Source organism: Rhipicephalus sanguineus, chromosome 5 (genome assembly GCF_013339695.2).
Source record: "Rhipicephalus sanguineus isolate Rsan-2018 chromosome 5, BIME_Rsan_1.4, whole genome shotgun sequence".
In the NCBI taxonomy this organism is placed as follows: Eukaryota; Metazoa; Arthropoda; class Arachnida; order Ixodida; family Ixodidae; genus Rhipicephalus; species Rhipicephalus sanguineus.
The window spans coordinates 48,734,446-48,878,624 of NC_051180.1; the positions used below are offsets into that span (position 1 = coordinate 48,734,446).

General features: G+C 46.9%; 2 protein-coding genes across 2 annotated transcripts; one reads left to right on the top strand and one right to left on the bottom strand.

Moving 5' to 3' along the window:
- Nucleotides 1-4,786: 4,786 nt before the first annotated feature.
- Nucleotides 4,787-114,497, bottom strand: LOC119393598 (aminopeptidase N). The gene is made up of 20 exons (XM_037660707.1): nucleotides 113,356-114,497; nucleotides 35,733-35,888; nucleotides 33,744-33,846; nucleotides 33,266-33,386; nucleotides 32,316-32,470; nucleotides 30,992-31,105; nucleotides 29,757-29,891; nucleotides 28,809-28,874; nucleotides 28,624-28,689; nucleotides 27,805-27,962; nucleotides 27,010-27,101; nucleotides 26,194-26,327; nucleotides 25,497-25,552; nucleotides 22,730-22,877; nucleotides 21,967-22,046; nucleotides 21,084-21,197; nucleotides 20,102-20,269; nucleotides 15,192-15,335; nucleotides 7,687-7,768; nucleotides 4,787-6,762 (listed from the first exon to the last, which is right to left on the bottom strand). Exons 1-20 carry the CDS (start codon nucleotides 114,480-114,482, stop codon nucleotides 6,613-6,615), a joined length of 3,369 nt encoding a protein of 1,122 aa, XP_037516635.1. The 5' UTR covers nucleotides 114,483-114,497; the 3' UTR covers nucleotides 4,787-6,612.
- A 9,125-nt stretch (nucleotides 114,498-123,622) lies between these two features.
- Nucleotides 123,623-134,389, top strand: LOC125758592 (uncharacterized). The gene is made up of 5 exons (XM_049415928.1): nucleotides 123,623-123,636; nucleotides 124,322-124,439; nucleotides 131,624-131,791; nucleotides 132,042-132,143; nucleotides 134,267-134,389. Exons 1-5 carry the CDS (start codon nucleotides 123,623-123,625, stop codon nucleotides 134,339-134,341), a joined length of 477 nt encoding a protein of 158 aa, XP_049271885.1. The 3' UTR covers nucleotides 134,342-134,389.
- The last annotated feature ends 9,790 nt before the right edge of the window (nucleotides 134,390-144,179 follow it).

Here is a 144,179-nt window from a genome sequence, read left to right on the forward strand (position 1 = left end):
AAACCTGGTGAAGGGCCCTTTAAAAAGCCTCTGAAACTTCGTTTATGTCGTGTATCTCGTAGTGGTCATAGTGTCCCGTTGTGTGCGTTTTCTGTTGCCACTTACTACTCGACTTCGTGACAGCCCCTTTTTTATTTTAAGCTGAGAACTTCAGTGCAAACCAGGACGGACGGCAAAGAAGAGATGAGATAACCGCTGAAAGTTATGTACCAACTAGGCGCAACCGAAGTTTTTTTAAATGCGAAGCATTTCTTACCGAACCTCTGGCACTTTGAGCGTTTCTATCTATCTATCTATCTATCTATCTATCTATCTATCTATCTATCTATCTATCTATCTATCTATCTATCTATCTATCTATCTATCTATCTATCTATCTATCTATCTATCTATCTATCTATCTATCTATCTATCTGCCTACGTCTGGGTGTTCTCACGATCGCCTACTTAGCTTGTTGTAGACCAATATTGGCATGGGTTAAGAGGATTTGTCGAATATGACTGTCGGGTCATGACATGAATAACGTGAAAATCCTGTCGCGTACGTCGTCAAACCTTTTCCTCCAGACACGTGTGGCACATACCCGTTTACCACGGGCCGCGGCGTACGGGTATGCGCCACAGGTGATTGACAGTTTATATCTACCCAGGAACGGCGAGGACAGACGCTGGTAACTTAAATGTGAGACCGTTAAGAAAAACCGACATCGGCAGCGTTGTCCCGACGAATGGAAATAATGAAAATTAAGAGCCCAGCAGGAATCGAACCCAAGCATCCTGCGTGGCAATGGGTATTCTACCACATAGCCACGCAAGGTCTATGAACTGGTTTGGAAAAAACGGCCTATGCAGGCGTAATGTCGGTGCAACGTCAATTGTGGTTGTGGTGCTGGCTATCTAATTTTGCAAGAAAGCAATAAACGCTACATGATACTCCTACAATGTGTACTCCTACGATGCAGGCGTAATATGAGATTAACGTCGATGGTTCCAGTGTTGGGTCCGCTTTTATAGCAGTCTAACAAACATTGCATTTGTATTCCTATGATTCAGCAAGCTATATTGAAATATTGCTCGACCCTGGAGGAATATATTGACGAAAGTTACGTAGGATATTCACATTATCGCACCGTAAAGTGCACTTAGTCCGCAAGAACGACGCAGTGCCCTCTTCATTTCTTACGAGCTAGACTGGGCGATGGCCTCATGCTGACCGAGGATGATGCCAGATTGATTGACAGCCGCTTTGTAGACTAGGCTACGTTGGCCACATACGCCCAGGTAGTCTGCGAATACGACAAGCGCCATCGACTGATGTTGGTCTACCTAGCACTATCCAGGCCTACCAGCCTCGACGGCCTATACCGACAATTTGTGGACAATTTGCCGAGGTATTCACAATTTCCAACAGCTTGTAGCCTGTACTATACCTCATACTTCACTACACATGGACCTCTCGTCACCGCGATCACGACAGGATCCGATAACAAGTCATGATCAGCTGCTGATGCTCACTGATCACGGTGATGATGACCTTGTTCAAGAACTGCCAAGAACTTCTTCCACACATGCACACGGGTTCGTGAAACGTGCATGCGTTCTCCATCATAAGAGACAAGTATAAGCACTATATATCGGCTTACCGGGTGTTGGTATAATACCCACGTTGCCGTTGGCAGCCTTATCCAACTGTAAACAACTGGTTATATAACACATATGCGGCTCTTCAACGCATATGTGTGCGTATCAAATTTATAGAAATCTTTAGCGTGATTTTGTAACGTTTCGCTCAGTAAAAGAAATTGCGCCACAGTCACCTTCCCGCCGCATGCTTCGCATAACACCGACTCCCACGGTACGTGGAATCTGACGAATTTTTTTAGTCCTTTTTACGGCGATAATTTCGTGTGCCGTGTATCTCTAGTTTTGATTGAAGCTTTCGGGTGACGTCTCGATCACACTCGCCGCTGCATGCTGCAATCCACATTTTTCTGCTTTATGGCTCTCTGCGCTGAAGTACGGCAGCAATGAGCTGAAAAAGAACGTAGGTGTCTCGTCATTGCAACTCGAAGCACCGCGCGACCACGGCCTACGCACTTTGCTTCGAGCTATGAATCTGTCGAGTGACCCCTGTGCCAGCGAGCGGAGAAAGTTTATTCGTTATAAAACTAGGCACAAACAGGTGGAAACGTTAACCGTTACCCATCGGGCCAGCTGCACAGACAACGTTACACTAATACACGGCTTCACGCATCAAAACACGGCTGATGTTCCCTGAACAGCGCGTAGCTGGCTTAGGTTTGTAGATTAAAAGTGATTATTACCGTCAAATATAGCGAGCGTCTCAGGGTCTGGCAACGTTCGTTTTGTTCCATCATGGCGGAACCCATGCGGTTATAGGTTTCAATGCACGGGCCCTATGGGGAGCTCTTCCTCTAGAGTCAGTATATTAACTCTATGATCTCTGGGGTCATGTGGCAGGTTCAATGTTTGTGTTCCGGGGGATCTCGCAGATGCCGACACATTTGTTTGGCTCTCGTGGCTGCGGTAGTGGCCGTAGGCACCATGCATGAACCCATATTCAAAATACATGACGAATAGTAACAGTGATCGAGCAGACTCTCGAGCCGGGGAAACAATATTCACGGGCCTCTTCCCCAGTTCAGTTTAAAATGTAATCGGACCACTTTACTGTTTTAGAAAGTCAGCATGTGGATAGCGAACAGTAATCAAATCCAAGGCCGCCCTGCAACATGTTCGCTGCACGACAAAAGTATATCAAAAATTATAACAAAACGAAAAGTCCACAGTGCCGCACATGACGTCCTGGTGCGCCAGTTTCATCGCAAATTATAAGTGCCTCGTTTTGGCGCCAGTACCACGGTACCAGGACGCAGTCTTATTCTACCCCATATAAGGATCGGCAAGAATGAGCACGCCGACTGTCTGTTCTACTCTTGCCATGATGTGCACAGTTAAGAATAAAAAAAAGAAGTAGCATCGCGAAGTTATATAGTTACGCAGGTGGCGATTCCACCCTGAAGTTCTCGCACCAGCTTGCCGTGACTGACGTGACGTCACAGGCTCTGGCATCGTGTATATTAGAATACACTTGCGCTTTGATAAGCGAGATATTAGGTCAGTTAAAGGGACACTATAGGTTGAGAATAACGATTTTTCTCCATGATCGACACTTCTTGCGCAATATTTTCTCAGGCAACGGACGAAACAGACACGGACGGGCGCACCCGCCCGTCCGTTGTCTGAGAAAATTTTGCGCAAGAAGTGTCGACCATGGAGTACCAACTAGCTCGAACCCACACCTTGTTACGATTTTTCTCGTATTACTAAATCACTGTTTCGCGTTGACAAAATCGCAACACTTGCAGATAAAAGACGCTCGGTGGTGTGCCAGAAAAGGCGCACAAAAAGCGACACTATCTTACCTTGAGGCTCCCGCATCAACACACCACATGGCGCCATAGATTTATATTCTTTAATGGTACAAATGAATTGCATTGTTCCCTAAGGACACCGAAGATATTTAAAAGCTTGAAGAAACTTTATTGAGGTCATGCATCGTCGTCGTCAGCATATATATATGTCCACCGCAGATGGGAGGCTTTTCCCAATGATCTCGAAACCATCCCGCCCTGGCTAAGCCAGTTCATATTCCATTTATAGCCGGCAAATTTCTTAATTTCGTCGCCCTGCGTAACCCATTGCCGACTTCGGCTGCGCTCCATCTCTTGGCATCCATCACAACGCTTTAATTGTACCATCAGATATCTGTCCATTCTCCACATCACAATGTGCGGCCCTTAACTTTTAAGAGATCTTTAACAGCGGGGCTGTTTAGGCCGGCCGTAAAAAAAAAAAAAAAAAAAAAAAAAATTGGTGTTCGCAGAAAACCACGGGTGGGCCGGTGTGCGCCACAGGAATTGGGCAAGCCCCACTACCGAGTACAGCAGGTTCGAGCGTTAAACCAAAAACTCTGCTCGGCGAAGTGGAGCCCGTGAAACACGTGAAAGAGTGAGAGAGAGAAAGAGTAATAGATGGAAAGAAAGAGAAAATAGAGAGAAAGAAAGCGATAGAAAGAAAGGGAAAGGTAGAGAGAAATAAAGGTAATAAAGACATAAAAAGATAGACAGAGAAAGAGAAAGAAACAGACACGAAAAAGAGATAGAAAAAGCAAAGATCAAGACCGAAAGAGAAATAAATATAGAAATAAAGAGAAACAAAGAAAGAGAGAGTAAAAGAAAGGAAAGAAAGATAGTAAGTACAGATAGAAAGAGCGAGAAAGAGAAATAAATAGATCGAGAGAGAAAGAAAAAAAAAGAAATCGAAAGCAAAGGGTACAGAAAACAGATACAAGAAACGGAGAGAAAGAGAGAAGAAATAAATAAATAAAGAGAAACAAGAAAGGGCACCAGCTCGGCTCTTGCTTCAGGCTTAGCACCCCTAGTGCGAAGGTGACCTATGTTAGAACTGGCAAAGTACAACGGTTGTACACTTTCCGATTTAGCGACAACGGTAGTCGATTTGCCGGTCACCAGTTGGAATATCCACTGTATGCGCGCCAACCTATTCTTATTGTTTACATAAGTAGCCTCTTTAGGCTTTCCATTTTCTGAAGGTATAACCCCGAAGAGAAGGATCTACCAGGTCCTCCCATCAGTCTTTAGCTGACGTAATGTGTCAGCTCAGTGTCACGTTTATCGCGCCTCGAAAAGTGCGCGCTGAGCGGCCAGAATAGTCGCTTGGAAACTGAAAGCAATGCACGAGCTGTTGTACGCTTATCGCCTTTATTTACAGTAAGTTTACAGGACAAAAATGTGGGATGATACAGATGACAAATAGCGACCCGTGCAGGTCAAACATGACTCACTTTCGCTTTCATCTTTCGCCGCCGCAGCCGCGAAAGCACCACGAATCAACAACAGGTCTATTCAAGAAAGTACACTCGAGAGCAGGGTTAAAATCGCGACAGCGTGCATTCAAAATTGTCTCTCCTACAGCGATATGTGCAGTGGTTCAAAATGTATCATATTTCGTAGTTCGACAAATTATACACACTCAAAACAACTCCGAGTTAGGAAGTATATAGGGATTTACAAGCGTGCAGAGTGAAACCTACAAATGGATTGCACAAACGTGATCGCAGCCACCGAAAACCTAGCAGAAGCAACGCCAGTGCGAAATGAGGTCCCCGTTATGCCAACCTGCTCATCCCGAATGACACACTCGAGGGCTCCCGGAGTGCCCCTAGTATGGAGTCGTTTATGTAAAGCGCAACATGATGCGCGGTGACACTAATGGAACGGAGTAGCACTGCACGTGTTTTCACACTGCTGACCGGTAGCAGTGAGTAGAGGAATCGAGGCATTCACTCAGCTTACGCCAAAGCACGCGAACCAGCTATGTTACATAACCTTTGTACAAGGTTGTCGCAAGAGAAAAGCAAAATTATACGACTGCAATTGGGAAGGTTGAAATGCAGTGGCATTTTAAAATATGCATATATATTCATGCAAACCTGACAACCTGTTCTAAGACGGGCCATTGATAATTTCTTCAAAGAAACCTAAACGACGGTGCAGCTCACAAGTGTGAAAAGGTGCGACAACTCGTGATGCAAACAGAACGTGTGCATTGTAGCTTCGCAGTGAAAACCAACCATATACCTCAATATATATAGTGTGCTTACATTAATTCTGAAATAAAATTATCCGCAAACGAAGTCCACTGTTAAAAAATACCGTCACAGTGTGAAAAGGAGCGTAATCAAGTATTCAAAAACAAAACACACATGTCAATTAAGTGACAATTGTGCGACTGTACCTCGTGCAGCATGTTGCGACCATCACGTGACAAACCGATACGTCACTCGCGACCGTCATTCGTCCGCAGCAACTGCACCGTGGACAGACATTTATAGCACGTCTATCCGAAACAGAGCCACGGCCGCCGATTTTCATTCAAGCCAGTGTTTCAAGGAAGTGGGAAGGATGGTGTTAAGAAATGGCATCAGTCGCAGCGCGTACGACCACTCATCAGGGATATTTCTTTCTCCACATACGTTAACGAAACCGATCGGCACTCCCGAAATCACACATACACATGACGCATGAATAAAGTGCAATAAAACGCGGTGATTAACAGCTTACTGCGCATGGTCAATCGAAATAAAATCGGATTTTTTTTTCTTCAAGTGCTCACAGGAATCACAAGGTCGTGTTTTTCCACTGGGCAGCGTAACACGCTCCGTATTTACACAATCATACGCACAGACAAAACAAAAGAGGAGAATACGCGGAACATTCAAGCAGCATTACTTGCGGAACATTGTGTACACTCGCTCAGCGTACCCGGCACAATCGTCTACGGCAAACCCTAACCGAGAAACGCAACCGTAACAATTTTAGAGGGATAATTCAGTCAGTGTAGGCGGGTCTAAATGACAGGCACACTTTTGAAAATCCGTTTAGCTGCAGATAATTCGGCACGAGGAATAAAGAGAATAGTGTACAGGAACAAAAAAAAAAGAAAGATAGAGCGCATCTCGGTTTATCAATTTGGTATAACCTAGGATGCCTAAGCGAGGCCGGGCGGCTACTTTATTTTCTCGTTCAGCCAGTCCCGTATCCGGGCGTAGTTCTTCTCCTTCCAGCGGATGTTGGACTCGGCCTTCTCAACGGTCTGCTTGTAGGTCCGGCCCACCGCCGAAACACTCTCCTTGTGTTTCTCGTAGAACACGCCGAGCTAAGAAAAACATGGGGAGCGGAAAAAAAAAAGACACCAAGACAGCCGTTTTATATGGAGAAATAGAGTTCGGGCACAGCTCTCCAACGTCTCACGCACCAGCATTGGTTGAATTTTCTCTTACGTTCCGCGAGAGCAAATTTCTGCCAGTACTAGTGTTGGACATATCGTTAGCGAAGACTCAAGGAAGCTGGTAAATGGCACAGAGCACTCACAAACAAAACGCTTTGTAAATTCGTTTATAAGCGCAAGAATACTATCGGCGTCAAATGAAATCCGAACAGCGGCAAGCATTCGCAGTGGTACAGTGCGCGTCGTCCAGTTATCACCATCGACAGGCATGCATATAGCATGCGCAGTGCTGCCGCACCGGATGCGCGTGCCTGTCCACGTTTGATAACATTAGAACCACGTTTGTGATAACAAAATCAAAACGCTTTTGAGCGTGCTATATATCTCTTCAAATACGACTTAAGTCGAAGGACCGATATACAAAATTTTACATTAATAGCGATCATATGCACGCTCTAGGCGCATTTCTGCCGTCGGCGTCTGCGGCGCCGTGAGGTCCCGAATAAATTTCTAGGGCGATAACATGCGTCCCGCGCGTTCGTATTCATAAACCTATCGAATTAATTATAAATCTAACTAAAAAGACATCGCAAGTTACATGAATAGTTTCAAACGACTCGAAACGACATATTTACACTGCTTAAATCTTCTCGAGGGGGCACATTAAAGGTGGTAAATCAGTTCTGCCCAAGCCCACAATGTGAGCAAAGCTTTTTGAAAGGGAAAGGTGTACATTTTGCAGTTTCTAAGGTATACACGTGGTAAAAGGTGCAAGGTGATACATCTTGTAAAGTGTATACTCTTACCAGCCTCTTAACTTGCGAGGCATACACTTGAAGGAGAAGGACTTACCATCTCCAGCTGGAAGCGTGAATGAATCGAGCCACTGGCTGAACCGAAGATGCGAGGAAGAGAGAATGCCCCAGCGGAATAGCTGCAATGAGAGAAAGAAAAATATGGCTGATCCCTCTGTCATAGGAATCGGTATAACACGAAAGTGAAACGTGTCTTCTCGGACGTAGTTGAGCGTTTGTTGTGCATTCTTTCGCCCCAAGCGCGAAAGAATGAATGCTACAGCATCAAATTGTAATGTTACGCGAAGAACGGCAAGCCGCTAGAAACTTGCAATGCGCTGCTCAAGCAGACAGGACGCGCGGAACGAACATACACAGGATGAGCGCGAACTGTCAGAGTTATAACTTATTTCTGTGTGAGCATCGCGCTCCTTTCGCAAAAGCGGCCGCTGCAGTGAGCGAGGTGACCTCCGTGCTCTCAACGGAAACTTGCAGGCAGAGCGTAAGACGTACAAACCACCGAGATCACGAGATAAGCGCCCGCACGAGCGACCACACCCTGTCGAGACGCGCGCTAATCCGCGTGGGAGACGACTTTTAAAGCGCGCTCTTCCAAACGCTCTTCGAGCCCTTCGCTCCATCTCGCTAGTGATAACGAAAACACGCTATACCGCCGATCTCTGAGTACCGCCACCGGCGAATGGTGTACATAAATAGCTCGCCGTTAGCACAGCAGAGAACATGCTGTATGTGGCGGAGTCGTTTCGCGCTGCGCGCTGGCGATCGAGGGGTCGTAAGTTCGACTCGCGGTGACGGGACTTTTTCTCATAGTTTTTTCTTTGCCATATGTTAGTCGTTATATTTTACAACGTCATATCCGTGACGGAAATGCGTCAGTTGGGCCGTGGTGGACCCCGGCATAAAACACTTTCGTGTTAAAAAAATGTATATATTGTGGTAACACAAGCGTACATTTTGACCATTGCTCTCCGTTGTAGGCCAACGTTAATGTTGTCCTCAGTAGTTGTCACGCAAGTCTGCATTCCTTATTTTGCTTTTTCTTTGACAAGATTAAACAGCGGATCTCTATGATTTAGACTGTACGTGCTTCTGCGTCACGTATACATCCATTCCTAGTATATACTAAGCAAGGCAATTATTTAAATAGATTTTAATCGGACACGTACCTTACTCAGCATCAGCGCCTACCACAACCCTTCTGGCTGCTTACAGCCCTACATTACACCAAAACATGTACATATGCAAACACTGCAGGCGATCAAGCCACACAACAAGCGCATGCGCGACCCTCCCACGACATTGAAAGCTGTTGGTACTGGCCGTGACACAACACAATACGCTATGTTCTGAACACAGATTATCTGCTTACAGGGGCGTAGCCAGGGGGGGGGGCTTATGGGGCTTCAGCCCCCCCCGAAATTTTTCGTGCTCTCATACACCACCAACCAGCGGCGTAACCCGGGCGATGGGATTTATTGGGCTTCAGCCTGATTATTATTTATTTAATTATTTATCTTTTTCTGACTCTCAAAATGTTAGCAGAAGCAAGTTTGATATCGGGCTCTAGACAGATGGCTCAAAAGTGGATGATGACACAAAACATCAACTGCTAGCTTCTCCTTGGATTCCTCCGCCATGCTATATGTTTAACTCTATGAACGATTTTAAGCAGAAACGAAGGTTTACGTGGCTTGGCTGGACAGGTACCGATGGCTTAGCTACTCAGCGCTTCAAGAGGGTGCGTTTTGCCGAGTGTGTGTCCTTTTTAGCAGAAGTGAGATTGGCAAGGGCCAACATGCGCGCACCAAGGCCCTCGTATCCAAGCCATTTCAAAAGTGGAAGCACGCCCTCGAAGTCTTCGGTGCACATGAAGTCACTAAATATCACACTGACGCTCATCTGGTAGCCGATAGTTTTCTTCAAACCTTCTCAGGATGTGTGCCCAGTATTGTTGATCAACTGGACCATGGCAGGCAAATTCAAATAAGAGAGACCTGAAGGAAGTTACAGCCTATTGTTGAGACAGTTCTCTTTTGCGGGCGGCAAGGTGTGGCTCTCCGTGGACATAGAGACAGTGGTCCCACGGATTCAAGCACAGCCTCCTCTACAGATACAGGCAACTTCAGAGCGCTGCTTCGCATGCGCGCGGATTGTGCGACACAGATCTAAAACAGCATTTGGAAAATTGCCCAAATAAGGCCTCATATTTTAGTCCAGATCTACAAAAACCACAATATAGAAATCTCTGCTGCAATCATCAAGGAAAGCCTAGTCGCAAAAGTAAACGCTGCAGGCTGCTTCTCCATACTTGCTGATGAAACGACGGATGTTGCTGGTATCGATCAGCTTACTGTTTGTGCAAGGTATCTTGATAAGGATGCGAACGGAATCGAAGAAGTGTTCTTATAGGCTTTGTGCCAATTCACGACCAAATGGCCGGGCCCTCGCCGACACCATCATAAGGCTCCTTATAGAAATGGGAATTAACATGCAGCATCTCTGTGGTCAAGGCTACGATGGTGCAAGTTCGATGGCCGGCAAAACGAATGGTGTTCAAGCTGCTGTTCGTGAGAAATGTCCAGCCGCACTCTATGTACTCACTGCGCGTTGTGTGTGCGGCATGCGTTGTGTGTGCGGCATGCGTTGTGTGCGGCACACACATCTAGTTGTGTGTGCGGCATGCTCCATCACAGACATCCGAAACTGTTTTGGGACTCTGAAGGCGACGTGAATCTTTTTCCGTAAATCTTCCAGCCGCTGACACGTTTTGCGAAAAATGATAAGTTTGAGCTGTCCTGACTCTACAAGGCAGCGTCTTTTGAGACTATGCGAAACGCGCTGGGCCGAGAAGCACGATGCAGTGCTTTCATTTGTGAGCCTCTTTGAGCCGTTGACCGCAGCACTAGAGGAGATTAAGTTTAACGGAAATGGCGAAAGTCCAGTGCAGGCAAACAGTCTACTGTTGGCACTCTTTTCACCAGCGTTCCTTGTAAGCCTGCATGTGACGGAGCACGTGTTAGCACTGACTTTCCCACTGTCAAAGAAGCCGCAGACAAGGAGTATCGACATGAGCGCTGCCATTGACGACATAGAAGTGGTACAGCAGACAATTGAAAGTGACCGCAAGAACACGAATGCTTCATTCTCAAAAATATTTGCACAAGTACAGGCATTGGCAGAAAAACTGAATGTGGAGATCACCAGCCGTCGAGCCGGTGTCCGGAAGCAATACCTTGTGAGCAATGCATTCGAAAGCGCGGAAGAATATTTTCGCAGAACCCTGTTCATTCCGTTCATGGACCACGTACTAGCCCAGTTAAACCAACGGTTCGAAAAGCACAGGGCACATCTAAAGGACTTTTCAATAATTGTACCATCCGCAATACCACCAATGCAAGATGATCGGGAGAAAGGAGCAGAAAATCTCCTGACCGTTTTTGCGCATGACGTCGAAACGAGGGCTGGTTTTGGAGAACTGCGACTATGGTGGACAAAGTGGGCGAAGAAAGCAGCAAACCAGCGCCCCGGTACTGGAACCGATGCCCTCTCTCATTGCGACAGCAGGTTCTATCCGACTGTGTACAAGCTACTCCAGATTCTAGTCACCCTTCCAGTGACCACTGCCAGCGCAGAGAGAACGTTTTCAAGCATGAGGTTACTTAAGAACTACTTACGCTCCACGATGTCTGTGGAACGCATGGTTGGCCAGGCACTTCTGTACGCCCACAGAAATGTCGACATCAGCGTGTCGGAAGTCATTGACCGTTTCGCTAAGCTTGCTCGCCGGGTCAACGTTGTCCTTTGATACCGAGCAGGACAAAAATCAGCGCAAACGAAAGGAAAAGACACTGCTGTTCCAGAGTTCAGGTCAATGAGCCCGTAATTCTGACACAATATTATTGTTCACCAGCTTTTAAAGCCGTGAGGATTTTGTACCTTTTAGCAGTTACTGTGACCTAACATAAACATAAGAATACGGGCATCAGGTGGACGTTACCAGCCAATCGACAGCTTCACCTTGTTCACTTAGAGGTCGGCATACGCGGCGTTACCAAACAAATCAACTATTGCGAAGCCGTACTAGCAGCATTGTTTGCTACTTTCATTTGTCGTTTTTGTTCTTCATTGCTTTTTGAACTAGAAGCGGCAACCTTCCTTTTATATTGAGTGCACAATAGTGGTTCGCACTTTTAAAACAGTTTTGAAATAGTTTCTTTCGTTATTTCTGCGCTCTTCGTTTATAGTTCTGTCCACATGGTGCGTCAGAGACAGCAGCTTGGCCCAAGGACATTCAGTTGGGCATTATGTATAGTGATCATTGCTTAGTTCCGTTTATTGATTGCATATTTAAATGTACATTTGTGAATTTTTGCGTAAGCATACTGCGCACTGTTTCCGGTGACTTTTGTTTTGCCCGTATTCGAGGTGTACTTTCCCATTCTTGCTTTTCCCTGGCCGCATCATTTGTGCAAAAAGATGAACATTTTGCGTAAACAATCTACATTAAAATATTTGATCTCGTCTTGGTTATTTTGTGGACTTCATTTTTTTTGTTATCAGACGCTTCTTCAGTTCAAAACTGATGCAGTTCCGAAGTTTACGTGATATTTGCCGTACCTGTTACACACACACAAAAAAAAAATATTGAAACGATTGAAGACAGTTATTCCTGGAAAGATTTTGCGGGCATGCCAACATAATATTTTTACGAAAAAAAAAAACACATTTCTTACTCGTTCTTAACAGAGGGCAGCATTCAAGAAGTGATTTGCAACATCTAATACAAATTGTCACTGGTAATACATGTTAGTGGTAATACCAGTGACAATGTATGTACATGGTAATACATGTACATACCCACGCCTTTTTTGGAAAATTATGAAACCGGACGACAAAACCACAGTCTCTCTTTGTGACACTTCTGGATCCCCCGTTGCCGATTGCGACGTTCCATCGTCAACTCTGCATTTTGTCGCGTCTTTACTAACGAACCTAACAACGAACTTCATGATTTTCCGCATTTTGCTTTTCCGCCAATGCCAAAGATTGAATTCAATTCAGAGGAAATTGTAAAAGTTATTAACCAATTAAAGAACTCTTCGTCATGCGGTATAGATGGCATAAGCGGCAAAATTCTGAAAAATACAAAACATGTATGCAGTTCCATACTGTCAATCATTTTTCAGCAGTCACTCGACACAGGTGAAGTCCCATTAGACTGGAGGGTTGGGAAGGTCATTCCGGTCTTCAAGAAAGGTGACCGCTCATTTGCAGGTAATTACCGACCAATCTCGCTCACTAGTGTTTGTTCAAAGATCATGGAACACGTAATCTTTTCTCATGTTGCTACATTTTTATCATCCGTAAACTTCTTTCACCCAAACCAACATGGCTTTCGTAAAGATCACTCATGCGAGACCCAACTAACATTATTCTTGCACGACATTCACCTTCATATGGACCGTAACATCCCAATTGACACACTGTTCTTAGATTTTGAAAAAGCCTTCGATAAGGTACCCCACTCCCGTCTCCTTCTAGAAACCTCGCGTCTAAACCTTCATCGGCATGTTTTTAACTGGATTGAAGCATTCCTAACAAACCGTAAACAATGTTAATGATCACTCCTCCGACCTCTCCCATGTCTTGTCCGGCGTGCCCCAGGGTACCGTCCTAGGGCCTCTTTTATTCATAATATACATTAACGATATTCCGCTTTCCGTTGAATCTAACATCCGTCTTTTTGCTGATGATTGTGTCCTCTACCGCCCTATAATAACCCCGCCGATGTCTCCTCTCTACAGCATGACCTCTCACGTATTCAGCAGTGGTGTACCACCTGGTTGATGTCCCTTAATGCGAAAAAAACATTACTAATTTCTTTCCATCGTCGCCGAAACCACACGCCGGCTACTTACACAATAAACAACTGTCATATAGCTTCTACTGACTCGATTAAATACCTGGGTGTCCATCTTTCGAGTGAGCTATCTTGGGGCGACCATATATCACATAATTCACTCCGCTAACCGCGCTCTCGGTACATACGCCGTAACATTTCCATGGCACCACCTTCCGTTAAACTACTCGCTTATAAAACCATTGTCAGACCAAAACTTGAGTATGCATCTGCTGTCTTTGACCCCCACCAAAGTAATCATATCAAAATTCTTGAGTCAGTAGAGAACCGAGCAACCAGACTCATTGTTTCAGATTATTCCCGCGACTCGAGCATCTCCGCCCTCAAATCCCAGCTAAAACTTTCTACCCTCACTCTTCGTCGTCGTATTGCACGTCTCTGCCTTTTTCACAGATTCTTTTATTCAACCCCGGGGAAAAACCACCTCATCCAGCCGGTCCATCGAGGTCATCGCACAAGTCATCGAAACGCTTTGATTCCGCCACATGCCCACACCACCTCGTTTCAGCAGTCGTTCTTTTTGCGCACCGCCCGAGACTGGAATGACCTACCGGACGAAGCAGCAGTCATCTGCGATTTTGCGCGCTTCAAAAATGCCACCCAGGAAGTAGACTCAAGCACATCCACCTTCATCGATACTGCAATTTTAGGGGCGAAGCTCCTTAAAGCGGCACCCGTTCGTCCCCCTCGTAGTGCGTAACCAGTCTTAACGCTAGTACCAGATCTTGACCTCCAAGGTGGTGCCGGTGGGAGATTTCTCCTGTGCGTTGTTGAACAATAAGAAATTCGCAGCGTGCGCGTTAACTAAAAGCCGACTTCTTCTGCCTCTCGTTCCCCATTAGCAGCCATTGGCCTGTTCCAGTAGGAAACGGTTAGTAGAAGTAGAAGTGTAAGTGTTAGCTAAAAGCCGACTTCTTCTGTCTCTCATTCCCCATTAGCAGCCATTGTTTACCTCCAAGGTAGTGCCTGGTGAGATTTCTCCTGTGCGTGATTAAACAATAAAAATTCACAGCGTACATGTAAAATTAAAGTGAGCTGCAAGTCGCCATGACTCTCATCGACCCTTTAGTATAAGCCGGCCCGATCTCACGTCGTTGATGATGTACTGGGCGTGAAGCTGCGCGACGCCGCCGCCAAGACCCTGCCGTACGAGAGCTTCGCCCCACTCATCATCATTCACCCCGTGGATATGCTGTGGAATTTTTTTGATGTCGCCCACCCCTCATGTAAAGCCCCACACGGGACCTTTGAGAATATAATAAATAAATGAATGAATGAATAAATAAATAAATAAATAAATAAATAAATAAATAAATAAATGTTATTCATATACTTAGTCGTTCTAAAAATTCGATGAGGAGGTCGCGCTGCAACGTGAGCCCCCCCCGAACAAAATTCCTGGCTACGCCACTGTCTGCTTATGATATTAGACATGTCCGGATCCTTGCTGACGAGCATGTGAAATTTACTTGTGTGGAAGAAGTAACGCACTATAGGCTCTTCGGTCAATACTGTATCTCTCAGAAGAGTTCCCTGACATTTCTGATGATCTAACCTGGAATGCACGTATTTGTCATGTCGTCGCCACGTTTTAGGCATACGAGTTTTACAAGTTCACGTACGTCTTGTAGAGGGCGTCCCAGTTCTCGAGCAAGAAGTTGAAGAGGAGACTGCGGCCGAAGACAGTGGAAGCGACTGCGCCGATGACCGCCGCGCCGTCCTGCCGACGAACGCCGGAGTCGGGCGTGATCGTCTTCATCAGGAAACTGCGAGAAGAAATAAGATTATTAAGTGCATACTTTATGCTCCGAAAAATCCGCTATCAGCGTACAGGTGCTCACAGAAAAGTCCGGCTCGTGTTAGACCCTAGAAACACAAGAAGGCGAAAGCCTGGCTGCACTCGTGCAAGACGAATGAGCCGCAGCGAGCAAGTATACATGTTTTGCTCTAAATCTTCTGAAAGCCTCATGCGAGCACTTGTGTCTGTGTATGCCTTTTTTCCAATGTGTGCAGACCCTCGTTTCAGACTCCGCACCCGCAACTCGGGATTCTATGCTTCTGCCACGCAATATTACATGTGTTAAGTGACTCCTTGCCCGATATGACGACTGCTTAGGGTATTTCTCCGAAGCAATTTCGAGTGCTGGCGTGTCTCTGGGGTAGAATGACTGATTGCCACTTTGAGCACCTGAGCTCGCTTCCAGCTCAAACACCGATTTTTAAGGTGGAAGCTTTTAATTTCTCATATTCGAGGCGTCCATCCGTCCGTGCCCTGGAACGGTGTCAGCTGTGGCCTCTCCCCCTCACACTCTCTCAGCAATCACGTGATGGCACAGCGGCGCGCGCAGCAGCGCTCCTTCGTCACACGTCTCGTTGCAAGTTAGTCGGATGGCGCCCAAGCGGCCCGGTGATAATTCCACGGCATGCTGTTCGGAGAAGCGCCCCAAGAATGTGGATTCCCCCGATACCATGGCATAGTCAGTCGAATGGACACAAGCTATCGCTGAACACACTTTGGAATTTACAAAGTGTCCATTTTTTCATTACTTGAATCCATGGACACGACTTCTGCAAGAGTCTTTTTCCAAAGCAGTTTCAAGCACTGGCGTGGCCCTATGACAATTGACTGCCACTTAACTGCGTTTGGCGTGAACGTCACCGAATCTCCGAGGGGAGGTGCAAGATAGACACATTAGGCTTTCGCCTTAATAGGAATAATTCACGCCTCCAAAAAAGCCGTCAGCGTCATTTAGTTTTTTACATAGAATAATTGCCCGAAAATACATGATGTTGTTAAACTAAGCATTTGATCATGCACGTCATACTTCGTACAATGATTATCCGGGGCCTTTATTCTCTATGGATCGCTTTTAGGCATATCCCTTTCAGTGCGTGGCACTTAAGCCTTGTCACATCATTGACACGACGTCCGTCATACGCTGCTGGAATCACGCTTGTAAAAAGAAAAAAGAGGGACGGGAAAAGAGGGGGCAACCTCTAAAATGAGAGAATATATCTCAGCCTGCATGGACAGAACTCGCGGAAAGCTCTTTATTCTTGTCGGAAGCGCTGGAAATTCTAGGGACGCCAATCGCCAGCTATTCGTCCCATGGCGCAATTCTAAAGAATGCGCTTACAATAATTGAATACAACAAGTTACAAGCCTTCGTCCAGCGGACTTCGTCCTCTTGCTGTATATATGTACTACACCTTTTAATTAAAAACATGTACGCCTTTTTCTTCGAATGTCAGTTCGGGGAGAGGTTCCTGCGGAAGCGCGCAAAATGCCACGAAACGAGAAATCAGCATTGCGAAAGAAGCCGGTCGCTTTCGACTTAGAGACGACTTTGCTCATGCGTCGAATAAAAGCCACGAACTTCGTTTCCCAACCTAGTTAGCCTGATCACCTACGTGCACGTTAATTTGAGGAGAAACGCGCAACTGCAATTTGCAGAACAGCTCCCCGCCCTCTAAAATGCCGTTCGATCGAGGCTTCGCTGCATTCATTCTCTTCGGTGAAACCAATTCAGGTGCAAACAGCTTTCGGCGCTAAATGCCCGGGCTGCTTACCTTTCGCACCTTCGGGGTTCCGTCCTCGTGTTGCCTAGGAAACGGCGAGGTAGGAGGGAAGGGGCGCCGGATAAAGGTGCAGAGTTGTTTTCTTAAAAGTTTTCCCCAAGTGAAATATGGGCGAGCGGGCCGAGGCAAGTTGAAAGGAACGCGCTAAGTTTCCTCTGGGGAACTCAATAGCCCCCGGCGAGCCAGAGCGACTGTTGTTTCTGACACCCCGCTGCGAAGCAGATGCTGCCTGGACTTTTCTTCTGGTTGATTTTTCGCAGCTTCTTTCGTAGCGAGGTATTTTTAACTCCGATCTCGCCGGAAAGAAAAATGGGCGTAAGCTTTTGTCTCAATAGAGGAGTGCGCGAATGCCTGCAGATGGCTTAATTTCGCGCAGTACAGCGGAATAGCGTTGCGATCGTGTCAACTGCAGGATACGGAGAGTTGTTTGGGCTTCGCCAACTGGTTTAACGCTCACAAAGCAGCCTGCGATTCGAAGACGAATGCAGACGGAAAGACGCAGAACCGTGGCCTTTGTCCCTGGGTCACGTCTCATTTCGTTGACGCAATGTCATTGTGCAAAGCCTTATTACTGGTTCTATGATCAGCGCCTTTGTGTAGCCCGGGCAGATTTATTATCATCGACAGTTGTAGGCGGCAGGGGAATTCGTTCAAAGAGGCAAACATTGCAAATTGGCCCGGCTGTTTACCTTATTTTTTCTGCGTGGGCGTGATAGACGCTCCGTATCTGCTCCGTATCTGTACAACGCTGCCCGCTGTGTTACTGTCTGCGTAAGCATGGCAGCGCCCGACCTAATACATTCTTATCGTGGTAACCTTTATGCATAGTGGCACATCTTCATTTACCGTGTCATTGCTGTAAATGTTGATCGCCCGATGAAACCACAACTAAGCATTAAAATCATCATAGGTGTCATAAAACATTACGGCTGTTACCTTAAATGGTAATATGCGCCCGTCATAACAGTTACCGCGATAAGCACGACACCATAGTACCGTCTTGTACTCGGGTGCTTATCGGGTGGTACCACCGAATTATTCTCGGCGTTCGTGACGTTTGCGACGCTGAGTAATCAAGTGATTCGAGTGTAACAGCGCTCACAACAGCTTTTGCGGCAGGCGGCATTCCTTAAACAAGCATGTGAGATACAAATGCAGCTTGCGCAACCGCAGTGCAACAAGGAGAACTTTCTCGTATAGTTAAATCTTAGGCGCTTCATACAAATTTATACACCCAGCCCAACAGAGTAGCGGTATGTGCAAAAAAATATGGCTGATCCCTCAGTCATAGGAATCGGTATAACGCGAAAGTGAAACGTGTCTTCGCAGAAGTAGGGCTTTTTGTGTAATGATATATGAGAGATTGTACAATGCCTATTGGTGTTTGGCAGTTATAGCACCGTTTGACGTGGATGCACCCACATTGACGCCTATAGTGGCACATCTCCAGCGCGACGACAAACGCCCATGGTCACGATGTAACCGTTGTGGTAGCTGAAGTATTTAACGCATGCCTGAACACAGCGCATCGTGAATCCCGCGCGAAGATGACATAAACAAGCACATAATAAATACCGATACTCGATATGCACTACTTAAAAGCGTCGTCAATTAAGGAGGGAAAGGGCACCGTGCTCGCTCCCGAGTCCCGAGCAATGGGGTAACCACGCCTGTGCTCATGCATACACTACCACGCTGCGCTTCAGCGACACAGGAGGCAGAGGCTCCTAGCTCGAGCCGCGAACGCGCGCAGGCGTTCCACGTCTCGCTGGCCTCTGTCTCACTCCACCAAGGCACGACATTCGCCCGTCGACATCCTCGCCTTTCTGCAGCACTCACAACAACAGTTTTATTAGTGGGTGCTATCACACTCGAAGCAATCGGCGGCAAAACACAGTTGGTGCATGTGGAAGCTGCACTACTCCGACAACAAACCGGCACACGCTAACACCAAATGAAAGGCAAAGAATGTAACAGCGTCTAGGGCAGCTCCCCGATGCTAGCGTGGCCAATGTTTCGCGCTGGCCTCGAGATGTTCTAACCATGGCCTCCGAGATTGCGCGCCGGCGCGCAATCTCGGACGCCATGCCTTAACTGCGTCGTCGCCGAATCGTTCTCTATCGGCGCTAGTAAGTGTCATGCCGCATTATTTCACTGAACCGCTCACAGACTGCGGCACCGGCCCACCCCGCCCAGCCCCGCCCACAGAGCAGCGAATGTTGAGATATAAGGCGCGTTTGTGGAGTGTCATGCATCTGCAAAAAAAAAAAAAGCTTCGTTAGCTTAGTCGGTAGAGCACCGGGCGCTTGGCGTCGCGTCATTAAATTCTTGGTAGACCCCGGCATAAAATACTTTCGTGTTAATAAATGATAATAAATGATAAAGAAAACGTGGTCGTATGCATTCAAGTAACTCCTTATTTTGTCCGCAAAACTTTTAAGGCAGTGTTAAGAAACCAATTTTTCATTAGAGCTAAGTGCAGACCTTAGACTACGTGGTTACAATAGTGACGATTATGAAGACGACATATCCGTTACGTATTCAAATACCTGCAAGTAACAAAGTGCGGAAAAGCATAGAAATTGTTAGATTTTACCGGTGCCACACGGTCACTTTTAATCGCGATTAGGACTGATCTGGACTGAATGTCTTTATCGTGATTGGCTCCTTCAAGTAAGCTGCAAAAGTGAGCCGATCACTGTTGAAAATTTTGATACCAATCGGGCTTAATCGCGATCAGTATTGCACCGCGTGACACCGGTATTGCATAAAAATGCATCGGCTGGTATTGTAGATAGCCGTGGCTGAGGGCCAAGGCTGCGGAGTAAAGCTTTCGCAGCTTCGGTGTATCCCTCGCGGCATTTGCCTGTCGTGCGCAACGTGAGCGTCTGGCAACACTGGTAGGCCATCACAATGCGCACACCCTAGCAGTGTTGACAGAGGAGACACGAACCTGTTGAGGACCCATGGTTCCCTGGAACAGGCCAAGCTTTGCAGCTGCTTCACTTTCTCCGAGGCCACGGTGGTCTTGTTGTACATGTCCCACATGAACAGCCAGTCGTCGTAGTTGCCGTTCGCGATCGCCGTGCAGTATACAAACGAGCGGAAGTTGGGTTTGATGCTGCGACGAGAGGACAAAAAAATCAACTTAGTAATCGGTCGGTGAGCGAAACAGCACTGCCGAAAAATTGCCACGAAGTGTTACGCAATCGCAATGCACCCCTTCAAGGGGTGCATTTCGACTGCGTAACACTTACATGTTACGTGTTACGTCTAACTGGATTACGTTCATCTGCGCTTAAAGACATGTCACGTTTCTACTGCTGCTACCCCAACGCCCATCAGTCCAACGACATTATGTTTACGATAATTCCACAGCTATTATGACAGAAGACGTCATTGAAAGCAGACTTCGACAGCCGCATCTCAAGTAATTTCCTCGTACTATTAGAGATGAAGAATTTGTGAACACGGGGTGTAAAGCCAACGTTTAGACAAGCGGTCATGTCTTCTTCAAGACTGCAACTGAAGGAGACACGACCTCTCGTCACAACGTTACCTCCAGCAGTACCCCGCGTTCAAGAACTGTTCATTTCTTCAGCTTCCACCTTCCCCTGAACTTTTTTTGCCTTGTACTATTACATAATTCGGTATTTCAGTGTTCCTTGCATCCAGTCCTCTCTGTTGTCACCGTACGCAAAAGTGCACTCCGTAACTAATTCCTAGCTTCGACAAACATATATCAATCAATCAATCAACCAATCAATCAATCAATCAATCAATCAATCAATCAATCAATCAATCAATCAATCAATCAATCAATGAACGATCGATGACGGGTTGATTTTTTGCCAAACGAGCAATCGGAGTGCAATGAGTATTCGCGTAAAAAGGGAAACGATTCAATCGGCGCAAAAACAAAGATGGCCACTCACGGGCTCTTCTCCGCCTTGCTCTCCTTCCAGGTGCGGAAGTAGTTGAGCGCCTCCTTGACGCAGTCCTCGTGGTCCAACGTGCACGCCGTCGCGTACATTTCAGTGCGAAGGAACCTGCGGAAGCGGTGCATGTCAGTACTTAGACAAAAACACGACTCCTTGCGTCCCACTCTCGGGGTTCGCGCTAATAATATACAGACTGATGAAATGCCGCCATTCAATTGCTGAGGTCATTTTTGAGCAATGGCGATGAAAGCTAGTAACTGTGGTGGAGAAAACGTTGCACTGAAATTTCGCCTTGCGTTCCGCGTGAAGCTTTGCACTTATAAACCAAGCCAGCACGCATTCAATGTTCGTCTCATCTGAAGTTTATTAAAATGCAATTTTAAGTTCAATTTCAAGACCTCCACGGTATTTAGGGCTGTGTTCCTTTCGTACTACTTGAATGGTCCCTCAAAATCCCGACTCTGTCTGCAAATAACAGTTGCTTATACTATTTTCTCGACAGCCAAGAAATGCATAAATCAGCAACGAAATAGGCATCTGCCACTTCTATGCCATGTTACAAGTTTATAGTGGGATTTGGCTTCCAACATATGTGCGTTCCTCAAGCTTTTCCTACTGTTACGTAGTGTGTTCCACAGCGGAAGGCCCAAATATTGAAAATATTCTGTGAGACTGTTCTTATGCAACGGAACAAAATTGCACGTTGAACGCATTGCGATAATTTACTTATGACGCTCCTTGTTTTCATGCTGTAGAGAGAGAGAGAAAAAGAGAGAGGTAGCTCGACAACTGCAAATATCTAAGCACTGGCTGACGCCAAAGAGGTTGCGTGCAGGTCTTAGCCGAGAAAAAAAAAACGATCAAAAGCATGTCTTACGTCGTGAGAATGGATTCTCCCTCCTCCTCGTTCCACGTGAGGCGGTCGTAGTTCGGCTTCACAAGGCTGAGCAGGTATTTCTGTAAAAAAAATTAAAAAGAAGAATAAGAGCACATACAATTTACTGGAATACTTCAATGTATATGTGTGTCATAAGTTCTGTGGCTAAAACTTGGCTCTTGTGAAGCTCCATCCGTGCATTAAAGTTCCAGACGAACGCCAACACGATGACATATTTTAAGAAGAAAAAGAAGAATATTTTACTGAAATGAAAATACTTCCATCAAACATTAATGTTTTGAGTCATGAAAGAATAGTGTGCATATACAGCCTGCTCGGTTACGCAATGCTCTGGCGAAAGCAGAGCGAGCGAATTTCTAAAGCGCAAGAAATAAAATGAAAAAAAAAAATTCGTCTCTAGCAAAAGTATAAACTTCAGATGGGCTGTCGAAATTGGACTTGTAATGCGCAAGAAAAGAAATGTCATCATTTGTTTGTATTAGATGTTTTTCTCACACACATCGTTCCCTAATTTTTTTTTTTTTTTTGCGAGAGCCCGCACGAGGCACTGACCCGATCACATTCCTTTAAAAAAGACTTCCTGCAAATAATTTGCACAGCCTTTTCTTGTTTACTGTTTAAGTTGAAGTGCTTCGCCAAACAGATACGCAAGTGTGAAAAAAAGAAAAAAAGCTTGCTTAAGCGCGTAGCACAAATTGCGGGGCGTTAAGTGGAAAATCGGACGAAAGAGCGCCACACCGACCTTCCACTTTCCGTAGACTTCAGTGGTTTCCAGCATGCGGCTGATGAAATTGAGATTCGCGGCGACGGGGCTCCAGGCGATGTACGACTCTTCCTTAGCCAAGTACTGAGTCGCGTCCAGAGCCAAGCCATAGTCGACGGTGCCAGCCCTGCGACAGAGAAGCGCGGCACAAAATGGCGGCAAGATAAAACCACTGCTCTCAGAAATAGATAAAGATAGCGCGAACAAAGGAAGGCACGGTCAACACGGGCAAAGGCATGAGTGCTTATTGCTTATAATTAACCAACATGGCCGAAGCGCTACAGACACGATGTTTGTGAAAAGCCGTTACCTAGGAGTACGAGTGGTCACCGGTGATGATCATACATGAAATATTGTTCATTCTAAAGAGAATACCGCGTAAGGCACACGACACCAGTGGGACGCCTCTGTGTCTTGTTATGGCTATTATTACGAGGCGAGCATCAAAGAGCTGAAGGAAGGAACGGCACTCAAACGGCACTCGTCTTTGTACCACATAGCACGATTTCCTTCTTTAGCACCGAGTGCTACGTCACCATGGAATTGTTAGGATATTTCTTGCCTCTACGTCAATCCCATCGACAATTAAGTATCTGTCGTCAAAATATATATTGGTACGGTAAATGTTACGCCGCGCAACGTCGTCGAAACAGCAAATTGAATAGAATACGAAAATTGCGTTTTTAAACTGCTATTTTCTGCGCTAATGTCACTTTTCTGAGCCGTACACAGTCTGAAAATAATTTTAAGGGAGCGATTCGTCACTGTATATATGGAACAATTTGGCATTGTTGTTAGCCTCAACAGCAGGCAACCGAAAAACAATGCAGTGCGGCGGGAAGCGCCTCGCTTCCTTCCAACTCTAATTTAGGCAGCAGCTGCTGCCTCAAACTCTGCAGAAAAAAGATATTACGATACCACAGACTTCCCGTTTCCTGTTTCGGCGGGATACGCCACGGGGCCCTGTTTTACAGAGCGAATGCAAAAGGTTTCCAGCCGCTCGAGGTGGTAGAGTCGCGAGAATAAGACATTATTTGTCGAAATAACGCGGAATATATGCCCGGCATACTATTGACCACAGGCTGTGTAATGAAGTTTTATTTATTTATTTATTTATTTATTTATTTATTTATTTATTTATTTATTTATTTATTTGAATGAAGAGGGCCCTATAGCGATCCTCAGGAATAAAAATAACTCTCAAATCAAATAAAATGAACTATTTTCTCTCTATACGAAGTGCAAACAGCGGAGTCTGTGAAAAATAAAAGAAAAAGATCACTAACCAGCCTGGCCGATTCACAGCCTTACTGATACTTCGGAAAAGCCCATGGAGGCAAAAATATTAGCGAATGAAATCGCCATACAGCATACTACGCAGTCATCTAGGAGCACTGAGAACACCCATACATGGCAGATCAAGATAAGGATTGCTATAAATAATCGGAAGTAGACACCGTATTCGTATACCTAATAATAAAAGAAATTCACTAGTTATATACGCACATACGCCCTAGCTTGACCAGTTATGTAATACACAGTTCTCAGACATTTGGATAGCCAACATCCAGACGCCTTGAATGTAAGAAGCGCCACGGGGACAGCACCACACAGCCGAGTACCACATGCTATGAAGCAGCGGACTAGCCCGTATATTCTTTTACAAAGGCTGTGCTTGTGAGGACAAGGGTTTCTGATACACAAGACACGCGAAAAATCTGAATAGCTGCTTAGCCTGGAAACATAACCTCTAGTAAAAAATTTTCAACCCATCGTAGCTTTTTTTTATAACCCATACGGTTATTCATTAAACATCACACATCAATGGAGAAAAAGTTCACATTTGACGTGGAGTCCATGTTCCGGAAACTTTAGTGTTGGGGTTTAACGTCCCAAAACCACCATTCGATTACGAGAGACGCCGTAGTGGAGGGATCCGGAAATTTCGACCACCCGGGGTTGTTTAACGTGCACCTAAATCTAAGTAGACGGGCCTCAAGCATTTTCGCCTCCATCTAAAATTGCGCATGTCCCGGAAACTTTTGTCCTCGAATGTAGATGAACTTGAAATGACAGCGTACCGGTCACTGCCCAGCGCGAATGTTAAAGAATAAAAAAAGTACAGATGGTTTGGGTGGGATCGTGATATTTCACTGGTATGGAGAGCAGCACTTATGATAAAGCTCCCGGTAGTGGCGTTCCGTTTGATTTAGTAGAGCTCCGGTACCAGCACGCGGTGCGCAATATGAGCAACCACCCAGCCGCAACCATCGACGCTATCTACAGAGTACCGACCCACACGCTAAATTACTGCAACAACTCAACGCGACCACCTAGCCGGGAATGATGTCGCAGCGACTAAGCGTGTCTTCTGGCAATGCTTCGAATTCGAACTGCGAACTCGAACCTCACGTACATAACGGAACAAATGAGACCGCTTGAGTCAGCGGAACATGACCCAGGTGTTACACCTCGATGTTATTTTTTCGATAAGATCAAAAGGTGCATACTACAGGAAATGAAATGCAGTGATATTGTTACCGAGTCGTTCATTACGCGACTACAAGCAGCCGTTGGGATTTTCCGAATAAAGGATTCTTCGAATACACAACATAGCCAGTAAAAAAAATAAAACATTTACCGTAGGTGTGCGTATGTACGCCATAGAAATTTCGCGTTTGTGTAAAACAAGCTGTGCTTGCGTTCTCAAACTTCAGGCCCACTAGATTTGTAAAAAGCAACGCACCTTGCCAGATCCAAAATGTCGTCCAATAGTTGAGCCCTGTTAATGACGTGAATATCCTGAAATAGACACAAAAAAAGTAAATTAGTAAATTAGCGACCTCTTTATTATTTTTTTTTGGTGGCCAGGTGTTCGGAATGCTGCCTGGCTTTAACTCGACAGCCGCATGTGACTTAACCTTATTTTGATAACCTGGGGCCTTAAATAATCCTTATTGACATAGAGAGCCACTATCACAAAGTTTCTGAAGCTGCAATAACAAATAAAGTATTGCCAAAAAAGGCTAGAAACGCAACACGTTCGGAATTTGATCAGAAATTTTGTATTTCTCGTTCATCCATTTCAGAAAACATATGATACTATCATGTCAAACAATCAGTTTTTATCACTACCACTTAAGTGTCATGCAGTGCCAAGCTCAAACCGAAGCATGTTTCCTTGGTTTTAGGCACTAATCCATATTTTCCGAAAAATATTTTCCAAATGCTGGGACTGACTGGAACAACGTTACGTCGCCCCCATTCACGATGCCACATGGTTCAAGCCAGCGTTTGTTATCAGCTCGCTGCTAATTAGTTACCAATGTAACCCACAATTTTCGGTAAATCCTGAGCGGTCATTGAGGCAAGTAAATTTAATAAAGTCCTCCCAAACCGAGAAGCACCATCGCGAGCTGCGTGCTGCAGACGTTATCGCATACCGTATGTTTTTCCGTGAGCTGCTTAATCAGGAGCTTCCAGTTTAGTTCGTCGTAGTTGACCTTGTAGAATCCCACTTGCTGGACGTTCGCAATGAACCAATCAGACCTCGATGTTGGCAGGTCCGTGATAACGGCTGCACAGGAAACAATTGGAAGGAATTGGCTGGCACTCACTAACAAAGTCCCCAAGTAATAACGAAGACTAACGTTAACCAAGGGCGTAGCCAGAAATTTATTTAAGGCCTAGGGGGATGGGGCGTGGAGGGAGGGGATTTGACCTTACCATTACATATGCTCGAGCGTGTACACAAACACAAACACACACACACACACACTTTTTCTTTTGGGGGGGGGGGGGGGGTTGAGGAGGAGAAGAGGCGTTAAACCCCTCAAACCCTCCTCTGACTAAGCCAATGACGTTAATGTGACCGCTAAATTTATCGACCACATTTCTGGTATAGCAAACACGACATTCGTCAACAGCGGACGTTTTGTCAGGCAGGAAACGACGTGAGCAATCCATGATGAAGTTTTTACATTGAGAGCGGTGCATACGTACGCAGGTATTCGTTATATCATGTTCCGCACCGCAGCACACATATTTACGATACAAAACCCACCGAGTCATTGATTTTAAACTGTCTGTAATTGTGAGTGGTATCAAACAGTAGTACGTTAAATAATGATGCTTCAAAATCTACCTACAGTAATGTGTCATAGCCGCATAACAATAATATAGTTTAGTCATTTTTCAATTCGGGGAAGGGCGCAGAGGAGGGTGGGAGGGAAGCTGGCCTGCCGTTATTCAGAGCTCACCTGTTTTGTTGTTAAACCACAGCTTGGGTTCTGTAGCGTTCCAGTTGGGACTCCTGGCGTCGGTGTAGGTGAAAGGTACTTTCCACAGCGTCCTAAGAAAAAGCGAGAAAAGATGCTGCTGCTGATATCACGAGTAGCGTGAAATATTTTGTCCCAATCGCTCCAATGGATATTAGGGGTGCACAAAATGTGTCGGTTTTGTTGCTTTAAATCGAAATTGCACTATAGGCAACATAATCATGTCATCGTGACCTTCTGGGACGTCGGTGACATCATCGTAAACTCGACGGCAGTCAACGTGCCTCACATTCACGATACTTGTTTTCGTATTCGCACTGTCTTGTGGTAATCACCAGAATTAACGGGATGCTATGCGTATATGCTGCAAAATACGGGTCCAGCCGATACCGCTACGCTACTACTATTCATTGACGTTCTCGCCCCATGTGTTTGTGTTCTTTAAGCGCTGCTTTCTAATGGATCCGTACCAACGAGCTCGGCCAAACACCCTCTTAAGCTACTACTATTGTCACTGCTATTAATGTTGTCACTAACAGATGATAGGTCAAAACCAATTTACTGATGCTACTGCCGTTGCAACCACGACTGCTTCTACCATGCACAAACACTAAGGATAACGTGCGTTACAGAGGGATCCTATAGCCCACGCGAAGTAAGTTCAACTGTAAACAGGAACGTTTCAAAAAATGTCACGTTCTTCGCGTAGCAATGTGCAGGAAGTGTCGTAATTGTGTTTTTAAGGGAAAATATAACAGTAGGACAATGCCAGCTCACTTGTTGTCCTTGCTGCCGTCGACCAAGAAGCGCTCTTGCGAGATGTTTGCCGAGCCGCTCTCGTATGACCTGTTGACGGTGATGACCGGGTAGCCCGTCTGGAGAGTCCACGAATCCATCACAGTCTTGACGTCGACGCGGTTGCTTTCATTTTGCGCCTGCGTCCAATCAAACAAACGCATAATTACAAGGACCCTCGGTAACTGTTCCTTTAGTTCAATCCTTTGTAGCAACAAGTGACCATACGGGCTAAGAACTTATGAGTGCTCTATATGCCTACGCCTTTTGACAATTGTTAAACACATATATCACTCCCTGATGATATTCCCTGAGCTAATTCTGTCATCTGCTCAGTTTTTTTATTATATAAATGTGACTTACATGTAATAACTCTAATTTATGCTCATTTTTATAAGTCCATTGCACTGCGAATTATAACACTGAGGATTGTATCATTATGGTGTGATTTTGGGTTTAAAGGGGGCAGGCGCCTTGCCAGGCTTTTTTGCCAGGCTTTTTTGCCTTCTCGTCGGTCCCCCAGGCAATTTGTACGTTGTTTTTGCCTGAAACAACACCAGATTTTTACGAAAAAAATAAATCTCGCTCCTGGCGAAACGAGTCGTGCAGCACATTAGTAAACGCCACCTCCAGGTGACTGGTCGCGAATGTCGTGCAAATACGCTATCAAGAGAGCGTCCATACGTGGGACTTCTTGATTGCTGTGTCTGTCGTGTCTTGCAGGAGTTTCACGTATGGTTTAAATTTTTTTGCCGCTATTGTCATCTAGGACTTTTCCCGATTGTTCAGAGCAAATCTCACCATGGTGAGCTCCGCCCAAAGATCATCCTGGCGAGCGTTGTTGAAAGACCGTTTCTTCAGGTAGGTCTAGAAAAAAAGAGCAAACATTCCATCAACTCGCAACTATCCCACGTACCGCGCGCTGACACGTCATATGCCTACAATCGAATATTATTGTAATTTGCATGAAGTTCTCAAAATCTTACCGAGACACCTTTCCTGAAGACCGGTTCTGTGAGGAAGAAGTTCATCATGCGAATTATGGATGCCCCCTGAGAAGAGGCAGAAAAAAAAAGTTCAAATGTTAACGAAGTGATTGCACTTTGCGGGAGAAGGTGGTAGGGTTTATTCCAGAACAGCGGAACTGCACTGCAGGGCTTGGATATAACTGTCGCGTGGCTATTAACCACTTCTGACAAATGCATGATCAACGTAATGCATAACGGCCGAGCATGTAGTGTATAGGATTACTGCAATTTTCAAGACAGACTTCTTAAGAGTACCACAAAGAATCGCCCGCTACCAAATACTTGTAGACAGGTCTCGGTAAGTGCCGCACGAATCATACAAAAATTTACAACCCTTCTGTAGTTTCGCAACATATCGTGTTCGAATAGTTGGATCACCTACGCGTTACAACATCACATAACGAAAACGTTCAGTCGGCGTCAAAAGTTTGGAGACCACTAGGTGTGAGAAAACACTGAATTTCCCAGCAATTGGTGACTGCATTCGGTCGAAGTGCACAGTACATGTCGTTAGCGCGCATTATAACAGGTCGGAAATCCAAACTCAAGGCTTCCTGCCGAAGCAGCGGGAATATTCAGCATTCTCTGGTGTCTCGTGGTCTCTAAACTTTAGACGCTGACTGTACATCTGCGTACAATAACAGTTAACGCTGGCCGCCAGCACTGCTTCTGCTCAAGCGGCATGCACCGTAAGGGTGCATAGCGTTACCATTCAGAGTTTGCCACTAAAACCACATAACATCAGTACGATGTACAGACAGCACTTGATAGTGCAGGTATAACTGTGACTATAAAGCCTAATGCAAGAACATTATGCGGCGCTAAAGTAGCGCACTAAAGGCTGCCTGTAGGGGTAGAGTTGCGCAGAACAATAATTTATGCGCGGGGCGTTCGTAAGACTCCCACCTTTCCGTAAGATATCTTGTCAAAGTTTTCGATGATTTCGTCAGGGTTGTAGACCGGAACCGAGACGGGGTGCGACGACTTGAGGGAGTCGAGCTCCATTACTGGCTGCAGTTCCTCGCCGATGAACTGTTGTGCCTGTGAAGGGACACAAAAGATGCAGCCGGTGACCACGTCGATATACCTTTGGCGCGTGCGTCGTGATGCTCTATTGCGCGAAACGTGTTCAAAACATATTGGATATACAGGGGTTTCCTAGTGCACTACTTCTTTCGAGCGACACTACGTTGAAAGTTATAAGGCTCTGTCTACACTTGTAACATTAGGCCTGTAGTTCATTGCACTGAAATCTCATGTAGACCATGTTTCATGCGATGGTTGGCAAATAGTCTTAGAAGTAGCTACAAACACGCAAAAAAAAGTTCATGCGCACGCTGTCACATGACGGACGACCCCTTTCATTAGATAACGTGGCACGAACGGCAGTAGTCAATGGTGCTGTTTGCGTACAACGCAAACGTACTAGCGACTCCTCTTCCTATTACCACATGCGCTCCTTTCTCTCTATGTTTTACGTTACCGTCCCCTTACACGTGTTACTACTGCCTTGCGCAAGCCGCGCCAGAATGTCTGGGAACGTTCCAGATTGTAGTACATCATTTTGTTAAGATTGCGCCCGTGACGCGAATAGTCAAGATTATTCCAGAGCTTGCGCGACCACCTGCGATAAGGCTCGAACGTTCGATGCCGCATGTATAAATGCCGACGCGTCTTGCCGCGGTTCAGTTTTATCGACGGCCGACGCCCTGTTCGCCGCTATCAGTGTACTACAGCGTGTATTGCTGTAGTTGGAGTTTTCGTTTCCCGGCCACAAGTTCGGCCAAATAAAGAGTTTCATCTTGAACACGCCAACTGTAGTCTTCGCCGACGTCACGACCCCGTGACACTATTATTTGCACATGGTCAACGAGCAATACAGAAGCAAAATGCGCAGTGCAAGCGCTCACTGTCGTAAATGCCGCTACGCGTGAAGACCGGGAACGTAACACCGGAGGTCCGTGTACAGCCATCGCCCCCGTGACTCGTTAAAGCAACTTTCGTATCCGCTTGTAGTGACACAATTTACAGGACAACCTGGTAATGGTGTCACACGAATGACACCTCGCCTGTAAGTCACGGTTATCATGTTGGCACAATTCATAGCCGTGACGGCAATGCATAGAAACAGCATTACTCACCATCTCCCAGTCCTTGTGAACGAAGTCCACGCCCAGATACTCAACGTAGGTGGCGAAGCCTTCATTGAGCCACAGGTCGTCCCACCACTCCATGGTAACTAGGTTTCCAAACCACTGAAATAGGAACGAACAAGAACATGGCTATGCTGGTCAAAAACTTTGAGGCTTAATAGGCATGTAATCGAAGTAAGTTCCACGTACAACAGTTTGACAATGTTCATATTTGGGTGTGACAGCATAAGTTGCATTGTCCATACAGACAATGGCAACCAAGTAGAATGATACACACGAAGTGCTAGCACCAATCCCGTGTCACGGCTGTATAATTCTGCACCTGTGTACCAATGAAACATCGACAGGTTCAAATAGCAAGCTTGGTCAAAGCATGAATGCATTAAGAAACAAAAATTTTAAGCTGTCAGAAGTTGCGTCTGCGTCTGTTCCTTGCACATAATTTGACACGACTTATGAAAATACAGTGCCAACTCTTGTTCAAATTTCGTGATCTTAGTGATCTTAGTGATGTCCCCACTACCGCCAATTGTAATTGTGTGCAGCATTGAGACTTATCGTGACTACAATAAACTCCGAGGATTGAAGTGGACTCGTCCTGTTAAAATGCTGGCACCGACACGTACCTCAATTCACTCCATTAAGTAGGGGTAAAAATACTGAAAAAATTACAAAACTAACAGAGAAAGTGTTCGCAGTCAATGTCGGTTCAACCCTCCCCCCACCCCGAAAATTTTCAATTTTTCATGTTTTCACAAACACACAACACACGCGAACACACACGAACTGTGGTTGAGTCCCCCCCACTCCTCCCCCCCCCCAAAAAAAAATACATTTCTGGCTACGCAACATAGCAATGACAGACATCTGAATCAGTAGGGTAGCCAGAAATGTTTTCGAGGGAGGCGGGAGGGGGGTTTAAACCATAGCTCATGCATGTTCGTGCGTGCGTGTGTGCGTGCGTGTGTGTGTGCATAAATACAAGCAAAATCGAGAATTTTCGGGGGGGGCTTGAATCCCACCAACTCCCCCCCCCCCTTTTCTGGCTACACAAGTGATCAGAATACACGATGTTAATCAAACAAATAATCAAATACAAGAAAGGTGCTTACAATAACTGAAGTTTTAGTCAAGTACAAGAAATTAAAAAAAAAATGCTACATATGAGTCAATAAAAAATGTAGTAACTGACATGTTATGGAAGCAAAGGAGTAACATATCAATGAACAACAGGTTAATGTTACTTCAAGACAGCCGTCCTAGTTGGTGCGGTTCCGACACAGCTTTACGCCCGCGTCGCTGCAGCTCGTACCTGATGTGCGAGTTCATGTGAGACGACGACGGCGACGCGCTGCTTGTTTCCGGCCGATGACTCGTTCGGGTTGAAGAGTAGAGCCGTTTCTCGGAAGGTGACCAGTCCCCAATTCTCCATGGCGCCAGCATTAAAGTCCGGCAGTGCCACCATGTCTGCGAACGCAAGACAATGCGATTTATATATCACTGCCGTCGTAAGCACGTGTAATGCCTGCCATCCGAGTCGTTTGGCTTGTCCACGAACGTAAAAAAGCTACGGTAAGGCTTTCAGTGTCGAAAGAAAGCACTAGATCTTAAACATGATTTTGTATAACTTACAGGTAGAAATGATAAAGAATCACATAGACGCCGAAAATCTGAAAGGGTCAGAGCGCCAGCCAACAAACTATCGTGCGAAGTTAAAGATGGAAAAGGCATCGTAACTCAACTCAACCACGATCTCGACGATTGCCGATGAACGGCGTCTAAAGTAACCAGGAACAATTTTGTGCTATGTGGAACGCACAGATCTATTTATACAGTGGTAACCTGAAGTAAATGATCGAGCTAAGAGTTTCAAGTGCACCGTAGTGTTTATTCTTTTAAAAGTTGTAAGACTAAATGTATGAGAGCACTCCACGTCTAATTCGTCCATCCGCATACACTCCAGATCGAGCAGCCACGGCGCCGTAAACAAAAGATTATAAACCGACAGAGCTGTAGCCTGATACAAAAGATTTAAAAAGAAACCCTTCGGTTGTGCACCATACATCACTGCGGCTGTTTGAGGCGCAAGTTCCGAGGTTCTACATGCATAACTTAATAGCCCCTCCTTAGTCAATACGCTTCCCCTGAATACCTTTATTGGGAGATCTCGTGTAGTTAAGAATGAAAATGAAATGGTTGAGCCTGGTAAGAAAACCTCGCGCGCGTGGCCTCTACAGCTTGCAAATAGAGCCCACCACTCACCAGTCTTTGGGAGTGGATACTTTTCCGAGAAGTACTTCTCGTAGAATTCCAAGATCTTGGGACCAATTGATAACGAATAATCCACGGCCGAGATGGCGTTTGGCCGGGCCCATACTCTGAACTGGAAGAAGACAAAAACGAAGTGTGACGAGAAAAAGTGTGAATTGTAAAAAAAAAAAAACAAACTTATATTTGCGTACAAGCTAAAGCAGGACGTAGCAGTTGCAAAAAGCTTTAATAAGTTTCCCAAAGGCGTCTTACCTGGTGATACAAAATGACACTTAGGCCCCGGTAATCATAATTTACGTTTTATCATGCTACTCTCCGCTTGAATACAGAACCATACGCCCACGTATTGTGTGTTTGACAGATTGCACTGACATACATGCACGCATGTAGGTACCTTATACTACACCCAAAGCGAGTTATACGACAAAAAAAAAAAGAAAGAACAAAAAAAAAACAATTTTACGCTCACCTTGTCATCGCCCCGAGACTCGAAGTCGCTCACCACGAACGCCAGCAAATAAGTAGACATACGCACAGTAGTCTGGAAAGCGTCCGCCTGCAATCCGTTAGGCCTACGAAAAAAAAGAAAAAAAGAACGGTCGCTTAGAATGAGTGGAACGTCAGTGTATCCGCACTACACACCGTGCGGAACGAGCGAAATTGACCTATTCGCGCAACCTTTCGTTTTTTATCTACAGTTTTGGGTACATGGCGACGTAGTATCGCCAAAGACGCTGACGCTACAAGATATTGAAAGGCTACAGGCTTACCTTTCTGGTCAAAAATACACCCACAGTCAATTTTATTAAGACGGAATGAAACATTAAAAATAGAAAACGAAAAATTTTTGAAGGCTAGGCTTTCCTTTTTGATCAAACGTACACTAGTTCGAGAGGGCAAACGGGCCCATTCACACTATTACGTTCTACTCTTGAAGGCGAAGCTCAGGCGTCCTCAAGTTTTGATAAACACTGTACCGTGCGTGTCAAAATCGTGTGCGTGTCGAAATTCCTACACAAAATTACCAAAGTTCAACCACAGGAAGCCGTAGACTTGACTCTCCCTTAGTTTACAAAACAGGCTCTAAATGTATTGTCTCTGTGACCCACTTCGGTGGCATACCAAACAACATCATTACAATTTACCATAGTCTGAGTCATATTCTCGGTTCCTTTTTCTTTTCTCCCTCTCTTTTCTTTTCCTTTTCTTGCTCTTTTTTTTTAACATCTCTCTTCTATCATCTTTTATCCCCCTTACCCCTTCCCCCAGCACCGGGTAGCCAGCCGATCTAAGAACTGGCTAGCCTCCTCGTCTTTCCGCTTGTTTCTTCCTTTCTTCCTTCCTGAAGACAAAGTAACGGATTTTAAAGACATTACTTAACAATGCATTATTCAATACGCCTCTACCAAGCACTTTATCGGCTAATTTTAGATTAGGTGACGCCACTGCGTCTTTCTCCGACAACTGCGCCCGCGTACGCGCTATATATTTTAACACCCTCACGAGTGTATGAGGAGTGATTGGTTGTCCCATCGCTATTATGCTCACTTTCAAGCGGTATTGCCGTATCACTGGTAGAAGCAGATACAGCTTTCTAGCTTGCAGATTTTCTTCTAAGTAAAACTTATGATGTCTGCGACAGGCTACACAAGGAAGTACAGTTAAATAAATTTTCGGAGCTATCGCTGCTAACTTCTCGTATCCGATATTTCTGTGTGAACTAGATGGTCACAATGTCGAGGGTTCGATGGAAGCCCCCCCCCCCCCCCTGGTCCGGACGAAACATGAGGCAATAAAACGACAGACACCGACGAAAAGAAAAACTAAAAACAAATAAAAGACGTTTCGGCTTCGCGAAGGAAGCCTTGTTAATGTTAATGTTAGCTTTAATACAGGCGAATTCCGTTCGACCGGCTAATTCTCGTCCAAGAAAACGTGCTGTCATACCCTATATACATTGCTGGGATAAGCGAAACTTCATCTCACGTTCTGCGCAGTTATGTCGTTCAGGTGGCACACGTGCCTGTGTGTAAGCTGAAGCATGCACTCGTGGAGAGTATGGACAGGCTCCCGATAGAGTCGTCTCCTGGAGCAGGATAACCTGCGCCGATTGCGACTGCGTGTACATCGGCAAACCGGGGAACTTCAGGCAGGGGCAGCATCCGCAGCGAAGCCGAAACGTGCTTTATTTGTTTTTAGTTTTTATTCTGGTCGGTGTCTGTCGTCTTATTGCCTCAATAGACGCTGATATCCACTGCAAAGTTCTGAATGACATTATCATCGTAAATGCAGTTCGAGCTCGCTGTTGTGTGGAACAACTTACTTATAGCCGCAAGGAAAAGGGCGTTATTCCCATGAGACAACAAAACACCATTGAGGTAAAGCTTTTTGGGAGTGTCCCATCGCTGTCATTTTATGTACAAGCAATATGCGGAGAGAAACGGATAATGTGGCTCACCTGTTTGTGGTGGCGCTGATAGGCATGTTCGATAGCGCCTTCATGTTGGTCGGTCGAACGATGGTGACGGCGAAGGTGGCTTTCATGGCCGGTTCGTCAAAGCAAGGGAACGCCCGGCGGGCGTCCGTCGCTTGGAACTGTGTCGCCGCCAACCACCTGCGAAGAATTAAGCACCGAAATGAAGCAACGCACCAGAGAGCGTCGTCGTAGAAAGTGAAAACGGTCTTGCGCGAGACGGACAAGCGCCACCATGAATGAGTAGTTACAGTTGTGGTTGCTGAAAAGTTTGAGGGGCGTCTCCAGGGGCGTAGCCAAGGAGGGGGAGGGTTGGGGGGGTTCAAACCCCCCTCCCGAAATTTTTCGATTTTGCTTGCGTATATAGGCACGCACACATACAAACGCACGCACAAACATACATAAAGTATGCTTGAACCCCCCCCCCCCCGAAAAAAATTTCTGGCTACGCCCCTCGGCGTCTCCTCTTGCATTGTTGGTGGTGACATTGCTGCTGGTGGTCCGGTGAATCTAACTTTCTTTGTCATTCTAACCTCTTTTCTGTACTCATTGCGTGCGATGCGCTTAACACAATAATAATAATAATAATAATAATTTTGATGGGGTTTTACGTCCCAAAACCACGATATGATAATGAGAGACGCCATAGTGAAGGGCTGCGGAAATTTCGACAGCCTGGAGTTCTTTAACGTAGGCGTAAATCTAAGCACGCTGGCCTCCAGCATTTTATCTTAAGCGAAATGCGGCCGCCACGGCCGGGATTCGATCCCGCGGCCATCGTTAGCAGCAGTCAAGCACTATAACCACTAAACTGCAGCGACGGGTAGTGTACGTTTATTGAGTGCGTATTAAGTCCCTGTTATAAATACAGGTGACAATAAAAACAAGATGATGCGTGTTTACTGGGCATCACACATACATTTAGGGGTCCTGGTGTGTACCAACGTGAAGGCAAAGAAATTGGTGCGGTGCAGCTGGCAACATTGGCGTGACTACGGTCGGCTCAGTCAGCGTTGGTACAGTGGCTAACACTGGGCTCTCCCCACACGGGCCCATTCACCCTGCGGGGTGAAGAAAACGAGCTATCCGACGACATATCCTAGCCCTCTAACCCACCGACGGCCTCCGCGCCCTATGTAAACAATGCCCTTAATTGGTCCGTCTCTCTTCAGAGCTGGACCGATATCCTGTCCCTGCATACGCAACCGGCCAAAAAGTCATACGGGCAGAGAGAAAACTACGCGTGACAAATGACTCGGGCTACAAACACGACGTACAATAAGCACGGACCAATGTCAAGGGAAACACGAACTTATTTTTGAAACTAACCGGAACGTAGTCCACGTCACAAGGAACATCGCGCTCGACGCGAAACGTCGGGTAAAATGCATAAAGAGAATATCATCGCATAGGGAGGCTTGCTTCGTTGCGTAGCCATATTCTAAACTAAATCGCGAGCCTTAACTTACATCTCGTCGTGCTGCCCATATATTTACCAGCCGATAGTCCACGTGCGCTCACTAAATACAATCGCAACATCATTAAAGTTTCCCAGAGCAGCCAGAGAACAGAACGGCATTCGTTACAATATCGATTTTATCACCTGCCCTTCGTCCATAACAGCAGAGATAAATAATCATCACTCGCGATGACAGTATGTGACAATGTTTTTATTTGCGTTAACCTTACCGTACGTAACAACTTCCTGCGGGGTCTTTAACGCTTTAATGAATGAAATGAATGGATGAAATCAGCCCTGAAATGTGAATTCAGCGTAAACCTTAACTCCGGGACCTCACAGTTCGTAATCTGGAAGTCGTGATGAAAGTAGTCCCTGGACGATAGGACAATGGGCAACGATCGTGTTGCAAATATGGCGCCTTCATTCAGGCTTCATCTGCGTTTAACCAAATTACGAAATGTCAAACTCTCTTTATTCAAAAGTGATAGCACATCCGATTTATTGCTTTTGTCAGAGTAAACAGCGAGATTCTTCTTACCAGAGTATGTAACAGACCCGTTATCAGCATTAAAACGCCGAATATACATGCACATAGTTACACATAACGTTTACTTTCAGCGGCATGCACCGCTCTTCCTAAATGTAAGCTTTTTTAATAGAAACCTTCTCCCACTCTTGCAATCATTAAACAAAATGTGCAAAAGGTTGAGCTTGGACTTGTATATTTACGTACCGAGTAATAGTTAAAATGCAAAATCTTATGGATGCGCTGCAAACTCGGAAGTAATCGCTCATCCTTGAAAACAATAGCTAAATCCATTTTATTCGTGACGTATGAAATCTCTACTGAAGACTAAATCAGTTATTCCACTACAAAAACAGCGGAATCTATCGTGAAATACCCAGCTGCGGCTCGCTCAAGGCCACAACTATATTGGGTATTCAGCGTTTATCCATACGTGGCAATTTCTTCAAATGCACCTGCTTATTCTCTTCAGGAATTCGTTATCTTTAGTGCGGCATATGCGCAAGCGCTGCTTTATGCAGAGCATGGCGTTCGCAATTGATGTAGCTGTTTCATAATGTGAGCTTCAGAGACATATTTTCTACTACTCCTCACTAAAACAATGACTAGACGAATAACGAGGCAGAGACGCAGAAGGTTTCAGAGACATCGTATTTAATAAACGCGCTAGGTAATTCATTGTTATTGTTTATTATTATTTATTATTTTGTCATCGCTCACAACGTATTTTACGAATGTATATTTGAGATATCGTTTTCCGTGTATTCACTGGAATTTTTCGCATTAGATTGTTAGGGAACGAAGTTAGTAGTGCGCCTTCCCATATTTTGTGCATTGTTTATACATATGAATTCTATACGCGATTTGATTTGATTTCTACGAAACGGGGAAAAAATATCGGTTGATATTCTGAATTTTTTTTAGTAAATTAAAGAACAACTTTGCAGGAAATCAAAGCACCCTGCGATAACACCACAGATACGTACAGGTCCTTAAATTCCTTTCTAGGTAAGGAATGAGACTGGTGCTGTACGTATATAGTACGCTTCCATGACTGAATCATGGTGCCCGAATTCTTATTCCAAGCCGCATTGTATTCTGATGTACTGGTGTTGAAGGTACCGTATGCTTCATGTCGTGTAAGTGACATAAGAATTTGGGACCTCTTGCCTTAAGCCAGATCAGTGTGACCAAGGGTCGCTGCAATAGTAACACCAACTAGCGACGACAACAATGGAGTGCACCAAACCCAACACATGTGCGCATTGCCCGACACGCCTACTATCCCTGTTTCGCTCGTGAAAGTTTTGGCCATGTTTTCGAGGCTGGAATGCCAAATACTCCCAAAAACTAAGCCCTTGATGATGAGCTGACCCCGCATCCCTCAAAACTATGTACACCAAGGCTTCATCCCCAGCGCTAATGACCCGGACTGAAATGCCACCTTATTCAATTAGTGTGCGACAGACAGCGGAACGCTCGGGTGAAATAGAGTGCGTATCTTTCTCGTCGTGGTTATTTAGGCCGCAGCGCCATAACGACTCCTTTCGAACGACTTATAGGGAGTTTCCATTTCATCCTTTCCGCTGATAGTTCCACTAATTCCACGGGCGATATAGGAGGCATTCACTGAGTTCGGCCCGCCAAGCGGCACCAGCGAGTGCCTACATCCAGAGTTACTGTATATGCTACCTTTGGTAGCATGTACAGTAACTTTATTTAAATCCAGCCAACATAGCCGAGGTCATTCAGCGATCTGGCACATGACAAGTCTAATGTCGTGAGAAAAGCCGAGAAAAGACATCAATACTGGATGTAAGCCTACGACGACGACCGCGCGCGCCTAACTCGCTACTATAACTCGGTACTACTATGGCCACTAACGCGCTACCGCTCCTCGCGGATGACGTCACGTTAATAGGTCATATACACTTTCGCGCGGCTTCTGAACACACTTTAACACATTTCAATATCAATGTGGAAACTTTCGCGCTATATACATAGTTTTAGATCACTGCACGCTTCAGAATACAACCAAGTCTGTAGCACACCGGGTGTTAACGCAGGAAAAAGAAACTAAATAAAAGAAAACAAAAAGAACTGGGAGCACGCGTTCTTTCGCGTTCGCTTTGGGGCTGCGCGCGAGCATGAAGCTTTCACGAGGCTCAACCATCATCTCACGCTTTTCGGGGCCGTGCTGAATGCTCCACCACCGACGAAGCGCTCGCGAGTTGTTGTCCACGTTTGCTCATTCATCTGAGTGCGTGGATATGGGGCGACGTGTTGCTGCGACGCCGCGCTGCGGGCGTCATCAATGCGGGAGCAAGGGGCGCGGCTGACGCCGCGGCCCGAAAGATGTAACCGCGCCCTCACTCCTCTCTTATTCAAGCGAGCCGACAACTTTGAAGGCTTCCATGCGCGACGTGCGACCAGCCGGAATATATGTGGATACGGGTAGTTTAATGAATTACTTACTTCCTGTTCTTTCAAATGTCTCTTGCTCAAATTTTCTTTAGGTATTGTGTTTGAGAGTGAGCTAAAAGTTCCTGTATCTATACGCCTTCCTTAATTCAATTACCTAAACGCCATGCCACTTTATACGCACACAAAGGTTCTAAATGATAACTGTTGGGATTTTACGTTCCAAAACCACGATATGATTATGAGGAACGCCGTAGTGGAGGGCTTCGGAAATTTCGACTACCTGGGTTTCTTTAACGTGCGCCTAAATCTAAGCACACGGGACTTTAGCAATTAGCCTTCATCGAAATGCGGCCGCCGCGGCCGGGATTCGATCTCGCGACCTTCAGGGTCGAGCACCATAACCACTAGACCACCGTGGCGGGTCCACCAGGGGCGTAGCCAGGGGGGGGGGTTCAACCACCCCCCCCCCCCGAAATTTTTCAGTTTTGCTTGCGTATATATACACGCACACATACAAACGCACGCACGAACATACATAAAGTATGATTGAACCCCCCCCCCCCCCCCCCCCCCCCGAAAAAAATTTCTGGCTACGCCCCTGGGGTCCACACAAAGGTTCTACTAACCCACACAAAAACAAAATAAGGTACGCAAACATGTCATAATAATCTTTGAAAAGATGCCTACTTCAACATTCTCGCGTGGCCTCGTAAGTCGTAGAGCAATAGCTTCGCTTATTTAGATATTCGTATAGATTTAGTAGATAATAATAATTCTTCGGGTTTAACGTCCCAAAACCACGATATGATTATGAGACGCCGTAGTGGAGGACTCCGGAAACTTTGACCAACTGGGGTTCTTTAACGTGCACCTGAATCTAAGCACACGGGCCTCAAGCATTCTCGCCTCCATCGAAAATGCCACCGACGCGACCGGGATTCGATCCCGCGACCTGCGGGTCAGCACTTGAGCGCCATAATCACTAGATCACCGCGGCAGGTAGATTTAGTACGTTACGTTTGGCTGATTTAAACGCTGCAAGTTACGCGAGATTTCTAGGTATGTAAAATAAAATTTAAAAGAGACGCTTTCACAATAGTCGATAATTCTCTTAGAGTTGCATACATGCAACGACGTCGTCTCCTCGAGCAATACTTGCACGCATGCATGGCCAATGCGGAAGTAGTGTGTGCAATAGTGCACTATCATACTTGAACAGCCGCCAAAAAAAGAAAACTATATACAGTCTTGATTTTGTTCGTTATGCCAGCCGTCCGCCCGACGATTGTCGTCGGTGCGTTTTCCTTAATGCCAAAGCAGCGGCGACATTTCCGTGTTTGCATTAGCTTGGTCCCAATCGCAACGGGATCTCGGTAAACTGCAATCATTTTTCGCAGTGAAGACGGAAATAGGGCTGCGGATTAAAGGAAAAGTTAGTCTGCTTCGCATAAACGAATACATGATAAATAGTTTTGAGAGAGTTTAATGAGATGCGTGAACATGCCGTTAAACCTTTAGCGAAGTGTGATTGCGAGAAAAATGTCACATGAACATTACGTCTTGTTAGTTTGATCGGGTTTCGATAGCAAGAAAGCGACTAAGGCTACGCCATGTCGACTATAAGGCGTTTGATAATGAGTAAAAAAGCTTGTTTAAGAAGCCAATTTCCTTTAAAAGCTGAGCACGTCAGACAGCGGGTACAAGTGTGGCGCAGCGGCATGTGTAGTTTGCCTAATTCGTGGAAATCCTCAACAAAGCGTTGTTACTGACGGGTCCCACTCCACTCGCTAAGTATACGTAAATTTATCGGCGCAAGGGCGTCTGTAGTCACCCTCAACTCTATGACCATTGATCTGTTTCAGCCTGCGCGAAAGCGTTTACTGTTATCATTATTACAGCTATGTCATGGGACACACGTCTCAAATTCGACAATTAGCATCCGACTAGTTCTTAACAAAGTATAAACAATATTACTCTAGGAAAATACTTAGCTAGACTAATTTAGGAGGTTGATATGGCTCCAGCCAAGTTTAAGAGAGCCCGACGTTTCGGGACCGATTCGGTCCCTTCCTCAGGGGTTGACGTGGAAGCTTCTCCCCGACTTGTTCCACCGCGGCTCCGGATTTCCCTTTCCCTCACGTTTCGAAGGCCGTGAACGTAAACCGAGGGCATTGTTCCCAGGGACCGGTTCACATTTGTCGGCGTGTTTTGAATGTGCCACGACTCGAGCAAGAGCCTCCTTCCCAGATTCCTTTCTGTTTCCAGAACAGAAGCGCCGTCGAAGTCGATCTTATGGTCGCGCTTTTCACAGTGCTCTGCAAGAGCGCTGCGTTGCATTTCCATCTTCCTGACGTCGTTCTTATGTTGGCGCATTCTTTCTCGGAAGCACTTGCTCTCGCCTATGTAGCTAGCTGGGCATTGCGAACACGGCACCCTGTAAACTACGCCCTGGAAGGATCGACCCTTCGAAACGTGAGGGAAAGGGAAATCCGGAGCCGCGGTGGAACAAGTCGGGGAGAAGCTTCCATGACCAAACCAGTCAACACCTGAGGAAGGGACCGAATCGGTCCCGAAACGTCGGGCTCTCTTAAACTTGGCTGGAGCCATATCAACCTCCTAAATATTTCACCCAGCCAGACAGATTTATGTCGAAATGTTTACATTTAGCTAGACTAAGTACGTAAGTAACGTCACTAGTCCTTCGAATGTGTTTCTTTTCTAGCTTACGAGGTACACATTTCGTGCTTTGAAACCAAAATTCCTAATCTACCGATAACATTAATAGTTGTCCTCTCTCCAAGTGTAGCGGTATTGTAACAGTTCACTATATTAGTTTGCGCAATAGTGTCCTTTAGCTGACAGCTATGCATGTTATACTTGCGTGTCGGCCGCGGTGGTGGAGCGGTCACGGTGCTCCGCTGCTGACCCGAAGGTCGCGGGTTCGATCCCAGCCGCGGCGGTCGCATTGCGATGGAGGAGACGAAATGCTAGAGGCTCTTGTACTGTGCGATGACAGTACACGTTAAACACCAGCTGGTCAATATTTCCGCAGCCCTCAACTACGGCGTGCCTCATAATCATATCGTAGTTTTGTCGCGTATAACCCCAGATATCATATTTGCGTGTTAACGCCAGTAGCATTAATTTCGCGGTCTCTAATATGCACGCTTTCATATGACACACACAGCCCACACGTTGCACCAGTGCACCAGCCTAAGAATCTCCGAAAAGCGCGCGGGAATGATGGAGAGCATTCATACCGTGGCCTAGATACAGAAGATCCTGCAAAGGAGCGGCGTGACTTTGAAATTACAAGCGGACGCCGCCAGCGCTCAGGCTCGTTCGTCCTGAGGAGTTATAATTAGGAATCATTGATTGGACAAGAGATCACCTCCTGCACAGGCAGCGGCCACAAACTTTCTCCCCGACAAATTCGCTAACGCCACTTCAGAACTTGAATGACCGAGTGGCGCGGTATTCTCGAGGCCTGGCGCTTACATTGCGACTTTTTCATAGTTGGACTACATACAAGTTTGTATGACAGCGCGACGCTTAGAGTCTCGAGGCGGCGAGACCGTCCTTGTGTCTTTTTTTTTTTTTTTTGCTAAGGTTGCCCTTAAACAATTTGAAATCGATCACAAAGCAATAGTAATCAAATACCGGCAAATCTTTCCGGCAGAGCTGCACAGTTTATACTAATGAATTCCACGTGACCAGACAACGCAACGGGTAGCGCGGATTAAACGACGCATTCTGTACCATGGCAGAGTGATTGATTGATTGATTGATTGATTGATTGATTGATTGATTGATTGATTGATTGATTGATTGATTGATTGATTGATTGATTGATTGATTGATTGATTGATTTTAACGTCCGAAATCAACAAGCGAAAGACACTTTACAATAAAATATTCCGGCTTCAATTTAAGCACATGGGGTTGGTGAGCGTCTTTTACATCGCCCGAATCGAAACGTAGCTGGAAATCGAAACCCCAAGTCGTGCTCAGCAGGGCGCCATAGAGTTGCGCGGCGGGTTTGTACCTGTGAGATAACTAAATGCATACAACTTTACATCCAGAATCCACATCACTATCGATCATAGGCGTGCGCACAGGGGGGCAGGGGGGGCGGCCGCCCCCCCTAATCACCTAAGAGGGGGGCGCAAAATCTGCCCCGTACATTGACCCTGCTAGTTACCTAAGAGGGGGGGGGCGCAAAATCTGCCCCATACATTGACTTAGTAGGGTGGGGGGGGCGCTGCGACGAACCTTTGCCTCCCCCCCCCCTAATGGGGAACCCTGCGCACGCCTATGCTATCGATTACGGTCGACACATTACCTAATTTATCTGTTCTACTTGGATGCTTGTGCAACATTCTTAATCGGAGGTTCATGTGAGAACAACAATGAGACTTGAGTCTTTTTCCGAGACATTCCGGTTACACTCTCGCGTCTTTTAGATGCGTCAAACTCATGTAAAGCACCATCTCAAGATGAACAGAGGAAGAAAGGACTTGGAGTACGCTTCAGCGCCGCTTTCAAGAGCAGAACGCGACAGCATAATGAGACCGTGTTCGTATCGCCTTCCAAATCGCTAGCCTACTTCGCTTTTCGGTGGTGACCTGCACTGTGCCGCAAGGAAAGCCTAAGTGCGGACACCTTCCGGCTCCTATATACATGCAAGCGGCGCGACGAAACACGGCCACACGGCGGGGGGCTATGGCGTTTAAAAGCACGCCCGTGGGCCCATTGCGCCACATCGCGGGTGATAGTCAAGCTGCTGAAGAACCTCCGAGATGTGAGTACTACGACGAACGCTAAATGTTGTATATGAATAGCTCGCCATTAGTATGCTAGATAATTTATGCGTGGTGGCGGACCGGCTAAACGCATCGCGCCACGGAGAGAGGGGTTGCAGGTTCGAATCCTCGGTCCCACTTCAACCGAAGATTTTTTTATTTTTTATTTTATCTACTTTGAATTTTCGCTCACGGACAACGCATATTTTTCGCTCAGAACCAAAGACGACGACGACGACGTCGACACCGGAATTTCTGCAAAAACGTGCTCTTTAACGCTCTCGTGTTAAAAACGTAACAAAAAAGACGTCTATCTTCATGAATCGAGTTTCACTGAATCTTCTTACAGATAGAAGTAGGCATGTGTGTACGTATATGTTTCTTTCCGTTCTGCCCCCGAATATGCGCTTCTCTTTACACACCATTCTAATGAAACACGCCAACACTCAATTTATTACGCCGAGGCTCTTCCTTAGCTTTCTTCGCACCATCGGCTTTACATGTCCCCCCTCCCCCTCTCCTGCACCCTCGGTTCTACACACTGAGGCCCCCACAAGAAAGTTTCACTGTCGCAGAGCCAAGCTTTTCTTCGCGCCGTCCTCTCTGCCAGCGGCTTATATTATGCGGCGCTTTGTTGAGAGAGCGCGGCAATTAATTTGAGTTATTCGCGCCGCCTTGGTGCCGGCAGGTCCCACGGGTTCCGCCGAGAGCTCCGCCGCATACGCCCGTGGGATAATGAGCGCGGCTCGGTGAATTGTCTCTGGTCTCCGGTGCCATCCATATTAATCAAATTCGCAGGGGCTGCTATACCTGTAAGCTATATACTAACAAGAGCATCAGAAGAGACCATTCTTTTCTGAGCCCTCTCTGCAAGTGTGTTTGTGTATTGTAACTTTTTGTTCGCACTATATATAGCGATAGCGAAGGTTAATCTGGCGCTAGTGCTTACGGTGAGCAGCACGCCAGCGCGGCTTTTCAGCCAGCTCGAATGTGCACAGTTTTGTTATGACTAAACTGGTGAAGCTGGTGAATTCTTATAGTAAAGATCATGAGACTCATTCTTCTTGAAGAAGGCCAGAAGCTAAAGGCAGATGACAAGTTCACACTTCCCCGTATTATTAGGTGAGAGACGGTTTTCACATTAACGAGTACAAAAGGAGAGTGTGCCTGTGTGTGTGCGTAGCGGGGGTGGTGGGGGGGGGGGGGGCGGTGTTCTACATTTCTTTTCTGTTGTTGGCCAAATAGATAGTCGAGACCGCGGGACCTCTAAATACTGTTACTTCAAAGGTGACGCACAAAGCACAGTGCATTGCGATGTCATTCCACTTAATATCATTTCTCAAACAGCAGTGGGCGAACTAAGCACTACAAGAGCCTGATTTTATGGCCCGGGTCCGGTTTATAAGACCCGAGCGCAGCCAGGGCCCATGATACAAAGCCAGGGCCTGGCCCGAGCCCGGCCGTTCACTACGAAGCTTAGAAATTGTCCGCGTGTGCACTACCAGGCAAAGACCCGGGTAGGCGGGATGAAACTTGTTATGATCATTATTCTAAGTGCCTTACCCCTTTAGCGAGCGATCAGACGGAAAATTCGCTGTGCCACATGCACTGAAATGCTCCCACACTCGCAGGGGTATCGGCGGTTAAGCTGTCGCGCTGCTAAGCACTACGACGCGGGTTCGCTTCCCGGCAACTACGGCCACATTTCGATGGTGGCGAAATGGAAGAACAGCTGTTTACTTAGATTTATGTGCAGGATAAAGAACTCCAGGTGGTTGCAACTAATCCGGTCCCCGATATGCCTCGTGATCATATCGTGGTTTGAAGCGCAATGCCCTAAACTATAAATGAAATGTTGCTTATGCGGTACATGAAAAGTTGTTACAATAAGAGCATAGTGACAATAAACGAAATAAAGGGAATTTTAAGGGCTCGCTTTTCTTTGTTAAACACAATAACAACCAGAACTAAGAGGCAATAACAGAACAGACAATCGGCGCTGACTTAACACTCCCAGGTTTAATTACACAGATATACCCAATGAAGTAGACGGTGGGATGACCGCTGCCGTAGCTCAATTGGTAGAGCATCGGACGCGTTATTCGAAGCTTGCAGGCTCGGTCACTGCCGGCGGCAAGTTATCTTTTCGGCCACTTTACTTTCTTCGCATTTATATCATGATTAATACAAATAACAGCCCCTACACCTTCCTTGGCATTAATGTCTGTTAGTTCTCATTAGCATAGTGACAATGACACATAGCATTTTTAAACAAACGGGCCCGTACAGTACTCTATAGGCCGACCGCCGTGTGGGGCCAAAAACTTGCTTTCGCGACAAAACATATTGTAATTCGCATCAGGGATTCAAAGCGCGACCAAAATACAGTCACACATCAGCTGTCCTTTGACGCCGCTTGTTACGGCCCCGCGAATGCGATATTGTCCAGAAATAGCGTCCTCTCGACGAGATATCATTGCCAGCAGTCTCAGATTTCTATCCGTCGAGTCTGGCGGCTTCACCCCATTCGGCGTACGTGCTGCATGCTTCTCTCGCGCGAGAGCGTTTCGTACCAAGGTTTTTCGCCGTCTTTTCGTTCAACGCCGGTAGTTACGTAACAACGACATAGTTACGTAACGGAAGTTATGGAACAGCTTGGTTGTGTCGAAATGTAGATCAAAAGTTGTAAAGCTGGTTAGCAGCTCTTACAAGCTTCTGCGCAGTTGTAGCAATAATAATAACAGTTACAGGGGTTTTACGTGGCAAAACTACGATATGATGATGAGGCAAGTGGTAGTATGAGGACTCCGGATTTCGACCACGTGGGATTCTTTAACGTGCACCTAAACCTAATCACCAACTTGAGCCTTCGAGCGCTGGAGGATATTGCCACCTGGATGATGAACTGCGGCGAGCACGAGCCCGCATCGAGCAAAAGCAAACGAAGAAGTCGTTTGGGACAGCGCGCGCTCTCGCTCAGTCTTTGTTGGTTTTGGCGCGGCCATATTATTAGACCTGCGTCAGTCTTTCTGCCAGCGTGGTATTTCTTGCCCGGGGACCTCCTTTTCGCACGTGACAACTGGTGGAGGTGCGGGGTAATCCCAGCCAATGGTCCTAACGCCTCCTGGTAGCCCTGTACCTGCAGTGACAACACCTGTCCACCGGGCCAGCCGAAGAATCCGAGGATTGCCCCCCGAACGTGAACCTCTACCCGAGATGACGTCAACTGCACCACCCGAAAGCGGTATGGAAGGCACTTCAACTGCTAACTACACGCTGCAGAAGCCACGAGTACCGAGGGTGTTCCATGGCTCCGTCTTAGAGGACGTCGAGGACTGGTTGGCTCACTTTGAACGCGTCGCTGATTTCAACGGGTGGACCGACGCCAACAAGCTGAGGAACGTGTACTTCAGCCTCGAGGATGGCGCTCGTACCTGGTACGAGAACCGTGAACCCTTCTCGACGTGGAGTGTGTTTTGCCGTCAGCTGCTGGCAAGTTACGCTAATCCCGATCGCCGTGAACGAGCGGAGCGGGCCATTCAGTCGCGCATTCAAATGCCGAACGAAAGCGTGATGATGTACGTCGAGGACATGACGAGCCTCTTCCGTCGTGCTGACCCGGCTATGGCAGAAGATAAGAAGCTGCGTCACTTAATGCGAGGAGTTAAGGAGCAGCTCTTCGCTGGACTCGTCCGAAGTCCCCCGAAGACTGTGGCGGAGTTTTTAACCGAAGCCACGACCATGGAAAAGATGCTGCAGCAGCGGTCAGCTGTGTACGACCGCCAGATCAATGTCGCTTCACCGATGGGCCAGATTGGAGCTGCCGGCAGTAACATCAATATCGAAGCTCTCTGCGACCTCATCAGATCAGTGGTACGCGACGAGCTACAAAGGATTCACTGCCCGCCTCAACCTCCTGCTGCAGGATCCATCTCCAGCCTCATAAGGAGCGAAGTACATCAGGCTCTGCAAGTCCCGCTTTCCAGCGATGTTACCTCGCCCGAGGTTACCTCGACCCGGACGGAGTCCCGACGTCCATCGTACGCCGAGGCTGTGAGCCGGTACATTCCTACCCCACCGCGCTTTGTACACCCTACGCCGCACGACACACTTCCGTCAGTGCAACCGATCCAGCATTTCGAGAATCGGCAGCCGCTCCCTAGGAAATCGGACGTATGGCGCACACCGGACAGGCGGCCGCTGTGCTATCACTGTGGTGAAGCCGGACATGTATACCGCGAATGCCCATATCGCCGCCTTGGACTTCGGGGTTTCGCCGTCGACTCGCCAAGGCCAAGATTTGGTGAAAGACCGAGAGCGATCGAGGAATACCTGTCCCAGCAGCGCATGCCACTGCCGTTGCGGCGGCAGTCGCGATCACCGTCTCCAAGACGATCTTCTCCAGATTTCCGGAACTACCCAGTGGCGGCGCCAGCGCGTTCGCCAAGCCCTAGACGGGAAAACTAAAGGCAGCGACCTTCGGGGGCGAGGCCGCTGATAATCGACGTGAGCAAGGCCTCCCATCGACGCAAGTACGGACCAGCAGCAATTCGACGGCGACAGCACCTGAACTCGAAAGCCGACTCTCCTTAGACATACCTGTCGTGCTCGACGGCCGCCACGACGCTAGTGCTTTAGTAGACACCGGGGCTGACTATTCCATCATGAGCAGAAAACTTGCGACGCATCTGAAGAAAGTTGCGACGCCGTGGTACGGACGACAAATCCGTACAGCCGGCGGACACGTAGTCACCCCTCTCGGGATGTGCACGACCAGAGTCGGCATTCGTGGACGTACTTTCCTCTGCAGTTGCCTTATACTTCCTGAATGCTCCCGAGACCTCATCTTAGGCGTCGACTTTCTACGGGAATACGGTGCAATTATTGACCTTCGAGAGCGCACCGTCACATTCTCGACAGAAAGAGCAGCAGAGAAACCCGATGACCGTCATATCAGCACGTTTCGCGTTTCTGCCGACAGCATCACGTTGCCCCCGCGTTCAAGCGTCCTGGTTGATGTCGTGTGTGACGAACTACGTAACGGTGAGGCAGTCGCCGAAGGCAACTTGGCACTTTTGTTTAGCATAGGTATCTGCGCTGCCCGCAGCCTCGTCACGCTTCGCGACAGCCGTGCGACACTGCTTGTGACGAATTTTAGTAATGAGCAGCGGCACCTTTTTCCTCGCACTGCCATCGCTTTCGCCTACCCCATAGAAGACGTCGCTGAATGTTTTACGGCTACATCAATGCAGAGTGGGCTCCAATCGACATCGACAGATGCCTCTTCAGCGCTCGGAAGGGTGGACATAAATTCGAGCCTCTCGGAGCAAGAACGAACGGCACTGCATGAATTGCTGCTTAAATTTCAAGGGTGCTTCGCTTCGTCCTCGAAGGTGCGTCAAACGCCCATTACGAAGCACAGGATTATTACGCACACCGATGCCTCGCCCATTAAACAACAGCCCTACCGAGTTTCGGCCAAAGAGCGTGACGCGATAAATGAGCAAGTCAAAGAGATGCTCCAAGATGATGTTATACAGCCATCCAATAGTCCGTGGTCATCGCCAGTCGTTCTAGTAAAGAAAAAAGACGGAACATTGCGTTTTTGCGTTGACTACAGGAAGCTAAATTGCGTGACTAAAAAAGACGTGTATCCTTTGCCGCGCATCGATGATTCATTGGACAGACTGCGACGGGCCAAGTATTTTTCTTCCATAGACCTGAAAAGCGGATACTGGCAGATTGAGGTTGACGAACGTGACCGCGAAAAAACTGCTTTTGTTACACCGGATGGCCTGTATGAATTCAAGGTGCTCCCCTTCGGCCTGTGTTCCGCGCCAGCGACATTCCAAAGAATGATGGACACTGTTCTCACCGGTCTAAAGTGGCACACTTGCCTTGTTTATCTTGATGATGTCGTCGTCTTTTCGGTCACCTTTGAACAACACCTGATGCGTCTGCAGGCTGTTCTGGAAGCGCTCCGCTCTGCAAACCTCACGCTGAAGCCAGAAAAATGCCACTTCGGTTACAAAGAACTCAAATTTCTGGGCCATGTTGTGAGCGCACACGGCGTTCGACCTGACCCCGACAAGACCACCGCCGTTGCCTCTTTTCCTGTTCCCCGTGACAAGAAAGCAGTACGTCGCTTCCTCGGCCTCTGCGCCTACTATCGCCGCTTCATCGCAAATTTTTCTAAGATTGCCGAACCTCTGACTCGCCTCACACGTGAAGATGTACCATTCACCTGGAATGAAGAACAGGACACGGCTTTCATCAATCTACGGGAACGTTTGCAGGCACCACCAGTCCTTGCTCACTTCGACGAGGATGCTGCCACAGAAGTTCATACCGACGCGAGCAATATAGGTCTTGGCGCCGTTCTTGTCCAACACCAAGAAGGCACTGAGCGAGTAATAGCTTACGCCAGCCGTACCCTCTCTCGCGCCGAGACGAACTATTCTACCTCAGAGAAGGAGTGCCTCGCAGTAGTATGGGCAACCATGAAATTCAGGCCTTACCTGTACGGTCGTCACTTCAAGGTGGTGACCGACCATCATTCATTGTGCTGGTTAGCCAATTTACGAGACCCGTCTGGGCGGTTGGCACGATGGAGCCTTCGCTTGCAAGAGTTTGACCTTACCATCGTCTATAAATCAGGCCGCAAGCACGAAGATGCTGATTCGTTGTCCCGTGCACCTACTGAAGTTTGTGATCCCGACACTAAGGACGACAGCGGCTTCCTCGGAGTTCTCACTGCAACTGACTTGATCGCACGACAACACGAGGACGCCGAGATTCGCGCAATCATCGACAATCTAGAACGACGCAACACTCCCGTACCACGACACCTTTCTCGCAATCTCGTGTCATTCTGTCTGCGCAGTGGTGTCTTGTACAAGAAAAACCTGAACGGCAACGGGAAAGCCTACCTGTTAGTTGTCCCTTCTGACATGCGAGACGACATTCTTCTTGCCTGCCATGACGAGCCCATATCCGGCCACTTAGGTTCTTCACGAACCCTCGCCAGAGTTAAACAGGCGTACTACTGGCCCAAACTTGCTGCATACGTGAAGCGCTACGTAAAAAGCTGCCGTGAGTGCCAACGCCGCAAATCTCCGTCACTGAAGCCTGCAGGCCTGCTGCAACCCATCACACCACCTAGGGCGCCGTTCGATCGAATAGGAATGGATTTACTGGGGCCATTTCCGCTGTCGTCTGCCGGTAACAAGTGGATCGTCGTGGCGACAGATTACCTAACGAGATACGCCGAGACAAGGGCCCTACAACGAGCTACGGCTTCGGATGTTGCCCAGTTTTTCATCGACCAGATCGTTCTTCGGCATGGCGCCCCGTCGTGCGTGATCACTGATAGAGGAACAGCTTTCACGGCCCAGCTTATTGATGACGTTTTCAAACTCAGCTACACGAACCACCGCAAGACGACGGCGTATCATCCGCAGACTAACGGCTTGACGGAACGACTGAACAAAACCATCGCCGACATGTTATCCATGTATGTGGACGTTCAGCACAAGACGTGGGATCAGGTCCTGCCGTACGTAACATTTGCGTACAACACTGCCATCCAGGAAACAACACGATTCACGCCGTTCCGTCTCGTCTACGGGCGTGAAGTACAAACCATGCTGGACGCTATGCTGCCACACGACTACGACGCTTCGCTTACACCTGAAGCTGAGCAGCTTACTCAATACGCCGAAGAAGCTCGCCAGTTGGCACGACTCCACATCACGCAACAGCAAACTGCAGATGCCCGCCGCTATAATCTTCGCCATCGACACGTCGAATACCACCCAGGAGATCAAGTTTGGGTATGGACTCCGGTTCGCCGCCAAGGGTTGTCCGAAAAGCTCCTGAGTCGCTACTTTGGACCGTACAAAGTGGTGCGTCGCATGAGTGATGTGAATTATGAGGTTGTCCCAGATGGAACCATGTCACCCCAACGTCGAAAGCACTACCCAGAGATTGTTCACGTTCTACGACTCAAGCCGTACTTCACGCGTTAGTGCGACTGTGCCTCGGCCTTCTCATTTTTTTTTTTTACGAAGTGCCCACACTGTGCCCGTTTGGTCTTTTCTGCTTATGCATGTCCGCTTGCACGAGCATCGGGGCGATGCTTTTTCAGTGGGGGAATAATGCCACCTGGATGATGAACTGCGGCGAGCACGAGCCCGCATCGAGCAAAAGCAAACGAAGAAGTCGTTTGGGACAGCGCGCGCTCTCGCTCAGTCTTTGTTGGTTTTGGCGCGGCCATATTATTAGACCTGCGTCAGTCTTTCTGCCAGCGTGGTATTTCTTGCCCGGGGACCTCCTTTTCGCACGTGACAATATATATATCATCCAGCGATAGCGTTAAAGAGCTCGTTTCGCACAAATTCCAGTGTCGGCGCCGTTGGTTGTGAGCGAAAAATCTTATCCGTGGCCGAAAAATCAAGAACGCTGCTAATAAAATAAATAATAAAAATGTTGGGCCCGAGTGAGAATCGAACCCAGACCGTCTGTGTGGCAGGCAGGTGTTCTACCACAGAGCCACGCCTCTGCTTGGAACTGCACTGGAAGTAACTTTGATGCTTCACAAACATACGCGTCCTGTATACAGGTGTCACAGTACGAGATGTAATATCGCAGTAATAATGCATGGTACAAGCGTACATTGCCATCGGGCGTATATCATAACGACTTGGTGGTTTAAGGCTATAGCCGCCCATTACAAAACGCACACACATTACTGCACGTATTTCCTTAAGACCACGTAGTGGGTGCATCGCAACTTCGAAAAAGTTTCTCGCGCGTAATTGTTCCTCGTTTAAAGCATGCTATACCCGTTACATAAGGCATACACCTTAGTTCGCGCATTCTGTTACACACACGTAGTGGGTGCACTGATACTTCGAAAAAAAAATGTCACGCGCACAGACGCTCTTTCACATCACCGGGCTCTTGACACGCTTGTGATGGATTCTGCATCGTCTATAGGAGCCAACAACACTGCGGTGTCTTCCTCATGGGCGAGCATCAGTGTCAAGTGACGCACGACAACGAGGGCGGCCACGAAAGACGGGGGCATGCCCTAGTGCGTACTTCGACCACTTAGTGCATACTTATTGTATGTTGTTACTCGAGAAGTTCAGATTGTGCATAACTGCAGTTCAATTGCAGTTATGCAATGCATTGTTATGCATAAACTGAACAAAGTGGTCACATAGCCGCAGCGCTTTGGTGTCTGCCTTCTCTGCAGGGTCAGGATATCGCTATTGCGACCAACTCTTAAAGGCGAAGCTTATGCGTCCCCCAATGTTTCGTATTCCATCACCGTCAGAATACGATCGTGAAGCGTCCAGGAGTCGAACCCACGACCTCCTGAGCACAGCAGACTCGTCTTATCCACTGATCCAGCGGTGAAGGTGTTGAGGCGATGAAGCGCTGTTTCGCCAAACAACTCCTATCCTCTTTCTACCTCCTCTGGTCGCCGTAACGCGATGCAATAGAAGTCTTTGACACACAAAGTAAACGTTTAGTCCTGGCGCGCGGTATGGTTGCCAGTACGAAAGGAAAATCAAATCCGCAAGAATGGAAAGGAAAAACGTTTTGTCGCGGTGAACCAGTTCCGTTTTCTCTCTCGACTTCCGGGTGCATGCAAGCGGCGGGAGCCGATCTGTGTTGTGTTGTGCTCAGTTTGTTGGCGACGGCATTCGACCGTGATCCGCGCCAGGTATTTGCCAGGACTCCCTCTCGAAGACTAATGGCCACGCTACACCGCCCGAACGGGTTTTGTGGGAGTTTCGTGAGCCCCCCTTCTCTGTTTTTATTTATTCCGCACTGCCACTCGCAGAAGCAGGGAGAGACCTCAACTCAACGCTGCGCACTCGGAGCAAGGCTGCACGGCTGCCCGCCGCGCATGTCTATACGCAATTATAGCTCGGTGTGCAAGAGACACCGCTCCGCAACGCGAACAGGGCGAAAGCGGCGCGCTGTGATTGTATGCAGATGAACTCGCGGATCGCCGCCGCAGCCTCACCGCTGAAACAGTTTCTGCGCCGAGTAAGCCAAGTGTTCGAACGCGGCGGAGGGCGTGACTGTGTTATTCCCGCTAGCTAACAAACAAGTGCTCACTGTAGTATACATGTATAGCCGCGTGCGCGTTCGTGTTCGCTCAGTCCTCCCTTTGCCATTGCTCGTTCAACTTGCTGTTTCGTGACGAGAAAAGCAAAAAAAAAAACATTATCAGTCTCGTCACATGTGCTAGATGCGCTGATGACCTGGGGCACTGGTTTGTCCATCGATTACGAGGAAAGCAACAGACACGGATAAAGGCAACGAGAGAATCGGCGATAGAAGAGTCGCTTCGCGTTCGCTCTTGTACGCGAATGAAGCTGCGAACAGGCATGGAAACCAAGAAAGGCACCGTGTGCCTATCAGTATTCATGGGCCTGGCTCGGGACAGACCTGGTCCTTCGCCAAATGCTGTGATGAGCTCCAACGAGATGTTGCAGGGAGTCCGCGCGGTGTACCGCTGTGTAATTGCTCTTACAACGGAATGAAAACACGATCACGACGATACGAGGATCTATTGTATTTGTCTTGCAGTAGTGATCTTTTAAAGTGTGAGTCATCCAAAACACGCGTGCGCGTTGTATTTTCTACAACGCGAAGCGCGGAGACCATTGCGCCGGTAAGCAGTTTCGGTTTGCAGCAAACCGGCCCCGTAGCGTCGGCCAGTAAGTCCGGCATATAAAGTACAGTCAAGGTTGTACGCTTGACTCCCAGCGATTCCACTTGGGAATAAACAGAATTATTTGCATGCGCATTTGCACGCGAATCATTTGTTCAACCGTGTGAGTCCATCCGTACAAGTGCGAGAACTTTGGAACGTTGTTAAAACTGCACGCTGTAACAACAGCGTGAGCCGACAAGGCACAAAGATGAAGAAGGCCATAGCACAAGCACTGACTCACAGCTTTTGCTTATACACAACAAGATGACATGCGCACACGATATGTTAACAAAATGCATTAGCAAAGAAAGTGTCATCTGTTGGACTCTGCACGCATACAATGAGCTATCAAGGTGGTTCGCAGTTCCTTCAGCAGGCGTATGAAAGAATTTGCTCAAGGCTGGTTGCGGAACATCTGCGATGTGTGCTAACCGCTGCACGACTGTTAGCATCGTGTTCTGATACATTTGTTTGAACAAAACATTAGTGCCGTAAACAAAGGCGAGCACTGTAGCAAACTGGATGTCCTTTTGTTGTTATAGAACGTCAAACGCGCCATCTTTAATATTTATGAATTGGTCTTTGTGGTCAATTGATCAACGTGAAATTGTGGACGAGTTGGTACTGCATTTCATGACTTTTCTTCTTTCGTTCGTTTCTTTTTTTCCGCGCTGTGAATTTTCTTGCGGCCAGTCATTTAGTTGGTCACACGAAATAGTTGAAAGGCACACACTATATTCACATTGCCGGATACACAGTAATTAACATAATTTATCATATAGACACCCAGACGGCGGCGGAAATCGCGCACCTTCCATAAGTTTACCTTTAAATGGCCCAGCAAATAACGTTCACATTACAGCAGCGAGACGAAAGAGCAAAACAGAGAGAGAGAGAGAGAGACAAACTCCACACATACCCATGTCATTTTTAAGGCCAATGTGACAGTCTGTGGACATAATGCATTATTAAAAAGTTTTTCATATCACGTATTTAACGTCTTCTTTATATGTCAAAATTTTCACCTGTTTTAACATCCCACAACACCTGAAGATTATGGTTAATAAGCAGCGCACTAAAAACAAAGACGAAGGAAAGCGTAGGAAACACTAGCGCTGACTCAGCTTAATTTTATTGCGCAAACGAGTTAATATAGACAGTTATCTGCGCAATTTCCCACAAACAAGCTTTTCAACTTTGTCTTCTTCTTAAGACCGCGCGATCCCGCCGCGGTGGTATTGCGGTTACGGTGCTCGGCTGCTGACCCGAAGGTTGCGGGTTCGATCCCGGCCGCGGCGGTCGCATTTCGATGGAGGCGAAATGGTAGAGGCCCGTGTACTTAGATTTAGGTGCACGTTAAAGAACACCAGATGGTCGAAATTTCCGGAGCCCCCCACTACGGCGTCTCTCATAATCATATCTTGGTTTTGGGACGTAAAACCCCATCTGGGGCGTACATGAAGCCTGTTCACCTCAAGCGCGACAACATCAGTTATTTCTTGTTGACATGCCCTTCTTCAACAAAACCAACCCCTTACAGCATAGCTATACTGACACCATTTGTCTTATTCGCTGGCATTGCCGATTTGTTTTGCTTTGTTCGAAACAGCGACTCTAAAACGCTGCGCGTCGCCAGCAAGCGGGGCTACGCGACGGAATAACGTTTTGGCGATATCAGTATGCAACCCAAGTGCGCGGTAGCGAATCGGCACACCCTATCGTACCGAAGACGAAACCTGAACCCCACGCAACATGAATCCCACTAAGCTATTCATGCAACATGAATTGCTTAGTGGCCATGGCATTGCGTTGCTGAGCTAGAGGTGGCTGGCTCGGTCCTGGCCACAGCGGCCCCTTTAGGGGGCGAAGTGCAGGGAGGATGCTCGTACCTGTGCACTTATATGCTGCATGTTAAAGAATCCAGTGTGGTCAAATTTAGTGTGGAGTTTAGTGTGGCCACCTTGTTCTCACAACTCGCCCACAATTCTGGCCGCACCATCTTACCAGCCCTCTACTGGAACGCGGGCCCGGAAGCCGAGAATATTACACCCCCGAACATGCGCCCGGCCACAAAACGTCATTATCAATGAAATAAGCAGACGTTTTGTGCTGATGACACTACGGAAGCCAGGCATAGTAAAAAACCACAGGCGAAAAACGAAAGAAGGAAAATACACGGATCATTTTAGCTTCCGCAGATAGGCACGAGCGCTGTCCGTGGCAGACGAGAACGTTATTCCAATATAGCACCTGTGACGTAAGGGGGCGAGCCTCAGCGTCGCATGCACTTGAGCGTGACCGAAAGTGAAGTGACCAAACAAACGAAATCCACAAGTTTGTAAAAAAAAAGTTGATGGGTATTAGACGGGACTCTTTGAAGCAGAACCCATTAGTATGGAGCTCACCTGTCGACGTATTCAGTTGCATAAGTTAGCCTCACATTAGTCGCCGCATGCGACACTTTCTTTATATAGTCGGCGCTGCGACGCGTAGTCCTAATGATAATTGCTGGCGCGCTTACAGCCGACGACTGCTGCGTGAAACATCGGACACCTATAGCCTTTCGGCATCTGCCCAAGGTGACCATTACTAAAGCCACTGGTTTTTCCTCAGTCGTTCAGACGCTGCGCCACGCGATAATGTGTGATGTCTTGCCATCTCTGGGTCTATAGTGTAAGTCGCGTTCGCATCTGACATATGGTGGTGTTATGGCACTTCCTTTGTGTTGTGAAGTTTAAGCACAAACAACCTTTCAATGTCCTTTCATTTCTCGCAACTCATACACTTGCTTAATATATTGAAAAATTCGTGTACATGGGGTGTCGCTGAAGCCGACGTTTCGGCAAGCGGACTTGTCTTCAAGGCTGCAGCCTTAAAGAAGGCTGCAGTCTTCCCCTGAACTTCTGCTTAATATATTGAAATTGGCTCGTATTAAGCCTGTGGAAATCCGAACGTTGGACTTATCTTTAAAGCACTAAACTGGCATGTTTGGTTAGTTTATATTCAATTATGCTAAGACTAATGTTCCCTGAATACCATTCAATCACATTGTAGGGATTCTTTCACCGTAGTGATGAGTGTCAGTAACTGCGGTATCACATTACGAAAATGGATATCACGCCAATGGTTTTGTCAGTCTATGCGTCCTGGATGCGGCCAATTCAAATGTAATAACACATAGAATGTGGTGCCCCTAAAAATTTTCCTCTTGTTAGGTCAGTGAAGGATATCTGTTAATAACGTACATTTATAATGAATTTATACATTGACGATTCTGAGAAACTAAAAGCTAGAATAACGCACTGAATCTTTTAAGCGTCACCAACATACATTCTTTCGAAATTAACAAATAAGCGTACATTAGAATGTACAGCGTCATCCACATCTAAGGTGAATACATCAGTAATCGCAAGCCCTCGTAAAAGCTCATGTTAAATACATATTTCGAAAAATTATTATTGTGTTTATCGACATCATAATTGGCCATCTAATAGGGCATTTGGCTTGTCAAGTAGAATAAACGTTCTAGTTTTACCGGCTTGAATACTAGTGAGGCGCTCATATTAAATCTGGGCGACCCTGTACCTTCAGAGCTAAAGGGGAGAACAGGCTACTTATTAACGCCATTGGCTCAGCGCATTTAATTCGAGCTGCGATCCCTAACGGAATTATATAGAAAAAAATACCGTTAAATGGTGAGTCGTTGTCTCGGGGATAAGCGCACTATAAGAAAAAAAAAAGAGTCTTTTGACTCCTTTCGGGGAGTCTTCACTTGATACCTATATGACTCTCTTTAAAAAGGCACGTCAACTCTCTTTGGAGGTCATTATAATCTCATCAGAGACTCGTAAGACCCAAAATAGAGTTAACGCGCCTCTTTAAAGAGAGTCATGCGTATACCATATCCAGCTTTTGTGGACACATCGCAGCCAGCGCCCCTGGCGGCCCCGGCGCGAAGCTAGCGCGTTTTCAATGGAACTGGCGAGTTTTTCCCGAATAATTAAGTGTAGAGGGTGAATGTTGAAAAACGCAGACAACAGAGCGCTTCTGGGAACCTAAACGCACGAGAGGACTGCAGCGATCATGTTGCAGTAAGCTTCAATTTTGTTCCCAGAGGAGTTAAAGATTGTACAATGGGAGTCTATGGAAACGGCGGAAAATGTGGCCTGTTTTTCGAGACAAAAACGGTCACTGTCGTAAAACTAAGCAAGTTATGTTAATGGTCAGGAAATCACATGTAGTCCTGGCACTCAGCTTTCGTTTAAAGCCATTCTCAACTTGCCGCAATTGGCATAACATTGTTCCCTAACGCGTTTTTTGAAGCGCGGTCGCTCAAATGTTTGTGGTAAATTGATAAACCCTTGCTTACCACAGGCGACACGGCGTTCACCGTGGCCGAGCGAGTTGACCGCTCAAGTTCAGAGCGCGGCATAACCGCGCCGTCATCGGTTCGATTCCTGGCGACGGATCAGCATTTTTTTTTTTTCAGCCCGTGACTTAGTTCCACAGCTTCGCACAGGATGTCGCCGCCGAAACAAAAAAGAGCTTTCGTTTCGGTTTCGGTTCTTGACTGTAATCTTGAGCTGCCGTTTCTTTTTCTCTTTATTATACGACTTTTTTTAGTGTATGTTTAAACACTCCACGCGTATCACATCGTTCGGATCTACGTTTGTAATTCTTACTTTATTCTTTTATAAACGTCCTAAGGAACAGAACGCCCGATCAAGTTATGGTGAACAAAGCTCTTTCGAACTTTTGTACGCGTATTGTGGTGGAAACTTATTTCTCCCTTCTCAATGACGTCGTTACGATCTTCTGAGGTACCTACAAATCAGCAACGTAAAGGAAGCGAACTAAGCTTAGACAAGCGAGGCATAGTAAATAAATGACAAAGTTAGACGTTTTTGCAGTTGCATTTTACTTAGGGCTAACGCAAGTGTCTGTGGTAATCTTAACGAACGAAGTGGAATTTTTCGAGGGGTTCTTTTTTTTTTGTTAGACACTACTAATGAGACCAACAGATAATTAAGCCAATCAAAGAATAGGAAAAAATATTTGTTCTTTTTCAAACAGCAGTGCAATGATTTCGCCTTAACTTTAATGAAATCAAAATTGCTGTCTCGACAAGCATCAGCGGACGGCTCATATACCCTTCTACATGCTGCGCTCTCAACTCAGAGACTGTGCGAAATCCCCTTTCCTACCTGGAGTGGCTGTGTTCTCTTACAGCACCGTTTTGTAGATTTACGCGAGACTGGATCTAGAAGAGATAGCTGCCAGCTTTACTTAATTTGTTGCTATCGCACTCATTTCATCGTCCCTGCGGTGAAACTGGGATTTTTATTCATCTCTTATCATATCTATCGCCCTACGTGAACAGAAAAAAAAAACCAGCATGCCTTCTCCTTTAACATCACAAAGCACTGTGCGCTGCATCGGATACGTCCGTGTGATATGACGTGTGTGGATCAAAGCTTTCGGGAAGTCCAGGGACTGGTGCTCCCAGTTACAAAACGAAAATCCTGTAATTCAGCAGCTTTTCGCACGCACTCGCAGCCCACCTCAACGTACCTCAATAAGATGCCGTTTTAAACATCTGTAAATGAAAATGTGCGCAGCAGGTTGCGCAAGGCTGGAACCGAAAGCGGAGCTAGCGTTCGACCTTGCTTCTTCTAAGGTTTTGCTAGTAATACCAAGCTATTACTAGAGGTGCAAGGTTTTTGCTAGTATAGTATTATAGGATATGGCTAGGCTTGGATAATCTATTCTTCTCAGATTTCGGTCGGTTCCCCAGACTACGCACTTGTTGCGTGGTTCTGAAGGAGAAATATCGCGTCACTAGTAGTTACGTGATGGGATTTTAGTCACGTGAGAGAGAAAGTACATCTTTATCAGAGTCCAGTGCAGACGCTGAGGTTGCCCCGCGCACCCGGTTGTTCCGAAGTTTTTGGCGCCAACACGTCACGTCAATAGTTACGTGACGTTACGGGATTTTAGTGGCGAGACTAAATACTTGATTTTACGTGATTTTTAGTCACGTGGCTAGTTGTTACGTGATTGTAGTCACATAAGTAGATGTGCGATGTTACGTGATTTTGGTCACGCGACAATTGCAGGCCTGGTGTACAAAAAATTGTAGCCGCAGGAAACAACAACCCATCATCGATATCACATATATTTTACGATCACGAGAAATTCCCTTTCGTTGCTCGAAAGAGCAAGCGAAGCTGCAGTCGTGCACTTTTTATCACGTTTCAACATTGTTTGGGCTTCTACGATATTTTCTGGAATTTTTTGTATGCTTCATTTGCTCTATTCTTTTTTCTTTCCTGGTGAAGAGCGCATATATATTGCTGTAAGTTTGAAAATATAGTCAGTTGTAAGTTCAGCGCTGTGTGTGTTTTCCAATGTCGTCCTCGTTCCTTGCGCTGTGAAACATCGAATTATGGTCTACAGCGCATTTTTGCAAACAGAAAGCAGCTGTTTTCACTTTTGCATTCTGTTTCTGCTCTTTGGAAGGTGGGGACACTTGCAAGGAGCGTTGCAAGGAGAGTTTGACCATAGTATCTTTATAATAGCTATCGTATCACGGGCTAGCCGCCGCGCGCTGTGGCTGAATGGGTTGATCATCCGTGCCGGCTGTTTGCGCGCAAGCGCTGGGGCCTTGGTTCGAATCGCAATGCGATTTTTTTCTTTTTTTTTGTCTCTCTCAGAATTGCTTATGTTTGCCGCGGTGGTACAGCGGTTACGGTGCTCGGCTGCTTACCGAAAGGGCACAGGTTTGACGGCGGCTCCAGCATTTTTGAACAAGGCGAAAATGCTAGAGGCTCGTGTACTTGGTTTTAGATGCACGTTACGAACCCGAAGTGGTCGAAATTTCCGCAGCCCTCCTCTACGGCACGCCTCATAAACATATTATGGTTTGGGCACGTAGAACTCCAGCAATTATTATTACTAGTACAACGCTGCTGAAGATTTAGTTGCTTGTTTTTTCGCTGGAGCATTGCACCCAAGATATTTGCTGCAGTTTCGGTTTCGCTTTTGGAAATGGAGCAAGTAAACTTCAAATGTTTTATTTTTTATTACCACGCAACCCATTACCTAATAACGAAGAAAAAGAACCCACATTTTAGTTAACCTCAACCATAAGAAGGCAATACAAAACGAAACCAAAGGAAGCATAAGGGCAGCCATTTGTAATATAATGAAGCGTTTTAAAGAAGTACTCTACTATTAGAGACGACGCAGAAACGTAACCAGTAATAGTAGAACCAACGCAAAGCTTGTATTGTTGAATCGTCGCCTTTTCTTCTACGGGAGCAGCGTTCTCTGCTTCTGCAAGTAGTGCTGCCCTTTTGCATTACATTTACTTCCCGTCCGAAAAAGAGCCATCCTGGCTAATTACCGACAGCTGCACAGTGACAGTGAGGCTTTAGCAGGTCCATATGCACAATCTCATGCCTCGACATTGTTTGATTACAATAAGTCTCAAGCGACTTGACGGCGTATATGAAGTGCGAGGCTTGCTAGACCACACGGTACGGGCCGTGGTACTTCGGAAGAAGTTTCGTAGACCGACCGGGGCCACCTAGGAGTCCAGAGGCCATGCCCGTAGCTAGGGGGTATGCCTGTAGGGCCCGCCTCCGCTCCCAAAAGTTTGACGGAGGCGGTGTTTTACCGACAAGAATAATGAGAATAGGTGTTTCTCTCAAACTGTCAAGGCCTTCAGCAAGTGCCCCCTCCCTTTACCCAACCCCCCCCCCCCCCCCCCCCCCCCCCTTGCTGACTGGCGCAGGCCGGCGGCGGGGACCGGTGTGCACGGAACAGACGGCGAAACGGTAGGCAAGTAGACTCGGAAGCGAGCACGCCCGCGCGCGCCGTTGCCATAGCAACGACGAGAGATCTTCAACCGGCTGCTTTGCTGCTGGCTTGCGTTTCCTTTCTTGAATTCTCGGCACTCGCCACTTTCCTATGAAAAATGCTGTCTCACGCTCATAACGTACATGCCATCTGTGACCTGGAAGTGCCGGGCGCGCGGCGATAATGCAATCGAGAGGCATGCACGATATCAGGACTGTTTTTGTGAGGCGAAACGACACCCTTTCAACACGTTCTTTAGTGTACGCTGCTTTCCTGAAAAGCATAGGTAATTTCATAGGGAATATTAGCCGATTACACACTGCCCTTCATGCCACAACGCCACTTCACGCCGTTGAAAGAGTAATAAGAGGGAGTAAATAAGAGGGAAGTCCAGGCATGGACACGTGCATGTTGTCTTTACTGATGACTTTCCCTTGAGAGGTACCCATGATAGCAGCAATGTACAACAGAGTGAATGAAAATAGCGAGGAAGAAGACTTCAAAACTAACTAGCGCTTTTCGCTTTACAGTTCTGCTTACCGATTCAATGACGCAAGTATTCGACGCTCACTAGATTGCCCTCCGCACTGTGTTCCCGAGCCAAGCCTAATTACGGTTCATCAAACTAATGAACAGATCAAGCTCGTCTTGCTTGTTCGCCTCAGGCTTATGACTAACGTGTCGGTAATGCACTATATATATATATATATATATATATATATATATATATATATATATATATATATATATATATATATATATATATATATATATATATATATATATATATATATATATATATATAATGTGTGTGCGTGTGTGTGTGTGTGTGTAGAGAATGCCTTGCGGGTAGCACTCACTAAAAAAAGAAAAGATGCCTTTACTAACGTTTCAGCCGTGACACCGCCTACGTAGGTCAGTGTCTTGCGAAGCCCATGCCACAGCCCCAGCGGTACGGAATGCCTTTTTTCCGGTTTTTGATGTGTGCTACCTGGAAGTTCAATCAATGTAGAAAGCGCCGCGCGCATGCGCCGTTGCTCGACATGCGTTCACTAGTAGTCGCGAAGGCAACGCCACCTCTCAACGTCAACTCCTTTTACTCTTTCATAAGCGCAGAATAAATCGAGAATGCCTAATAACGTGCGGATTAATTTTAAACGCATTTTTTTCTTTAGTAAATAGCAGCGGACTGCGTACAGCATTCTGCACATCTCATTCGTGCACTATGAAGGCTTGCCCGTCAGGCAACGCGACATGCTGTTGTGACTTTCAAAGCGCAGTTCAACAATACAAATCCTAATCATATGGTGAATAAAAAAAGCTCGTTTATGTCACTGTAATTCACAGCCAGGGTCTTGTGACACATTTCGGTCGGTTGTCAGTTCCTTTAAGAAAGCACATCGCGAATATATATAGTGATAGAGTAAGTATTTACTCTAAAATGGCGTGACCTCACTCATGCTCACCTCATGTTCCACGATCCCAAATATTTGTCCATAAGTAAATATTGAGAAGGTTACTGTGTATACATATTTGAACTTTCTCACTATCAAGGAGGTAATTTCCGCGTCACTACAAAATCTGCCCTAAATGGTGGCTCTGCGCTGTAAAGCACACGAGTGTGCTGTACAGCGCAGAGCCACCATTTAGGGCAGATTTAGGGCCTAATCTAAGAAAAAAAATAACATGTTATCAAATTGACAGGAATTCAATTCTTTGACCTATTTCCACTCAGACAAAGCTGAGAGGGAATACCATGTCTAGAGTGTGTTTTCTAAAACGCGTGCATCTATGATAGTATTGTGCTATCGATGCGCATTAACCACACTTCACACCTGGGTGCAGATATCCCTATTATTAAAGTCGAGGCTACATGCCAGTTATCGTGTCTTCTGAAATATTATTAATTTTTCTTAGTCGCTTTCGCGCGTATTTCTATTGAAACTTTTATGTTGCAGTAAAATTTAATATTGAACTATATATTTCTTACTATTTATTTTACTATGATTTCCTTATCTGCAATAGAGACAAAACTACCCGATACAGTGGAAGGTACTTTCAAGGTGGGCCTACACGTTTGAGCCAAAAAAGAATCCCAGCCAGGAATGTATTCGCAGCTTTGACATTCCTATCAAGCCAGAAGATTCCAGGATTCAATACGCGGCTGATATTTTGCATCATGAAGTACAAAAAAAAAGCTCCGGTTTTGAAGACCCTCGAGCGGAGCTGTAATCATTCTATTCGACATGGGTCATTTTCCGTTGGGCTTTCAGAGGAAGAAGACTACTGCTTGAAAAGCAGTAGATATTAAGGGAAAAAAGCAGATTTCGCTAGGCTTTATCTGGCTGAAGACTGGTATTTTTCAGTCATTGCTACGAGTGAAAAACTACTAATCAAAATTCCTGTGCGCATAAACACCATCGTTCTCTTAAGGGAACCTCCTGGAAAGAAAGGCTTAAGATTTCCTTTGGAACGCCTGCACACCTTCGTGGCAACAGAAGGAGCTCCACTCACAATGGAAGAAATTTTCATATGCTGGGTGAACGAAAGAAGGGGGAATTAAAGGGTTCGCTTTTCTCTGGTGTTTCTTGTGACCCGTTGTTGAGCAAGTCAATTGCATTTTGTACTCTACATCACGAGTGATACAGAATAAAGAAGTGGTTTGAGAGATTGTAGGAACAGTTACTATATTATGTTGCATTAACAATCGTTGTTGTCAGCGCAAAAACGCCAAAATTCGCTCTTCAGAAATTCTTTGTGCTGATCGAAGTGGACGATTGAGCCAGTAGGTGATTCATGATCGAATTTGTGCTGGCTGTAGTGCAAAGTTGAAAGAGACTGCGCCTACAGAACATGATAGGAGAGCTTCAGGAGAACTTCCAGCCCATTAGAGTAACCTATTGGTGTATCTGCGCCAACAGGATTCAAGACAATCACCTCGAGCATATGAGTCAGTCGACCGTGAGAAAAAAAAAGGAAAAAAAAGAAAGAAAAAAGAAGAAATGCAATTAGGATAGATAAGTGCCTTTTTTAGCGGGATAGACAGCAGATCTAGAGATTATTACACAACACGTCAGTCGTATATGTTCTACCATACGTTCATTCCTAACAAAAAAAAACTAACCAAGTTCACATTTTCCGGTGTACAAGGTCATCTTTCAACGACTGTATCATTTTTGCACACCCGCTTAGACGGCGCCAAGCTTGCGGTGGCAGTCACATTTCAATAAGAAATAAATGAAAACAAATAAAAACTATCTTTAACTTCCTTTTTTTTACTCTCATTCCTAGCGTTCTCAAACTTATCCAGTTTTAATTTGAGGTAACGCAACGAGCAAACGAGCAGCACCTAAGTGGTACACCAAAGGAAATTCGGTTATTATGCAACCACAATATCCTGTTCGTACCCAAACATAATGCTTCCCGCTAGCTCAAAAAGAAACTCGGAAAGCAGCATGCTGCTCCAAAAGCTCACCGGTACGGCAGCGCAAGAAACTAAGCAAACAAACAAATAAAAAAACGCGATTCTCTTGATACATCGTGGGCGCGTCTATAACGGCCAGACATTTGGCACGGCACGTCTAGAAAAACTGCCAATTCATTGCCAGTCGTCGCCGTCGAGATAACGCCGACAAACAGCGCTCTTTTCTGCGCACCGAGGTGAAGCGACAGTCTCGGGGCGTGTGTACTGTTTCTTTTGATTCTCTTTTATTTAGTGCCGCGTCACTGCATACGTCATGGCGGGACTTTTGAATTCTTTAAGGTCGATACGCCACGTGGTGTCGTTCACGCGAACTAGGCCGCTGGTGTCCAGAAAAGCTGCATATGGTAGCAAGTCAAGACTCCCCGAAAGGAGTCACACATACTGTTTTTTTTTTTTTTTTGTAGTGCGGGTAAACACCGCTCTTTCTTACCCATATGTGACAATTGGAACAGCGGTATTTCTGCTGTCACATGACTTGAACGAAAACGCGGCTTCTGTAGAAATAAAATTACGATAAATTAACGGGCAATTTGTGTTCCACTGCCACAACGGCAGCATCGCTTAATAAAAATAAAGTAACATGATAGTCATTACAATAAATGGCATATGTACTTGTAGAGCAAGCAATTGGACTGCTTGTTAACAGTAGTGGCCCTTCTCGCACATTTAGAAATTAAACATAGTGAAGCTTGATAGCAAATTGTGGTCATTGAAATGACAAACCATTCGTAACTAAAGTGCTTGTGACGATTTCGTTAGGCAGCGCAAAAACGAATTGTGTGCTAGGGATAGAGTAGATTGTTCCTGCTCAGTAAAGCTATGGTAACCAATCCCAAAAGTCGACGTTTATTTTTTTTTTGTTCTGAGAAATGCGGCGCCATAATAATAGGCGATTTTCTTTTTCTTGTAACCGCGCTCGCTCGCGTTGCACAATCGATTTTATGTGAAGCTTAGAATAACAGAGAGCTGAGCTAGTTGGTAAGTATTCATTCTAAAAAGACAGGGCGTGCAAACACGGACACGGGTTTGTGGTGTCCGGACTTCTTTCGTGCGTCCGTGTTTGCAGGGCCTGTCTTTTTAGAACGGTTTTATATGGTCGACAGGCGCCGCTGGTCCAGCATCTTCGTATGCGCAACGCACTTTTGACTACTCTTACAGCTTACACAACGGCGCTACATGTGGTTATGGCGATTGACTGCTGACCCGAAGTTCGCGGGATCGAATCCCGGGCGTGGCGGCTGCATTTTCAATGGAGGTGAAAATGTTTGACGCCGGTGTACTTAGATTATGGTGCACGCTAAAGAACCCCAGGTGGTCGAAATTTACGGAGACCTCCACTACGGCGTCTCTCATAATCATATCGTTGTTTTGGGACGTTAAACCCCAGATATTATTATTATATAGCTTACACAACGCGAAGCACTCTGTGCGCGCAAGGCTCAGTGAAATACAGATGATTAAACAGCCAGCAGGACAATGATTTCTTTGTAAATTAATAGCAGTGTGGCCACACCGAAAGTTATTGTAAGAGAAATATAAGTTCAGTGGCAAAGATTCTGTCGGTTTATTAATTTTTTTTTGTAAATGTTCTGGATTAACGACATTAAAGGTTACGCATTTCTGTAGAGAGGATAAAGATGTACCGCGAAGTTACTGCCTGTCACGAAATATCTTTAGGCGAAAATCACCAGCACAGTCGACAGTAGATCTTGTAGGTAGGCAGTTCCTCACCAATAATAATAATATAGGTTATGTGCTCCCTCATGAACTCGCACTCGTCACACCGTAACATGTACAGCTATGAGAAGGAAGCAGACTTCTCAGGCAAAGCAGAGCTGCAGTAAAGTGTTGCAAGAAACGGTACAATAACTTTTGAGGTTTTACGTCCCAAAACAACGATATTATTACGAGACACGCCGCAGTGGAGGGCGGCCACTTGGGGTTATATAAAATGTACCTAAATGTAAGCACACGGGTCTCTAGTATTTTGCCTACATCGAAATGCGGTTGCCGCGTCCGGGATTTGATCCCGTGACCTTCGGCTAAGCAGTCAAGTACCAAAACCACTAGACCATCGTGACGGGTAGAAACGATATAAAGGTGACACTCTTCGCCAAATAGCGCTCATATAATAAGTAAGATTACTCGTCATGTGTTATTTTGAGCAATGACAAAGACAAAGCGAGAATCGTGTTTTGCAGCTAGCAGAAAAGACGTCGCAGCCGTGTGGTTTCAACAGCGGGCATGCGTTGTATCGAACTAACGCCCGAATGGACAAAACGAACACGGGGGGATTGTGCGGCGAGTGGAGCGTCGCGAAGGCCAGTCTAAACAGACTTCCACTCTCTCTCGGCGTCTGCGATGCCGTCGATCACCTCGTGAAGCCGTAACGCCAACTAGACGAGCCACGTGCGCTCACGCACGGCAAAACCAGTTTCGAGAAAACAAGGAAAGAGCAGTGAGTTTTCTCTGCGATGGTCAACGGCGTTCCGTACACGTCGTGCCGGACCGCAGGGGAAACCGAGCGTGCCTCTGCTGCCGTTTCTTGGCTAACACCGGCGGCCTAAACTTTACGGCGGCCGTCACTCCACCGCCGTCTGGGGAGAGGGCCCTGCGACGTCACGAGGCATTCGAAACACGAAAGCAAGTTGCACCGACATTGCGCCAACTGAACACTTGTTTTAATATGCGAGAAGGTTGCAATTTATAGATGCTTCGTGCCTTTCTGTGAACATTAGGCAAACTTATAGTACACGCACCCGTCTCTCTCTCTCTCTCTCTCTCTCTCTCTCTCTCTCTATATATATATATATATATATATATATATATATATATATATATATATATATATATATATATATATATATAGTTCCAGATAGCTCAAGAAAAAATCACGAACATAGAAGATTTTGGTAGTTTTTGAAGATACGCAGCTCGTAGTGAAACACACGAATTTGGGAATTAATTAATATGACAACTAAACAGAACCTCTGAGATAGCGCAAGTATGGTTTCGAAGCTCAACACACAAAAATAGATTTTATACACATTTTTCTATTAGGCACAGTTTAACAAATACAAGCGAATTTCAAGGGGGCGCCATGATCGTCAAAATTTTTTTCCAGCAAAAATGTTTTTCCACAATACTCCACGTGGCACAGGAAAAACGCACAAATTTTATCAGCAAAATCTGCGATGGGCGAGCGCCACCTCTGGGACACTTGGCATGGAATGACCCATATATATATATATATATATATATATATATATATATATATATATATATATATATATATATATATATATATATATACGTGGTCACCCTTGCAGCTGACACTCGTCACAGGCAGCGGCAAGGTGCGAGATATATGTCAGTGTCTCGTGAGTGGTCGAAGGTCTTGTGGCGTTGATGTCAGGGCGACGAGTAATGAATTCGCGTTACAATGTGAGCTTGCTTGGCGGGCCCAATGGGAAATATGGACGCCCGAGAGCAGCCTATGGCGTCGTTGGCACAATGTGCAGAGGGCCGTCTATATAGGAAATTAAAATTATCAGTAGGTTTTGTTTGTTTAGCGTGTGCTGTGTATTTTCGTTTGCAAATATTTCTTTGGGTTCAGCGATAACAATAATAATAATAATATCTGGGGTTTTACGTCCCAAAACCACGATATGATTATGAGAGACGCCGTAGTGGAGGGCTCCGGAAATTTCGACCATCTGGTGTTCTTTAACGTGCACCTAAATCTAAGTACACGGGCCTCTACCATTTCGCCTCCATCGAAATGCGACCGCCGCGGCCGGGATCGAACCCGCGACCTTCGGGTCAGCAGCCGAGCACCGTAACCGCTATACCATCGCGGCAGACGATATATATATATATATATATATATATATATATATATATATATATATATATATATATATATATATATATATATATATATATATATATATATCTTGTAGCGAAGCGTTGGAAGCCTGTAATGGGTCGCCCTCTCGAGCGCTTACTAGTAGGTCGTCCTCTTCCGCTCTTCTCGGACAGCACCCTCCTCGCGCTCAGAGTCGGCACCCCGCATTGACTGTATGTAGCAGTCGTGTATCATCGCCGAGTGCCCGTTAATAAACGTCTTTATAATTTGGTGGAGGGTGCTGGGCTTTCACAACAACTTCGGCCCTCATGCAATGCCCCTGGCTCTTCGATCCCGTACCCTGCCGCCTACGATGCCTCAAGACGCCTCCCAGCAAACGCACCCGCCTACACCGACCTCATGTCCAGGTGTCCCTCGTATCCGCGACCCTCCGGTCTTCACTGCCGCGGACGGCACCGACGTGGAGGACTGGCTCGCGATTTATGAGCGCGTGAGTGTCCCCAATAAATGGGACGAGGCAGGAAAACTGACTAACCTGGTTTTCTACGTCGCGGGTGTGGCGGGCTTGTGGTACAACAACCACGCATCAGATTTTACGACGTGGTCCGACTTCAAGACCGCCATTATCAATGTGTTTGGCCGCCCTGCCGTTCGTAAGCTGCAGGCCGAACAGCGCTTACGTGAACGCGCTCAGCAGGCCGGTGAATCATTCACCAGTCACATTGAAGACGTCTTCGATTTCTGTAAGAAAGCCGACGCCACCATGTCCGAATCTGACAAGATCCGGCACATCATGAAAGGCATCGACGACGACGCCTTCACCATGCTGCTCGCGAAGAACCCCAGCACAGTGGCAGAGGTCATAACGCTCTGCCAAAGCTATGAGGAGCTGCGCCGGTAGCGATCGATGACCCGTCGCTCTCCATCACGCTACGCCGAGCTCGCTGGCTTGTCGACCATATCCGACCACTCCGCGTTGCTCGCAGAGATGAAGACATTCGTGCGCGAGGAAATCGCGCGCCAGTTCTCTCTGCTGGACTTTGCTCGCCCGCAGTACGTTCAACAGCCGTCGACCACACTTCTGCCTCCGCTCCGTCGAGCAATTGAGCAAGAAATCGCAGAGGTAATGCCCGAGTACCACCAGCCCCATACGGCTCCTGCACCCTTGAGTTACGCCCAAGTGGTCGCAAGAACGCCCCCAGCAATCCCTACGGCTGCCCCACACATTTACGCCGAAGCCTCCGCTCGACCTCACTCTTTCGAAGCGGATGTACCGGTAACTTGTGCCGACGTCACGCACAGGCCACGACTGCAGCCCACCATCCTGTCTTATCAGTTGCCGCCCCGTCAATCCCGTCCTGCACCATGGGCGGGCCCTGCCCCAGCGAACCGATGGCGCACACCTGACAACCGCCCCATATGCTTCGCATGCGGTTACGACGGCCACGTGGCGCGCTATTGCAATCGCGTGCAGCCGCCTAGGGTCGCGTCGCCTGCCACCAGCCAGTCGAACCGCCCATATTACGGCCCACCTACGCCTCTGTCGCCGACGTCTCGCCCCGCTCCATCTATCCGCCGTTCACCGTCACCACAATGCCGCTCGCTGTCACCGATGCGGCCACGTCTGGTCCCACGCGACCAGGAAAACTAGTTGTCGCAGTCTACGAGGCAAGGGCTGCGATGCTATCGAACAGCGAAAGCCCTCAGCGAAGCCCATCGAACGTGATAGACGCGTTTGTGGAGGGTTTCTTGTATCTTCCCTTATCGATACTGGAGCCGCCGTATCCGTTATGGACGCAAAGCTTAGCCGAATACTGCGAAAAGTGACGACGCCACTTTTCGGGTTCTCCCTCCGTACGGCCAGCGCCCAAAATATTCACTCTACAGTGGTGTGCACAGCCCGCGTCATGATTAAGGACGCTATGTACGCCGTCAAACTGATCATAATTCCTGCATACTCTCACGACGTCATCCTAGGATGGGATTTTCTCTCCCGCCACGACGCCGTAATTCATTGCGCACCCGCCGAAATAGAGCTCTCACCATTCTCTAATTTGACGCCGGCAGACAGTCCATCGGCTGCGAGCAAGGTACTCGTCAAAGACGACGTCAAAGTGCCTGCAAACTCGTCAACGGCGGTGTCAGTCTACTGCGCCAGTCTATCCGACACCGTTGCACTCCTCTCGCCATATGACCGTGTTTGCACGAGGAAAGGCTTGCTGGTGCCTTTCGCGACCATTCAAGTCACTCAGGGCAGCACCTATATTTTTGTAGTCAACCCCTCCCCGTACAGCGTTACGTTGGTGCGAGGGGAAAGTCCCGGCAGCGTGGAACCCCTCGAAGACGCACAAGTTATGGACGAGTCCGATTACTTGCACGGCCGAAATTCCGGTACGCTCAGTGCTGTTTCGACGTCTGGTTCATCACCCGCTGACGTATTTGGTTCCTCCATAGCTGACAGCCTTACGCAGGTCCAGCGTTCCCAGCTTCTGGACCTGTTGGAAGAATTTCGCCCTTCTTTCGATGTCGCTCAAACTTCTCTCGGCCGCACATCGGCCGTTACGCATGGCATCGACACTGGTGACCACCTGCCACTGCGGCAACGTCCATATCCCGTATCTCCCGCAGAACGTCGTGTAATCACCGAGCAAGTCGACATGCTTCGACGCAATGTCATTCGACCCTCTAACAGCCCCTGGGCGTCTCCTGTCGTTCTTGTTGCGGAGAAGGACGGTTCTGTGCGGTTCTATGTGGACTACAGACGACTCAACAAGATCACTCGTAAGGACGTGTATCCACTGCCGCGAATAGACGACGCGATTGACAGCCTGCAAGGCGCCGAATTCTTTTCATCTCTCGATTTGCGCTCAGGGTACTGGCAAGTACCTATGGCTGATGACGCTCGACCGAAGACCGCCTTTGTTACGCCCGACGGCCTGTACGAATTCAACGTCATGCCGTTTGGGCTGTGTAATGCGCCCGCCACCTTTGAGCACATGATGGATACCGTTCTGCGCAACCTTAAATGGCACACTTGCTTGTGCTACCTCGACGACGTCGTCGTGTTTGCTCCGGACTTCTCCACGCATCCTCAACGCCTACGGCATGTTTTGACGCGTTTGAGCGACGCCGGTCTACAACTGAATCTAAAGAAGTGCCGATTTGCAGCACGGCAGCTGACGATACTAGGATACGTCGTGTCCAAGGACGGAATTCTCCCTGATCCAGACAAGCTTCGGGCCGTGACAGAGTTCCCCAAACCTACGTCCGTCAAGGTATTGCGCAGTTTCGAGGATTATGCTCCTACTTTCGGCGCTTTATCTGACACTTCGCGACTATCATATCGCCGCTGACGAAGCTCCTTGGCAGCAACGGGCCCCTCAATTCGTGGTTGTCAGAGTGCGACGACGCTTTCGCAAAGCTCCGTCGTTTGTTGACGTCTCCTCCCATACTCCGCCACTACGACCCTACGGCTCCTACAGAGGTACACACAGACGCCAGCGGTGTTGGCCTCGGCGCTGTCCTTGCGCAGCGCAAACCTGGGTTCCCAGAATATGTCGTGGCATATGCAAGCCGTAGGCTTACTAAAGCCGAGACCAACTATACCATCACGGAGAAAGAATGCCTGGCAATCATCTGGGCCCTTACGAAGTTTCGATCTTATTTGTATGGTCGCCCATTTGATGTCACCGACCATCATGCACTGTGCTGGTTATCGTCGTTGAAGGATCCCTCAGGCCGTCTCGCCCGTTGGGCACTTCGCCTGCAAGACTACGACATCCGCGTGCTGTACCGCAACGGACGCCAGCATGCTGACGCCGACGCGCTGTCGCGCTCTCTCTTGCCTGACAAAAATGCCCACAGCTCAGTGTCTCAGTTTGCCGTTTCTTCCATCGACATTCACACCATTGCCACCGAACAGCACAAGGACCAATGGATTGCCTCACTGATAGCCTTGCTGACTGATCCATCGGCGACACCATCCACTCGCGTGTTGCGTCGTCAAGCACACCATTTCGCCGTTCGCGACGACCTCCTCCACCGACGCAATTACGGCGACGGCCGCCAGTGGCTACTCGTAATACCCCGCAGTCTGCGTTCTGACATATGCGAGTCGTTCCACTCTGATCCGCAGTGTGCACACTCTGCCCCAGAGTATCGAAAACCTACCACCGCATTCGCCAACGGTACTTTTGGCGAGGGATGTACCGCTACGTGCAGAAGTTTGTTCGTTCCTGCATCGATTGTCAGCGCCGCAAAACTTCAACGCACCTGTCGCCGGCAGGTCTGCAACCTCTACCTTGCCCTGACCGGCCGTTTGGGCGCGCTGGCATCGATTTGTATGGACCACTTCCTCTAACGTCGGCTGGTAACCGCTGGGCCATCGTCGCTGTTGACCACCTTACGCGATACGCCGAAACTGCCGCCCTCCCAGCGGCTACAGCGCGCGATGTTGCCTCCTTCCTGCTGCACCGATTCATGCTGCGCCACGGTCCACTCCAGGAGATGCTCAGCGATCGAGGCCGTGTCTTCCTGTCCGAAGTCGTCGAAGCCATTCTCAAAGAGTGCAACGTTGTTCACCGGAAAACTACTGCTTACCACCTGCAGACGAATGGCCTCACCGAACGCTTTAACCGCACGCTCGGCGACATGCTCTCGATGTACGTTGCCGCCGATCACACAAATTGAGATGCCATTCTGCCTTTCGTCACTTACGCCTATAATACCGCCCCTCAGAGCACTAGTGGTTTCTCGCCCTTTTTTTTATTGTACGGCAGGCACCCGTCGCACACAATCGACACAATCCTTCCATACAAGCCGGATACGTCTGAGTGTGCGCCTATTTCTGCCACAGCAAGACTTGCTGAGGAGTGTCGGGAGCTTGCCAAGACATTTACTACGCATGACCAAGAGCGGCATAAAAGCATTCGCGGTGACACCACCACTTCTGCGTCCAGGTTCCTCCCTGGAGCACTCGTATGGTTCTCGGTCCCTACCACTGCAACTGGCCTCTCTTCAATATTACTGCCGCAATACGACGGCCCCTACTGTCGTCGAACGCACGTCCCCGGTCAACTACGTGATCGAACCCCTTGAACCATCTTCGGATATGCGCCGTCGAGGGCGCGACATTGTCAACCTGGAGCGCCTGAAACCCTACCATGACACGCTCATAGTGACATTGTAGCGAAGCGTTGGAAGCCTGTAGTGGGTCGTCCTCTTCCGCGCTTCTCGGACAGCACGCTCCTCGCGCTCAGAGTCAGCACGCCGCCTTGACTGTCGCAGTCGTAGATATATATATATATATATATATATATATATATATATATATATATATATATATATATATATATATATATATATATATATATATATATACATATATATATATATATATATATATATATATATATATATGTGTGTGTGTGTGTGTGTGTGTGTGTGTGTGGAAGCCTGTAGTGGGTCGTCCTCTTCCGCGCTTCTCGGACAGCACGCTCCTCGCGCTCAGAGTCAGCACCCCGCCTTGACTGTCGCAGTCGTATATATATATATATATATATATATATATATATATATATATATATATATATATATATATATATATATATATATATATATATATATGTGTGTGTGTGTGTGTGTGTGTGTGTGTGTGTGTGTGTGTGTGTGTGTGTGTGTGCACATGGACCTGGAGCTTTATGACAACGCATATATCAACAGCGAGCATCACACAATGTGTAGATGAAGTGCTTTCAGGTTATAATAACAATACGTGGGGTTTTACGTCCCAAAACCACGATGTGATTATGAGGGACGCCGTAGTGGAGGGCTCCGGAAATTTAGACCATCTGGTGGTGACATCGCACGGTACACGGGCCTCTAGCATTTCGCGTCGATCGAAATGAGACCGCCGCGGCCAGGATCGAACCCGCGACCTTCGGGTCAGTAGCCGAGCACCGTAACCACTATTACACCGATGCGGACGCTTTCCGGTTATAATGTACTATTAAATGGCGCCTTAGATATAAATAAGCAATAAATCGAGTTACCGATCGCCGATAATTTTATGCAGTCACTAAACGAAATTATTAATGAGCTGAAGGCTTACTTGATCGATATTTGATCTGATCGCTTAATTCACTGATTTACTGATAGTTCATGTGATTTAATAACCGGTTGGCAGTGTGTGCATACATGATTGATTGATTGATTGATTGATTGATTGATTGATTGATTGATTGATTGATTGATTGATTGATTGATTGATTGATTGATTGATTGATTGACTGATTGAGACGGCTGAATGAAAAGAGCGAAGACACCAGCCTAATTCACCACTGGGCGGTCTTGGTAGCACTATTTCGCCATGTAAAGGGAGGAATGATTTTCACGATAGTCGTTGCTATGGTTGTTCAGGATGCTTGGTGCGTCCCCAGCGAAGCGGTGCGCCACTGTACCATAGTGCTCGGCGTGCCATGCCGTGACAAGCCTTCTGATGAGATCCTTTCTCTGCTGACGCGTTATTCCATTGGCCTTAGAAAACGTTCGCGTGCCACCAGTGCTCACGGAGAAACGAAGCCATGCGGAATGAATGAAAGTTTAGTGAACGTTTTCAGCATACTGCAGCTCTATAATTCATCACTAGTGTAAAAGAAAAAAAATAATGCTAAGTGCTACAGGAGGACATAAAAAGCAATAAAGATCAAGAAAATTTCCATCGGAAGTGCAACGTGCGGTTATCGCATGCACTGGTATTTCCTCTCCCCCTCGTCCGTTTTCACCTCGGTTTATACGACTTCCGAAGAACGTGGCTTGAATGCTAATCGGCGACTATATCAACGCTTAGAACCTGAAAAGCTACGCACAAGGAAAAAAAAAAAATAAAGGGAAACTGAAGACTCCGTCAGACATCGTATGGCAATCCCGTGTCCTGTATTGCACGCATCTGTGCGCGCCTATCATGTAGGACATTCGCGCGCGGTTTCGAACAAAGCCAAACTATATAGAAAAGAACAAAATTACTTGCTCTTAAAAACCGAACTTTACGAACATATTTTGCGCCGTTTGTATTGGAGAGACGTGAGCAACTGAGGCCCTGCATAGTGAGAAAAATCACAAACACGAAAAGTCAAGCACGAATGCTTTGTAGTGGTGCTCTGTGTACATGTACACGTGCATACGGCAAAGAACTGACGTCTTTCATGTGCCGTATGCCACGGAGGCATACAACGCAAGAGAAAAGAATTTCAAACACGAAAAAGGAAAAAGTTGTCAAGGTCTCGTGTTTACGAAGCTGATCGATCGCATTTTCCACCACAAAACTTGCCTTTACACACACGGTATCAGAATAAAGCTTTGTTTAATGGCAGTTGATATCTTTCGTTATGAAACGTGGCAGGTTGTGGTATTTATTTACATGCGTTTAGATGCGCATATTTAGTGGCTCCTTCTCGTGCCGCTGGCATTTTATTCGTGAATGTGCTCGTGTCGATTACGGACTGATCTCGAATGCAAGCGGGACCCTGCTCCATAATGCCTTTGACCCTGAGCGTATTACAAAATAAGTAAAGTAAACAAATAAGCATAGTGACCACGATATGGCTTCGTCCTCAGTTAGAATTAGAAAAAAAGAGACAATTTTGAGAAAATGTGTAGCGTCCTTCTTTTAACTTCCGTGTTGTCACAGTATAGAAGCGAAGAGAACGCCATCGAGACTGTTTTCGCAAAAAATGACAACGAAGCGGCAAGTTCTTGCTGAGTTTTTCATTTTCAACGCAGACGCTTTTTTGCGTGGCCTACCGAATAAAAACACGTAGTGCCGACATATTCGCTCTGTTTCAAATAGAGAAACATGGACATTCTCATCCCTCTATGCATGCGACTGGTCGAGGGCTACAGACATATAAGCTTGCGCAGGATTCTCCAACGGGTGGGGGGGGGGGGGGGGGGGGGGGGGGGGGTTGAAGCATCACCCCTCCTCCTATCCCCCTCCCCCGCTATGTGCACGCCTATGTCTACTGATAAACAACATAACGCACATTGATGGAACCCACGTCCGCCGAACCAACAGTTCAGCAATTAATGTGTACAGACGTGCAGCCGCATTCGATAAATTATGAAACAGCGGAGCGTTCGGTAAGCAAGAACAAGGTCCATACTGCATGTGAGACGAGCGTCAATGAACATGTGAAACTTTAGTGAGTGTCGCAGCTCGTTAAAATCATGTGCAGAGCCAGGCATATGGAGGGTTGCGTGAATGTCCTCGTACCACCCTCATTCAAACGAAAGCGACGAGTGTTACCTGAGCGTCTGAAAAAGAAAAAAAATGTGTTCGGCATAACGACCATATTCGTGTATCCGAGTTGAACGTCGACGCGCGACACACCGTTCTTAGCGGGGGACAACGAATGTTTGACCGAATGAATATTTCGCGTATGCTACGTGTTTAAAATATTGTCCCTTCCCGTTTGTGCAGAGCAGATGCCACGGCTAAAAATTTCGTGGAACCTATAGAAGTGTACGACCATTGTCGTCATATGAAAAGTCAACCTCTTAATGTTTCTTTCTCATGACGAAATGTATAGCGCAAACGGGGTACTTGGACAGACAGAGAAAACGAGGACAGGCGCTAACTTCCAACTGATTTTATTAAGCAGAATCGAACATTTGTATATGGCACAAAATGCAAAAGATGAACATGTGACAGAGGATGCGTTAAGCGAAAAATGTTAAGGTCCAAGTACCCCGTTTGCGCTATACATTTCGTCATGATATACCAACTAGCCCAAGCCGATACCCTTCTCTTTCTCGCTGTGGAAACAACCTGTCACTGGTCACGTATTTTCCAGATCGCTGCTGGGAAAGATTACTTTCTATGGAGACTGCAACACAGAAAGCCAGAACCAAAACGCCTTTTCTCTTTCTGATGACTTGTTTGTCGTCGTGCGAGAATTGCACTGAAGAAGTGATTCCGGAGCTTATCCGCAATTATTGCTACTCGTCAGTCGATAACATTCTACAACAGTATTGAAAGTTGAGCTAGTTGGTAAGGCTGCATGTTTAGGTATACGGCGCGAAAACGACGAAGACGTAGTAAAACAGATAACATTCTAGCCTTTAATCCCTCGGTGTTCCATACACCATTGAACGTCAGTTCTGCGCACTATCTGGCGTCCTCGGCAACATTCAATGCTTCATACCGTTTAAAGCTGTAAAACTACAAGAAGGCGGCACAATAATAAAGGGCGTGAATATAATGGGACGAGCCTAGCTCTAGCATTATATAGGCGTAAGTCGGGCGAATTCGCTTTCGACTTTGCCTTTCAGAACAGTGCGCTATATGGAAAACGGCAAAGAATGTACAGTTAACCGCAACCATTTATAAGCGAACATCGATAGCTAACTATGAATACAGCGCTCGCGAAGACAGCTCCCAGCAGAAGCAGCCGATTTACATTGTCCCGGACACAGCTGCGCGATCACAATGCCGCTCGCCGATCTGAAAGTCAGCAAGCTATTTTTGTTTTAGCTTCTTATACAAACCCCTTAACCTAGCACCGTGTGGGGCTTCACAGTTGCTGTATGGGAACTTATATGCAGTGACACTAGGGCAAGAGATTAAATCATGGGGTTTTACACGCCGAAATTATGATTATGAGGCATACATATCACACATACTACAAGATCCTCGCAATCGATGAGTGCAGGGGATGCCGTGGTTAAAATTAGATTTAAATGTAAATCAAAGATCAATACAGCAAGCAAGAAGGTAATGTTGCAGCAAAGTGAATAAATCAAAAATGCACATATAAAGGGAAAGGAATTAGTCGTATCGGGAGTATATACACCAATAGAAACAGAAGCGCGAGGTTAAATGTCCAACAAGTAATTGTCAAAGTATATTATAATAGTGTTAATGCAGAATCATTGATAGCACACGGCAAGCTATTCTACGCGCTTATCGTTGCGAAAGCTGCGGTAAATTGTTTAAGTAAAGAATTCTTTTGGAAGCGAATACGTAAGTCCGGAGCACCTACAAGCGAATACACTTTGATTGCGGACGTAAACTTCACCATTGAGCCGGTGGTTTTGGAATCGGCGGCTTCAGAAAGAGAAAAGCTGAAGCTCTTTAGAGTCACCGTTTTGGCAGCGCATATCTGGTCCCCCTTTAACACATACACACAACGAGAGTGCCGCCGCCAACGCTCTTGCCCTGTCAGCGGGAGAAAATTATATAGTGTCCGTATACGAGAGGCTGCTTGTGGTTCACTCAGGCGCTGCCGACAGCACAGCTACGCGAGTTCGGAAACAGCCGCAGTTCGGCAGCAACAGTCATAAATTGTGCCCCACTGGCCCGGTCGCACTTTATAAAATGTCAAAGCTGTCGCTGGAGAATGTGTTGTGGCTTGAGGCAGGACAGCATCTATTTCCGCTTGGGAAGTAGCGCTCTTTCGACTCTAGGCTTAAGCGACACCCCCGCAGAAGTAAAATATATGCGCTCTGGGAACTTGCCCACGCGCACACTCTCCGCCCCGCTGGCCCCTCCTTGCCCACGCTATGTCAACATGTTACAAAACTCGCTCTACGTTGACACATGTCCAAAATGTTTCACGCTCGCGCATGCAGGGAGTAAACGACGACACGGCGTCTATGCTACAGATGTTTATGGAGTGACGGTGTTATTGAGGGATCCTTCAAGCGGGTATAGTGGTTTGCTAGGGCCGGCCGTTAATCTTGGCCATTTCCTAGATACAAATCTCAACGTAAACGCACGTGAGTTCTATAGACCTCCCCGTGAAAATCAGGATATACAGTAAAAATCAAACCCAGAACACATCGCTCAAAATAGGTATTGAGGTCCGCTATTGCAAATCGCGGTCCCAATACCGCCTAATATGTGTCACTTCTTCGAACCTGTAATTAAACTCTGCGCGCTAGCCATGGTGACGCTGTTGCTATTACGTTCTTTTGACGAACACGGAGCTGCAAGTTCGACAAGTGAGAATGTAATTAAAGGTCTTTCTACCGTGCTTTGTGTGAGCGCACGATTAAAAAAAATGCGGTCAATTAGTTCTGAGCTCTGCCTACTACCTTGTGCATGCTAGCCTGTGTGCTGCTTCGCAACGTTAAGCCTCATCAGTAATTGTTTACACTCAGCACAAACTAAGAACTAATTTTACTTCTTCGAAGGGAATCTGAAGAGCGCCGCCTGTGCTAGTGTGCATGCTTACTTAAATGCATTGACTTCAAGTTTTGGTGACGAGCTCACGCTAACCGATTTTTGTAACAATTAATTCGTTAATGTCTGACTTCACATCTAGTGTACAAACAGACATGCAAGCCTATACATATATGCCTTCGCGACCCGTTGAAACGTCACCTCAAACTCCGGCTGCCAATTAGACGACAGATCAGCGGCCGAATTCTGAAAGCCTTTGGTCAGCGAAAACTGTTTGCATTGGCCAATTAAGGCTACCTTAGCAATGCGTTCAATATCACCAGTGGCTGACACCTTCTCTGATGCGAACAAAACTAGCGTAAGATGCTTTGTAGCAAGCTACGAGCAATCACATGACAAACAGGCCCCGAAAGACCACTTTTTTTAATAGAGTTGACGGAAGGTGCCGCATGACATCCTTTTGGTTTCGAGCGACCCATGAAGGGATTCTGTGCATTCTCGTTCACTTTATCTTGGGGGTGTTAAAGATGTTCTAAGCACTATATGACGCACCAGAGTATAGTTCGTCGTAACCTCTGAAAACTGTACTAGCTGAGGATCATTCACATAAAGTCGAAATGGAATCAGATTATGGCGCCTAAGCCTGAAGAAAACAGACTATAACGCTGTATAACACTGCGCATGGCGGATCGTGCTTCAGGTTAATGTCGGCAGCCTGGACTCTTTAACGTGCACCATAGTATAGAACGAACGTATCTGCAATCCACCTGCGTCAAACTACTGTCGCCACAGACGATAATCGAACGCGCGACCTGGTGCTGAGTAGCAGGACTGCATATAGCCACTGAATCACCGTGCAAGTAATCGGCCGTCAGCGACAACTAAAGCGAACGCTTAGACTGCAGCACGTAGACTGCGCTGCCAGTGCATGCTCGTCGACTCGATCACAACCGCCTTCTCTCCACCAAACAAGAAGGTTACACACCGTGGGAAATGGGACGCATAGATCCCGTACCAGCGAGTCGGACCGCGCGAGAGGCGTGATTACTGTGGAGCCTGTCGGCCGCCGAACTTTGCAGCGACCATCCATTTTCCCAAAATCACAGTGATAAAACTAATTGCCGCGACGAATTGAGCTACGCGGCAGCAGACCTCCGCAGCGATCTTCCAAGACAGACTATAACAACGCATAGGAAAATGACGTTCGGCTTACGAATCACCACCTATGGGAGGACTAACATCGACGACGAAAGAAACGACAACACAGCGGCGGGATCATTAGCAGAAATATTAGAGGGGCGAAGTAAACATCCAAAATCCGTGAGATAAGCGCGAGGAGTGGTAGAAATAAACAGGTAGAAAGAAAAAAAAAGGCAAAGTCAACTCGGGCTGCTGTCTGTATGTATGAGAAAGCATCACTGGATTTAGGTAGCATGAAAAAAAATATTACTGTTACATACAGCAGACAGCCAATATGAAACACTGGCCACCAGACGACCGAACACTGGTCATTATTTAACTAAAATACGGCAACGCTACCCGACATTTGTCAAGAGCAAGCCATATTAGTAATCACTTAGTCATAGTTAACGTACGTCAACCATCATGCAGCCAATATTGACAATCACATATTAGCCACCATTTAGCCATCTCAAGCTAATATATAAGCCGCTGACAACCAGCGCGGGTAGTATGCGGGTAGATACGGTAGGCCAGGACCTCGCCGCTCGACGTTCACCATTCACAAATTACAAAGGCAGATACTCTCTCGCCTATAAAAGAAAAAAAAATGGCACGCCAAGAGCACGCGCGCCAAGAAAACGCACTCGCGCTGCAACAAGACGTGGATCCACATAAAAGCCGGAGGAAAAGGGGAAGGATATTCGCGCGGCAGAGGCGCCTCTCAGAGCAAACAAGCAAGCAAGTGCGCACATGGCCGGGTTACGTCACGCGTGAATTGAAGCGGCCGTTCTTCAGTGCCCCTTCTGTCGTCGCTCAAAGAGTGCGACGTCTTTGTGAAGGGAGACGTCGGCGCGAACGCGCGCGCTCGACCACTCGATCCCCCGTGGTGCTTATTTCGGTGCACTTTCCGCACCACACCCCAGCGCGGCGCGTGCGCGCGCCCGTGATGGCCTCGTTGCTTGCTCGCTATGGCGCCGCATTCTCGACCCTTCATGCTCAGGCGTATCGCTTTCTCAGCGCGTTAATTGGTCGAGCGAGCGGAAGCTGGTGTCGCGAAAGCCGTTTCGCAGCTCTCGTTTCAACGGTTTCCGTCGCATTCATATATTTCGCCAGTATTTACTGAGAGAACAGTCATAGCTTCAAGGAACTGAACCCGATAGCTTTTTTAACAGCGGGGCTGTTTAAGTTTGAGGTTTTTCCGGCGTAGGATGCAAAAACTCGGCGGGTATGCGCCACAGAAAGCGCGTATGTGCCAAGCAGCTCCTAGCATATCGTAGGGTGAGGAGGAGAGAAAGAAGAAAGAGAGGGTAAAACATAGCCTAGCCATTTATAGCATAGTGTAGCACGGGGGTGAGAAACAGAAGTGAGGGTAAGGAGGAGGGAAAGGAGGATAGCAGAGGGTAAAGCTAGCATACCTTGTATAGCATATATCGAGGGTGTGGGAAAGAGAAGTGAGGATGAGGAGGAGGGAAATGAGAATGAGAGAGGGTAATGCATACCACAGCCATGTATAGTATAACAAGGGGTGTGAAAAGAATGTGACGGTGAGGAGGAAGGAGAGGGCGAAGCATAGCATAGTCTTGTATAGTGTAGCATGGCAGGGGAGGGGGGGGGGGTGAGTGCTAAATGAGGGTTAGGGGAAGGCCACAAGCTCCGCTGCTTCCTTCAGTCTTCGCATCACTAGCGCGTAGCTGCCCCAATTTAAGACACTGAAGATGTTAAATAAACTATCAACCGAAGTTACGGCTCATTGCAGCTTCGATTCTGTCTGCTTGCTGCAAGGCAGCGATTATGACCGATCGAGCAAGTAGCGAGGAGTAAGGATGCAACAGAGTAAAACGACTCTGTCGCAAGGCAATAAAGGAGCAACCACGGGCTCTCAACAAGTCACGCAACGCGCGCGTATGCGCATGAGATCTTGAAAGGAAATGTTCCGCTAACGTCACCACAAGACGCCTCTCAACAGTGACCGCGTTACTGTGTTAGGTCTACAGAGAGCAGCGTGCAATGCGCCGCGTGCACTGAGCAGCGTGCACTAAATCACATTTCAACCCACCTCATCGCACCTCGGCGCATTAGCCATGTTAAAGCCGTATACCACCTGTTAGAGCTGTCATAGGTGTATATATTTTTTAGTCACGCTACATTAAATGCTAAGGCATTGCTTATGACGACAAACCCCTTTTTTTCTTAGAAACAGGAAAATGCTTGCTTTGCAGCGACAAAGAGTTATGCAATCATATCATGTACTCCGATTCGCTGTTCTTGACGCTCATTATATCGCGCTAACAGACCACAGTTCGGGTATTACTACTTAAACGTGAGTGCAGTTAGTATGCTTCCGAAATCATTTCTACTCCTTTTTCTTTCTTACTTGGAAAAAAAAAATATTGTACTATTGATTATATGTCCCAAGCATTACAAACTGCCCAACTGCACTTTATCCATTTGATTTTAACTAGACTATTACAACTAGAGCTCGAACGTTACATGCATTCGTTCTCCGATTTTAGATGAAGCCTATCATTTTTTTTTTTTTTCGTTTTTCGCTCGTCGAGCGCGGTACCAAGTATCTTCTGAAACTTATTTCTCATCTTTCAAGTTTCAGCCTTACTCACTGTAATAGCGATAGGTGTAAATGATACACCAACAAGCTGAAGTGCACGCCTTCATTATACCACAACACAGGCGCCCGAACCAGCCTTTACTCGCCCAACATTTGCTCTTCCCGACCAGGATACCGCGTGACAACTTGGTTTATATAAATATCCGCTCGTACAGCTTCAAGCGGCTGAATATAACTTACATTCTCGCTTCCTTTTATTGTAGGACTGAAAGTTAATCGGCCGAGTTGGTACGGATGTATTATTAAGAAAATGGCGCGAAAAACAAATACTTTTACCCCACGAATACATACGCCGTGTTCGTGCGGTAAATGCCTTCCTGTTTTTTTTTGTTTTTGTTGTTGTTGCCGTTTTCTTAATAATCTTGTTTCCTTGTTATGCTTCCCAACATTGCATATAGTTCTTGAATATAACTGCTCAAGCGTTCCCTTAGACTTAGCCGGTTCGAGGGATTAATGATTTGTTTCAAGGAGTTTACATAGTTAAGAACAAGACAAATCGAAGCTTTTGGGATGCATCCTGTGGCCTGAAGATCTCGGAATTAAGCGACGTGGCGTCCTTCGAACCAGAGACCATTGAATATGCCTTTTTTTTTTTTGTGAATATAAATGGTCTTTCACTTGAGCAACGAAGTTAGCGATGAAATTTGTGACATGGAAATAAAGGTTCATTTATTTATTCACTAATGATACTAATATATAATAATGATAGTGCATATAATAGAAATAGTTGTACAGTAAGAATGTCGAGAAATTGAGCGCGTCCATTTAAAGTAGGTATTTGAAAAACAGCTCCGCCACGATGCTCTAGTGGTATGGCGCTAGACTGCTGACCCGAAAGTCGCGGGATCGAATCCCGGCCGCGGCGGCTGCATTTTTCATGTAGGCAAAAATGTTTCAGGCCGTGTCCTTAGATTTAGGTGCACGTTAAAGAACTCTAGGTGGTCGAAATTTCAGGGGCCCTCCACTACGGCGTCCCTCATAACCATATCGTAGTTTTGGGACGTTAAACCGCGGATATTATTATTATTACTACTACTACTACTACTGCTACTACTACTACTACTACTACTACTACTACTACTACTACTACTACTACTACTACTACTACTACTACTACTACTACTACTACTACTACTACTACTACTACTACTAACATAGAAACATAGAAGAAAGACCATAACACGCAAAATATTTCGTAAACAACGAGTAACACAGTCAGTTGGGGAGTACAGCGCCCATGCGGCCAAAAAGAATGAGCAGAAATAATTGCATCAAGTTTCTGGTATTTCTAATCTGTTATGCGAGCATTCCGCGAAAAATATACCAGTTTTGCGCTGTACTTGGCGCCTCAACAGAATAATGCGCCTGCTTTAAAGAACAATAGCATAAACATGGAAATGTGCGAGTCGCCGACAGCGAGCCCGAGCACCGCACATTGCTCTCTTTATATGCCCCCCTCCCTTTATCTCTCTGACTCTAGAGCCGCGTTTGCGAATATTCCATGGAACGCGTATTTACACAAGAAATTTCGAGCGCTTGTGTATGTTGTCAACTTAAATCGTTGTTATAGAAGCGCCTCGGAAAATTAACGCCGTAACTCAGGCATCTTCGTTTATACGGTAACATTGCCCGTAGCGAAGTGGAGCAGCCGGGGGGGGGGGGGGGGATTTTAGTTTCCCCGAAATTTTTCAATTTTGCATGTGGATAACACACTCACACTCGTACATACATATAGGGTACTTAAACCCTTCCCCCCTCCCCCGAAAAATGCTTATGGCTACACCTCTGCCGCAACGCCATTGTCGTCATTATTGCAAGTTGGGGGGGTCGGGGGGGGGGGGGGTGCACAGACCTTTGTACAAAAATCCCGCATTTTCGCATGGAAGCAAAAACAGCTGATAACAAATTATATGCAATAATTGCCTTTATTACTAGGTTTTGGTATTCTGTTGAAGTTTTAATTCTCGGTCCATATGCAAGGACTGACAGTGACACTTCGGCGACACAGCTCTACAAGGTAACCCAACTCATGTGTAACCCACAGCACATGTGTAAACCAAAATTGTAGCCTGCACTGGGTGCATAGTAATTGTCCAATATTACTGACGTCACGCGTAGCTCAGCCTTGCCTTTCTGTACCCGTGTAAAATCCCGTAAATTTTAATTTATAGTTGGTTATGTGGTCGATTAAAAACTATTACGAAAGCGCGAAGTCGCGAGGCCAGAACGAACGCACTCGATTTCTTGGTATCTCGCGAAGTAGGCAGCTACCTTCTTTTTTTTTTGTCTTTGAAACTGCGAGCACGAAGAATTTTCACCGCCGACGCACACGTACTCTGTGCGCTCAATATGCATTGAGGTCACAACTTCCCGCTACACCAGAGAAGGCCGACGAAAGAAACGCAACATGCATTCGGCGAGAAAAAAACCATCCGCCCCCCCCCCCCCCCCCCCCCTCCCCCCCCCCCCCCCCTAAGAAATCGCTCAAATCCCAGCATGCAATCATCCGTCTGAAATTCACTGTGTCGGTTCATTGCACGCGCTCAGCGGCAATTTCCACCGAAACATCAGTTCGAGCGAACCAATTTCCATACCCCAGCGTCGCAGCTTCAATGCTCGCGTTCCTCTTTCAACGAACGCAACACACCGACGTGGAGCGAAAGTACGCGCCCTTGGGGCATTCCCATGGGGCGGCAACGACATCGTTTCTCCGATGACTTTTCCTCCTAACCCGAAATCGCCGCTGGAAATCGACAGAGCGTGCACACGCCGGCAACCCCGAACAGCGACGGTGAGCCGACGCGCCTCACTCTCAGCCATCGCGGAGCCGATGCACTGTATTTGCGAACGGCGCTTTGCCAAATCACAAGCTGTATACCTCCGAGCGCTGGCAACGAGACGCCCGACCTGCGAGCGATCCTGACACACCTGTCTATTCTTGTGCCCTCAACGTTGCAGCGCTTGAACGCAAGCGACCAGTACGTTTCGCCCAGAATTCGCTTTGATTTTGCCCAAGCGTATCATTCGTACTGCAGTATGTGAATGTTGCGTCCTTCCTTTCGGGCGAAGGGGTTCGTTCCGAAGTTGTAGATCTCAGCATAGGCGTGCCCAGGGTTCCCCATTAGGGGGGGGCAAAGGTTCATCGCAGCGCCCCCCCCCCCCCACCCTATTAGTCAGTGTATGGGGCAGATTTTGCGCCCCCCCCCCCCTCTTAGGTGACTCGAAGGGTCAATGTACAGGGCAGATTTTGCGCCCCCCTCTTAAGTGATTAGGAGGGGCGGCCGCCCCCCTGCCCCCCCCCCCCTGTGCGCACGCCTATGGATCTCAGTTAGGTTAGGTTATGTTACACAGATCCACTGGCGTAGCCAAGGGAGGGGGGGGGGGGAGGGGTGATCCCCCTCCTGATAATTTACAATTATGACAATTATTATAGCGCAAAAGCAAGACGAAGACGAAAGGTACACGAAGACGAGCGCTAGTCTTCGTGTACCTTTTGTCTTCGTCTTGCTTTTTCACTATAATAATTGTCACGACCTACCAACTAGACCAAGCCGCTACCCTTCTATGATAATTTGCAATTTTGCATGCGTATGTATAAACTCATATACAATCGCACGCACAAGTATGGTTGAACCCCCCCCCCCCCCTGAAAAAAATTTCTGGCTACACTATCGCACAGATTGTCACAGGACAACCGCTAGTGGTTGTCCTGTGCCGTTCTGTGTAGTCTGTGTGCGTTCGCTAGTATTATGGGAGCATTCTGTTCGTACCAAATAGCCCAGCTAAATGCACTAACAGGTTAGGTTAGGTTTAGGCAAGGGCTGTTGGCCAAGAGGCACGGTGTTGACATTTGCACGAGAGCATCGGGTGACGGACACTGTACGCACTGCACCCAACTGTTTCAGGACGCAAGCACCGATAGAAACAGCGATGAGTCGGCGATGCCTTCCTTCGAGAGGGCACCCCCGGAACCCGTCCCCTTCTTCACTCTTTTGACGGCGTGTCGTCGACACCCGAGAGGCGCCATGGGAGGAGCGCAGGGTCGCGCACGGGGTCGGGAACGCAACAAGGGGGACCGTTTCTTAAGTGCCTCCCCTCCCCTCTCATCGAGTGACAGAGAGACGCCGGAGGGAAACATGCACCGGCAGGAAAGCGAGCTCGGTCGGGGCTGCGAACACTCAGCCCTGACTGCTCACAGAAGCCACCGAGGAGCAACCCCGTCGCCAGAATTGTGCAACGACGTGCGATGAACAGATTGTGGAGCCGAGTGCGGGACAAAGCGTGTTTCGGGGGACGACCAGAGAAGTGCGGCGGTTGCAAAGGTTGCGAAGTCGATTAGGAAAATTTGCTACGAATGGTTGCCACTCTGTTTAAGAATAAACAGCGATTTGTTTGCGGGTGTGTGTGGGGTGAATATAACCGTAAGTATATTCCCCACGGTTAGCCACCGGGCTGGTTGAGTTCGAAAAGATCTGTCACAGGGTGAACGTAAAGCGCAACAGAAGAGGGTCAGAGGAAAGAAAAAAAGTGCTTAAGTTTATGGTAGCCGTTTGAGTAACACATTGTGCAAAGGTAATGCTTGTGGATCCGCACTTGGCGCCAGCGCTCCAGACATATACGATATGACATCGCGGGAATTCCTCAGATAAGCTAGGGTTCGTAAAGTTGAGAGGGGAAATTGCGCTTGACGTACCGCGCAGTTATCCTGGCCAGGAATAACCACTTACAGCGACGAGTGCGCCCTATAGCACTGTCGGCTGAGCCAAGCAAAGGTTATGATGCCGAACTGAGCCAGATGCACACAAAAGTGCATTTTAGTGAGATTGTGCGTAGTGAGTATATGCGGATAAATTTACCATATTATCAGTCTTTTTTTTTTTTCATTCTGTTGGTAGCCTCGTGCTATGGTATCACTATTTTTTGCCCTCAAAAGCGGGTTTAAGGCAAACGACTTGACCTCTGCTGAAGCAAAGCGATGAGTGGACTTACTGGCGAACAACTGCCAAAGACTTCAATTTGTTTTATTGATTTCATTTCTAGCGCTTGAAGGATTTACTTAATATTTTTGCATAAACGTCTTCTGTTGACTGAAAGCACTGCCGAGGGTTTAACGAGCGTCGGTCCCACGAGTTATCGTACACAAAAAGCAACAAATACATTCTTTTAACAACTGACTATTGGACTGATGCTTCTTAAAAAAGACAGTCATTTTTCTTTACAATGCACCAAATAATATTCAGTATTGTTGCTTTGCGTGCAATGGAAGTTTTTTTTTTTTTTTTGTTTAGTAAACATAACTAATACCGACGCTCCCCTAATCTTACGCCAAGTGAGCGCAGTACACGATAGAGTTTATTGAAGAAGTGCATTACCGAGCTGCTTAGAGGAACCAATAAGTGAAAAATGTGCGTTTGACGCGCCACCCATGGTCGGCGAAGCAGTAAAACCATATGGCTACAGCAGGCCCGTAGTCAGGAATTTTTTTCGGGGGGGGGGGGGGGGGGCACTTGCTGAAAGGCTTGAGTATTTGAGAAAAACGCCTATTCTGGTGGTTGATTTTCGGTAAAACACCATGTATCAAAAATTTCGGGGGGGGGGGGGGGCGGCCCCCCCCCCCCCCTGGCTACGGGCCTGGGCTACAGGGTCTCCACCGTTCAGTGACATTGTCGAGCCGTCATCGCGAAGGCATTGCCGGAAGAGCTGCGAGCTGTGACGACGACCCCTTTCTGGACACCGATAAGCCCTGCCGCTGAAGTTCCGTCTGACGCAAACTATCGTCGCGCCTGCATTCTCGAAACAGCCCGGTCGGTCGGCCGCGACATGCAATTACCGAAACGTTGCCTCATCTAAGCATGGACAGTGGAGTCATGCAGTGCGTTCTTTCCCTTAATTTTTCCAGTGAACGCAATCACCTAAATTCATGCCACACTGCAACAAAGAAAAATTTGCCTTTCATCAATTTCCTTCTATCGTTCATTCATAGCGAGGGTACCGTTCCGGGGGACTTGATGTCTTCGGGTATATGCGAAGATTTTTTGGTCAGCTCCCAGCTCGTAAACACCAGCTGGTAAAAAAAGAATGTTTCACACTCGCCGCCAGGGCAACGAGCGGCGCTGGCTAACACTCCCAGGTTTAAATGCACAGGAATGCCCAATACAGCGGACAGGAGGACGATCGCCACTGTAGCTCAATCGGTATAGCATCGGACGCGTTATATGAAGGTTGTAGGTTCGGTCCCTACCGGCGAAAAGTTGTCTTTTCGTTCACTTTAATTTATTTTACAATTATATCATAATTACTACAGTACAGTTAAAGTCTCCAAATAATGTCTCCCATACTATTCTTGGCTTCAATGCCCGTTGGCTTCATTAGGCTGTGTCTAACAAAGAATAAACGAGCCCCTCCTCAATTTCCCTTTTTTCGTTCACTGTATACTAACGGCAAACTGACAGAGCTGAGCATTTATAGGAGTACACAAAGACAGCAAAATAAATCGTTTTTTTTTTTGCTATTTTTTCGGCGAGAAGACACTTCAGTGCCGGAGGAATTCGCCAAAGACGTGGCATGCATAGCGCTGAAACGAAAGTTGCACGAATGCTATCTTCAGTATATTAATGTTACTGTCGATGTCCGTATAATCATAGAGAATGATAGATACAGAAAGCATGGACGCTCGGTGCATCCATGGGCGCTTCGAAAATAGGGGCGTTGGGAGAAATGTGCGGGCGACAGGGACACGCATGCATGGCTTCATTCGAATACGAAAACGTCACGTAAAGTGCAAGCATCGTGTTTGCAAGAGAAGAGCACACGGTGGCTTCCAGAGGTGACAGTAAACCATGGAAGAGGTAACTAAGTGTGGCCAAGTACGAGAGTGACAGACCGGTGAAGGCTTTTCAACGCACCCTTGAGTCCTGCCAGTGCTGTATGTAGGATCATCGGGTAAACACTAAAATATGCGTTTAACCTACGCAGTCGGCTATACTATACCAGCTGATGAAAACTCTGCGACATCGCAAGTATTGTTGCGCACAATTATGAAAACATGTCAGAACAGCAAATTTGTACACGTTACAGAAAATAGCTAACCGATTACAATTACAATTACTTCCTTTAAAATGTAATTGATTACACTGGCCAATTACAGCCCCAGAAAAGTATCTGAGCAATTACAGAAATGTAATCGATTACTTTTGCGTTACTTTCAAAATGTTTTTGCCGTAACACCAAAACACAAGTTTACTCAATCTACAACGAACGACTGTGGCTTGCATAGTAAGAGAACGCTGGAGGCTTGCGTGAAGCCTGGGAGGCTTACTGTGGCTTCTGTGATATAGTGTTACACGTTGTTAACTTTCAACAGTAGTTGCTTTTCAAAGTTGTCGTCGCCGATTCTTCCACGTTTCCTCGTTAAGAGGTCAGACGCTACACTGAACACTCTCTCAACGCATGCGCTGGAGGGAAGGGTGGTATTTATAACGTACGAACACCTTGCGCACCAGCTCATATTTGAGCAGTGCTTCGATGCTAGTGTCCATGTCCTTTATGAAGCGTCGCGCTTCGCTGTTGCTGGCCAAGAAAATAGTGAAAAAAATAGGCTCTTAAGGGACCGCACGTATGAGAGGACTGCTCGTCCTTACAGAACGGTTGCATATTTTTCGGGTAAAGAACTGCTATAGAAAACTGCTTACAACCTAATTTTGGGGAAAAAGGTAATTGATTACTGATAATTACAAGAAAATGTAATTCGATTACCCAGTACGCAACGGTTTCGAAAACGTAATCGATTATATTACAAAATTACGGGAAAACGTAATTGATTACGAGCAATCAGTTACTTGTAACGCGTTACGTACAACTCTGCAGAACAGTGTGCGTCATATCGCTCCGTAGCATGAAATAAGTGACAACACGTTATTTTAGCGCTGCAGACAGATCCCACATAGAGCACTTTCTTTCCCAGATGTACTCAATTACTCTAGCCTGGTTAAGCGCAGATTTATAAGCAATGTACGACGGAACACCAAAATATATTTTCTGCGCATTCCCCGCATAACGCGTGAATTCGGATCTGACGCGTTGATATCTTATAAGACAGCTTTCCCGTTCAACACCGTCTCGTGTGACCAGAGCGTTTACCCATTGTGCCCTCTTCAAACCAATTTAGTTAAATTATTTCCACCATCCACCGCGGTGGTACAGTGGTTACGGTGCTCGGGTGCAGATCCGAAAGTAGCTGGTTCGATCCCGGCCGCGGCGGTCGCCTTTTGATGGAGCCGAAATGCTGGAAGTGCGTGTACTGTGCGATGTCAGTGCGCATTAAAGAACACCAGATGGTCGAAATTTTCGGAGCCCTCTACTACGGTGTGGCTCACAATCATATCGTGGTTTTGACGTGTAAAACCCCTGATACTATTGTTAATTTATTCATCGACGCGTTGCATATCGCTGTTACTGTTGATGCGGCTTCCGACCGTCAATGTGTATGAAAAAGGGTAGGCGATGCAGCACCATATTTCTGTGATCGAACGCCGAATAATGCAGCGTCGGTTTAAGAAGCCTCGGCGCGAACTAGCTCACGATATGTGCGCAATACCCGATATACTGACGCAACACGGCAAACCTTTCATTACGCCTACGCAGTGTGCAAACGGATGTCCAGACCTTTATACAAGCTAGCCAAGCTGTCTTTGAATGTATTCCAGTCATGCGACAGAGGCGAACAGCTGACGCTGCAGCAACGACATAAGGATTCATTTTATTCTTTGTTATCCTAGGTTCTTCCACGTTTGCATTTGAAACTAAGGCACGTATTCAAACACACGAGCCAGCTTGTTCTGAATAGCTCTGCATATTGCGAACTGAAGCCACCCGTTTACTTGCACAACTTGCCTGCCTCGACTTGGTAAACGCGTCGCTAAGCATTTGCGTATTCTGTCCACGCACCCTCTTGACCCTTGGAACAGACTTGCAAGCGAATACGCGGTTCGAGTTTCCAGTCAATCTTGTGCCGAGCATCGCATATCGGCTTAAGTTGCGAATTTGACTGTGCGGCTCATCGCGACGCTGTTCATAGCGGAAAACTTGGAACGATGATCGAATTGCGACAAGAGTTTCCGCTTTTTTTTTGTCTTCCTTTAGCGAAGGCGTGTCAACGGCTTCTTAAAAGGAGATGCAGGCAAAAACTTCACAAACGCATCTACGCTTTAAAGGACCCCTAAACGAAGTCTGGAAATACGGAGAACGAGCCCGTTATTCTCACCTGGCATTTCCAGTATTTTCGGTACAATTCGTGACGCCAGCAGTCTGTTCACGTGACGTAATGAGGAAATAGGCTCTCGATTGGTCGATATACGAGGGATATCAGTCCCTACCCTGCTCTGCCATGCAGTCGCACGCCCGTTCTAACTAGCCTCGCATGACTATCGTGAGCGATCAATCGATTTCACTTCGTTTTGTACGTTTTCTACTGCTCAAACGGAGATAACAGCGTGTATAGTGTAGTGTAGTCGAAAAGCGTGAAATCCCGATAGGCTCAGCGCTTAGTGCTGACATTGTCCACGTGTTCTTTGAAGAAATAAGTGGCGAGGAGGAGATAGCGTCTATAGGAAGGGTAGTGAAGGCGAGAAACCACTCTCTCGTCTTTGAACTCGGAGTGGTTTAGAGGCCCTTATAAAAACGGTCTTGGTTGCGAAACTACTGTTCAGCATTCTGATTGTATGTGTAAAATGTAGAATACTGAAGACGCGCGTCATTGACGCACCTGTTCTATACATCATGATGTGTTTAATACGTATAGTGATGCATAGAAAACACTCCGCATAGCTGCTTGTCCCGAAACGCTGAACTCAATTCAGTGGAAATCAACCACACCGATGATACGGCAGGTAGGCGTTCCACGTGGTTTATGTAACGATATACAAAAATATTTGCGTCGTGCTGTCCGTGTTAAACTTGTGCTTTGTCGCATCGCCTCAAAGGCTAAAATCTAAAATATAAACCCCTGAGTCCCACGTAAGGTACGCGCATGTGCCTCATGCACCTACGTTAAAGCGCTGTATATACACTCAGGAAGCCATACGTCCGCAGCTGCGACGCCGAGGGAGGAGGCGCGCTTTAGATTTAGCTCCGTTATTGCAAGGATCTCGATCTAAGCACCTCGATTTGAAGAACGCACGGAGCGTGCGGTCGATACGGATCGGCCTATTTTGGTCACGCGCAAGCGAACAAATGCATCACGGCTCACGCGATGGTAGGCCATAGTTTAACTCCAAGGACACCTCGCGTTGCACTAAACATCCGCAAAGAAGACGGGAGTAAAAGAGCACCGTTTTGAGTTCGCACATCTTTCTTGCTCTTTTTTTGTCACGGGATTGTCATTTTCCTTCACGGACTTGTGGACTTATAAATTCTTCTGAAGCCATTCGACAGGGCTTCTCATAGTACCTTTTTGTTCATATAATACACACTCGCAGAAAGTACGAAATGAGTGGAATTGTTCGAGTGGCTCGTTTCTCTTAGACACAACGAATGAAACCGACAGACAACTGGGCCACGGAAAGCATAGGAGACAGTTCTTTACTGTATAGTGTAATGATTATGGCCCAAATTCAAAAGAATTAAAGTGGACGAAAAAGCGCCCTTTCTGTCGGTGGGATCCGAACCCGCAACCTTCGAACTACGCGTCCGATGCTCTGCCAATTGAGCTACGACGGATGGCAGTCCCTCGTCCACTCTGTTGGGTATTTATGCGCGTTTAATCTCTGCTAGTGTTTGCCAGCACCATTCGTAGCCAACGCGACGAGTGTGGAACACACTTTGCCAGAGAGCGTCACGTGGCACCTGAGCTGACCAATAAACCCACGCGTGCGTGGGTTTACTGGGATTTATTGGTCAGCTGCAATAAACCCTCGCAGAAAAGTGTCGTTCACCGGTACTCTCTCGACATTCCTCGACTTAGTGGGCTTCCATTACAATATCGCTGAAGTACATCATACCAGACATTCATGAAATAGTTCAGCTCTTCGTCTATTGTACATGCGATCCCCTTAGAATCTTCACTCACTTCACGCGCGCGCTCTAGAGCAGTGCGGGAAAGCAGAGCGCGCCTCTCCGCTGTACAGCCCGTGCTCGCGACTGTGCGAAAGTAATATTGAAGCGGGTGAGCTACTGCGGGTGAGCTATACTGCGGGCTGCCTCCCTGCTCCGAAGATAAGGGTCCGGGACCAGGTGCGCTCACAAGAACTGGAGTGGATCAATAGTGGAAGCCATTAGCATATTATGCTTCCCACTGGAACGGAAGCGCCTTACTCACTCGCCCTTATACCATTCCTTTCACCTCGAAATGAGAACGCTGAGGCATTCCGCGCGCGTTCGCTTCGAGTTTGAAAACACCACCGGTCCAGGCCAGTCCCGGCTTCTGAGGGACGAATCAGAATTCAAATGCGAAGGAATACGATTACGCACCGCCACCGCCGTCCTCGTTGGACCGTTACGCCTCGGATTCGCCCATATAGGAACGGAGATATGACGGGCACACATGCGTACAAAGTACTATACCTTACAAGAAATGGAAATTTCAATAAACTTGCGCAACTATAGCACCTCCTTCGAAACTGATAAGCAGCTACCAGGAAACTTCTACAAGGCCCACACATTTCAAGAGCAATATTCATCAGGCAGTTCCCTGTCTCAAGGTCACATGACTGCGCTGTAAAACATCGCCCCCCCCCCCCCCCCCCCCCCCCCCCCCACCGGTGTTTTGGCAGGTGCGCAGAGGAGAAAGGGCAAACTTTATCTAATCGTGCGTATTTGAGGAGCACTTCTGTGCGGCGTTATAACATTGCAGGCGCCTTATTTTTACATTTCGGAGATAGGGTACTCTGATGGCTGCCACAATGGAAAATTTCTGCAAGCCAATGTGCTCTAGTTAAAGCCCCCGAAAACTGTGTTCTTACAAAGTGTCAGTTTGCGCATCAAGTGGAGGAGGATGGAAACAGGATCCACAAACACGGATTCAGCGATGCGACGTGATTGGCGATGAGGTACAGTGCTTGTTGCGTTGCGAATGTATGCAGGCACGGCACACCAATGAAAATAAAAGAGTGCTATAGAACTGGGCTGCTTGTAGAATTACATTTAGAACAAAAAAAAGATGGCGCTAGGAAAAAAGATGGTGAGCTAGCTTCGACGCTGGCCACGGTCGGTGCATTAGCCAGGCGGCCGAATTTCGGTGCAATGCGACGCATCTTCAGTGCTTCGAACGTGCGGGAGTGTTGCATTACCTCGGGCACAGATGCCAGATTTTCTTTGGCAATGAGAAACTGATACACATCTTCGGCTATGCCTTTAAGAAGATGCCCCACCTTATCTTCTTCTGACATGCTGGGGTTCACGAGTCTACACAGCTTAAGAACCTCTTCTGTGTACATGGTACATGTCTCGCCTTAGAGCTGGGCCCTTTGGGACAGAGTCTGTTCGGCTCGCTTCTTTTAGGGGAGAAGCTCCTTAAGGCGGCACCCGTTCGTTCCTCGTAGTCGTAGTAGTGCGTAACCAGTCTTAATGCTAGTACCAGATCTTGACCTCCAAGGTGGTGCCGGTGGGAGATTTTTCCTGTGCGTTGTTGAACAATAAAAAATTCGCAGCGTGCGCGTTAACTAAAAGCCGAATTCTTCTGTCTCTCATTCCCCATTAGCAGCCATTGGCATGTTCCAGTAGGAAACGTTAGTAGAAGTAGAAGTGTAAGTGCTAGCTAAAAGCCGACTTCTTCTGTCTCTCATTCCCATTAGCAGCCATTGTTTACCTCCAAGGTAGTGCCTGGTGAGATTTCCCCTGTGCGTGATTAAACAATAAAAATTTTGTTCAAAACGCCGTTGATTGATGAAATAAACCAACGAAAGACGCCAGATGTTTTCTAAAAGCAAAATGAAAGAACGCCAGATGTTTCTAAAGCAAAACGAAAAGACGCCAGCTGCTTAACGAAAGACGCCAGATGTTTTCTAAAGCAATGGTTTCCTAAACAATGAAAATTCACAGCGTACATGTAAAATTAAAGTGAGCTGCAAGTCGTCATAACTCATCGAACCTTTAGTATAAACGCGCCCGATCTCACGTCGGTGATGATGTACTGGGCAGAATTCACAGAAGATTCACGGTTTACCGATGAACCTCCGCAGCTTCGCCCACTCATCATCATTCACTCCGTGTATATGCTGTGATTTTTTTCGTGATTGAATCTCCAAAGCACTTTTTCAGTTCCTCTTCAAATATTTCCCACGTCGTGAGCGTGTCTTCATGGTTGTCGTACCACAGGAGCGCGGTATTCGTGAGCGATGGCACAACATGTGACAGCTGAGCTGCTGAGTCCCAGCTGTTTAGTTTGCTCACCCTTTTGTACTGCTTCAACCACTCGTCGACGTCCTCACTGGCAGTCCCGGCAAAGCAGGGTGGCTCCTTGTAGAGTTGCCGTGGGGCCACTGACCTCGGTGTTTGAGTTCCCGGTAGCATGTCTCTTGCTGAGGCGGGCGGAAGTCCCGCAAGGCGACGACTCCGACGGGGGTCAAAGTGTAGCGATTCCGTTGTTCGGTGCTCACGTACCACGCACCTCCACCACTCTGTTACAAGGTTTGTAAGAGAGCTTTATTCGCAAGGCACTGGACGGCGAGTATCAGCCAGTACTGCACGTCGTTCTTCTCTTCCTTTTCTACTTCGTTGTTGTTGTCGCTGCCACTCCTTCGCTGTAGATTAGACCCACTAACAATATGAATATTAATTTTTAGACGCCGTTTTCGTATCGAATCAATTCGACATGCCTTTGCAGAACTTGTTAGCTGATTGATGTTTTTCCTATGGATTAAGAAAACTAAAATGGTGATGAAATTGCTTCATAGAGTTGTAATGGGTGCGAAAGTGCGCGCGGGCTGCATTAAATTAAAGTTAGCGCGCACGACTCCAAATCGCTTTAGAGTTTACCGGAGAAGACAGCATGCACATCCCAAAGGTTAACTAACCGCGCAACTTTTTCGGAAAGTTTCTTGACGTGTAAATTCGCATAATGTACAGAAATGCTGACAACTGACTGTATTAGCCGCGAGGTCGAGCAGAGTCGGCACCTAGTGGCGAGCGGACGAAACCCCGCGGTGTGGATGGCTCCTTGCGTCGTCTGCTAGCCACACCGTGTTCGCATGCGTGCGTACGTCATGCGCGTCGTCAGATTACAGCTTATTCCGTTGTGCTAGCACATGCAGTATCAAATGTTTGTACGTATGGCTACACGACATACACAAGCATTTCGCCTTCCGAGACTGTATGTACTCTAATCAGTGAGTGCATGCACGTGCCGGTATGGCGCTAGGTTTAATCACCGTACCCTTCATTCGCCAAAATCATTTCAATGTGGGTGCCATTCTGACGTTCAAGCACATTGCATAGTGCATTTGACGTCGTTCTTAACAAAAGCAGCACTAAATGTCGAGGTGTGAATGCAGAATTTTAGCGACACCATCTCGTAAAGTGTTGGCGATTTCGAAATCCTCGTGATAACGCAAAACATGAACTAGCGTCTGCAGAGGCCATTTAGCGGTAAAAAAGACCAAGCCACGCATTTCTGTAGCGGTACGCGTATTCATGCTAGCAAAAAAGCAGAGTGCACAAAGTTCATCTATAATTACGCAGAAATACAGGCTTTCTTTTTTTTTTGTAGCCGCTAGAGCAAGAAATAATTCATGATTGGCTCAGTCGCGCGACATTATCTATAGTGTGGTACAGGCAGAACACAAGTTAAACACGTACAAATAAAAGAATAAAACAAGAAAAAACATCGAGCACAGTGCTAAACACTACTGTGACCGAAGGCCAATACCCCACCAGTTGGCAGATTGAGCGTCTCTCACACGTAATAGGAAAGTTAGGCTGGCTTCATGCATTAATGTGGCTATGGAGGGCGTATATGTCACCGTTAGGCTGCAGTCAACGCGCTTAATTCGCTGACAATCGACTCAAACCGCCTACGGCGAAGCGCCGCTGCGTACATTTGTATACGCGCCGCCGACCGTCTATCCACACAAACGCGGCGACGGTGCTGCCACCTATAGCCCGATCTCGCGGCGATATTACAATGATACACCAGATGATATATGTCTCACGGCGGTCGGTTAGAAAATCTTTTGCGATCCGCAAACGCACACGTCGCCTTGTATGATTAATCACTAACTGGATGAACCTGTATTCCGAATCTGTTGGAAATACCTGGAAATTTAGGCTAAGAGACGCACCTGAATGTGTCACAATACATTCGAGAAGGTATCTTCGTCAATCATCGTAAAAAAGCTGTCTTTGGCAGCTGTTCATTAACAGATTTGAAAAAAAAAATTATCACAACGTTTGTTCACCAGGTTACCTGACTTGTACTGAGAGTTGTTCTACGTTAAGCTCAGTCCTCTTCCGTTCAGAAAACCTCCCTGTGCCATACGCCTGCGCCGCGCTTCAGAAAATACAACTGTTACCCATTACACAATTCCAAGATTCGCGTATTGTGCGCTCTATTTCGCAGAAACGCACGCCACAGACGCCAGCTTTCTGAGAATCTGCGACAGTCGCGCTACGAGCGACACAAAAAGTACCAATTCTGTGCGATGTGCGCGCAGCTCGGTGCATTGTTAAAGCGCTCGTCGCCAGCTTCATACTGCCGCAGCGGCTTAATATTGATAACTAGTGACCGTGATTTGTACAGCTAAGTTTTCGTTATCTCACGAGTGCTCCATACTAAAGTCCCTAGAAAGAGAAAAAAATCTCGGGACTTTACTCCACACGGCTGCTACGCGAGTGGGTCCGTTTTTGGCAAACCATCACTGACTGCTGTTCGCGAAATCTGCGCCGGCTCTTCCTAGTAGGGCACTTCAAGAACCTGCCTGTATTGCCAAGCGCATTTCTTTAACACGGTATTCAACAGAGATAGTTGGTTCATAGCTAACGCTGGTTCGAGCAGCGGAACTAAAAACGAGGGAGAAAGGGAGCACAGACAAGGACGTCTTTGTCTGTCCTCCTCCTCTCCTCCGTCTTCAGTTCCTCTGCTCGAACCAGATTTCTTTAATATTTATTCTTCCGTAGTAAAGCGGTAGCACTAGTTTGACTAGAATGTGACTCGCGATTCGTATGCGAATGCATAGACAATTCAATTGCTGTAATGTTATGCGAGATGTGTTGTTACGGTATAAAGCGGACCCATGCAAATTTGGCAGTACAGTGGATTATATATAGAGTTTTATATTAAGCGTGCCCAAGCGCTATGGGACGCAAAACACCGCGCGTACGAAATAATTCAAAGAAAGCAGAAATCACGACAGAGGGCATACAATGCAGTCCCCCAACGCTTGGGTTGCCTGTAATCTAAATCTCGATTATTGAAAACAGGCGAGGCAAGGAACTCCGAACAAGCGCACATGCCGTTCGTATGCTCTCCACAAAAGCCCCCTTTATGCACCGCCCAGAGAAACAACAGCCAGAAAGTAATAAATTATGGAAACCAGAACGAGAGAGAGAGAGAGACAGAGCGAAGACCTGCCACCGAACCGGGGCAGGGCGCCGAGTATACAGTGCAGCTGACGATGACAATGAAGACGTGTGTTGTGCATTGGTCGCCAGCCATCGATCACCGGCAGTCGACATAAGAAAGAGGAGGCAAAAATAAGTGAGAAAAGGCTACGAGAACATAAGAACTTCCAGGTGCCTCTACGCTCCCCCACTTACCCTCTCCTCTCTCACAAACACGTGCGCTGTACTTTCGAGGGGACGAGTAAGTTGAGACGCGGCGCCCTTCGACAGGTGCCTGAATGGCGAAGCGCGGCTACAAGGCAACCGGCGGTGGGCAGCCATGCATGCGCTTGAATAACGAACAGGGTTCCTCTTTCTTTGCGCTTCCTCCTTGCGAGCGTTCTTTCAACAGTCTTCATTGACACAGCTTTCGGCCCCCTTCAGCTCGCCATGACAGGAAACGGAGATGTTTGTTTTCGAGGAGCAAGTGAGGGAACGCCCGCGCGCGTGGAGGTATTCACATGCAGCTTCGTTAGCACATTGCTACGCGGAAAGCTCTGCCCGGTGTTTTGCATGGCAGAGTTGAATGCGTACCGCCTCTCTCCGTGTATGAAGGAAGCGCGGTGACGAGTGTTCTCGGCGTGTGTTTGTTCCGTACATACATGTGCTCCTGTTTGTCGACTGTACATCGGCATGCTGTCCGCTATCGCATACACGCAGTCTACTGTTCGTATCTCGTCTCTTCATAATAATCGCGGATGCAATTCAACTTTCTGTCTATTCACAAGAGGGCATTTACTGATAGACTTTAAGGCCTTAGCAACTGTAGCATTGTAATTGAATTGATACTCGTAGACGTAATACACTCCTAGGCAACGCTGCGCTTCCTTGTATTGTAGCAGATTATAACGACGCCATTGTCATTTTAAGGCACAAAGTTGAATGTGTACAACGCTGATAGCCAGTTAAAATAAAGAGTGACACTACACGTTCAGAAAGAACCCGAAAGCACAGAAGCCCTATACTGTAATCACCAGGTCATGAATGCATGCATAATGGGAGCCTAGGAAATATTTTATTCGGTGGGCAAAAAAATAAAAATGCCTAGGATTTAGTATAGGGGCAGCTGTATGTTGACGATGTGAAAGAGCAGTCGCTGAAATTTCTTCCAATTGAGACGTCATCGATCGCCGACTACTCCAATGTGAGTGGTTGAGTGATCTGAATCACTTAATACATTCTCTGATAGCGAGACGGTTACAAAGTTAAATCCGCATTGCAGCAGTAAACCTGAGTCCAGTTATCTCTTTGTTAACAAAAAGCCGGCAGATCCCACGCATTGTGGGAATCAATGTAATGCGAAGCAGCCAGCAAAGAGCTGCATACATCGTCTTGTATGTCATTGAGGAAAATGCGTGTCATGGTTTTGATGTTAACTGCTATTATTTATGTTCGTCACACAGTAACGTCGCGCAATACCAACTTGGGGTCGATCAACCTAGAGGAACGGCCGCCAGGGCACCATGAGCGTGGCACGTAAGTCATGCTGTACATGACATGTGTGTCATGACTTTCATGTTAACTCGTGGTATTTATGTTCGTCATATGGTCACGTCACAAGATACCAATTCTGGTGTATATCAAGCAAGCGAAACGGCCGCCAGCACCCCATGAGCGTGGCACGTAAGTCATGCTGTACATGACATGCGTGTCATGATTTTCATGATAACTCGTGTAATTTATGTTCGTCACACGGTCACGTCGCAAGATACTAATTTCGGTGCATATCAATCTAGCGAAACGGCCGCCAGCGCCCCATGAGCGTGGCACGTAAGTGATGCTGTACATGACATGCGTGTCATGATTTTCATGATAACTCATGTTATTTATGTTCGTCACACGGTCACGTCGCAAGATACCAATTTTGGTGCATGTAAAGCTAGCGAAACGGCCGCCAGCGCCCCATGAGCGTGGCACGTAAGTCATGCTGTACATGACATGCGTGTCATGATTTTCATGATAACTCGTGTTATTTATGTTCGTCATATGGTCACGTCACAAGATACCAATTTCGGTGCATATCAATCTAGCGAAACGACCGCCAGCGCCCCATGAGCGTGGCACGTAAGTCATGCTGTACATGACATGCGTGCCATGATTTTCATGATAACTCGTGTTATTTATGTTCGTCACACGGTCACGTCGGAAGAGACCAATATTGGTGTATATCAATCTAGCGAAACGGCCGCCAGCACCCCATGAGCGTGGCACGTAAGTCATGCTGTACATGACATGCGTGTCATGACTTTCATGATAACTCGTGTAATTTATGTTCGTCACACGGTCACGTCACAAGATACTAATTTCGGTGCATATCAATCTAGCGAAACGGCCGCCAGCGCCCCATGAGCGTGGCACGTAAGTCATGCTGTACATGACATGCGTGTCATGATTTTCATGATAACTCGTGTTATTTATGTTCGTCACACGGTCACGTCGGAAGAGACCAATATTGGTGTATATCAATCTAGCGAAACGGCCGCCAGCACCCCATGAACGTGGCACGTAAGTCATGCTGTACATGACATGCGTGTCATGATTTTCATGATAACTCGTGTAATTTATGTTCGTCACACGGTCACGTCGCAAGATACTAATTTCGGTGCATATCAATCTAGCGAAACGGCCGCCAGCGCCCCATGAGCGTGGCACGTAAGTCATGCTGTACATGACATGCGTGTCATGATTTTCATGATAACTCGTGTTATTTATGTTCGTCACACGGTCACGTCGCAAGATACCAATTTCGGTGCATATCAATCTAGCGAAACGGCCGCCAGCACCCCATGAGCGTGGCACGTAAGTCATGCTGTACATGACATGCGTGTCATGATTTTCATGATAACTCGTGTTATTTATGTTCGTCACACGGTCACGTCGGAAGAGACCAATATTGGTGTATATCAATCTAGCGAAACGGCCGCCAGCACCCCATGAGCGTGGCACGTAAGTCATGCTGTACATGACATGCGTGTCATGATTTTCATGATAACTCGTGTAATTTATGTTCGTCACACGGTCACGTCGCAAGATACTAATTTCGGTGCATATCAATCTAGCGAAACGGCCGCCAGCGCGCCATGAGCGTGGCACGTAAGTCATGCTGTACATGACATGCGTGTCATGATTTTCATGATAACTCATGTTATTTATGTTCGTCACACGGTCACGTCGCAAGATACCAATTTTGGTGCATGTAAAGCTAGCGAAACGGCCGCCAGCGCACCATGAGCGTGGCACGTAAGTCATGCTGTACATGACATGCGTGTCATGATTTTCATGTTAACTCGTGTTATTTATGTTCTTCACACAGTCACGTCACAAGATACCAATTTTAACGCGATAGCGTTAAAGAGCTCGTATCGCAGAAATTCCGCTGTCGGCGTCGGGGCCGTTGGTTGTGAGCGAAAAATCATCATCTTGTCCGTGAGCGGAAAATGGAAAAAGCTGCAAATAAAATAAATAATAAAAATGTTGGGTCCGAGTGAGAATCGAACCCAGGCCGTCTGCGTGGCAAGCAGGTGTTCTACCACACAGCCATGCCTCTGCTTGGAGCAGCACTGAAAGTAACTTTCATGCTTCCCAAAAATACGCGTCCTGTATACAGATGTCACAGTACGAGATGTAATATCGCAGTAATATTGCGTGGTACAAGCGTAAATTGCCATCGGGCGTCACACCATGTCAATATCATAACGACTTCGTGGTTTAAAGAGAGCCACCCATTACAAAAGGCGCACACATTAATGCGCGTATTCCCTTAGGACCACGTAGTGGGTGCATCGCAACTTCGAAAAAGTTTCTCGCGTATAATTGCTCCTGGTTTAAAGCATGCTACCCATTACATAAGGCACACACCTTAGTGCGCGCATTCTGTTAAACACTCGTAGTGTTCGAACTGCGCACTAAGAACAGAATATAGCTATCGCGTTCAACTCTTAAAGGCGAAGCTTAGGCGTCCCCCAATTTTTTGGTGTATATCAAGCTAGCGAAACGGCCGCCAGCGCATCATGAGCGTAGCATGTAAATCATGCTGTATATGACATTCGTGTCATGATTTTCATGTTATGACTTGTCATTTATGTTCGTCATACAGTCATGTTACGCCATACCAATTTTGGTGCACATTCGATTAACCAAGCGACCAGGAGAGGGCGAAGTCGTAGGCGGCTAGATAGATAGATAGATAGATAGATAGATAGATAGATAGATAGATAGATAGATAGATAGATAGATAGATAGATAGATAGATAGATAGATAGATAGATAGATAGATAGATAGATAGATAGATAGATAGATAGATAGATAGATAGATAGATAGATAGATAGATAGATAGATAGATAGATAGATAGATAGATAGATAGATAGATAGATAGATAGATAGATAGATAGATAGATAGATAGATAGATAGATAGATAGATAGATAGATAGATAGATAGATAGATAGATAGATAGATAGATAGATAGATAGATAGATAGATAGATAGATAGATAGATAGATAGATAGATAGATAGATAGATAGATAGATAGATAGATAGATAGATAGATAGATACGGTCAAAGTCGCAGAAGTTCGCTAAGAAATGCTTCGCATTTAAAAACGGTAATCTAAGGAACGTAACGGTGGAAGTCACCAACAAGAGCCGTGAAGGCATGACAAGCAAGCGGCCGTCTTGGAAGCACAAGTTAATAAGCGACATATCATGATGTTGAATTCCACAGCAGTTCATTCTGGCGCTATTTAAGGTGGCTGTATTTTCGTTATTTTCTACGCGCATAAGTGACTGCGCGCGCTCCAGATTTACCTCGACAGTGCTATTGCGGTGTACAAGTGGAAAAATAAAAAAGGGTTTATAGAGCACCCATTGTAACAAAACCATAAACGAAAATCCAGATTTGTCACCGACTTACAGGAAGGCACCTTGGAACGTATTTTTATGTGGGCTACATTACTGTCAAAATGCAACAGAAAACTCTGTAGCAGCGTACCGCACCAGTAATTTCCTGCGTCGTGTACCAAAGACAAAAAATACAAGTTTTTCGCGTCACCTGCGGTGCACTAGCCCTTATCTTCCGTGTATATATATTTTTACGAGAATAAAGACAACGTATTTTTTATCTTGGAGTGCGCCAGCACGCACGTGTCATGCTAGAAGTCCTTCTGAATGTTAATGGACGCTAAGAAGGCAGGCGGTAAAAAGAAAGAAAGAAAAAGAAAAGAAAACGAAGGAAAGAAAACGAGACGTGGATGAAGCTGTGTATCGTTTCGGCGTCCTGCCATCGGGTTCTTATAGCGTGCAATAGTGCAAGAACGCGGTAAGAAGGAGCTCGAAACAACGCGATTACGAAAGTAACGACTGCCCGTGCGTGAAAGGAATTCGAACGAAATGTCTATCAGCGCGCTCCCCGTTTGCTACTGCCGATTCTTAAGTCTCGCTTCACGACTCAGTTTAAACGAGAGATAACATCAGCTTTCAAAGGGCCAAGCGTGCGATCACGTGCCGTGAACAACGCTTTTCAAGGGTAAACATGATTTCGAGATAAAAAAAAAAGAGCCTTTGCCGTATTATGGCGAGTCATCAGATCACTCACTCCTGTATACTATGTATGGGTGACATCCAGGTAGGCGAGTAAGAAAGCAAGCAACTTGAAGAGATAGAAATCAGACCTTTTATCAACATTTTCAAGTTGCTCCCCAAGAACCTTTGGCTATTCGATCATCGTCCCCTCTAAAGCTATCGCACGCTCTCTCAAAGAGCACACACGGGTAAAAAGGCAGAAAGCAAACTGCAACGTCCTGCTGCTAAATGTATAGCTCCAGTGTGTACATGCGGGGTTTCTGAAGGCGTGAACAGCATTATCATATCGACATATGGCAGAAGGCAATCGAGCCGGCAAATTTTTCCGGTATCGTAGGGCATGGGCGACAAACCTCAGTATCTTACGGCAACGAGAAGGCACCTGAAAGTGTATCCCTCCGAGCAGCGGAAGGCTCAGTTTTCCGCTGTGACCATTTCCTTTGGCCATGTCATCTAATTCAACATCGGTTCTCAATTATGGCCTGGGTCCAAGCTAGTCGCTACGGTAACACAATAAGGCAGGTGAAACGCAAAAGACACGGGCGACGAGAATGTTCCTTGCGCGTGTTTTCTAGCGCAGTAAAGCCAGTTGGAAGCATCGCTTTGCATGTCGCAGTCTCTTCTCTGTCCGCGTCTCTCGCGCTTCACCTGCCTTATTGTGATCTCAATTTTCAATCCAAACCCCGTACAGCCACTCTCGCCAACTCCACTTTTCACTCGTTGGAACAAACACCGAGCTCACGACGAGCCGGACATGTCAGGAACCTACTAAGAGGTTAATGGCGTGTTGACACCGACACCGACTAATTGGCCACGCGACGAGCCGAGTCGCCGACGCAGCACGCCGGAAGTTCTCGCGCGAGTCGTCTTGGTCGCGGTCACGCGACGTATAGAGCAGCAACACACGACTCGCGTGACGACTCATCTTCGAGGCATGTATGCACATCTGTGGCAGGTGGGCGCCGTAGCCTTCACACAGGAGCTCGGAGACAGAAGCAAAGCCCACACGATGCAGTCGCACTGTCATTAAGACAACAGCCGTGATAAAAAGGATCAAAGAAAGATACGAGGACGGGCGTGCGCACGAGGTTGGTAGGGGGACCCCTCGCCTCCCTAATCAAAGGGGGGCGGCTAAATATGCCTCATACGTTTACTCAGTTATGTCAGTTACGGCGACGCAGGTTTTTGACGATAATGGCAACCGAAGGCCCCTGACGTTCCATTCCTCAATAACTGTTTACCTCCCATCTCTACTTCAGGAAAGCCAGCGACCAAAAAAGGAAGGCCATTGTGCGAAGCAGGACATCGCTTCGTTTTCATTATTTTTCAGCAACTGTGAAGCATGTCTTTTCGACTGGACCAAACCGAGGGGAGGGGGGGAGGGGGGGGAGTCTGCCATGAAACGTTGCCACCCTCCCTCCCCTTGATGGGGAACCCTGCGCATGCCTATGAGGACGAGCTTGTAGAGGTAAGTTAGCAAAAAAAAAAAAAAAAAGAATCGGAACGCGTACAAACTATGCGAGAAACAATTAGGTAATCCATCTCATCGCGGGAACAAGAAGATGAGCTCGCTAATAAATCCTGCAGAACTCATTTCGCTAAGCCGAGATAATTGGCTTATCGAATAAGGCTGACGTAAACACAAAAAAGGGAACTTGCGCATTCGCGCATCCCAATTAGGCCCACGAGCTCGTTCGCAACACGGAAACACGCACATGTGATCCTGCTCACTGAGTCTGCTCCTTTATAGAAACGTGTTTATAGGGTCCCGTATTTACAAGCATGTAACAGCAAAGTTACAACTTTCAGACTCGTTGATGGTATACAGTGGAAACGAAGATATAGATCGCCACTTACGTATACATGCTTCGTAATGTGTTCGTGAATCGCGAAGCCCCATCAAAACAACTTCGCAATCATAGAGTGCGTGCGCCCACTGGCGTCTCCCTTTCGATTAGTCTGGTTCGCCACGTCAGTGTTTCCTGTCTACTTGAAAATACTGGGCCAGTCGTCTACGCCTTCACCAACGCATTTGCGCCACGATAACTTCCTCGTCGCTGTACGCAATGTACCAAGAAGTCATATTTCGTCCGAATACCGTTAGCGCTGATACGCTTGGGTGAACAAAGTAACGCTTACTACGTGATCTAATAGACAGGAATTCTATTTAAGAGTGATCAACAGTGGTCAAACAGATGTCTACTGCTGTGTGCAGCCAATGCTTTTATAATTATCTTGTTCAAGTGCTTCGACACAAATGGAACAAGCTTTTATTCAGCTTCTACGTGGTTGTACTACATTTAATTGCTGGTATGTACGTTATCTATAATTTAACTGAAAAGTTCCCGACAGTTATTCGTAATAGTAGCGTCATGACATGGCATTTTAAGAAATAGATAGTGAATTACCGGCATGTAATTCTTTCGTCTACTCTGTTTAGAGGCATCCTATTAGACTCAAATGGACGTAATGCAATTATAGGGTTGTATCTTAGTGGTGCCATTGTGACGGAACATGTGCAGAAAAGCGTGCATATTAGTCATCAAACTAACAATTACAGCGCCAATTGTACAATATTAGTTTAAGCTAAACGACTGAAACAAAACGACTCTAAGCTTGGCGTTCACTTCATGCGAGAGGCAAGGCTCCAAATAATGTGTGATACTAGCAATTTCATAGGACCCCAAATAATCAAGAATGCTGTTTCCGTCTTGATGACGCCTTTGGTCTATGTAATCGCCTAGCTCAAGGTGTTTCGTCCTTTATTTTTTTTTTCGACGCTGTTTTCGCTTTTCCCTAGCGCAACGTTAAGTTACACACTCGACGTTCTAATTTTGCGAAGGCAAAACCTGCGTTCTCGTTATTGCTGACCTGGAACCACAAGTTACCATCTCCTAAACAAAGTATAATTATATAGACACTCCGTTTATTCTCAGCAGCCCTGACAACAACAGCTATTTACAAGCATACCAGTACAACGCAACCCCAGCAGTAGTAAAATTCATGGAACGAAATTTCACGACTTCATTGACCTTCAGTCAATGGATATATCTTGAACGTGCTGTTCAAGTGATGTTAAACCAAGTGGTTATTGTTAGTCGAACTGGTTGACTCATTGACTCGTGATGAGGTTAAACGATATAGGGTTATGAGACAGTGCGATGTTTTATACTTTAGCGACTTCTGATGTTCGCCGACATATCACCTCAATATTTAAGGCCCGCGTGTACTTCTATCAAACTTAATTCCTGCAGAAAGTAGTCCAGATTACGCCTAAGACAAGCTCCGAAGTCACTCGCTCTTTCCTCTAAATCACAACCAACAATTTCAGACTGCAATCATTCTCTTTTTATGTCATGGACACCTTCGTAGTTATTTCTTTACGCCCACACTATTAAACACGCATATGACTCCCACTATATCACCAACTGCGGAAGAGCCACAACCGCGACGTAGTGACCTAGATCACTCTTGACACAGCTGCTGACAGCTTTGCGGCTGCCTGGAGCTGCGGCCGATTTTTTTTTTCTTTTTTTTTTGCGAGCGCGGGAAAAGAAGTAGGTGACATCGAAGCTAACTTCTCGCTCCCATTTGCAGAACAACATTATATAACAGTTTATTGTCCTCATAACAAAACGATTAAAAAGGCGCACTCGCCCGCCGTGCTGTGGTTGTGGCGGAAAGCGGTACAGTGCACGCAAATGCGTTGGATGGGAGCCTACTGTATTAAAGTACAGACAGATGCTGTACGGGGCTCTGCTCAAACTCTTAGGAATCACTGCTTCCTGATCTTCTTAGATCAACAGTTTCTCAATTCCTTTTCTTTACGGCCTACGCTCACTGGTGTCGGACTAGCCAGCAGTATGCAGTGACGCCTGCCTCCAGCATACAAGGCGGTGATGCGGGCTAGTTGGTTTGAATCTTGTGTGTCTACGTCTGGTTTTTTTGCGCTACAAATATGTTTACTAGTGCTCCAGCATACGCTCATTCATAACCCGCCTATTTTCCAGCCAACAAGATTTTCACAGCCTGCGCTTGTGTTTGCGCAGACAAACTTTTAAAGCCACCACCAGCTTGTAAAGCCAAACCGCACGTACTGTCGGCCGCAAAAGTTTGCGGGATCTGCAGCGCGTGGCGGAGCGACGGAAAACTGCATTGCTGCGTCACCTACCGTGATGCGACGGGTGTTGAGGCTATCGGCCTCGGCGATCAGCGACGGCGCGTTTAGACAACGTGCCGTTGCCGGATCTAATCGCGGAGGCTGCGGCCGATAAGCTCAACACCCGCCGCATCACGGTAGGTGACGCAGCAATGCAGTTTTCTGTCGCTCCGCCACGCGCTGCAGATCCCGCAAACTTTTGCGGCCGACAGTACGTAAACGGACCTATATATGACGAGCATTTCAGGCAGAACAAAGTATAAACCATTAAAGAAATTAAATCATTTGTACAAAACGGATCGCGAAGCTCTCGAGAAAAATAAAAATCGCGTGGAAAAAGTGCCAAACAACACAGAATCAAGCCGTTAAACAAGTCATCGTCCATATAATATCAGCAATCAAGACGCGCTTTTGGCGGCTGTCTAAAGAGTCGTCGCAGTGCAGTAGTGATGTTGTCTCGAAGGACGAGTGTTGTGTATCAAGCGCAGAAACATTCACTACGTGTGTAGCGTCGGTTCCGTCCCGAATGTCGGCGAAGTCGAACCGAGCGTCTCAGCACGTTCCAATTGAAGCCGGCGCGATCACGAACGGAAACCGGTCGGCGCCGACATGGTATGGGCTTCGGGAATCTGGCGCACCGCAAAACCACTCTCACCGGACACCCATCACGTACGTGCAAACCAGCCGGGCTTCGAGGTCGCCTCCGCTCTCACGACGCGCTGTTGCATTGGTGGGAGGGGCCCACAGCGTGGTTTAGACCTTTAAACTTCCCGCGCGCGCGCGTGAACCAGGGCGCGGAAATTCAAGAACCTGGGGAAAGCGAAACCGCGCCACCCACGCGTTGTCAAGCTGTCAAGCGGAAACTTCTAGTACAAGACGCCCACGCTGCCTTTCGAGACAATCCTCTCAATCAATTGAATCTAGCGAGCTCGTAAACGGCAGATATTCAAGCCACGTGGGGCTCAAAGGAACGAAAACACGTATCCTTTGAGGACGCGGATGCATGCGGCAATGAGAGTATAAAAGTTTTGAATATAGATTTGTGCCATGGCGCATGTGGTAAGTAAGATTACAATGCCCACAAGTCGGGACAAGCAAGCGTTGTCCGCTGTCAAACCACGGCGCTTACCTCTTGTGTCCGGAAGCGTCCACGTACGAGCTCCGGTAGAATCCCGCCAGATCGTCGTTCAAGAGGCCCACAAAGTTCATCCTGATGGTGTAGTTGGCACCCACGGCGAGCGGCCTCTTGAGCTTGATCACGAGGAACTGCAGGCGCTTGTCTTCGTCGTACCTGTCATGTTCCACGCGGGAACCACCGGCGGCGTTCGACTCGCTCACGGACACGTGCGACACGTTGAGGTCCTTAATGTGCAACGTCACGTTCGAAGTCTCCGACGCGCAGCGCACGAGGATCGCCACGGATCCGTTGAACGTGAAGTTCCCATCTATTGTGGGCGCCAGCTCGACGTCATAGTGCACGGGCACCAGAGACCGCGGCAGGCGCACGTTCTTGGGAAGGGGAGGCACGGGCTTGATCGGCTCGACAGGCTTGGCAGGGCCCTGCTCGGCCTTCTCGGTGAGCAGTTTGGTGGAGATGCCGACGATGGCCAGTGCTGCCACGACCAGGACGACGCAGACGGCGATGCATTTGTGCGACACGTACAGGCCGCGGTTCTTGTGCGCGACGTCGTCGCTCTTGTCCATGTCCAGGTACTCGGTGCTGCTGGGACTCATGGACAGAGGCGGGCCCCCCGCGCGGCGGCTGGGCTCCTGTCGTCGGCCGTCTCGCGTGCCGTCGTTTTCGACGCCGGTGCTCGCTGCGCCGGTAACGGGCCCGTCCCGGCTCCCGGCCGCCGATCGATGGAACTGGCTGCCGACGGTCGCCGCTTCCCGCGCTTCGTCGTGCCCGCTGCCGACGCGTGCCACGTGCCCCGCGCCAGAAACCAATCCGCGCCCGCCGACCGGCTCGGGAACGTCGCGCGGGATCCGAAACAGCCGCTGCCAATGGTGCTGCTGCCGCTGCTGCCTCCGCGCTCCTGGCACTCCCGGCGCCGAATAACCGACCTCGGCAGAGTCGCCGCACTCTTCGTCGTCGCTCTCCTCCCAGCAGCGGGCTTCCTCCTCGGTCAGCTCATCAGCCACCCAAAGGAGAGGCTCGCTCTCCACAACGTCACAGCGCCGCTCTTCGCTGCGAGAGCGCTGCTGCTTTGTAGACGACGTTCCCCCGCCACGCCGCCGTACCAACAAGTGCGACATGTGTGTTGTCCCGAGTATATAAAATAGGAAAGACGGGTAATGTAAAGTCACCGTTCAAACAATGGGATAATAGAACGTTGCACACAATGGACTGGACACGCCGATTCCTGCACGGGCCTGGATGAGGACGATGACGTGTAATGGCCGGAATAATATTATCAAAACCAATACGTTCGCCTTACCCTGATTCGTGGCGCGTTGTATAGTTCGTCGCGCCGCTCTAGGCTGACACCTGTTTAAACGTACTTGCCAGCCGTGAGGCCTGCGTCTTGGCATTTCTCTTTTTCTTAATTTTTTTTTATCTCTCTTCCTTCCCTTCAGCGAAGCGACGTGAATGCGAGTCGTGCGCCGCGAAGGAAGCCGCACCTGTCGTTGTTTGGCGCAAAGGTCTCACAGCCTGCGGGTGTCACCTCTCGACAGAAACCGGACGTTACGACGATATCATGCTCGCGCGCTTCTCGAGGCGACAGACTAGCGAAAGAAAAAGAAGTTTCACATCTCGTGTTAGCTCTGTTGCTGTTACTGGAAAAAAATCATCACTGGGCTTCATCGAGAAACTTCAACCAGTTGGTTAACGGGCATTAAAATTAATTTCAGATAGACAGTGCCGCAGTACCAAAGAATGCAGGGTTTAGAGCTCTTATTTCCTTTTTCTTTCACTCATACGCCTTGCGGGAAGCACTTGAATAAAAAAAAAAAAAGAAATGGAGGCGGCACTTTGTTGAAAGTTGGTGAAAGTCTCGTTTGCACTACAAAACAATTTCAACATCCTATTCTCACATTATTTTATACAACAATGAGCGCTATCATTTATTGCGTTGGTTAGCTATTTTACACTTTTTTTCTCATTTTTCTTAAACAACTGCACACAGATGGGTTCTACCGCGTTCTTTTTGGGAACATTGAAAGCGAAAACCCCCCTTTTTTTTCAGCCACACACCTACGCGTGTGCTAAAACGAAGTGTCACGTAACATCGTTTTTGATAGTAATTTTTTTTACAGGGCATATGCGAAAATTCTTTCAGTACTTTTTAAAGAAGCATACCCAAAATAAATTTTGTGTTTTAACCACTCGCGCGACTCTCTGTCGCCCAAGAATTATCGGTGGTAACCGCGAGGCACTTGCGTATGTGAACTTAATAACATAGGCGACGATCTATTGCCGGTGTCGCATGAGCTTCTATTATCGCTATAATCTCGGCAGTATTTGTGAGCGACATGAAATTGCACGCCCTTGGTTCATCGCTATAATATATATCGCTGGTAACGGAAAGAGCACCAGTGGAAGAGTAATAAAAATCACAGCATATCCACGGAGTGAATGATGATGAGTGGGCGAAGCTGCGGAGGTTCATAGGTAAACCGTGAATCTTCCGTGAATTCTGCCCAGTACATCATCACCGACGTGAGATCGGGCGCGTTTATACTAAAGGTTCGATTAGTTATGACGACTTGCAGCTCACTTTAATTTACATGTACGCTGTGAATTTTCATTGTTTAGAAAACCATTGCTTTAGAAAGGCATCTGGCGTCTTTCGTTAAGCAGCTGGCGTCTTTTCGTTTGCTTTAGAAACATCTGGCGTCTTTCGTTGGTTTATTTCATCAATCAACGGCGTTTTGAACAAAATTTATATTGTTTAATCACGCACAGGAGAAATCTCACCAGGCACTACCTTGGAGGTAAACAATGGCTGCTAATGGGAATGAGAGACAGAAGAAGTCGGCTTTTAGCTAATACTTACACTTCTACTTCTACTAACGTTTCCTACTGGAACATGCCAATGGCTGCTAATGGGGAATGAGAGACAGAAGAATTCGGCTTTTAGTTAACGCGCACGCTGCGAATTTTTTATTGTTTAACAACGCACAGGAAAAATCTCCCACCGGCACCACCTTGGAGGTCAAGATCTGGTACTAGCGTTACGACTGGTTACGCACTACGACTACGACAACTACGAGGGACGAACGGGTGCCGCCTTAAGGAGCTTCGCCCCTAAAACGACTCGGTAATATACGACCGCCGGCGGTCGCCGTAGCCTGCCACGTGATTTTTAACGTGATAGCGTTAAAGAGCTCGTTTCGCACAAATTCCGGTGTCGGTGCGGGTGTCGGCATCGTTGGTTGCCAGCGAAAAATCAGCATTGTCCGTGACCCAAAAATCCAGAAACATGCAAACAAAATAAACGATAAAAATTTTTGGTTCGAGTGCGAATAGAACCCAGGCCTTCTGCGTGGCAAGCAGGTGTTTCACCACAGAGTCACGCAACTGCTTGAAACAACGTTTAGGAAACCTGCGGCTGACACCGGGGCCACGCAAGAGAGGCCGCAATCGCCGAGCGAGCGAGTTCCCCTCCCCCTACGCTTCGCCGGCGCTGCGTCACTACATCTGACTGGGGAAACAATCTGACGGAACTCGCTGCAGACGACGCGTATCTCAATTGCCATAACAAGCAGGAAGTCGATAAAGCGCAGCAAAAAGTAGCGCACATGTCGCAAACCGAGTTTGCGAATCTCCGTAGCCAGATTCTACTCGGTGCCGGTGAAACCCTACAAGGCTTACCTCAAACATTGACGTCATCGGCGGTTTGGTAAACGGAGCAGTAAGAACTCTACGAACGGGAATCGCTGCGTGACAGTGCTACGCACTTCCTCAGGTTCACAGTATTGGAGCTGCATTTGTTTTTTTTTTGTTTTTTTTGTCTTTCCAACGCGTGACACATATAAGGCTCTCGCCTATAAAGGGACATTAAAGTGAAACATTAAATCAAGTTATACAGATAACTTATTCTTCAAGAACTCTATTGTCATTGATTTCGTCATTATAGGTTAATTATAAGACGATAAAATGAAGGTCAAGGTGACATTTTTTTTAATATCGCGCCGAAACTTCCCATGTAAACGGCACTGTGACAGTCACGAATTTCAATGTATTTTTTGCGTATTTCGTCACATAACTTCAATGAAATATCTGAAACTTGGTATTATATACCCCCGCCACGGTGGTCTAGTGGTTATGGCGCTCGACTGCTGACCCGAAGGTCGCGGGATCGGTCGCGGGACAGTGGTTGCGGTGCTCGGCTGCTGAAACGAAGGTCGCGGGATCGCATCCCGGCCGCGGCGGTCGCATTTTCGACGGAGGCAAGAATGCTTGAGGCCCGTGTACGTAGATTTAGGTGCCCGTAGAAGCACATCAGATGGTGAAAATTTCCGGAGCCCTCCACTACGGCGTCCCTCATAATCATATCGTGGTTTTGGCACGTGAAACCACATATATTATTACTAATTTGCGGCACAAAGGCGATGAGAGATAGGAATGCGATTGCCCACGCCTCTAGCGCGACCGTAGCGCGTGTTCTCTTCGAATCACGCTCGCACTCGCTTCGAAATATTGTCTTACGCACTGTCTTGCGTTAGCACAACGTGCTGTTGGTAACGTCAGCAAGTGCAGCTTCCACATAGTCACGTGAGCCGGCCTCGATTGTTATAAGGCCAGCGTGTTCCACCCCACTTCAGTTCTTGAAAGATATAGCAATAAACTGTTTTGCTAATATATTCTGCGCTCGTCTTCGCATTGCTACGACACAGCGCGCACCGAGGTATAACTGCGAAGGATAACAGCGTTAAACCAGTAAAGCGATAGTCGTCAAGAAGAGACAGTGTACTAATTTTTTATTGAAATAAAATATAAATGAAGGGGTTGTCATCGCCATTTCTTAGCGACGGCTACCGCTTTCCACTTGATTTCTAAGATAATTTTTTTTTAATGTCAAAAACAAAGAAACAAGAAGGATATATGTACTTATATACAGTCCTGCATCTGGTAAGTTCAAAAGTACTCGTTTTAACAGAGCACACACACAATCCCAGTGCACGCGTTCAATGTAGTTCGCTCAATACTCATAACAAGTATTAGCGTGTTCAAAAACACTTGGAAGCAGGATTCTCTCGGTGGATTTCATGCGCGGTGGTCGCGTCGTCCGCGATGCCGAGTTTTCTCGGCCTCTCGCCGATCGTCGTGCCCTGCGAACGGTTGCGTCGTCCGCTACGCCCAGCACCTCTCTCGGATTGAGTTTCGACTCTCTGTGATGTCCGTGCCTCTGGCCGATCGTCGTGCCGTGACGGTTCCCACGTCAGCCAAGCCGAGCACCTCTCACCGATTAAGGCTCGCCTTTCCGTGATGTCCTCGTGCTCCTGCTCATCGTGCCCCGTCCATGAACTTCACTGACAGGATCCCCCCACTCCTACTCTTTCCTTCACTCTTTTAATCCCTCCTTATCCCATCCCCCTGAGAGCTACTGCTGAGGTGTCATCCCCTGAGATAGACAATTGCGGGGTTCTCAATTTTCTTCACTTCCTCTTTTTTATTACTTCAAGAATCACTCCCCCCCCCCCCCCCCCCCCCCCCCCACTTGGAAGCACTTTCATGGCTTTGTGATTTATCCGTGATGGCCATGCATGGGCTTAGAATTTTCGCTAATGAGAACGTTTGCTCCGAGTCCAGCGTGTGGAGTTTCTGCTCAATTCGCTGTCTACGTGCGATGTGCTTGAGACAGTCGAGCGACAGATGGTGCACATCCTCGTCTTTGTGGCCGCACGAACATGTTGACGTTGGTGCATGCTGAATGCGGAATAAAAAAGTGCTTTGTGTAGGCAGGAGTACGTGCTACGCTATGCAGAAAAGTTATTTTAAGCCACTGGTTCTACCGCTGGCTTTTCATTTCTTTCCTGAGTAACCCGTCGTTGCACAGCTGCTGTGAAGTCGCTTCGATGCATTGCACTCACTCGAGTAAAATGTTTTCGCGAAATCGCTGATATACCAACTGCGTGCGACCACTGCTCGACTGGGGCGAAGGCCATTTACTTCCGTGTAGGATGAGGCCCGGTGGAGCGCTGTGTTAAACGCAGGTTGTTCGTAAAGCATCGCGTGCAGATAAGGTTTAAAAAAAAGAAAGAAAAAAATTTGCCGCGTGTCTGCTTGCTCCGCTGCAAATGCCGTCTAAAGACGATAGAGGAGGCGCTGCGTGAGATATGGACGCCATCTGGCAATACGTCGGGAAACATGAGCTTGTGCAGAGGGTTTCCTTCCTCCGTGGCAGAGGGCGTTCGTCGGCGCGCATAGCATGGCATTTTCAGCGCAGCTTAAGAAACTAGGGTCTTTAAAATTATGTATCTATGTATTTTTTATTAAAGGAACACACCACCTAATACTTACCTACTGATATTGCGCCTCAGATATGCGTAATATTTACTTTTTGATCGACAACGTTCAGAAGTATGAACAGCCGTACCAGTTCAAGGTGGGTGGGCAGTAGGCAAGTGGTTCAACTTTGGCCGGTTGGCTGAATTCGGGTGACAGACAGACAAACAGAAAGACAGACAGATAGATAGACAGACAGACCAAAATTTCTGCGTTTTAGTGCCCCAAGAAAGACTATATATCGTCTTTAAAAGACACGAGACGTGCAAGTAGCCTCGTTTTGCCGCAGCGTTTATATTACCACGGAGTTCGGTATCTCGAAACTGCACTGTCAATGTGTTCTGAAAGAAAGACAGAGAGAGAGCGCGAAACAACTTTTTTTTTTTTTTGCTAAGTCTCCTTGGTTACTGTGGGCCCCTCGTCCACAGGCCCCACTGTATACTGCGGCTAGCCGGGCCTGGTCAAGGGTCGCCAATTGACTTCCCAAGTTCAGTTTGGAGAGTCGCACCTTCCATGTTCTGAGAGACAACGCTTAGTGGAGGATTCCATCCGTTATCTAAATTCCGTTGGGCTTTCGCTGAGGTTATGAGGCTGGATGTACTTTCTGTTGAGGTATGTGTGTGATTTTTGTAAGTACAAAATAATTTCGACCTCGGAGTATTTAACATGGAGCTAAAACAAGGTGCACAAACGTTTTCGCATTCCGGTTTCATTAGAATGCGGTCACCAGACGCGGGAATCAAACCCCCAACCTTGCCTTAGCAACGCAACACCATATACATACTGGGCTACAGCGGCGGGCGCCGGCAGACTTTGGAAGCTTAAGCTGTTAGCTGAGATTAATGATGAAGAATTAGAATGCGATTTAAAAAAAATATGATTATAAAAAAAATGAAAGAAACCGTAGCTGTATTGACCTAACTAATCCAAATCATTTTAGCAACATATTCAGCTCCTCACTAAGCCTGCGTCATCAATACCGTAACATACGTCATTCATATGGTTGTGACACCATATCATAGAATGTCATAACCTTCCGGCGAGATTCAACGCGCTTGAAATTAAAGGACTTCGTCGGATGTCGACAGAAATGTACGCAAATTAACGCATCTTAGTCGACGGGACATTCCATGCGATGTATGTCAGTGGTAGATCATTTGGAGAAAAAAGATCTGTATGTGTAATATCACAGCTCGCACAAACGCTCCGAAGCTTTTCTCTCGACGATCTCAAATGTGATGTCTCTCGGAGCTCAACAACTTTCGTCCTGAAGCATTAATACATTGCGCTTCACGACGTTTCCCGGCGAGTTATTTGTGAAGCATTTTTTACAGCACCCATAGACATTAGCTTGCAGTCACCTGTCCCCATGTATGTGCAGGAGCGATGGCAAGAAGCGCGAACAGCCCGCCGCGTTGGCACTCCGCTGTTCGCAATTGTTTTCATCTCGTTCTTACCTTAGAGGAAGTAAAAAGGCGCTAGAGTCGTACTTGAATATATCAAGATGACTGCAGTGTCTCTTTATTAACAGCCAAAAGAAATCCGAACAGCGGAGCGCGTTGATGCCGCACTCTTCATGAACGCTTCTTTCCATCGCGATAGCATGCCCCGACACAATGCATGTCCCCAAGAACATACCTGAAAAATTTATGGCTGCTAAAGTGTTGCACAAAGATAAAATCATCCGCAGATGTCACAGTTGACTGATGTCACAGTCTTTTAAGCGGCGCGCTTGCTGACGTAGTTTTTTCCCGCAAATTTCGCGAAAGCACACGTTGCTTCGTAACACCGTAGTTGATGAGAGCGCAATTTTAAACTGCTGCCTACACAAGCGCACGCTATCGGCTCCTGAAAGATCGCCGAACTCATTGCAGCATTTCTCTTTTATTTGTCACAAAGCTGGCATGTACTTTTGCCCCCACATCATAACAGCTGAGCAGAATTACATCTATTTATCCTATTCCTCTCTGGGCTGGTTGCTTGATTAAAATAACACGGGAAAGGGCCAAATGATAGAGGGGGTGGGGGGTGAGGAGGCCAATGCTATGTTTAGTCCGAGAACTGCGAAATGGTTATCTTTTACTGCTTCGTTTAATTTATTAAGCTCTAAATCACTGTTTGAATGTTGCATTTAGCCTGCATTTAGCCATTTAGCCATTTAGCCATTTAGCCATTGGCATTTAGCCATTAGATTCATCGTTAAACCTTTTAATGGTAGGTTCATTAGTAGTTTCGTACCTCAAGTGGCGTGCGCTATGTTTCGAGGCCATCCTTATCCACTTGCCGTGCATGGATCGTTAGACCTTCCCGGTAGTTTCTCTTCTTTTTATTTGTTTATATATTTTACTCTTGTCGCGCGTCTGACTACCGTGTTGCGCATTGTATTATGTGACTTCCCATGGTTTCTCCGGCGCTTTCATTTGACTTTCTATTACAGCAACAACATCTAATTCGTGGCTGATCGCGGTAAAATATTGCATTTAAGCTAGTTGGGATGATGCTGTGCAGAGGTGAATTATACATACATGTGCTTCCTTGTCCGATTTCTCTCTGTACGTTTATTAAATGCGAAGCATTTCTTAGCGAACTTCTGCGACTTTGAGCGTATCTATCTATCTATCTATCTATCTATCTATCTATCTATCTATCTATCTATCTATCTATCTATCTATCTATCTATCTATCTATCTATCTATCTATCTATCTATCTATCTATCTATCTATCTATCTAGCCGCCTACGACTTTGTGCTCTCCTGGTCGCCTGGTTAATCGAACGTACACCAAAATTGGTTTGGCGTAACATGACTGTATGACGAACATCAATGACAAGTCATAACATGAAAATCATGACACAGATGTCATGTACAGCATGATTTACATGCCACGCTCATGGTGCGCTAGCGGCCGTTTCGCTAGCTTGATATATACCAAAATTGGTATCTTGCGACGTGTACGTGTGACGAACATAAAAACACGAGTTAACATGAAAATCATGACACGCATGTCATGTACAGCATGACTTACGTGCCACGCTCATGGTGCGCTGGCGGCCGTTTCGCTAGCTTGATCTACGCCAAAATTGGTATCTTGCGATGTGACTGTGTGACGAACAATAATATCACGAGTTAACATGAAAGTCGTGACACACATGTCATGTACAGCATGACTTACGTGCCACGCTCATAGTGCCCTGGCGGCCGTTTCGCTAGCTTGATCTACGCCGAAGTTGGTATTGCGCGACGCTACTGTGTGACGAACATAAATAATAGGAGTTAACATGAAAACCATGACACGCATTTTCCTCAATGACATACAAGGCGATGTACGCAGCTCTTTGCTGGCTGCTTCGCATTACATCGATTCCCACAATGCGTGGGATCTGCCGGCTTTTTCACCTCGGCAGAGCTGCATTCAAATAACTTTGGCTTATCCCCCACACTGCCGTTCTTTTGCTATGTTCGCATATTCGATACTTTATTTTAGATTTTCTGTTCCTATTGCCTTAAAATCTCGTGGGGTCCCTCATGCATTCGCCTAAGACGTCTAGAATTCTAGACATCTTAGGCGAATTCTATTTTGCCGCTGCCGTCACGCGAACGCCACAATGACGAAGTGAACGTGCAGCTCGCGCGCCTCGATTCACCAGTCTCGTGGGTGGTCACCCATGCGTCAGGGATGTCACTATTTGTTCGACATGCTGGTTCTCGCTTCAAGACACGTTCGCACGAGGCATACATGACTTTTGCCTTGATAAATCGTTCTCGTATACATCTTGACACACTATTCTTGGCCCATCGATCTAGATACCTTGGCACGCACCGTGAAAATTGAATAATCATCCTCATCATTATCATCACCATCATTATCAGATGACACCATGCATTCTTAGAGAACGAAGAAGAAGAAGCTACGCCTTCCGAGCCGGATTGCGAAGGCGGAGAAATGAACGTGATAAGGTAGGATTCCCATGTGTTCTCTCCATTCTCTCATTCCTCCCTTTTGAGAGATTATCCCATAAGCTGCCTTCTCGTCAAGCGTAGACAGCTGAGCTAGTTTATTTTGCTTATAGCTATGTAACATGGTGCTGGCGAACAGGACAGTGACGAGTAGAGAGAGGCAAACAACTGGCTTTGTTGGTGTCTGTCCACTCGTCCGTGTCCTGTTCATCAGTATTACTTCACACGCCTTCTCGTCAGAGGTTATTGCGGCACTGCATTACATGCAGCGCTGTTTAATATCAGGGTGACATCGAACCAACCGATTACAGTGACCACCTCTTCCTATATCGCGTGTCCCGATTTCCTTATCATTTCCTTTTATTTTTCTTTGCCCTTGCAAGCTTGAGGACGCGGGTTCGATTCCCGGCCAGGGCGGCCGCATTTCGATGGAAATGAAATGCAAGAACACCCGCGTACTTAGATTCAGGTGCACGTTAAGAGATCCCATGTGATGAAAATGAATGTGAAGCCCCACACTCATATCGTGGTTTTGTCATGTGAAACCCCAGAATTCCGTCAACTGATTGTTTCCTGTCCCTCGCATCTTTTTCCTCGAGCACGTGTCGTCTTTTAGGCGTTGATTTTCTCATAGATTTCGGCGCAGTTCCGAACTGGCTATATATTTTTGTTATGTTGTGCACAGCCTGAGCGACGAGCTTCTCGTGGGACGGCAGTCGGCCGTGGACGAGACCATCAGCCAGCTGCACCTCAACACCCATTACGTGCTCTCGGTCAACGGCTTCCTCAACGCACTTCAGGTGGTACGTGCGCCACATTTCCATCATGGATTCATCCCCGCAACAAGCCCCATTGCACTTTCACTTTCTTAATGCTGCTTAGCGCATTAATAAGACGCTTTAACAGTGCAGTTGAATGTTAAATACAGGATGTGCCTTCACTCCCACGCAAATGAGTTACGCGTATTTCACTTTATAATTCGAGTCAATAGAGCACCATGTCCTTGAGGTGAAATACCATGTATAGAAACACTTACCGCAAATCTATTGAGCCAAAAGTCCGAGAGCTCCGGAGTGCCACTGCCACTGCTAAGCGACGTCATGGCTCCTCGTAACGCGTGCACTGTCGTATACATGGGATCTGCTAATGAACCCACTAGTTTTCTTTATTTTTCTCTCTTCACGAGCATCCTATTAAATCTATGCAGCAGAAACATCCATTCAATATCTTCCAGCCCATATGTTCCACGTGTGGACAGCCTTGTCACAAGACAAAGCTTCCCGCCCGTCTATGTATACCCAGTTCCCTGTTTATCATTGTTTTTCTTGAGTTCAGAACAGGATATTCTCTTAAATTGAGCTCGTCTTCGTAGGCAGACATCCCAGCCCATTATTAACGCCCATTTTGGTACAACTCCGTCTAAAAGGCAGAGCGAGCGCCTGGCACAGATGGTGTGCGTTGTGGCGATGCCTAGACGAGGAGGATGTTAGCGAATAGCTATAATGAAAGGGGACACGGTTAATGACCGGGGAAGCGAGATGTGACGCGCCACTGTAAGAAGGGCGATGTTGTATACAAGCGACATCGGCTCTAGTGCGAGCGCTAAGCGCTCGCATTGTTTCGGTCTGAAGAAAGAGGCCCCACTTTGACGAGTGTCCAGACGAGCTTTGAGAAATCATTGAACGGGGAATGAAGCTTTGTCATTTTTGCAGTGGAAGTGGTGGGTGAAGCACAATGGGTGTCCTTCTCACAAGGTGGCAGGTTTGCAGGAAAGCTGAACTACCTTTAACCCTGAGATCACTAATATTAATATCTGGGGTTTTACGTACCAAAACCACGATATGATTATGAGGCACGCCGTAGTGGAGGGCTCCGGAAATTTTGACCATCTGGGGTTCTTTAATATGCACTGACATTGGACCCTGAGATCACGATACACTGTGTTCGAAGTGTACACATTGGATAAGAAAGAAAGAAAGAAAGAAAGAAAGAAAGAAAGAAAGAAAGAAAGAAAGAAAGAAAGAAAGAAAGAAAGAAAGAAAGAAAGAAAGAAAGAAAGAAAGAAAGAAAGAAAGAAAGAAAGAAAGAAAGAAAGAAAGAAAGAACAAATTGCTCACCCCTTCTGTATTGCTCACATAAAAGTACTAGGAGCTATGTGCGAGTGTCGTGCTAAACAATAATAAAGCCCAATGTTGTATACGAATAAGTTGGCCGTGATCTTTGATGCGTTGCGCGGTGATTATCATTTCCTTGAACGCGGAAGCACATACTATGGTATCGTAGCGGCAACAACGATATAACCGTTTGCGGAAATACAAAGTCGCGTGAAACCGGTATTTGTCCGAGCCGTTGTCACTGACAACGCATGTCGTGTGCTGCTATCGTATATGAAAAGTTCAGCTGGATGCGCTGGACGTCAGCAGAGCGCGGGGCGGAAGTGATCTGGTGGAGCATATAGGTATGAAAAGCCATAAATGAAGCAAATAAAGGGAAAAAAACTACTGTAGTTTGTATCTGGCGCAGCCTTCTTGTTTTTTTTTTTGCTTTTTTTTCTTGGTCTTTTTCTTTCTTTTTTTAAGGCAGTCTGTGTCATTGCAGCACCCTCCATTTTGCATATTCCTCCTGGTAAATAAAGCTCCGAGTCCTTGTTACGAGCTGTCACGCCATGCTTGTTTTTCGAAAGTTTCATGAGACGGAAACGGAAGTTGTCCTTGAGGCACGTGGATGGAAAAGGGGATGTAAACACTGCAGAACGTCCCTGTAACTTTGACTCCAACTGCTAACCCTCGCAATGCAGCAACCTTCCAAATATGAAACCTCGCATCCCTTGCGACTCCCTTCTCCCAGAGTCAATTCAAACACTACCGACGCGTGTACTCATACCGTGCTACTGTAGCAAGATGTCAACCTTATCGTGCTGCTGCAGCAGCAACATTGATCGCATCGCTCTTATCGTTACAGTAGGCGGAACTGCCCTTCAAATATTTGTGCGTTACCTTGCAAAGTGACAACGTTTAGTTAGCGTTTTCAAGGCCCCCGTCACTTTTGATGAGCGCAGCACCAAGTACAAAGTAGAGTGCAGATGCACCCGCCACGGTGGTCTAGTGGTTGTAGTGCTCGACTGTAGACCCGAAGGTCGCGGATTTGAATCTCGGTAGCGGTGACAACATTTCGGTGGAGGCGAAATACTAGAGGCCCGTGTACGTACACTTGGGTGCACGTTAAAGAACACCGCATGACCACAATTTACAAAGCCCGCCACTACGGTGTTCCTCATAGCGTGGTTTTGGGCCGTTAAACCTCCACAACTATTATTAAAGAGTGCAGATGCGCAGTAATTAAGAGGTTGGGAACTACTGCTTTCTAGACGCCAGAAGTTTTGGCGCCGAGTTTATCAATGCAAGTCTTCCTGATTTATGTGTCTTCGACAGCTGATAGAATAAATGGTCATATAACACATAAATGGATTAATCGCGGGCCATGTTTTCTCAGTGTGTAGCGGTGCTTTGCTCCGAATTTATGAGGAGTCGTTTTCCAAGTCTTTCTTTTTTTTATTACAATACAATGATGTACAGAACTTTGAATAACAGGCGTGCAGGGGCTGCGCACGAAGTTCTTTTACACGTGCATAGCTTCCCCCATATCCGCATACAGTTTTCAATATCCGCGAATAGCCTTGTGTACCATTTTGAGACTAAGCACTTACCCTCTCTCTTTCCCCTTGCGTGTATAGCGCTCTGTACGCGGGAAGGAAAAAAAGAAAGCTCACAGGGTCCCTCATGCATTCACCCAGTGCTGGGCAGTATCGAAGATACATGTATCTTAGATACTATCTTAGATACTCTTTGGGTATCTTGTATCTCTATCGCGATACGTCTCGCGAGACGTGTATCAGTATCTGTATTTCCGATACATTGAAGAACGTATCGTGCATCTTAAGATACAAGATACTGCGATCGCCCCACCACCGTGCAAAACAGTAAACGTTGGCTGAACTCCGCTTCTCAAGCTGGTACTGCGACCACTGTCACCAGAATAAAACTGAAGGCAGTGGCACATTATTTTACCTTTACGCCAGTTTTTCAGCGAGGATAGGCGAAGAGCTCTGAGCGTCCCTATTGGTGCAGCAAAGTCACGTGGTGGCGCTCGCATCATCTCGAGAGACAAGCGCGCGAACGTCTATATATATGCCCAGCCGACATTTTCTTTCCTCGCTTTTTCCTTGTCTTTTTAGTTGTGTCAGTGCCATGGCGCTTGGCACTTCCTATGCCGCGTACTCCAATGCGTGCGGCGTCTTTCGCACACATCCTGATGCCGCTGTAGTGTCGTCGTCAAAGTTTCTCTTGCGTGGTGCTTCGTTACGAAGTCTGAACGATGCAAGAATGGGGGGTTGCTCTGCGTATCGTGGCTTTCACACATTGGCGATTTGAAGGATTTCGCGTATGTAAGTCTGGGTTACGTGCAGTGAGATTGACTTATATACAAATAACATTCTAACAGCTATAGCACCGCGCACCGGTGCCAATGCTGGATCTAAGAGAACAGGCATCCACCTAACCAAAGCTATCATGGCGTACGTCTCTTCTTTATTGAAATAGTTTCTGAAATCATAATTAAAATCATGAGCCTAAAATCATAAGCACAGAAAATCATAATCACGTGTTTAAAATCATAAGCACAAGTTCTTTCTTAGCTGGCCTTCTTTTCCATCCCATACATTACCTATGTCTCTATATCGTTTGTTTTTTCTTTTTTGGTCTGCCTACTGAAATATGTCTTTAACGTGCTGTCAAGGTAAGCTCTTTGCTTTATTCTTACTTTTGAACTGCCTTCGTGATTTGTGCTACTGTTTACATACTTATTAACGCGATAGCGTTAAAGAGCTCGTATCGCAGAAATTCCGCCGTCGGCGTCGGCGCCGGCACCGTTGGTTGTGAGCGAAAAATCATCATCTTGTCCGTGACCGAAAAATCGAAAAGGCTGCAAATAAAATAAATAATAAAAATGTTGGGTCCGAGTGAGAATCGAACCCAGGCCGTCTGCGTGTCAAGCAGGTGTTCTGCCACACAGCCACGCCTCTTCTTGGAGCTGCACTCAAAGTAACTTCGATGCTTCCCAAAAATACGCGTCCTGTATACAGGTGTCACAGTACGAGATGTAATATGGCAGTAATATTGCGTGGTACAAGCGTACATTGCCATCGGGCGTCACACCAGGTCAATATCATAACGACTTGGTGGTTTAAAGAGAGCCACCCATTACAAAAGGCACACACATTACTGCACGTATTCCCTTAAGACCACGTAGTGGGTGCATCGCAGTTTCGAAAAAGGTTCTCGCGCATCATTGCTCCTGGTTTAAAGCATGCTACCCATTACATACGGCACACACCTTAGTGCGCGCATTCTGTTGAACATTCGTAGTGTTCGAAGTGCGCACTAGGGGCAGGATATTGCTATCGCGTTCAACTCTTAAAAGCGAAGCTTAAGCGTCCCCCAATATTATTCCGCTTGAATTTACTGTCATGTAAAAGCGATGTTGAGAACAAATATATAATTATCCGGGCGTGCCTATAGGGTATACAGTAACAAATCCTGCTTACTGCTAAATAAATTAGCGAAATTGAGTTTTCATTATAATAACCATCTTAAAGTTGTTAGCAAAGGGATTCGAGAAACCTAATGCTCCGCTTTTCTCATGAGCGTCCCGACGAGCCGTTTTACGTTATTTTCCATAGGCACTGAATTTTCTGTGGCCTTACTTTAAATGCCTAATTGTCATACCTATTAGGAGTTACTCGCCGCGGTGGTCTACTGGTTATGGTGCTTGACTGCTGTCCCGAATGTCGCAGTGGCCGCATTTCGATGGAGGGAATATGCTGAAGGGCCGTGCGCTTATATTGAAGTTTTAGAACCCCAGGTAGTCGAAATTTCCGGAGCCATCCAATACGGCGTCTCTCATAATCATACCGTGGTTTTGTGACGCAAATCGTAACAATTATTCTTAATCATATTATTAGCTCCTAAATATATCGCTAGTTCTTGGGGTGGCCGTCTGTATCGTGTTTTTATACTTATTCGATGTGTCTGATACGGAACCGCTTTTCTATTTTACTTAGATATATTTGTTTTCCTTGTTTAAGCTTCCCTAAATTCTTTTGTATACTGTTAATAATCACCTGGTAATCGGAGCTATAAGCGCCAACAGTGTGAAACGCGGCGGCGTCCTGCGGCGCTTCGTACAAGTCTACAATACGCCTGAAAGGTTTCTGGGCTGCACATGTTCTTGGTGCCGTACACCTGTCACGTGATCCGCTATGGCGAAAACCGTAATACGTTTACGGGCAAGGTAGAACTCCGCAGCGGCATTTGCACCATCGTGCAGAGGCTTCTTAGTGACGTTCTTGTAACTAGATGTCAACCCGCTAACTGGTCGGCAAGCAGAGCAGCGACGATCAACTGCAAAAGCGACAAGCAAAAATCGCTGTCAGCGAAGTGTATATAGAGCTATATATTAAGCAGCTAAAGAAGCGCCATAGGTTTTTCGGAATGAAACCAGCATAGCTTGAGCTAGAAGTGCAAAACTTTTGAGATGCCAACAGACATTTCATTCAAATGAAACAAAATTGCTCGCAGTTAATAAATTTATGAGGGAAAATTGTTGTGTATAAGCCTTAAGTGCTACATTATATTGATATATAACAAATTTGCGAATGTATCGAAGTATCTTAAGATACAATTGGAATGTATCGTATCGGATGCAGTCAGTGTCGTAGTATCTTGTATCTGTATCTCAAATACTTCTGGCCTGAGAATCTTGTATCGTATCGCGATACAATTTCAAAGTATCTTTGCCCAGCCCTGCATTCACCTAAGATGACCAGTAGTCGAAAACCATCTTCTTTTTCTTCTGATTCGGTGTATTGAGCCTGCCTCCGTCACCCTTCGAAAGCTTATTGCACTTAACGTGTTTTTACACTGCCTCAAGGATCGGAGGCACCTCACTTGGTTTTGCACTGCTTCCTTGATGGGCCCACCTAACCTACGATGTCATGTGATGACGTCATCGTGTAACGTTACGTCACGTGACATCATAGTGACTTCACACAATTTTGTGGTTTGTGACGTCATCGCGTGATGGTTTTATGCATATCTCGCGCTGGCCCTGATGCCGACGGTCAATTTTCGCGTTTGATGAGGCATTCAAAGCTTTCGCCTTAAGAAGTTCGGCAGCGTGGTGCTCTCTGACACAATTGAAGGCGAAAGTGTGCTGCAGACTTGGTAATTTAGTAAGTTATACAGTCGCGGAACAGACTTCTTTCAACAAGGCATAACGAGCTGCAATGTGAGACACACGTATTAATTGCGTCGGACGTCCTCAGTCGATCGCATTATACCATCGGGATTGGCCCACATTTGCGAGAGGCGACGTTATTTGATGACGTCATCATTTTATGTCATATGATGGCGTCACATTACAACAGTGCGAGTAGTGTATCACAATAGTGAGATTTCCGAATCGAATCGAATACAAGTATTCGAAATGAACGGTCCTGGAATACTGAATTTACGCACAGTCCATCTGGTAAGAAAGCAGCTTAGATATACTGACACCAGCGTTTTGCCAATGCGCGTACAGTCTTATGCTGGCTAAAGGATAGCAGCGTGGTATCGCAGCAACGCAGAAGGCCTTAAAGGGAAGTAAACATGGCCATACCAGCCAATAAATAAATAGCAGCAATTTACTACGCATGTATAGTTCTCGTACTAAATACGATTCCAACGTTACGTACTGTTCAATTTGTATTAAAATGTAGCATATTTGCACACCTATTCAAAAGCAAGGAAAAATCGAAAGAACGTGCGAAACGGCTGGTTGTTCAGAAAGCATCGCACAGAAATATGGCTAAAGAAACTGCATATTTATGTGTTTCGTTTAATCGCGAAGATTGCGTTCTCACGTTCCCCATTATCCCTTTGACGTTCAGTTGGCAGGCCTGGGCAACTTCTTCACGTACATGATCTTCGGCGTGGGCTCCAAGTCGCAGCACTTCCTGTACGCCTGCTGCTTCGGCTACTCGGTCAACGGGCTCCACTTTCTGATCACGGGGCTCGCCTCGCAGCACGTCGCCGAAGTGCTGCCCATCACCATCTACGTGAGTGGTTTTGCCACTTGGACCGCGATGCCGTTTTCCAGGTACCTCAACCTAGGTGTCTGGTAGTGGTACTCGCACTTCGGCTTTCGTGTGCCCTGGTGGTGTATTCCCAGAGTTAACTGTGCGTTTCGTCCCGCTTACATATGCATGAAGCACTGACTTCCGAGATGGAGCAGGGTGTGCATGATCTCGGAGGCCATTGTAATACCGAATCAATTGCTTTCTAATGAATGCTTATGTGCTGGTGCAGTACAAGGTGTTCCAGGCGAGCGCGATGAGCATGTACTTCCTGGGGTCGGTGGCAGTAATGACGTACGACCTTCCCACCATGCCTGACGCCTTCTGTGGCATGGTGAGTCCATGCTGTAGAACTAACGTTATTTCCCCATAATATTTACACAAATTTGTTCTAAACTGTGACTATCTTATCACAAGTGAGTCCAACAAGTTATGTGCGCACACCCCACCATTCGCTTTACAATGACACTACAGTTGCAGTTGATATACTTAACGAACTGCAGTTCGTATACCTTATTAAAAAGCACATCTTCGTCTCGTGTTCCATAACATTATTTAGTGTGGTGTATGAAGAACACACGCCCGGTAGACCTTATACTTACATTCAGGCGGTCTGACGACAGTGTTCAGATTGTCGTTAACCGTGAATGTAGTCTCTTTCTATTGGAGTGATAAAGGGTGATCGACTCCCCCCCCCCCCTAAAAAAAAAAACTGCTTTCCGTATATATTCCCAAATATTACGACAAATCTGAATGAACGTGGACATGTACAGTGAGTATCCGTGGGTGCGAGTGGACGCGAGTATTGGCCGCGAGATCGACCTATAGGTGGCAGCACCGTCGCCGCGTTAGTGTGGAGAGGCGGTCGGGGCGCGTATACAAATGCACACAGTGGCGCTTCGTTGTGAGCGGTTTGAACCGATTGCCGGCCAATAAAATGCGTTGATTGCAGCTTACTGGTAATATATGCGCTCTTCATTGTTGAATCGATGCACGAAGATCATCCAACGTTACTATTACTAGTGAGAGAAGCACAATCTGCCGATGAAAGGGATGCTCGCCCTGGATGACAGTCTGCGCTTACGCACTGTATGACGTTTTTGGTTGTTTTCTCTGTACGTGTTCAGCTTGTGTTTTGTGTACTACGCACTGCAGTAGCACGACTGAACTACTCAAGTGTTCATCTGTATACCAGCCCATATTCCTGTGCAATGAGTTCAATAGCACTGTTCACGCGAATACGCATATATACGCAGGTAAGAGTTTAGCACAGAGCTTCCATCGATTGATTACGTGCACGACAATGATGCGACAAAGGTCCGGTTATTTTATGGAACAAGTGTCTTTTTTTTTCCAAACTGATAATGTCCGCTGCCTTCCATCAATGTATAACAACTCCACACAAACGCTCAAGATATTGTAAAAAGAAACGATGAGATTTTGCGTGAAATTATACGACATAAATGTAAGGCACGCCGTCGGGATTAATTTTGAACATCTGAGTCCTTCAAAGCGTAAATAAATCTAAGCACACGGGTGGTTCTGCATAAATGTCGCCCCAAGTTAAAATTGCGCGCGGCAACTCCGTTTTATTACTGCCGTGTCATTATATTGTCTGTTTTTTTTTTTCTTTTCTTTTTTTTAGGAACAGTTTCAGTACCGAAGTCTCAGACTTCACTTGACAGAAATATTGCCGCGGTTATACACCTAACAACAACGCGAAAGTGCATGAGCCTCGTTTTTGTTTACCACCGAGTCGCTGAAACGCTGCATTCACATACTATTTAATGTTCCTCATGTTTGGGACTATGCCAAGCACACTTTAGGGTGTGCTTGAACCAGAGAGCGGCGCCAACACTAAAACGATTCGGGCGAACGAAGGGTACGACACCAATACACAGCCCTCTCGAAAGTCGCACTCACTGATCTTATTACAATGGGCATGCAGCCGAGCAAGCTCATTTGCTTCTGTGCACCATGTTAGGTATACGTACGAGCAGTTAAACTCGTGCTAACATAACAGAACAAACCGCCCTTTGAGAAAGTGCAGGACGTAGACGCACATGCAAACACGACGTGGCTATAGCAGACGACGCACGGAGCAATCCACACTAGGCGCGCTTCAGCCAGTAACCGCCAGGCGGCGACTCCGCTCGATCTCGCGGCCAATACTAATAGTACGAATAAGTGTCGGTGTGAAATGATGTGAGTAAGAGCGTATATAAGTACGAACGAATGCGAATGCGCATGAGTGTGAGTACACGGTCGAAAAAGAAATAGGCAAGTGCAAGTATCCCCTTACGTTGCCGACAAATGAGCATGGTCGTTCTTTATATAAAACCTACATAATACTAAGGATGTCTAATACTACCGCTAATACTAAATATGTCTATACTAAGTTTTTAAATTGCGCGGTGAAGGCGTCGAAACCTAACCTTTCCCTAACTTATTTTTCAGGCCACAGGAATGTTCACCGGCCTGCTTCACCTGGTACACCTCATCTACGTTTTGATCTACGTACCATCCCCATGATATCACTTCCTCCGCCGATGCAAACAATGCGTTCTGACGATATTTTTTATGCTATCCATATGCATATTACACGCACGCTATACCACTTCATTTGTTTTTCAGTATTGAACGTTATTAAAACTATGATCCATTCACTTCAGCGACGTATTGTTATAACCCACTGAGCCGGAGCAGCGTAGAACGCATTTCCAACATTTTTTTTTGTTGGTGGTGGTGTGCGTGGAGGGGGGGGGGAGGCGTTAATTAATGTCACCAGCACCAGGACGCCAATCTGACGCCGCACAATAACCCTGTTTGAATTGGAACGCTCCCGTAACCTCCTGCAAGCCGGCCTTCGCTATAATGACACGACCAGCTATGACCGCTGCATATATATATATATATATATATATAACAAGCGCTTCTTAACACGCAGTAAAAAAATGTACACTGAATATCTCCGGGTACCACTTTAGTTCGGCGTAAATAAGGATTCTAATAGTTTCCAAAGAGCTCTTCTGAGCCGGCAATATTACTCCATGTACTACGGCAATACGATCTGATGTTCGTGTTTGATTTCGGTGGCAGCGCCATAAAATTTTGTCGGTAGCACCACGCTTTTTCGCCTATGTTTCTACGTTCTATTGTGTTTCTATGTTCGCATCATGCAAGGTCACCGCACCGGGCACTGCTATCGGCACGCTGCCTTAAAATGGAGCGTAGGTGCCTCCCGCCGCATTGTGAACACCTGGAGTTAAAAGGGTCACACAAGGACGGCTTATTCACGCAGCTGCATGCAGCTCGCCACAGCGCACATAAGGCCGCGATCGCCACTTGTCGGCTACTGCAACCTTGTTTTTAAATCAAAACCTCATTTCTGTATGAGCTAAATCGCGGTGTATGCGATTATTTGTCACGTACTCAAATCTATTCATTATAGCTCAGAAGCAAGATTTCACAGATTCGCCGGAAAGGCAAAGCCCTGTGAGCGATAGCAAAGCATCAGGATATATACTTAATTGCTCATGCCTTCAGGCTCCGCGAAATGTGCGTGAAATGACGTTTCGTCGCATTTTCCTTTCAACTGTTGTGCATCATCGACAACTGAAATACTTCCATGTAATTCGGGGCGCAGGACGAGGAGGAGGAAGAAACTTTATTCAGAAAAAAAAATCACGCTATATCTACGGAATGAATGATGATAAGTGGGCGAAGCTCGAGAGGGGGAGATCATCGGTAAAACCGTAACCCTCCCACGAGCGGCTCGCTGGACCTGGTCAAGCAAAGCTATTTGGCTCTGCTTGTCCTCGTGCGCAAGCCATGCCTCCCACTGCCTGTATGTTACATGAAGCGCGGGCAAATCGTTTTTTTTTTTGTCACTATATTCATACTTCAAGCTGCGTAACAGATTTTTATTTAACGTACCACTTGAAATGAAACTGCCGTGCTGCACTTCTTTAAAAGGACCGGCTTACGGCCGTAGTTCTAACCTTCACGTGCATATATGGAGACAAGGAATTATTTTCCGCCCACAGCCGTCGCATTAGCGGTTACGGCGTATATACCACTGAATGCACGAAGTCCCGCGTTCGACTCCTGGCCGCTTCGGCCGCATTTCGGTGGAGCAGAAATGAAAGAACACCCATGTGCTGACGTTTAGGTGCATGTTGAAGAACTCCCAGGTTGCTAAAGTCCATCCCCAGTTTCACACTGCGGCGTGCCTCCTCATCTAACCCTGGTGTCGGCACCTGAAGCAGAATTGAAATTAACTTCCTCCTCAAGGAGTTTTGCAAAGACTGCAATCTCGCACGGACCCGTTTGGGATCTGTATAACGGTTGTGACTATCAACGAAGTCGAGAGAGCGTCGAAAATTTATCATTCCAGCCTAATTCACTTCCTGCGTTTAGCATTAGCCCGTAAGTGCCCTTTCACTTTTGGTGATTTATAGAAGTATCGGATGTATATACTTTTTTATATCCTGCTGCTTCCGGAAAAACTACGAGCGAAGTTAAATATACGAACAGTACTTTGCAGCATCATCTTCGTAGCCTCTACCGTGTTCCACAATTTTCAGCTGTGCATTTCATGCAAGGAGTTTCATGCAAGGAGCACGCTGATACGGATATTTAATATCTGGGGTTTTACGTGAAAAAAACAAAAAAACATGTGATTATGAGGCACGCCGTAGCGGAGGGCTCCGGAAATTTTGAACATCTGATGTTCTTCAACTTGCTCTGATATCGAACAGTACATGCACCTCTAGCATTTCGCCACCAATAGAAATGCGACCGCTGCGGTCGGGATCGAACCCGCGACTTTCGGGTCAGCGTCCGTGCACCGCAACCACTGTACCACCGAGGCGGACGTGCTGAAACTCCGCGGCCGCACGGGGAGGGTTGAAGTAACAGAGCAAGTACACGAATATGGAAGCAACCGCCAAAACTGTATGTCGGTACCCACCGGACGTTGCAAAAGTGTAAATGGCGAAAAAACAAGGCGCATTCGCACCGTCCACAGGCCTCAGCCACGCGTCACACAACGTGCGCACGCTTGGCCAAACGTGTAAGAAAATGGTATGTCGAAATCGGGTTAGATACACCCGGTGCACGCTATTGCTGGCGCTACTTATCTGTCGCTACTGCGATGGAGAGCCTTGTTTTTCGCCATTTATGCGCACCTGCATGTGCAGACCGTGGGGTACATCAAAATAAAACTGACCTAATGTCTCTCGCCGTGCAGTTAACTATGAGGGACTTAACATCCGTTCCTGATAACCATGCATTATATCATGCGTGAAATGCGGCCCTGTATTCGCTATTGAAGTATATGGGACGTCGGTCTGCCCCCGTGACATCACCACTCAAAGCACACAGGCCTTATTCAGGGCACACGCTATTACAAGCTCTCACTAAGCCAAGTGTTATAGCGCGAACTCAGGACGAGGACAGAAGGTACACGAAGACGGGCGTGTACCTTTTGTCCTCGTCCTGAGTTCGCGCTATAACAATTGTCGTGAGCTACCAACTAGCCCAAGCAGCCACTCTTACTAAGGTTCCTATATGCAACGTATCTTTTTGCAAAAACAGAAAGAGGGATACTTTTCGACCGCAATAAACTAAAGAAGGAACAGTTACACAGCACACATAAGCATCTGCGTTTTGACCAAGCTTAATCAGCTAAATTTAATACCAATTTCTCGCTTCCACGTATGCATCATCGTGGCGTGCCTCTTGGTGTACTTGACCGTTGAGCACAGAGGGTCAGGAAACGACGCCGTCAAAATTTAATCCTGTGTTTCTATGTGCTAAGCCGTGACATGATTATGACGCACGCTGTAGTGTGGCCCTCAGGTCGGCAAACTCCCTCGTAAGTCGACTCACTCGCACTCACTCACACTCAAATCGAGCCGTGAGACTCAGATCGAGTAAGTCCGACTGAGTCCGAGTGAGTTCGAGTGAGTAATATTTTGGGGAATCTGAGTCCGAGTGAGTCCGGTCGAGAAAAATTTTAGTGAGTCTGAGTCCGAGTGAGTCCAGTTGAAGAAAGCTATGGTGAGTATGAGTCCGAGCGAGTCCGGTTGAGGAAAATTTTCGCGAGTCTGAGTCCGAGTGAGTTCTAAGGGCAAAATAAGTTTCATGAGTGAGTCTGAGTGAGCTCCTCATTTTTTGCCGACCTATAGACTGTGGCCTCTGAGTAAATTTGGACCACCGGTGATTATTAAACGCACCCCCAAATCGAAATAAGCGAGCGTCTGCACATTTCGGTCCAATCAATATGAAGCAACCACGGCAGGAATCAAACTCCCGACCTCGATTCTGAGTAGTGCCGCGGCGGATGCCGTATAAATCAACAGCTACATCTATCTAGAGCGGTTGCATACTTAATGCGAGGATAAAATATGGCACAGCACTTGGAGGGGTAGTCGAGCGGTGAATTCACCATTAACGGTTAAACGCTCTTTCGCAGTCATGTAGCGTATCTAATGACAGAGTCCAGCGGATGCATTGTGAACGCAATGTGCCATTTCACGGGTCAGTAAACAGGGGAATTCAAGCGACGCAAAAGCACGCAATCGGCCTCGTATAGCTTAACTCTCCATACAAAACGTCGAGCATGCATGTAGATCGATCGGGATTTCGCGTTCAAGCAGCGGCGCTGTTGGAGCGTTACGTCATACCGCCACTCGTAAAAGCTCCGCGAGAATATGAATGAAACAGAAAGCGCCGGCCTCGTTATATGGATCTCGCGCCGAGGCATGCGAAACGGATGTTTGGGCACGCGGTGGCGGTATCGTCTTAACCAAACTCACAGGGTCCCTTATGACCTTATGAATTCGCCTATAAGACGACTCGAAGGCGAAAACCATCTTCCTTTTGTTCTCAGTCGATATACTGATCCTCCCCGTCACCTTCCGAAAGCTTTTTGCACCTAACGTGGTTTTTCAGTGCCTCCGTAATCGCCACCCCCACCCCCCTTTGCCCAAGCGACGATGTCATCTAATGACGTCATAGTGACGTCGAAAATTTTAGCGATCTGTGACGTCACGTTTTCGTCACGTTTTCATGACTCGCGTTTTCGCCGACGCCGCGGGACGCTGACGATCAATTTTCGCGTTTGATGAGGCGTCTAAGGCTTTCGCCTTAATACGCGTATACAAAACGCAGCGATGATCCGCCGTGGTGGTACAGTGGGCCGCTGCTCAGCTGCTGACCCGAAAGTCGCGGGTTCGATCCCGGCCACGGCGGTCGCATTTCGATGATAGAGGCCCATGTGCGGTGCGACCTAAGTGCACGTTAAAGAACACCGGATGGTCGAAATTTACGGCGCCCTCGACTATACGGCGTCACTCATAATCATATCGTGGTTTTGGGACGTCAAACCCCAACCATTATTATTATTGGAAACGTTGCGTCATCCAGATCAAGATTCTTGTTGAGGTCTCGCACATAACATTCGTAGTAAAGCACTGCGCATGTACTCGACGACGATCACACAAGACCCGCGATGCCACGAACATGTTTAATCTGAATGTAGAATTTTCTGCTGAATTCGCATCACCTGCTTCGTCTATCGCGAGAACGAACCATGAAGAACTGATAGCAGTTATCAACGAACCAACCCACAAAATGAGTTCTCATTTTTATCCAAATTCATATCAGGCAATTTAAAAGTGGGGTTGTGGGACGTTAAGCCCCAACAATTATTAATTTAAAAGCGGTGACTGTTGGCCAGCAGCATTTGATTTAAGTAGATTAATTTGCTACACACACACAAAAAAACATAGTTGATCCCTCCGTCATAGGAATCGGTATAACTCGAAAGTAAAGCATGTCCTTACAGAAGTAGTCGAATGTTTACTGTACATTGATATAAGAGAGCTTGCTCAATGTCTATTGGCGTTTGGCAGCTACAGCACCGTCTAACGTGGATGATACACAAGTTGACGCTTGGTGGCACATCTGCAACCCGACGAGTAACGTCCATGACCAACAATTAGACAAACCTTTATGTTAGCTGTAGTAGTTAACGGTCAGAGCATAATCAGAAAGAGCGGTGCGACAGCCAGAAGAGCGTCGACTAGGCTCACCAGGGGCGTAGCCAAGGGGGGGGGGGGTTCAAACCCCTCCCCCGAAAGTTTTCAGTTTTGCTTGCGTATATAGGCACGCACACATACAAACGCACGCACGAACATACGTAAAGTATGGTAACCCCCCCCCCCCCCCCCGAAAAAAATTTCTGGCTACGCCCCTGAAGCTCACCATTCCTTCTGGAAACAAATAGCGGAAACAAATGAATTACCAACTCGCCCAACAGTCTATCCTTCTGAGTCGCCATTCCGTGGCAAAGAGTAAACAGAACAACACGACCGGTCTAGAGGGAAACGCAACGCGCGTCGTGTCTCCCCTCTGGCCCGGCAGCGATTTTTCACGGGGCAAGCGTAAGCGGGGAACGCGGTGTTACAGAGGCAGGCGCGCGTCGCAGAGCTATTTTTATTAGGTATGGATGCTATGAGCGAGGCCGAGGCTCTACCGAGGATTTACGAGGCTTGGGCTAAGGTCGCCACCTCGCGGTGTGTTAAGGCACTGACAAAATTGCACTTCCGCTATTGGAAACGCGCCGAATGGGACTGACGCAGCAACGACGCGTTGCACCAGCTAATCGCGAAGGCCACGGTATGATGCAATACTTCACTTTACCGCTCCCAGACGGCGACGCCACCCCAATATGATATAAAACTTTGCAGCAAGACTGAAAGTTGGGCTTGGTTGATACATAATGGCTTGTGTGTGTTCGTGTCAGTGATACGACAGTGCTCTTTAGACACAATGATCAAACGACACGGTAACTTGTGGAAGCTTTGTACATTAAAAACGAAGAAGAGTCGTTCGTCAGCCAAACATCGGTTTCTTTGCACGAAAAAGAAGTAAACTTAATCAGTGGTATGCTTATTTGGTCTTTTGTCGCTCTTGCGCGGTCTCTTATATGCCTTTTCTATTTTGCCTATAGTTATGGTCCCTTGCCAGCTCCTCTGCGCATGTTCTTTATGCTTATCGTTTGTGTATAAATAATCTGCATATCCTAATAAATCACAGTTGGGAGCCAGCGCTTGTTCTGTGTATCCTTTTCCTCGCCCCGTCCGTCTGCGCACTGTTTTTGCCCATTATAAAACTTTGAGTGCAAATAAACGACGCAGGACGAAGAAGTTTAATAGCGCTGAAAGTTTTATATCATACGAGGGTGGTCTGAAAAATTCTCGGCCTCAGTAAGAATCACGCGAGCGAGAACTTATAGCACTCATGTGCACGTTCATACAAGTCTCTGCAAGTCTCAGATGAAACGTCATCTAGTGCCGATTAGCAGTTTGGCTTTGACAGTCGATCACAGTAGGTGTAGTGTGAAGCACCGGAAGGCATGGAGAAGCTTGAGTACCGTGCGGTGATAAAGTTCTCTGTAAAGGAAGGATTATCTCCGAATGAAATTCACCAAAGGTTCGTTAAAGTTTACAAGCAAGATTCACCTTCATACTCCACAGTCAAGAAATGGGCTGCTGAGTTTAAGCGGGGGAGAGAGAGCATTGAAGATGACCCGCGCGAAGGGCGCCCAAAAAGTGCAACAACTCCTGAATTGATTGACCGTGTGCACGATATGGTTTTGGAAGACAGGAGAGTGAAGCTGCGTGAAATTGCCGAGGCTGTTGGCATCTCAGTAGAATGTGTATGTCACATTTTGCATAACGAACTACACATGAAAAAGCTATGTGCAAGATGGGTGCCGCGCATCCTTACTCCTGAGCAAAAACGCAACCGCATGACGATGTCACAGCGTGCTTTGGAGCTGTTATAACAAAAATCCAGCGGACTTTTTGCGCAGATTAATAACAATGGATGAAACTTGGATTCACCATTACACACCGGAATCGAAACAACAATCAAAGCAGTGGACTGAAGCCGGGTCCTCTGCACCAAAGAAAGCCAAGTGAGTTCCCTCCGCAGGAAAGGTGATGGCCTCTGTTTTTTGGGACGCTAAAGGCATTCTGCTTGTGGATTATCTTGAAAAGGCTAAAACCATAGCTGGGGAGTATTATTCTGACCTTTTGACTCAATTGAATCAGAAAATTCGTGAGGAAAGACCAGGTTTGCTGAAGAAGAAAATCATCTTTCATCAGAACAATGCACCAGTGCACAAAAGACATCTCGCAATGGCTAAATTTTATGATTTGAAGTACGAATTGTTGGAGCACCTCCCCTATTCTCCTGACTTGGCCCCGTCGGACTACCACCTGTTCCAAAAACTCAAAATCTTTCCTAAGTGGGTAACGTTTTTCATCAAATGAAGAAGCGATTGCTGCTGTGGATGAGTACTTTTCAGGACTTCCACAAAGTCATTTTAAGGACGGAATCCTGGCTCTGGAATATCGATGGACCAAGTGTGTAGAGTTGAGAGGAGACAATGGTGAAAAATAAAAATAATTTTGAAGGTCCAAAACGCTTTTTTCTACATCAGGCCGAGAACTTTTCAGACCACCCTCGTAATGTGATACCAACTATAGCTATCCTGACACCACCCCGTCGACCGAGAGCACTGTGAGAGGAAAGTGGGAGATATAAAAGGCGCACTTGTAAAGCCTCCAGAGTGTGTGACGGTGGCGCAGTGGATGCCCGGCATCTGTTGTCGCGGACCGAGAGGTCGTGGGTTCGACTCCCGTTCATGGAATGTTTTATTTAGGCTTTTATTTGCCGTCTGATCGTGCGCATTTTTTCGGCGTCATTTCCGTGACGGAAATACGTCACTGAAATCTTGGTGGACCCCGGCATAAAACACTTTCGTGATAAAATTGAGGAGTCATTTCACTCAGTGGAGGAGGATGATCAGCGAAGCTGTTTAGCCCCGGCCGCTCGATGTAAACTCATGCATGTTTCCACCAAGCGGCCTTGGTTTAGCACACGACACAGAATTTTGAACCTAACAGATCGGACACCATGAAACTAAATCCGACAGGTCTGTCCAGAAAGTTCCTCTTGAATTTAGCGTATGCTTCTTTAAAATTCTCCATTTGAGCAGCATGCATCTTTTTTTGCCGCAAGACGCGTCGTCTCGTCTTTTGTGTTACACTAACGTTCGTGTTTGCCGCCATTGTGGTCCCTTTTTCATATTTAGTGGACCCCCGCTGAGTAGTGTGGCTTGCCCAATTTCTGTGAAACATGAGTTTTTGCCCGCGGATGACTTCTTCCTTTTTATTGGACCAGTGGAGAGTAGTGGTGTTCACCCACTTTATGTGGCATATATACGCTTTTGTCCGCGGACGAGGGACATGCTCTAGCCAAGTGCAGCATCGCGTGAAAAAAATTTACCCTCCATTTTCATAACCAAATGAACCAACGCTTCCAGATGTTAGACTGCAAGCATCAATTTGCGTATTAGAGATGTGAGAGCTAGTTGATGCCAATAGTCTTCAGAAAATAATTAGCGCAAAAACGACAAAGCCCAATGTGAAGAAAAGTGTCCTGTCCTGTCTGTTATCTTGACCTTGCCCTTTTTTGCGTTAATTAGTTGTTGAAACCAACTTGCGACATTTTCACCCGCCTACTTGTTGAACGTGAAGGGAAATAAAAATAACATGCTGAATCAGAAATACGTACAGGTTGCATTAGGGGCTTAGTCGCGTAGAGTGTATTATTGCAATCTGCGTATGGTTGCGTCTATAGCGTTTGTATAAGTTATACTGACGCGTTTATAAGGATGGATGCTATGAGCGTCCCCTTTATAACGGGGCGGTGACAAGTGTGCCACCAGGCTCGACAAAAACAAAAACGAAAAATTCCCTTTTCTCTTCTTTTCCTTAATGTTGGCCTAGTGCCTCCATTTCAAATAAATCTATCTTACTACAGGAAAAAAAGCGTAAATTCTCAGCCCACTTCTCTGCCCTTTTCGGCAGAATGTCCTTATTTTTTTCCAATATTTATTTTTGTCCTTTCTCTCTCATTTTCTGCCACCGATACTCTAACCTTCTCTTACTTATTTCAATCGCGGGTGTGTCCAGCTTTCCATTGTTGTCCCTAAAACACAAGGCTCGTGCCCAAACCTACGCTTGGGTGGATATCTCCACATTCAATCAGAACATGCTCCTCAATTTCCTTGTATTCCCCGCAGCATGTGCATTGTTCTTCTTCTTTACTGAATCTCGTTGTGTAACTACACGTTCTAAGGCAACCCGATCTCGCTTCAAACAGTAAAGCGCTTCCCCTTGAATTATCGTAAAATGCCTCCCTCCTCATTTCAGTTTTGCCCTTTCGGTAGTTACTCAAAGCCGGTTTTTTCTCCATAGCTGCCGTCCAGTAAGTATTTTGTGTATTTTGT

Coding starts and splice junctions, on each gene's coding strand:
- LOC125758592 (XM_049415928.1), top strand. Junction 124,440..131,623: donor TCCTCAACGCACTTCAGGTG/GTACGTGCGCCA, acceptor TTTGACGTTCAG/TTGGCAGGCCTGGGCAACTT. Junction 132,144..134,266: donor CTGACGCCTTCTGTGGCATG/GTGAGTCCATGC, acceptor CTTATTTTTCAG/GCCACAGGAATGTTCACCGG.
- LOC119393598 (XM_037660707.1), bottom strand. CDS start 114,482: ATGTCGCACTTGTTGGTACGGCGGCGTGGCGGGGGAACGTCGTCTACA. Junction 31,106..32,315: donor CACATGAACTCGCACATCAG/GTACGAGCTGCA, acceptor TTCCTATTTCAG/TGGTTTGGAAACCTAGTTAC. Junction 20,270..21,083: donor AGCAAGGCGGAGAAGAGCCC/GTGAGTGGCCAT, acceptor CTCTCGTCGCAG/CATCAAACCCAACTTCCGCT.